Genomic DNA, 144,179 nt, shown 5'->3' with positions numbered 1-144,179 from the left:
CTCCAATTGCAATAGGGATTTTTCATGGCTGGACCGGCTCCTGTCTGAGTTAGCTGGGTTAGTGGGCACTCTCTCCTTTTCTCACAAGTCCCAGAACAGTTTATATTCCCACCCAATTATCACTGGGTATAGCAAGTCTTTGACTAGCCCGGACCCTGTTCCACAGTTTGTTTTTATCGTCACTCTGGCAACGGGATAATCAGTCCAAGAGTCCTGACAGCAGTACTCCATTTATCATCACGGGACATGCCTGCGTCCCCTCACAGGTCTCATAGTTCACACTGCAGGCGGGATAGGCATAATATGAACATCGTCTCCCTAGGCTGCAATCCATCTGTTCGGAGGACATAGGACACCAGGCGGTTATGTGTCCAGGACCGTGACATCTTCTGCATAGCAAGTCTTTACCTGCGGCCTATGGCAACCCCTCAGCAACCCCTTGGCATCTTGGACTCTTGGTGGCTCTTTTGACATTTTGATATTATGGCTCCTTCTGGCTTCATAAGTGGCCTCTCGACCACCTGGTACCTTTATACTAAGCCAACTAAGTTGTCTGCATTTTGGGGATGCACTTGGCAACCTGGGTCTTTCCGGCTTTGAAAGCAAGCAGATATACCTGTCCATTACGGCCCGCTCTACCATCTGGGCTGTGGTAAAGGACTCTGGCTGTAACCACTTCTGTACCAGATGCAGCTAATTCAACATTTGAGAGTGAGGGGTTTTATCACTGCAATATGCCCAGTGGTGGACCCTTTGAGATCAGACAGACATAGTTATCACTGAGAGTGCCAGTATCTCAGTTTTTAGTTTGGCATGTTCCTGAGCATTTTGTAAGGCCAGGTCATAATAAGCTTTCTGAGGCTCACCAGTTAGATAGAGGGACAGCACCTCCACCCACTTCTCCGGCGGCAGCTTTTCCAGCTCTGCCGTGGGGGAGGGGCTGCCGGCCTTCCATGAAATGCCTCTGCGAGCAAGTCAATCTGCTGCTGCTGCTTCTGTTCTACAGTTGGTATGGAAAGTATTCAGACCCCATTAAATTTTTCACTCTTTGTTTCATTGCAGCCATTTGGTAAATTTAAAAAAGTTCATTTTTTTCTCATTAATGTACACTCTGCATCCTATATTGACTGAAAAAAAACAGAAATGTAGATAGTTTTGCAAATTTATTAAAAAAGAAAAAAATCAAATATCACATGGTCATAAGTATACAGACCCTTTGCTCAGTATTGAGTAGAAGCACTCTTGAGCTAGTACAGCCATGACTCTTCTTGCGAATGATGCAACAAGTTTTTCACATCTGGATTTGGGGATCCTCTGTCATTCTTCCTTGCAGATCCTCTCCAGTTCCATAAGTTTGGATGGTGAACATTGGTGGTCAGCCATTTTCAGATCTTTGCAGAGATGCTCAACTGGGTTTAGGTCAGGGCTCTGGCTGGACCAGTCAAGAATGGTCACATAGTTGTTCTGAAGCCACTCCTTTGCTATTTTAGCTGTGTGCTTAGGTTCATTGTCTTGTTGAAAGGTGAACCTTCAGCCAAGTCTGAGGTCCAAAGCACTCTGAAAGAGGTTTTCATCCAGGATATCTATGTACTTGGCCGCATTCATGTTTCCTTCAATGGCAACCAGTTGTCCAGTCCCTGCAGCTGAAAAACACCCCCATAGCATGATGCTGCCATCACCATGTTTCACTGTTGGGATTGTATTGGGCAGGTGATGAGCAGTGCCTGGTTTTTCCACACATACAGCTTAGAATTATCACCAAAAACGTCTATCTTCATCTCATCAGACCAGAGAATCTTATTTCTCATAGTCTGGGAGTCCTTCATGTGTTTTTTTAGCAAACTCTATGCAGGCTTTCATATGTCTTGCACTGAGGAGAGGCATCCGTCGGGCCACTCTGCCATAAAGGCCCGACTGGTGGATGGTTGCAGTGATAGTTGACTATGTGGAACTTTTTCCCATCTCCCTACTGCATCTCTGGAGCTCAGCCACAGTGATCTTGGGGTTCTTCTTTACCTCTCTCACCAAGGTTCTTCTCCCACAATTGCTCAGTTTGGCTGGATGGTGAGATCTAGGAAGACTTCTGGTGGTCCCAGACTTCTTCCATTTAAGGATTATGGAAGCCACTGTGCTCTTAGGAACCTTGAGTACTGCAGAAATTCTTTTGTGACCTTGGCCAGATCTGTGCTTTGCCAAAATTCTGTCTCTGAGCTCCTTGGCCAGTTCCTTTGACCTCATGATTCTCATTTGATCTGACATGCACTGTGAGCTGTGTGGTCTTATATAGACAGGTGTGTGCCTTTCCAAATCAAGTCCTATCAGTTTAATTAAACACAGCTGGACTCCAATGAAGGAGTAGAACATCTCAAGGAGGATCACAAGGAAATGGACAGCATGTGCCTTAAATATGAGTGTCTGAGCAAAGAGTCTGAATACTTATGACCATGTGATATTTCAGTTTTTCTTTTTTAATAAATTTGCAAAAATTTCTACATTTCTGTTTTTTTTTTCAGTTAAGATGGAGTGCAGAGTGTACATTAATGAAAAAAAGATGAACTTTTTTGAATTTACCAAATGGCTGCAATGAAACAGAGTGAAAAATGTAAAGGGGTCTGAATACTGTACCCACTGTATAAGCAGCTTACTGGTCTCTTGTTGCACCAGCTGTTGCTGCTGTAACTGTTGCTGCTGAACTTGCACCAGATGTTTAATCAGGTCCTCCATTTTGCCAAACATTGTTTGCTGGCATGTGGCCACCTTCACCCAGGACATGCAGACCCTCTTGTAGCAGTCACATGTGTTCACTGGGAATGCTGCCAGCACTTATAACACCACTCGTGGTAGATCGGCTCACTCAGATGTACACTGAGGTAGACACAGGAACACTGTCTCTTTCAGATTTTCACTGGTTTATTATATATGCAGCATAAACCAAAGTAAAGTAAAAATAAACACGGCCCTTTGGGCAAAAACAGTAAAATAAAACAAAGTGGTAGCACAAAGCACAGTACTTGTGGTAGTGGGGATCCACCCACTCAGGGTTAAAAAACAACTTATATGATATTTCTGCATGGTACATGCAATTAATTTAATAACCAGTACCCATATACAAAAGGACTTCCTGACCTATCATCATTATTACATATCAATGTTGAGGAGAGCCATAAGATTAAATACTTAATTAACCTCAAGACCTAAGAGGTTGAGAGAAGCAACCCATAATATGTATTGTTTAACCTTACATAAGCTTTTTCAGATGAAAGTAAGACACTAAACATGGCTGCCATTTCCTGTATCAGCAGACCATGTGCTGATATCCAAGATAACGCCCAACCTGATGACCTCATGGACCAACCCACAGTGACGCCCACCTTGATGACCTCATGGACCAACCCACCCTGATGACCTCATGGATCCTCCCATGGACTTACTCATTGCCCAACCCACTAACCAATGGAATAAATCCGATCACTCCCATTTTAAAGCTAACCGAGCCCCCCCTTACAGGGGATATATAAATCTGTGTCCTGACTGAATAAAGCCCCTTGCAGCTGAGCCATAGATTGATCTAGGAGAATTTACATCTGACTGTGTGTGTCATATGTTATTTCTTTAGTGTACACCTGATCAATATCCATTAGGCCAGGAGTAGGCAACTGAAGTGAACATTTTATTAATTGTTCAACCTAACATATTTGGCCGCCCAACCTGGGGCCAGCAGAGGAAGAGCCCTGAACCCTGAGGACCGGCGAGTGGAACACCAGGACGCGCTGAATACCCCGAACCTTGGAGACTGATCACCTCCTTATCAGAACACGGTAAGTCTGCTGATTTTTATAATCTGTAGTCTTTACCTGTGTCCTTCGGGGTATCCTGTGCAGATTGCCTGACCGTGTCCGGTTTTCGCGGTATCTGTAAGACGGCAGAAGGGTCTCTCCACTGCTGGTCATTTAATTGCAAGAACCGTCACATGTTTTAGTTGCCTACTGCCTGTTACGTGTTGTGAAGAGGGGAGATGACTGGTAGTTAAGAGAGCAAGTGGATTTTTCAGCGTTTAAAAAAAAAATAAAAATTTTTTTGTCTGTGGTACAGTCCACGGTTGTCGCCTGTGATACGATTTTCAGTTCTGTATAGGGGAGACTAGGACCTTTAGTGAATTGACTCGGCCTAGGAGGGGCCCGTAAACTTGGAGTGAGATGACTCAGTTCGGTGCCTAATAAATTGTGTAGCGGCTCGTTAAACTTGGAGTGAGAGGATTCAGTTCGAGCCAAATAAATAAATTTAGTTTTGCCCTGTGACATCGAGTGAATTGACTCTGCACGGGGACTGGTAATTTAGGAATAATTTGATTAAGTAGGGAATAATTGGTTTGTAAAGTACGGAATACGGAAGTCAGACAGGGACCACGTGACAAGAAAGAATAGGAACTGAGTGCTGCAGACTCAGTTCTCTTTAGAATCTCAGGTTTGAGTCATCTCCCCCGTCTTATTGTTTGTTTGGTGTTTGTTATCTTGATAGAGATATAGATATCTATAGAAAGATGGAGAAATTAATGCAGATCTGCCGTATTGGCACTAAGCCAAATTCAGATGGCAAGATAGACCCTTGTTCATTAGTGGCGACTCATGAAGGTAAGAGTCATGTTAAGCAATGTAAAAAGCTTATGAAGTTGTGTGGAATGCCAGAAGGGGGGAGGTTACAGCCCCTGGAGTGGAAGATTGTCTTGAAAGGAAAAAAAAAAAAAGGTATCCTAGAAGATAATGGATTGTTCTCTATTGCTAGGGCAGGGGAAAGAGTCTCTGAAAGTTTGTATAGAGAAAATTGGGTAGAAGAGGAAAGGAATAAAAAGAAGAGTTTTGAGTTGTGTGTATTACAAAAATATATCCTGTGAGCGGCCAACACCGTATAATGGTGGCCCAGAGCCATGTGCTAACTCTGGTGGCAGCCATTTTGTTGATGGGCCATGTGCTTATTTTGCCATGTTGTGGATGGCAAATGTGTTAATGCTGGTGGCAGCCATTTTGTGGATGGCAAATGTGTTAATGCTGACAGCAGCCATTTTGTGGATGGCAAATGTGTTAATGCTGATGGCAGCCATTTTGTGGATGGCAAATGTGTTAATGCTGGTGGCAGCCATTTTGTGGATGGCAAATGTATTAATGCTGACGGCAGCCATTTTGTGTTCAACCTAACATCAAACACAGAAAAAAGATGATACTAAGGTCAAAAAAGTATCAAACTGTAAACAACTTTATTATTAAAATCATCAGACACAGGTGAAGAAAATGAAATGCAGAGCCACAGTTCAAAGTATGCTGTACAAAAAGGGGGGCGCATGCCCAGAGAATCTAATGATCCACATATAGTCACTCACAGGTTTCACAATGTGGACATGTTTACTATAGTCTATAATAAGTGTCACAACCTGGACATATTCCATATAAAGTCTGAAGAGACATAATCAAAATAGTAGTATAGTCACTGCAACTTAGTGGGTTGCACAATCCATTATCATATCTCCTATGGCTAAAGGCGCCCTGGAGTATCTAATAGTTGAAAGGCATGGCGCCAAAACTATTTACCCTTCAAGAAGTGCAGTCAAGATATCCTGGGGACGCGCCTCCGCCCCAATGCGTGGTTCGGAGAACAACCTTCGTCAGGGGCTCAGGGTTAGCAAAACACACGGCTCAGGTTAGCAAAAACACAAACACTTTGCTGGAGTTACCCTCTTCAGACTCACTGAACACTGAATGCTTCAGGAGGCCAACTATTTAAACCCCAGACCACACCCTGGGGTGAAGATAAGGTGGACAACCTCCCTCCTGCTTTATGGTTGTCCACAAAAACCCATCCCTTAAACAAAGTGGCTGATTAACCGCTCTCAACACTTAGCTAGCTGGAGCAAAATTTTTGGGTTTCAAATCACTGAAGCCAATAGCCTCAGCAAAACAAATCTCCCCTCCAGCACTTTGTGTGTATATATATATATATATATATATATATATATATCAGATTAGGTACAATATATGCGTGTAATAGACTGTAGACATGCATGTGTGTGTAAGAAATATTCTTTGTTAGCACACGCTTTAGTCTCAGTTAGTCGCCATTCTTACGTAGATCTCAATTACTTTGATTCTCATTTGTTCCAAAATTTCCTGGGATCATGGAATGATGTCTAGATTTTGAGGACCTATTGGTTTACTTCACGTTGTCAAAAAGGTCCTATTTAAGTGATTTCTTGATTGAGCGAGTGTGGCAGTAATCAAGCCTGGGTGTGGATAGGGAAATTGAACTTAGCGCTGTAGGGTTGGATTTCTTTTTCTCTTAATAATAAATAGCTTCATTTAAAAGCTGCATGTTGTATTTACTTGTGACATCATTGTATAATATTTAAATTTGTTTGGTGATCTGAAACATTTGAGTTTGACAAACGTGCAAAAGAAGAGGAAATCAGGAAGGGGCAAACACTTTTTCACACCACTTTCCTTAACACAAAAGCACATTTCCAGAGCTTGCACCTGCAGAAACACCCACACCCAAATGCTCTAGAAAGCTGGGTATTTATCCAATGGACTCCTCCCACTCTACAGTTGTTCAATCATCCTAGCACTAAACATGGCTGATTAACCCTTTTCATCACTTAGTGTGCTGGATGATTTTTCCTAGGCTAAGATTACTGAAGCTAACAACCTAATTGATACATATCTCCCCTCAGTCAATTGTCACATTATATAATTATACAAGTGTTGGAGATGCATGTGTACATATATGTGTATATAAATACATACATACATACATCTATACACATATATATGTATATATATATATACATACATACACACACATACATACATATATAAAAACTTCCTTCTCACCCCCAAATGGGGGGTGGTCTTTTTTTGTATTTTCTCATTCTCGGGTCCTCTACTAGAGGCCCGGGAGTTTGAGGGTCTTGCACAGGATCTTGGTTGTTCCCAGCATTTTCTGGACAGAGTTCAGATGTTGCTCCTGGGATCTGTTGTAGCCTTTTTCCCAACTTAGGGGTCACTGCTCCAAGTGCTTCTATCACCACTGGAATCACTGTTGCCTTCACCTTCTTCCACATCTTCTCTAGTTCTCCATTGAGGTCCTGGTATTTCTCCAGCTTCTCATATTCCTTCTTTCTGATGTTGCTGTCACTTGGCACTGCCACATCTATTATCATTATTGTCTTCTGATCCTTGTCTACTATCACAATGTCTGGTTGGTTAGCCAACACCTGCTTATCCGTCTGGATCTTGAAGTTCCACAGAATTTTAGCCCTTTCATTCTCCACCACTTTCTCTGAGGTATTCCACCTGGGACTTAGCCCATATGCTGTGCAGATGTTCCTGTATACAATTCCTGTTACTTGGTTGTGGCGTTCGGTATACGCTGTTCCTGCTTCCATTTTCCATCCTCCACTATGTGTTGGACTGTTTCTGAGGTTTCTTTGCATAGTATGCACCTTGGGTCTTGTTTTGTGTGGTATATTCCTACTTCTATGGATCTGGTACTTAGTGCTTGTCTCTGTGCTGTCTCGGAGACCAGCTTTCTCCAGCCATTGGAAGGATTTCTCCATGTCAGCCACCTCCATTATCTGTCAATGGTACATCCCATGCAGCAGCTTGCCTTGCCATGGCTGTTGTGAATTCTGTTGTCGGGCTCCCTCCTGTAGTCATGAATGGTACTTCGGCTGGTTCTGTCCATGGACTTCCTCTGGTGGGTGTTTCTGAGTTTCCTTCCACAGGTGACGAGGTTAATTCGTTAGCTGGCTGCTCTATTTATCTCCACTTAGATCTTTGCTCCATGCCACCTGTCAATGTTCCAGTATTGGTCTAGTTCACTCCTGGATCGTTCTTGTGACCTGTCTTCCCAGCAGAAGCTAAGTTCCTGCTTGTATTTTCTTTGGTTTGCTATTTTTCTGTCCAGCTTGCTATTTTTATTGTTGTCTTGCATGCTGGAAGCTCTGGGACGCAGAGGGAGCGCCTCTGCACCGTGAGTCGGTGCGGAGGGTCTTTTTGCACCCTCTGCGTGGTCTTTTTGTAGGTTTTTGTGCTGACCGCAAAGCAACCTTTCCTATCCTCAGTCTGTTCAGTAAGTCGGGCCTCACTTTGCTAAATCTATTTAATCTCTGTGTTTGTATTTTCATCTTTACTCACAGTCATTATATGTGGGGGGCTGCCTTTTCCTTTGGGGAATTTCTGTGAGGCAAGGTAGGCTTTATTTTTCTATCTTCAGGGCTAGCTAGTTCCTTAGGCTGTGCCGAGTTGCATAGGGAGCGTTAGGAGCAATCCACGGCTATTTCTAGAGTGTGTGATAGGATTAGGGATTGCGGTCAGCAGAGTTCCCACGTCCCAGAGCTCGTCCTTTATTATCAGTAACTATCAGGTCATTCCGTGTGCTCTTAACCACCAGGTCCATTATTGTCCTGACCACCAGGTCATAACAGTACAGGTGACACAAAGTACTAATGCATCTCAATAGAGGGATAAGAGAAGTTCTGAGACCATTTTTTTTTCTTTGCAGTGTGTTTTGTCTCTCTTTTCCCCTTTACCTCTGGGTGGTTCAGGACACAGGTGTAAACATGGACATTCAAGGTCTGTCCTCTTGGATGGATAATCTCACTACAAGGGTACAAAACATTCAAGATTTTGTGGTTCAGAATCCGATGTCAGAGCCTAGGATTCCAATTCCTGATTTGTTTTTTTGGTGATAGATCTAAGTTCTTGAATTTCAAAAATAATTGTAAATTGTTTCTTGCCTTGAAACCTCGCTCCTCAGGTGACCCTGTTCAACAAGTAAAGATCATTATTTCTTTGTTACGTGGTGACCCTCAAGACTGGGCATTTTCCCTTGCGCCAGGAGATCCGGCATTGCGTGATGTTGATGCGTTTTTCCTGGCGCTTGGATTGCTTTATGACGAACCTAATTCAGTGGATCAGGCAGAGAAAATCTTGCTGGCTCTGTGTCAGGGTCAGGATGAAGCGGAGATATATTGTCAGAAGTTTAGAAAGTGGTCTGTGCTCACTCAGTGGAATGAATGTGCCCTGACAGCAATCTTCAGAAAGGGTCTCTCTGAAGCCCTTAAGGATGTCATGGTGGGATTTCCCATGCCTGCTGGTCTGAATGAGTCTATGTCTTTGGCCATTCAGATCGATCGACGCTTGCGTGAGCGTAAAGCTGTGCACCATTTGGCGGTACTATCTGAGCATGGGCCTGAGCCTATGCAATGTGATAGGACTTTCACCAGAGCTGAACGGCAAGAACACAGACGTCGGAATGGGCTATGTTTTTACTGTGGTGATTCCACTCATGCTATCTCCAATTGTCCTAAGCGCACTAAGCGGTTCGCTAGGTCTGCTACCATTGGTACGGTACAGTCTAAATTTCTATTGTCCGTTACTCTGATTTGCTCTTTGTCATCCTATTCTGTTATGGCATTTGTGGACTCAGGCGCTGCCCTGAATTTGATGGACTTGGAGTATGCTAGGCGCTGTGGTTTTTTCTTGGAGCCCTTGCAGTATCCTATTCCATTGAGAGGAATTGATGCTACGCCTTTGGCCAAGAATAAGCCTCAGTACTGGACCCAATTGACCATGTGCATGGCTCCTGCACATCAGGAGGATATCCGCTTTCTGGTGTTGCATAATCTGCATGATGTGGTCGTTTTGGGGTTGCCATGGCTACAGGTTCATAATCCAGTATTGGACTGGAAATCTATGTCTGTGTCCAGCTGGGGTTGCAATGGGGTACATGGTGATGTTCCATTTTTGTCTATTTCGTCTTCCACTCCTTCTGAAGTTCCAGAGTTTTTGTCGGATTATCGGGATGTATTTGATGAGCCCAAAGCCAGTGCCCTACCTCCTCATAGGGATTGCGATTGTGCAATTAATTTGATTCCTGGTAGTAAGTTTCCTAAGGGCCGATTGTTCAATTTATCTGTGCCAGAACACGCCGCTATGCGGAGTTATATAAAGGAATCCTTGGAGAAAGGCCATATTCGCCAGTCGTCATCACCGTTAGGAGCGGGGTTCTTTTTTGTGGCCAAGAAGGATGGTTCTTTGAGACCTTGTATTGATTACCGCCTTCTTAATAAAATTACAGTCAAATTTCAGTATCCTTTGCCGTTGCTGTCTGATTTGTTTGCTCGTATTAAAGGGGCTAGTTGGTTTACCAAGATAGATCTTCGAGGGGCGTATAATCTTGTGCGTATTAAACAAGGCGATGAATGGAAAACAGCATTTAATATGCCCGAGGGCCATTTTGAGTACCTGGTTATGCCATTCGGGCTTTCCAATGCTCCATCAGTATTTCAGTCCTTTATGCATGACATCTTCCGAGAGTACCTGGATAAATTCCTGATTGTGTATTTGGATGATATTTTGGTCTTTTTGGATGATTGGGTGTCTCATGTGAAGCAGGTCAGAATGGTGTTCCAGGTCCTTCGTGCGAATTCCTTGTTTGTGAAGGGGTCAAAGTGTCTCTTTGGAGTTCAGAAGGTTTCATTTTTTGGGTTCATTTTTTCCCCTTCTACTATCGACATGGACCCTGTTAAAGTCCAGGCCATTTACGATTGGACTCAGCCGACATCTGTGAAGAGCCTGCAAAAGTTCCTGGGCTTTGCTAATTTTTATCGGCGCTTCATCGCTAATTTTTCTAGTGTTGCTGAACCGTTGACTGATTTGACCAAGAAGGGTGCTGATGTGGTCAATTGGTCTTCTGCAGCTGTAGAGGCTTTTTAGGAGTTGAAGCGTCGTTTTTCTTCCGCCCCTGTGTTGTGCCAGCCAGATGTTTCGCTCCCGTTTCAGGTTGAGGTTGATGCTTCTGAGATTGGAGGAGGGGCTGTTTTGTCGCAAAGAAGTTCTGATGGCTCGGTGATGAAGCCATGTGATTTCTTTTCTAGAAAGTTTTCGCCTGCTGAGCGTAATTATGATGTTGGTAATCGAGAGTTGTTGGCCATGAAGTGGGCATTCGAGGAGTGGCGTCATTGGCTTGAAGGAGCCAAGCATCGCGTGGTGGTCTTGACAGATCACAAGAATTTGACTCATCTTGAGTCTGCCAAACAGTTGAATCCGAGACAGGCTCGATGGTCGTTATTTTTCTCCCGTTTTGATTTTGTGGTTTCGTACCTTCCGGGCTCTAAGAATGTGAAGGCTGATGCCCTGTCAAGGAGTTTTGTGCCTGACTCTCCGGGTGTTCCTGAGCCGGCGGGTATTCTCAAAGAGGGGGTAATTTTGTCTGCCATCTCCCCTGATTTGCGGCGGGTGCTGCAAAAATTTCAGGCTGATAGACCTGACCGTTGCCCAGCGGAGAAACTGTTTGTCCCTGATAGATGGACTAGTAGAGTTATCTCTGAGATTCATTGTTCAGTGTTGGCTGGGCATCCTGGAATCTTTGGTACCAGAGATTTGGCGGCTAGATCCTTTTGGTGGCCGTCTTTGTCACGGGATGTGCGTTCTTTTGTGCAGTCCTGTGGGACTTGTGCTCGGGCTAAGCCCTGCTGTTCTCGTGCCAGTGGGTTGGTTTTGCCCGTGCCGGTCCCGAAGAGGCCCTGGACGCATATTTCTATGGATTTTATTTTGGATCTCCCCGTCTCTCAAAAGATGTCGGTCATTTGTGTGGTTTGTGATCGCTTTTCTAAGATGGTCCATTTGGTACCTTTGTCTAAATTGCCTTCCTCCTCTGATTTGGTGCCATTATTTTTCCAGCATGTGGTTCGTTTACATGGTATCCCGGAGAACATCGTTTCTGACAGAGGTTCCCAGTTTGTTTTGAGGTTTTGGCGATCCTTTTGTGCTAGGATGGGCATTGATTTGTCTTTTTCCTCGGCTTTCCATCCTCAGACAAATGGCCAAACCGAACGAACTAATCAAACTTTGGAGACATATCTGAGATGCTTTGTTTCTGCTGATCAGGATGATTGGGTGTCCTTTTTGCCGTTGGCTGAGTTCGCCCTTAATAATCGGGCCAGCTCGGCTAGTTTGGTTTCGCCGTTTTTCTGCAATTCTGGTTTCCATCCTCGTTTCTCTTCAGGGCAGGTTGAGTCTTCGGACTGTCCTGGTGTAGATACTGTGGTGGATAGGTTGCAGCAGATTTGGACTCATGTGGTGGACAATTTGACATTGTCCCAGAAGAAGGCTCAACATTTCGCTAACCGCCGGCGCTGTGTGGGTCCCCGACTTTGTGTTGGGGATTTGGTTTGGTTGTCGTCTCGTTATGTTCCTATGAAGGTTTCTTCTCCTAAGTTTAAGCCACGTTTCATTGGTCCGTATAAGATTTCTGAGGTCATCAATCCTGTGTCATTTCGTTTGGCCCTTCCTGCTTCTTTTGCCATCCATAATGTGTTCCATAGGTCGTTATTGCGGAGATACGTGGCGCCTGTGGTTACATCCGTTGATCCTCCTGCCCCGGTGTTGGTGGAGGGGGAGTTGGAGTATGTAGTGGAGAAGATTTTGGATTCTCGTATTTCGAGACGGAAACTCCAGTACCTGGTCAAGTGGAAGGGTTATGGTCAGGAAGATAATTCCTGGGTTTTTGCCTCTGATGTTCATGCTGCCGATCTGGTTCGTGCCTTTCATTTGGCTCATCCTGGTCGGCCTGGGGGCTCTGGTGAGGGTTTGGTGACCCCTCCTCAAGGGGGGGGTACTGTTGTGAAGTCTGTTGTCGGGCTCCCTCCTGTGGTCATGAATGGTACTTCGGCTGGTTCTGTCCATGGACTTCCTCTGGTGGGTGTTTCTGAGTTTCCTTCCACAGGTGACGAGGTTAATTCGTTAGCTGGCTGCTCTATTTATCTCCACTTAGATCTTTGCTCCATGCCACCTGTCAATGTTCCAGTATTGGTCTAGTTCACTCCTGAATCGTTGTTGTGACCTGTCTTCCCAGCAGAAGCTAAGTTCCTGCTTGTATTTTCTTTGGTTTGCTATTTTTCTGTCCAGCTTGCTATTTTTATTGTTGTCTTGCTTGCTGGAAGCTCTGGGACGCATAGGGAGCGCCTCCGCACCGTGAGTCGGTGCGAAGGGTCTTTTTGCGCCCTCTGCGTGGTCTTTTTGTAGGTTTTTGTGCTGACCGCAAAGCAACCTTTCCTATCCTCAGTCTGTTCAGTAAGTCGGGCCTCACTTTGCTAAATCTATTTAATCTCTGTGTTTGTATTTTCATCTTTACTCACAGTCATTATATGTGGGGGGCTGCCTTTTCCTTTGGGGAATTTCTGTGAGGCAAGGTAGGCTTTATTTTTCTATCTTCAAGGCTAGCTAGTTCCTTAGGCTGTGCCGAGTTGCATAGGGAGCGTTAGGAGCAATCCACGGCTATTTCTAGTGTGTGTGATAGGATTAGGGATTGCGGTCAGCAGAGTTCCCACGTCCCAGAGCTCGTCCTTTATTATCAGTAAATATCAGGTCATTCCATGTGCTCTTAACCACCAGGTCCATTATTGTCCTGACCACCAGGTCATAACACATGGCGCTTCATGTTTCCATTCTTCCTTCCAGATCTCTTGTTGTTGCTGCCTTAGGCTTTCTCTCTGCATCTCATCTTTGGGTGCCATTTTTCTGATGTATTGCTGGATAATCCTTATTTCATCCATGATGGTGGATTGGATACTTATCAAGCCTCGATCACCCTCCTTTCTGTTGGTATACAATCTTTGAGTGCTAGACAGAGTTGAGACCTCCATGCAATGTGAGGAGTGTTGGTGTCTTCACATCTGCATTTTCCATTTCTTCTGTTGGCCAGCACACTATGCAAGCAGGGTATCTGATAACTGGCAGGGCATATGTATTGATGGCACAAATTTTATTCTTCCCATTGAGCTGGCTCTTCAGGACCTGCTTAACCTTTGATGGTATTTGGATGTTACTGCTTTCCTTGCCTCCTTCTCATGGTTACCGTATCCCTGTGGTATGCCGATGTACTTCTAGCATGTCTGAACATCTGCTATGTGGCCTGCTGGTAATTCTGCTCCATCAGTCTTGACTACCTTGCCTCTCATTATTACCAACCGGCCGCACTTCTCCAGTCCGAAGGACAGCCCGATGTGTTCACTGTAGATCCTTGACAGGTGGATCAGTGAATTGATGTCTTGCTAGTTTTTCGCATATAGCTTAATGTCACCCATGTAGAGGAGGTGGCTGATGGTGCTTCCACTTTTGAACTTGTATCCAGAGCCAGACTCTGTAATTATCTGACTGAGGGGGTTCAAGCCTATGCAGAACAGCAATGGGGACAGTGCATCATCTTGATATATGCCACATTTGATGGTCACTTGTGCTAGTTGTCTTGAGTTGACTTACAATGTTGTTCTCCATAGCCCCATTGAGTTTCTGATGAAGATTCTAAATTTCTTGCTGACATTGTAGATAGTCAAGCAGTCACAGATCCATGTGTGTGGCATTGAATCATAGGCTCTCCCATAGTCAATCCAGGCTGTGCTGAGATTGGTTTGTCTGGATTTTGAGTCTTGAGCGACTGTTCGATCTACTAGGAGCTGGTGCTTAGAGCCTCTGGTGTTGCTCCCAAAGCCATTCTGAGCTGGATTAATGGACTGGTTCATATGGTTCTGTAGCTTGGTGGCTGTGATGCCTGACAGGAGTTTCCATGTTGTTGTAAGGTAGGTTATTGGACAGTAGTTAGTTGGATGGAACTGTTCCTTTGTGAGGATCCTCCATGATCAGCACTGTTCTTCCTTGTGTTAGCCAAGCTGGGTGGTGGCCTGCTTCTAGCAGTTGGTTCATCTGCCTTGCCATACATTCATGTACTGCTGTGTGAATATATACAGTTATATGAAAAGGTTTGGGCACCCCTGTTAATCTTAAGCTTAATGTTTTATAAAAATTGTTTTTTTGCAACAGCTATTTCAGTTTCATATATCTAATAACTGTTTGACACAGTAATGTTTCTGCCTTGAAATGAGGTTTATTGTACTAACAGAAAATGTGCAATCTGCATTCAAAAAACATTTGACAGGTGCATAAGTATGGGCACCCCACCAGAAAAGTGACATTAATATTTAGTAGATCCTCCTTTTGCAAAAATAACAGCCTCTAGTCACTTCCTGTAGCTTTTAATGAGTTCCTGGATCCTGGATGAAGGTATTTTTGACCATTCCTCTTTACAAAACAATTCCAGTTCAGTTAAGTTTGATGGTCGCCGAGCATGGACAGCCCTCTTCAAATGATCCCACAGATGTTCAATGATATTCAGGTCTGGGGACTGGGATAGCCATTCCAGAACAGTGTAATTGTTCCTCTGCATGAATGCCTGAGTAGATTTGGAGCGGTGTTTTGGATCATTGTCTTGCTGACAGATGCATCCCCTGCGTAACTTCAACTTTGTCACTGATTCATGAACATTATTGTCAAGAATCTGCTGATGCTGAGAGGAATCCATGCGTCCCTCAACTTTAACAAGATTCCCGGTGCCGGCATTGGCCACACAGCCCCAAAGCATGATGGAACCTCCACCAAATTTTACTGTGGGTAGCAAGTGTTTTTCTTGGAATGCTGTATTTTTTGGCCGCCATGCATAACGCCTTTTTGTATGACCAAACAACTCAATCTTGGTTTCATCAGTCCACAGGACCGTCTTCCAAAAAGAAATTGGCTTCTCCAAATGTGCTTTTGCATACCTCAGCCGACACTGTTTGTGGCGTGCTTGCAGAAACGGCTTCTTTCGCATCACTCTCCCATACAGCTTCTCCTTGTGCAAAGTGCGTTGTATAGTTGATGCACAGTGACACCATCTGCAGCAAGTTGATGCTGCAGCTCTCTGGAGGATTGTCCTTGACTGATCTCACCATTCTTCTTCTCTGCCTTTCTGATGTTTTTCTTGGCCTGCCACTTCTGGCCTTAACAAGAACTGTACCTGTGTTCTTCCATTTCCTTACTATCTTCCTCACAGTGGAAATTGCCAGGTTAAATCTCTGAGACAGCTTTTTGTATCCTTCCCCTGAACAACTATGTTGAATAATCTTTGTTTTCAGATCTGTTATGGACCTGGTGGTTAGGAGCACCCGGCACGACCTGATAGATAAACTCACACAGGACAAGCTCTGGGATGTGGGAGCTCTGCTGACCGCAGGCCCTAATCCTATCACAACAACTAGAAATAGCCGTGGAGCGTTCCTGACTCTCCCTAGACGCCTCTTCACAGCCTAAGAGTTAGCTAGCCCTAGAGATAGAAAATAAAGCCTACCTTGCCTCAGAGAAATTCCCCAAAGGAAAAGGCAGCCCCCCACATATATTGACTGTGAGTAAAGATGAAAGTCACAAATGCAGAAATGAAACAGGTTTCAGCAAAGGGAGGCCAGACTTACTAAACAGACAGAGGAAAGGAAAGGTATCTTTGCGGTCAGCACAAAAAACTACAAAAGACCACGCAGAGTGTGCAAAAAGACCTCCGCACCGACTAACGGTGCGGAGATGCCACTCTGCATCCCAGAGCTTCCAGCTAGCAAGACAAAATCATGATAACCAGCTGGACAAGGAAACAATGAACAAATAATAACTATCAGGAACTTAGCTTCTGCTGGAGAAGACAGGTCACCAGAAAGATCCAAGAGCGAACTGAACCAATGCAGGAACATTGACAGCTGGCATGGAGTAACGATCTGAGTGGAGTTAAATAGAGCAGCCAACCAAAGGATAAACCACGTCACCTGTGTAAGGAACCTCAGAAGCAGCAGCTTCACTCACAGCCACCAGAGGGAGTCGATGGACAGAACTCGCCGAAGTACCATTCATGACCACAGGAGGGAGTTCGACAACAGAATTCACAACAGTACCCCCCCCTTGAGGAGGGGTCACCGAACTCTCACCAGAGCCCCCAGGCCGATCAGGATGAGCCAAATGAAAGGCACGAACTAGATCGGCAGCATGAACATCAGAGGCAAAAACCCAGGAATTATCTTCCTGACCATAACCCTTCCACTTGACCAGGTACTGGAGTTTCCGTCTCGAAACACGAGAATCCAAAATCTTCTCCACCACATACTCCAACTCCCCCTCGACCAACACCGGGGCAGGAGGATCAACGGAGGGAACCATAGGCGCCACTTATCTCCGCAACAACGACCTATGGAACACATTATGAATGGCAAAAGAAGCTGGAAGGTCCAAACGAAATAACACAGGATTAAGAACTTCAGAAATCTTATATGGCCCAATGAAACGAGGCTTAAACTTAGGAGAGGAAACCTTCATAGGAACATGACGAGATGACAACCAAACCAAATCCCCAACACGAAGTCGGGGACCAACACAGCGCCGGCGGTTAGCGAAACGTTGAGCCTTCTCCTGGGACAATGTCAAATTGTCCACCACATGAGTCCAAATCTGCTGCAACCTGTCCACCACCGTATCCACACCAGGACAGTCCGAAGGCTCAACCTGCCCTGAAGAGAAACGAGGATGGAAACCAGAATTACAGAAAAAAGGAGAAACTAAAGTAGCCGAGCTGGCCCGATTATTAAGGGCAAACTCAGCCAAAGGCAAGAAGGACACCCAATCATCCTGATCAGCAGAAACAAAGCATCTCAGATATGTTTCCAAAGTCTGATTAGTTCGTTCGGTTTGGCCATTTGTCTGAGGATGGAAAGCCGAAGAAAAAGACAAATCAATGCCCATCTTAGCACAAAAGGACCGCCAAAACCTCGACACAAACTGGGAACCTCTGTCTGAGACGATGTTCTCTGGAATGCCATGCAAACGAACCACATGCTGGAAAAACAATGGCACCAAATCAGAGGAGGAAGGCAATTTAGACAAGGGTACCAAATGGACCATCTTAGAGAAGCGATCACAAACCACCCAAATGACCGACATCCTTTGAGAAACAGGGAGATCAGAAATAAAATCCATGGAAATATGCGTCCAGGGCCTCTTCGGGACCGGCAAGGGCAAAAGCAACCCACTGGCACGAGAACAGCAGGGCTTAGCCCGAGCACAAGTCCCACAGGACTGCACAAAAGAAGGCACATCCCGTGACAAAGAAGGCCACCAAAAGGATCTAGCCACCAAATCTCTGGTACCAAAGATTCCAGGATGACCAGCCAACACCGAACAATGAACCTCAGAGATAACTCTACTAGTCCATCTATCAGGGAGAAACAGTTTCTCCATAGGACAACGGTCAGGTCTATCAGCCTGAAACTTCTGCAGCACACGCTGCAAATCAGGGGAGATGGCAGACAAAATTAGCCCCTCTTTAAGAATACCTGCCGGCTCCGGAACACCCGGAGAGTCAGGCACAAAACTCCTTGACAGGGCATCAGCCTTCACATTCTTAGATCCCGGAAGGTATGAAACCACAAAATCAAAACGGGAGAAAAAGAGCGACCATCGAGCCTGTCTAGGATTCAACCGTTTGGCAGACTCGAGATAAGTCAAATTCTTGTGATCCGTCAAGACCACCACGCGATGTTTAGCTCCTTCAAGCCAATGTCGCCACTCCTCGAATGCCCACTTCATGGCCAACAACTCTCGATTGCCAACATCATAATTGCGCTCAGCAGGCGAGAATTTTCTAGAAAAGAAGGCACATGGTTTCATCACCGAGCCATCAGAACTTCTCTGCGACAAAACAGCCCCTGCTCCAATCTCAGAAGCATCAACCTCGACCTGAAACGGGAGCGAAACATCTGGCTGGCACAACACAGGGGCAGAAGAAAAACGACGCTTCAACTCCTGAAAAGCCTCTACAGCCGCAGAGGACCAATTGACCACATCAGCACCTTTCTTGGTCAAATCAGTCAACGGTTTAGCAATACTAGAAAAATTAGCGATGAAGCGACGGTAAAAATTAGCAAAGCCCAGGAACTTCTGCAGGCTCTTCACAGATGTCGGCTGAGTCCAATCATAAATGGCCTGAACTTTAACAGGGTCCATCTCGATAGTAGAAGGGGAAAAAATGAAAACCAAAAATGAAACCTTCTGAACTCCAAAGAGACACTTTGACGCCTTCACAAACAAGGAATTCGCACGAAGGACCTGGAACACCATTCTGACCTGCTTCACATGAGACTCCCAATCATCCGAAAAGACCAAAATGTCATCCAAATATACAATCATGAATCTATCCAGGTACTCTCGGAAGATGTCATGCATAAAGGACTGAAACACAGATGGAGCATTAGAAAGCCCGAATGGCATAACCAAGTACTCAAAATGGCCCTCGGGCGTATTAAATGCTGTTTTCCATTCATCGCCCTGTTTAATTCGCACAAGATTATACGCCCCTCGAAGATCTATCTTGGTGAACCAACTAGCCCCCTTAATCCGAGCAAACAAATCAGACAGCAGCGGCAAAGGACACTGAAATTTGACTGTGACCTTATTAAGAAGGCGGTAATCAATACAAGGTCTCAAAGAACCATCCTTCTTGGCCACAAAAAAGAACCCTGCTCCCAATGGTGACGACGACGGGCGAATATGACCCTTCTCCAAGGATTCCTTTATATAACTCCGCATAGCGGCGTGCTCTGGCACAGATAAATTAAACAGACGGCCCTTAGGAAACTTACTAGCAGGAATCAAATTAATAGCACAATCGCAATCCCTATGAGGAGGTAGGGCACCGGATTTGGGCTCTTCAAATACATCCCGGTAATCTGATAAAAACTCAGGGACTTCAGAAGGAGTGGAAGGCGAAATTGACAACAATGGAACATCACCATGTACCCCCTGACAACCCCAGCCGGACACAGACATAGATTTCCAATCCAACACTGGATTATGGACCTGTAGCCATGGCAACCCCAAAACGACCACATCATGCAGATTATGCAACACCAAAAAGCGAATATCCTCCTGATGTGCAGGAGCCATGCACATGGTCAATTGAGTCCAGTACTGAGGCTTATTCTTGGCCAAAGGCGTAGCATCAATTCCTCTCAATGGAATAGGATACTGCAAGGGCTCCAAGAAAAAACCACAGCGCCTGGCAAACTCCAAGTCCATCAAATTCAGGGCAGCGCCTGAATCCACAAATTCCATAACAGAATAGACAAAAATGGAACATCACCATGTACCCCCTGGCAACCCCAGCTGGACACAGACATAGATTTCCAGTCCAATACTGGATTATGAAACTGTAGCCATGGCAACCCCAAAACGACCACATCATGCAGATTATGCAACACCAGAAAGCGGATATCCTCCTGATGTGCAGGAGCCATGCACATGGTCAATTGGGTCCAATACTGAGGCTTATTCTTGGCCAAAGGCGTAGCATCAATTCCTCTCAATGGAATAGGATACTGCAAGGGCTCCAAGAAAAAACTACAGCGCCTAGCATACTCCAAGTCCATCAAATTCAGGGCAGCGCCTGAATCCACAAATGCCATAACAGAATAGGATGACAAAGAGCAAATCAGAGTAACGGACAAAAGAAATTTAGACTGTACCGTACCAATGGTGACAGACCTAGCGAACCGCTTAGTGCGCTTAGGACAATCGGAGATAGCATGAGTGGATTCACCACAGTAAAAACACAGTCCATTCTGACATCTGTGTTCTTGCCGTTCAGCTCTGGTCAAAGTCCTATCACACTGCATAGGCTCAGGCCTATGCTCAGAGAATACCGCCAGATGGTGCACAGCTTTGCGCTCACACAAGCGCCGATCGATCTGAATGGCCAAGGACATAGACTCATTCAGACCAGCAGGCGTGGGAAATCCCACCATGACATCCTTAAGGGCTTCAGAAAGACCCTTTCTGAAAATTGCCGCCAGGGCACACTCATTCCACTGAGTAAGCACAGACCACTTTCTAAACTTCTGACAGTACACCTCCGCTTCATCCTGACCCTGACACAAAGCCAGCAAGATTTTCTCTGCCTGATCCACTGAATTTGGTTCATCATAAAGCAATCCAAGCGCCAGACAAAACGCATCAACATCACGCAATGCAGGATCTCCTGGCGCAAGGGAAAATGCCCAGTCTTGAGGGTCACCACGCAACAAAGAAATAATGATTTTTACTTGTTGAACGGGGTCACCAGAGGAGTGGGGTTTCAAAGCTAGAAACAGTTTACAATTATTTTTGAAATTCAAGAACTTAGATCTATCCCCAGAAAATAAATCAGGAATAGGAATTCTAGGCTCTAACATAGGATTCTGAACCACAAAATCTTGAATGTTTTGTACCCTTGCAGTGAGATGATCCACACAAGAGGACAGACCTTGAATGTCCATATCTACACCTGTGTCCTGAACCACCCAAAGGTTTAGGGGAAAAGAAAGACAAAACACAGTGCAAAGAAAAAAAAAATGGTCTCAGAACTTCTCTTATCCCTCTATTGAGATGCATTAATACTTTGGCCAGCTGTACTGTTATGGACCTGTTGGTTAGGAGCACCCGGCACGACCTGATAGATAAACTCACACAGGACAAGCTCTGGGATTTGGGAGCTCTGCTGACCGCAGGCCCTAATCCTATCACAACAACTAGAAATAGCCATGGAGCGTTCCTGACTCTCCCTAGACGCCTCTTCACAGCCTAAGAGCTAGCTAGCCCTAGAGATAGAAAATAAAGCCTACCTTGCCTCAGAGAAATTCCCCAAAGGAAAAGGCAGCCCCCCACATATATTGACTGTGAGTAAAGATGAAAGTCACAAATGCAGAAATGAAACAGGTTTCAGCAAAGGGAGGCCAGACTTACTAAACAGAGAGAGGAAAGGAAAGGTATCTTTGCGGTCAGCACAAAAAACTACAAAGGACCACGCAGAGTGTGCAAAAAGACCTCCGCACCGACTAACGGTGTGGAGATGCCACTCTGCATCCCAGAGCTTCCAGCTAGCAAGACAAAATCATGATAACCAGCTGGACAAGGAAACAATGAACAAATAATAACTATCAGGAACTTAGCTTCTGCTGGAGAAGACAGGTCACCAGAAAGATCCAAGAGCGAACTGAACCAATGCAGGAACATTGACAGCTGGCATGGATTAACGATCTGAGTGGAGTTAAATAGAGCAGCCAACCAAAGGATAAACCACGTCACCTGTGTAAGGAACCTCAGAAGCAGCAGCTTCACTCACAGCCACCAGAGGGAGTCCATGGACAGAACTCGCCGAAGTACCATTCACGACCACAGGGAGGGAGTTCGACAACAGAATTCACAACACAGATCATTAGACAGTTGTTTTGAGGAGCTCATGATGCCACTCTTCAGAGGAGATTCAAACAGGAGAACAACTTGCAAGTGGCCACTTTAAGTAGCTTTTCTCATGATTGCATACACCTGGCTATGAAGTTCAAAGCTCAATGAGGTTAGAAAACCAAAAAAAGTTATTTAGTAAGTCAGTAAAAAGTAGGTAGGAGTTTTTAAAACAAGAAAATGATAAGGGTGCCCATACTTATGCACCTGTCAAATTTTGTTTGAATGCAGATTGCACATTTTCTGTTAGTACAATAAACCTTATTTCAAGGCAGAAACATTACTGTGTCCAACAGTTATTAGATATATGAAACTGAAATAGCTGTTGCAAAAAAACCAATTTTTATAAAACATTAAGCTTAAGATTAATCGCGGTGCCCAAACTTTTTCATATAACTGTATATATATATATATATATATATATATATATATATATATATATATATATATATAGACACACACACACACGTGCCTCTCCAACACTTCCAATTAACATTCATTTCCTTTTTTTATCATTACTTTGACTCTCTGTTATATGTTCTCTTTCACAGTTTGTCAAAAATACATGGTTTCTCCCTGTGTGAGTTTTCCTTTGTGTTCAACAAAATATGATTTTTGAGTAAAGCCTTTCCCACCTTCTTGGTATGGGAATGACTTCTCCCTTTGTGAGATATTTGATGTTTAGTAAGACTCCCTTTGCTTGTATAATATTTCCCACATTCTAAACATGAAAATGGCTTCTCCCCTGTTGTGAATTCTGCTCTTGGGCTCCCTCCCGTGGTTGTGAGTGGTAGTGCTGCTGTCTTTGGATCGCAGCATTTATCAGGTGTGTCCACTTATTGCAATTTGGACTGGGCTATTTAGCCTTGCTTGATCCTTTAGTCAGTGCCAGTTGTCCATTGTTTTTGGAGGATTCACATCCCTACCTGGTCTCTCCTGTTTGCTGTTCTTTTCAACAAAGATAAGTTCTGGCTTTGTTTTTGCTGTCCACATGCTGTGGGCCTTATAGTTCAGTGCATTTTCATGTTTTGTCTTGTCCAGCTTGTCTGTGTAAGGATTTTTTGCAGCCAAGCTGTATCTCTGGAGATGCAGATTTACCCTCCATGTCTTTAGTCAGATGTGGAGATTTGTATTTTCTGTGGTGGATATTTTCTAGTGTTTTAATACTGACCACATAGTACTCTGTCCTATTCTTTCTTTTTAGCTAGAAAGGCCTCCTTTGCTAAATCCTGATTTCAGTCTGCGTATGTCATTTCCCTCTCCTCTCACAGTCAATATTTGTGGGGGGCTGTCTATCCTTTGGGGATTTTCTCTGAGGCAAGATAGTTTTCCCGTTTCTATCTTTAGGGGAAGTTAGTCCTTAGGCTGTGTCGAGGTGTCTAGGGAGTGTTAGGTACATCCCACGGCTACTTCTAGTTGCGGTGCTAAGTTCAGGGTCTGCGGTCAGTACAGGTACCACCTTCTCCAGAGTACGTCTCATGCTGCTCCTAGGCCATCAGATCATAACAGTACAACTGGCCACCAATGAGTTAAACGCATCTCAGAAGAAGGGAAGAAAAGTGCTGAGCCATTTTTTTTTCTGTAGTCTGTTTTGTCTTTCCTTCCCTCTTTTCCTCTGGGTGGCTCAGGAGTTAGACGCTGGCATGAAGGTTCAGGAATTGGTTTCTCGTGTGGACCAACTTGCTGCTAGAGTACAGGGTATTTCCGATTATATCGTTCAGACTCCGGTTTTAGAACCTAGAATTCCTACTCCTGATTTGTTTTTTGGGGACAAGTCCAAATTTTGGAGCTTTAAAAATAACTGTAAACTGTTTTTTGCTCTGAAACCCCGTTCTTCTGGTGATCCCATTCAGCAGGTTAAAATTGTTATTTCCCTGCTGCGTGGAGATCCTCAGGATTGGGCATTTTTCCTGGAATCTGGAAATCCTGCTTTGCTTAATGTAGACACCTTTTTTCAGGAGCTAGGGTTATTGTATGATGAACCTAATTCAGTGGATCATGCAGAGAAGACCTTGTTGGCCCTGTGTCAGGGTCAAGAAGCGGTAGAATCGTATTGCCAGAAATTTAGAAAATGGTCTGTATTGACTAAATGGAATGAGGATGCCTTGGCGGCAATTTTCAGAAAGGGTTTTTCTGAATCCGTTAAAGATGTTATGGTGGGGTTCCCCACGCCTGCTGGTCTGAGTGATTCTATGTCTCTGGCCATTCAGATTGATCGGCGCTTGCGCGAGCGCAGAGTTGTTCACACTGTGGCGTTGTCCTCCAAGCGGAGCCCTGAGCCTATGCAGTGTGATAGGATTTTGTCTAGAGCTGAACGACAAAGATTCAGGCATCAGAATAGGTTGTGTTTTTACTGCGGCGATTCTGCTCATGTTATTTCTGATTGCCCTAAGTGTACAAAGGGAATCGCTAGTTCTGTTACCATCAGTACTGTACAACCTAAATTTCTGTTATCTGTGACCTTGATCTGCTCATTATCGTCATTTTCTGTCATGGCATTTGTGGATTCAGGCGCCGCTCTGAACTTAATGGACTTAGAATTTGCCAGACGTTGTGGTTTCCCCTTGCAACCTTTGCAAAACCCTATTCCTTTAAGGGGCATTGATGCTACACCGTTGGCTAAAAATAAACCTCAGTTTTGGACACAGCTGACCATGTGCATGGCACCAGCCCATCAGGAAGATTGTCATTTTCTGGTATTGCATAATTTGCATGATGCTATTGTGCTGGGTTTACCATGGTTACAGGTACATAATCCGGTGTTAGATTGGAAATCTATGTCTGTGACTAGTTGGGGTTGTCAGGGGGTTCATGGTCACGTTCCTTTGATGTCAATTTCCTCTTCCCCCTCTTCTGAAATTCCTGAGTTTTTGTCAGATTTCCAGGATGTATTCGATGAGCCCAAATCCAGTTCCCTTCCACCGCATAGGGACTGTGATTGTGCTATTGACTTGATTCCAGGTTGTAAGTTCCCTAAGGGCTGACTTTTCAACCTGTCTGTGCCTGAACATGCCGCCATGCGGAGCTATATTAAGGAGTCTTTGGAGAATGGGCATATTCGGCCATCTTCTTCACCATTGGGAGCAGGTTTTTTTTTTGTTGCCAAGAAGGATGGCTCCTTGAGACCCTGTATTGATTATCGCCTTTTGAATAAGATCACGGTCAAATTTTAATACCCTTTTCCTTTGCTTACTGATTTGTTTGCTAGGATTAAGGGGGCTAGTTGGTTTACTAAGATTGACCTTTGAGGGGCATATAATCTTGTTCGTATTAAGCAGGGTGACGAATGGAAAACTGCATTTAATACGCCCAAAGGCCATTTTGAATACCTTCTGATGCCACTCGGACTCTCTAATGCCCCATCTGTGTTCCAGTCTTTCATGCATGATATCTTTTGGAGTTATCTTGATAAATTCATGATTGTATATTTGGATGATATTTTGATTTTTTCCGATGATTGGGAGTCTCATGTGAAACAGGTCAGGATGGTATTTCAGATCCTCCGTGATAATGCTTTATTTGTGAAGGGGTCTATGTGCCTCTTTGGAGTGCAGAAGGTTTCTTTTTTGGGCTTCATTTTTTCTCCCTCATCTATAGAAATGGATCCGGTTAAGGTTCAGGCCATTCATGATTGGATTCAGCCCACATCTGTGAAGAGCCTTCAGAAATTCTTGGGCTTTGCTAATTTTTACCGTCGTTTCATTGCCAACTTCTCCAGTGTGGTTAAACCTCTGACTGATTTGACAAAGAAAGGCGCTGATGTGACGAATTGGTCCTCCGCAGCTGTTTCTGCCTTTCAGGAGCTTAAACGCCGATTTACTTCTGCCCCTGTGTTGTGTCAGCCGGATGTTTCTCTTCCATTTCAGGTTGAGGTTGACGCGTCTGAGATTGGGGCAGGGGTCGTTTTGTCTCAGAGGAATTCTGATGGTTCCTTGATGAAACTGTGTGCCTTCTTTTCTTGGAAGTTTTCGCCTGCGGAACGCAATTATGATGTCGGCAATCGGAAGTTGTTGGCTATGAAGTGGGCATTTGAGGAGTGGCGACATTGGCTTGAGGGGGCCAAGCACCGTATTGTGGTCCTGACCGATCATAAGAATCTGATTTACCTCGAGTCTGCCAAACGACTGAACCCTAGACAGGTTTGATGGTCCCTGTTTTTCTCCCGTTTTGATTTTGTGGTCTCGTATCTTCCGGGTTCTAAGAATGTTAAGGCTGATGCCCTCTCTAGGAGATTTTTGCCTGATTCTCCTGGGGTCCTTGAGCCGGTCGGCATTCTGAAGGAAGGGGTGATTCTTTCTGCCATCTCCCCTGATTTACGACGGGTTCTTCAGGAATTTCAGGCTGATAAACCTGACCGCTGTCCAGTGGGTAAACTGTTTGTTCCTGATAGATGGACTAGTAAAGAGATTTCTGAGGTTCATTGTTCTGTGTTGGCTGGCCATCCTTGAATTTTTGGTACCAGAGATTTGGTTGGTAGGTCCTTTTGGTGGCCTTCTTTGTCGCGGGATGTGCGTTCTTTTGTGCAGTCCTGTGGGACTTGTGCGCGGGCTAAGCCTTGTTGTTCCCGTGCTAGTGGGTTGCTTCTGCCTTTGCCGGTCCCTGAGAGTCCTTGGACGCATATTTCTATGGATTTTATTTCAGATCTTCCGGTTTCCCAGAGGATGTCGGTTATCTGGGTGGTTTGTGATCGGTTTTCTAAGATGGTTAATTTGGTACCTTTGCCTAAATTACCTTCCTCTTCTGATTTGGTTCGGTTGTTCTTTCAGCATGTGGTTCGTTTGCATGGCATTCCGGAGAATATGTGTCCGATAGAGGTTCCCAGTTTGTTTCTAGGTTTTGGCGGGTGTTTTGTGCTAGGCTGGGCATTGATTTGTCTTTTTCTTCTGCATTTCATGCTCAGACAAATGGCCAAACCGAGTGAACTAATCAGACTTTGGAAACTTATTTGAGATGCTTTGTGTCTGCTGATCAGGATGATTGGGTGGCTTTCTTGCCATTGGCTGAGTTTGCTCTTAATAATCGGGCTAGTTCTGCTACCTTGGTTTCGCCTTTTTTTTTGTAATTTTGGTTTTCATCCTCGTTTTTCTTCAGGGCAGGTTGAGCCTTCTGATTGTCCTGGTGTGGATTCTGTGGTTGACAGGCTGCAGCAAATTTGGGCTCATGTGGTGGACAATTTGGTGTCGTCTCAGGAGGAGGCTCAGCGTTTTGCTAACCGTCATTGGTGTGTTGGTTCCCGGCTTCGGGTTGGGGATTTGGTCTGGTTGTCTTCCCGTCATGTTCCTATGAAGGTTTCTTCAACTAAGTTCAAGCCTCGGTTTATTGGTCCTTATAGGATTTCTGAGATTATCAATCCAGTGTCTTTTCGTTTGGCCCTTCCTGCCTCTTTTTCCATCCATAATGTTTTCCATAGATCTTTGTTGCGGAAGTATGTGGTGACCGTTGTTCCCTCTGTTGATCCTCCGGCCCCGGTGTTGATTGATGGGGAGTTGGAGTATGTGGTTGAGAAGATTTTGGATTCTCGTTTTTCGAGGCGGAAGCTTCAGTATCATGTCAAATGTTAGGGTTATGGCCAGGAGGATAATTCTTGTGTTGTTGCCTCCCATGTTCATGCTGACGATTTGGTTCGTGCATTTCATTTGGCTCGTCCTGATCGGCCTGGGGGCTCTGGTGAGGGTTCGGTGACCCCTCCTCAAGAGGGGGGGTACTGTTGTGAATTCTGGAATTCTGCTCTTGGGCTCCCTCCGGTGGTTATGAGTGGTAGTGCTTCTGTCTTTGGATTGCAGCATTTATCAGGTGTTTCCACTTATTGCAATTTGGACTGGGCTATTTAGCCTTGCTTGATCCTTTAGTCAGTGCCAGTTGTCCATTGTTTTTGGAGGATTCACATCCCTACCTGGTCTCTCCTGTTTGCTGTTCTTTTCAACAAAGATAAGTTCTTGCTTTGTTTTTGCTGTCCACATGCTGTGGGCCTTATAGTTCAGTGCATTTTCATGTTTTGTCTTGTCCAGCTTGTCTGTGTAAGGATTTTTTGCAGCCAAGCTGTATCTCTGGAGATGCAGATTTACCCTCCATGTCTTTAGTCAGATGTGGAGATTTGTATTTTCTGTGGTGGATATTTTCTAGTGTTTTAATACTGACCGCATAGTACTCTGTCCTATTCTTTCTTTTTAGCTAGAAAGGCCTCCTTTGCTAAATCCTGATTTCAGTCTGCGTATGTCATTTCCCTCTCCTCTCACAGTCAATATTTGTGGGGGGCTGTCTATCCTTTGGGGAAAAGGCAAGACAGTTTTCCCGATTCTATCTTTAGGGGAAGTTAGTCCTTAGGCTGTGTCGAGGTGTCTAGGGAGTGTTAGGTACATCCCACGGCTACTTCTAGTTTTGGTGCTAAGTTCAGGGTCTGCGGTCAGTACAGGTACCACCTTCTCCAGAGTACGTCTCATGCTGCTCCTAGGCCACCAGATCATAACACTCCCCTGTGTGAGTTTTCTGATGTGCAACAAGATTTGACTTATCTGCAAAAGATTTTTCACATTCTGAACAAGAAAATGGCTTCTCCCCTGTGTGAGTTCTCTGATGTGTGAAAAGATGTGATTTCTTGGTAAAACATTTCTCACATTCTGTACATGAAAATGGCTTCTCCACTGTGTGACCTCTTTGATGTGTAACAAGATGTGATCTATATGCAAACATTTTCCCACATTCCCACATTCTGAACATGAAAATGGCTTCTCCACTTTGTGACTTCTCTGATGTGTAACAAGATTTGATCTATATGCAAAAATTTCCCACATTCTGAACATGAAAATGGCTTCTTCCCTGTGTGAATTATCTGATGTATACAAAGACGTGATTTATGTGTAAAACATTTCCAACATGCTGAACATGAATATGGCTTCTCCCCTCTGTGACTTCTCTGATGTGTAATAAGATTTATCTGCAAAAGATTGCTCACATTCTCAACATGAAAATGGCTTCTCACCTGTGTGAGTCCTTTGATGTTTAACAAGTTTTGACTTACAAAATATTTACCACATTGTGAACATGCATATGACGGCTCCCCTGCATGAACTCTTTTTTGTCTAAGAAGCTCTAAATTTTGGCTAAATGAATCAGAATATAGGACATTTTTAAAATGATCAAATGATAGATCTTTGCTGTGAAAGGATGCTGGTATTTCTGGCATGGTGCCATAAATGTCAGTTATATCTTGTGTGATATTCAGGTCATCTGAGTTATAAACTGAAGAGGTCAGTTGTCCTTCTGATCTTCTAGTGCAGTCATCTGTCAAGAATATAGATTATTATTAGACTTTTAAAATATCCATAGAAACTTAGGTTGACGTTAAAGAGCAAAATTCAGTGATTTACTAAGACCGAAACTATATACAATGAGATAGTAAACCTCAGAGCAGAAACCAGTAAAACAAAAGGTTTGACCCTCTTTGTTCATTCTGCCTTCCAAATATTGCAATAAGCCTCCAAAAAGTGTTATGTAGCACAAAATATCAATAAAGACTTCTAATCCACCCACCCCCCCAAAAAATAAGACTCCATCTACATCCAACATTTGTTAATGTAAAAATAGAGGGTTTCCACATTATTTGTAGATGGAGGACTCTTAAAAAGCAACATGGCTTCCATGAACCAATCCAGCAAATTCTGTGCTTTCAAAGCCAAGTGACCCTCTTGCTTCTTAGTCCTGCAGTTTGCCCAAACCCTGTTAGGGTCCACATGTTTAGCATTGTAGCAAAGTGAAGAACCCACTTAAACATTTACAGTGTGTGTCTCCAGAAGTACAAGCTGGGCACCACTTATTGGGAACTAAAATGGCATAATGGAAATTTTTACTCCACAACATTAACTGCGTGCTAGTTTCCAGAGAATACCTGCAGAGTCATAATATTGAATACGCCTATAGATGAATTCAATGAGGAAAACTGAGTTAAGTTTATGAGATTTTCTATGTTCTGGCAGCTTATGAGATCTGTTATGACCTGGTGGTCAGGACAATAATGGACCTGGTGGTTAAGAGCACACGGAATGATTTGATAGTTACTGATAATAAGGACGAGCTCTGGGACGTGGGAACTCTGCTGACCGCAATCCCTAAACCTATCAAACACACTAGAAACAGCCGTGGATTGCGCCTAACGCTCCCTATGCAACTCGGCACAGCCTAAGAAACTAGCTAGCCCTGAAGATAGAAAAATAAAGCCTACCTTGCCTCAGAGAAATTTCCCAAAGGAAAAGGCAGCCCCCCACATATATTGACTGTGAGTAAAGATGAAAATACAAACACAGAGATTAAATAGATTTAGCAAAGTGAGGCCCGACTTACTGAACAGACCGCGGATAGGAAAAGTTACTTTGCAGTCAGCACAAAAACCTACAAAAAGACCACGCAGAGGGTGCAAAAAGACCCTCCGCACCGACTCACGGTGCGGAGGCGCTCCCTCTGCGTCCCAGAGCTTCCAGCAAGCAAGACAACAAATTAAATAGCAAGCTGGACAGAAAAATAGCAAACCAAAGAAATACAAGCTGGAACTTAGCTTCTGATGGGAAGACTGGTCACAAGAACGATCCAGGAGTGAACAGACCAATACTGGAACATTGACAGGTGGCATGGAGCAAAGATCTAAGTGGAGTTAAATAGAGCAGCAGCTAACGAATTAACCTCATCACCTGTGAAACTCAGAAATACCCACCAGAGGAAGTCCATGGACAGAACCAGCCGAAGTACCATTCATGACCACAGGAGGGAGCCCGACAACAGACTTCACAACAGTACCCCCCCCTTGAGGAGGGGTCACCGAACCCTCACCAGAGCCCCCAGGCCGACCAGGATGAGCCAAATGAAAGGCACGAACCAGATCGGCAGCATGAACATCAGAGGCAAAAACCCAGGAATTATCTTCCTGACCATAACCCTTCCAATTAACCAGGTACTGGAGTTTCCGTCTCGAAACACGAGAATCCAAAATGTTCTCCACCACATACTCCAACTCCCCCTCAACTAACACCGGGGCAGGAGGATCAACGGATGGAACCGCAGGCGCCACGTATCTCCGCAATAACGACCTATGGAACACATTATGGATGGCAAAAGAAGCAGGAAGGGCCAAACGAAATGACACAGGATTGATAACCTCAGAAATCTTATACGGACCAATGAAACGAGGCTTAAACTTAGGAGAGGAAACCTTCATAGGAACATAACGAGACGACAACCAAACCAAATTCCCAACACGAAGTCGGGGACCCACACAGCGCCGGCGGTTAGCGAAACGTTGAGCCTTCTCCTGGGACAATGTCAAATTGTCCACCACATGAGTCCAAATCTGCTGCAACCTATCCACCACAGTATCTACACCAGGACAGTCTGAAGACTCAACCTGCCCTGAAGAGAAACGAGGATGGAAACCAGAATTGCAGAAAAACGGCGAAACCAAAGTAGCCGAGCTGGCCCGATTATTAAGGGCGAACTCAGCCAACGGCAAAAAGGACACCCAATCATCCTGATCAGCAGAAACAAAGCATCTCAGATATGTTTCCAAAGTTTGATTAGTTCATTCGGTTTGGCCATTTGTCTGAGGATGGAAAGCCGAGGAAAAAGACAAATCAATGCCCATCCTAGCACAAAAGGATCGCCAAAACCTTGAAACAAACATGTAAACGAACCACATGCTGGAAAAATAATGGCACCAAATCAGAGGAGGAAGACAATTTAGACAAAGGTACCAAATGGACCATCTTAGAAAAGTGATCACAAACCACCCAAATGACCGACATCTTTTGAGAGACGGGGAGATCCGAAATAAAATCCATAGAAATATGCGTCCAGGGCCTCTTCGGGACCAGCAAGGGCAAAAGCAATCCACTGGCACGAGAACAGCAGGGCTTAGCCCGAGCACAAGTCCCACAGGACTGCACAAAAGAACGCACATCCCGCGACAAAGACGGCCACCAGAAGGATCTAGCCACCAAATCTCTGGTACCAAAGATTCCAGGATGCCCAGCCAACACTGAACAATGAATCTCAGAGATAACTCTACTAGTCCATCTATCAGGGACAAACAGTTTCTCCGCTGGGCAACGGTCAGGTCTATCAGCCTGAAATTTTTGCAGCACCCGCCGCAAATCAGGGGAGATGGCAGACAAAATTACCCCCTCTTTGAGAATACCCGCCGGCTCAGGAACACCCGGAGAGTCAGGCACAAAACTCCTTGACAGGGCATCAGCCTTCACATTCTTAGAGCCCGGAAGGTACGAAACCACAAAATCAAAACGGGAGAAAAATAATGACCATCGAGCCTGTCTCGGATTCAACCGTTTGGCAGACTCAAGATAAGTCAAATTCTTGTGATCTGTCAAGACCACCACGCGATGCTTGGCTCCTTCCAGCCAATGACGCCACTCCTCGAATGCCCACTTCATGGCCAACAATTCACGATTACCAACATCATAGTTATGCTCAGCAGGCGAAAACTTTCTAGAAAAGAAAGCACATGGCTTCATCACCGAGCCCTCAGAACTTCTTTGCGACAAAACAGCCCCTGCTCCAATCTCAGAAGCATCAACCTCAACCTGAAACGGAAGCGAAACATCTGGCTGGCATAACACAGGGGCAGAAGAAAAACGACGCTTCAACTCCTGAAAAGTCTACAGCCGCAGAAGACCAATTGACCACATCAGCGCCTTTCTTGGTCAAATCAGTCAACGGTTTAGCAACAGTAGAAAAATTAGCGATGAAGCGCCGATAAAAATTAGCAAAGCCCAGGAACTTTTGCAGGCTCTTCACAGATGTCGGCTGAGTCCAATCGTAAATGGCCTGGACTTTAACAGGGTCCATCTCGATAGTAGAAGGGGAAAAAATGAACCCCAAAAATGAAACCTTCTGAACTCCAAAGAGACACTTTGACCCCTTCACAAACAAGGAATTCGCACGAAGGACCTGGAACACCATTCTGACCTGCTTCACATGAGACTCTCAATCATCCGAAAATACCAAAATATCATCCAAATACACAATCAGGAATTTATCCAGGTACTCTCGGAAGATGTCATGCATAAAGGACTGAAATACTGATGGAGCATTGGAAAGCCCGAATGGCATAACCAGGTACTCAAAATGGCCCTCGGGCGTATTAAATGCTGTTTTCCATTCATCGCCTTGTTTAATACGCACAAGATTATACGCCCCTTGAAGATCTATCTTGGTGAACCAACTAGCCCCTTTAATACGAGCAAACAAATCAGACAGCAACGGCAAAGGATACTGAAATTTGACTGTAATTTTATTAAGAATGCAGTAATCAATACAAGGTCTCAAAGAACCATCCTTCTTGGCCACAAAAAAGAACCCTGCTCCTAACGGTGATGACGACGGGCGAATATGGCCTTTCTCCAAGGATTCCTTTATATAACTCCGCATAGCGGCGTGTTCTGGCACAGATAAATTGAACAATCGGCCCTTAGGAAACTTACTACCAGGAATCAAATTAATTGCACAATCGCAATCCCTATGAGGAGGTAGGGCACTGGCTTTGGGCTCATCAAATACATCCCGATAATCCGACAAAAACACTGGAACTTCAGAAGGAGAGGAAGACGAAATAGACAAAAATGGAACATCACCATGTACCCCCTGGCAACCCCAGCTGGACACAGATATAGATTTCCAGTCCAATACTGGATTATGAACCTGTAGCCATGGCAACCCCAAAACGACCACATCATGCAGATTATGCAACACCAAAAAGCGGATATCCTCCTGATGTGCAGGAGCCATGCACATGGTCAATTGGGTCCAATACTGAGGCTTATTCTTGGCCAAAGGCGTAGCATCAATTCCTCTCAATGGAATAGGATACTGCAAGGACTCCAAGAAAAAACTACAGCGCCTAGCATACTCCAAGTCCATCAAATTCAGGGCAGCGCCTGAATCCACAAATGCCATAACAGAATAGGATGACAAAGAGCAAATCAGAGTAACAGACAATAGAAATTTAGACTGTACCGTACCAATGGTGGCAGACCTAGCGAACCACTTAGTGCGCTTAGGACAATCGGAGATAGCATGAGTGGAATCACCACAGTAAAAACATAGCCCATTCCGACGTCTGTGTTCTTGCCGTTCAACTCTGGTCAAAGTCCTATCGCATTGCATAGGCTCAGGCCCATGCTCAGATAGTACCGCCAAATGGTGCACAGCTTTACGCTCACGCAAGCGTCGATCGATCTGAATGGCCAAGGACATAGACTCATTCAGACCAGCAGGCATGGGAAACCCCACCATGACATCCTTAAGGGCTTCAGAGAGACCCTATCTGAAGATTGCTGCCAGGGCACATTCATTCCACTGAGTGAGCACAGACCACTTTCTAAACTTCTGACAATATATTTCCGCTTCATCCTGACCCTGACACAGAGCCAGCAAGATTTTCTCTGCCTGATCCACTGAATTAGGTTCGTCATAAAGCAATCCAAGCACCAGGAAAAACGCATCAACATCACGCAATGCCGGATCTCCTGGCGCAAGGGAAAATGCTCAGTCTTGAGGGTCACCACGTAACAAAGAAATAATGATCTTTACTTGTTGAACAGGGTCACCTGAGGAGCGAGGTTTCAAGGCAAGAAACAATTTACAATTATTTTTGAAATTCAAGAACTTAGATCTATCACCAAAAAACAAATCAGGAATTGGAATCCTAGGCTCTGACATCGGATTCTGAACCACAAAATCTTGAATGTTTTGTATCCTTGTAGTGAGATTATCCATCCAAGAGGACAGACCTTGAATGTCCATGTTTACACCAGTGTCCTGAACCACCCAGAGGTAAAGGGGAAAATAGAGACAAAACACACTGCAAAGAAAAAAAAATGGTCTCAGAACTTCTCTTATCCCTCTATTGAGATGCATTAGTACTTTGGGCCACCTGTGCTGTTATGACCTGGTGGTCAGGACAATAATGGACCTGGTGGTTAAGAGCACACGGAATGACTTGATAGTTACTGATAATAAGGACGAGCTCTGGGACGTGGGAACTCTGCTGACCGCAATCCCTAAACCTATCAAACACACTAGAAATAGCCGTGGATTGCGCCTAACGCTCCCTATGCAACTCGGCACAGCCTAAGAAACTAGCTAGCCCTGAAGATAGAAAAATAAAGCCTACCGTGCCTCAGAGAAATTTCCCAAAGGAAAAGGCAGCCCCCCACATATAATGACTGTGAGTAAAGATGAAAATACAAACACAGAGATGAAATAGATTTAGCAAAGTGAGGCCCGACTTACTGAGCAGACCGAGGATAGGAAAGGTTACTTTGCGGTCAGCACAAAATCCTACAAAAAGACCACGCAGAGGGCGCAAAAAGACCCTCCGCACCGACTCACGGTGCGGAGGCGCTCCCTCTGCGTCCCAGAGCTTCCAGCAAGCAAGACAACAAATTAAATAGCAAGCTGGACAGAAAAATAGCAAACCAAAGAAATACAAGCTGGAACTTAGCTTCTGATGGGAAGACTGGTCACAAGAACGATCCAGGAGTGAACAGACCAATACTGGAACATTGACAGGTGGCATGGAGCAAAGATCTAAGTGGAGTTAAATAGAGCAGCAGCTAACGAATTAACCTCATCACCTGTGAAACTCAGAAATACCCACCAGAGGAAGTCCATGGACAGAACCAGCCGAAGTACCATTCATGACCACAGGAGGGAGCCCGACAACAGACTTCACAACAGAGATCTGCAAATGGTGCCGACAAACTATTCTAGCAAAATCTGCATTCCAATAGCCAAATTGATCTCCTTCCCTTCGGCGCCGTGCCGTGTGCCCAAACAGTAAAATTTTGTCTGCTTCAAAAGAAGTTGCAAAATAAATTAAAGCATCCATTATTTTTATTACTCCTTCGAAAGCTGAGAATAATTTAGCTAAATCAACATTTTAGTTCAATTTTGTTTACATTCAAATTTTTGTTAATTATTGTGATACACACAAAGTGTAAAACTTGCTGAATGTAGTTTTCTTTCATACTGTCAGGGATGACATTTTCTAAAATATAGGCTCCTCTAAGCTGCTTCAAAAGTGACGCAATTTTACTTAAAGGGAACCTGTCACCCCGTTTTTTCAGATTGAGCTATAAATACTGTTAAATAGGGCCTGCGCTGTGCGTTACTATAGTGTATGTAGTGTACCCTGATTCCCCATGTATGCTGAGAAATACATTACCAAAGTCGCCGTTTTCGCCTGTCAATCAGGCTGGTCTGGTCAGGTGGGCGTGTTCACAGCGCTCTTTTCTTCTCCAGCTTTCCGTTGGTGGCGTAGTGGTGTGCGCATGTCCAAGGTCCGAATTCCCTGCGCCCACGTGAAGACACAGCGCGCGATCTGCGCTGTAATCCCTTGCATCGGTGGGGGCGGCCATCTTCCTGGGGCCGCGCGTGCGCAGATGGAGTGCTCTGCTGCACGGGGCTTCAGGAAAATGGCCGCGGGATGCCGCGCGTGCGCATTAGAGATCGCGGCGGCCATTTTCCCAAAGCCGAGTTTGCATCTCGGCTTTGGAAAAATGGCCGCCGTGATCTCTAATGCGCACGTGCGGCATCCCGCGGCCATTTTCCTGAAGCCCCGTGCAGCAGAGCACTCCATCTGCGCACGCGCGGCCCCGGAAGATGGCCGCCCCCACCGATGCAAGGGATAACAGCGCAGATCGCGCGCTGTGTCTTCACGTGGGCGCAGGGAATTCGGACCTTGGACATGCGCACACCACTACGCCACCAACGGAAAGCTGGAGAAGGAAAGAGCGCTGTGAACACGCCCACCTGACCAGACCAGCCTGATTGACAGGCGAAAACGGCGACTTTGGTAATGTATTTCTCAGCATACATGGGGAATCAGGGTACACTACATACACTATAGTAACGCACAGCGCAGGCCCTATTTAACAGTACTTATAGCTCAATCTGAAAAAACGGGGTGACAGGTTCCCTTTAAAGGTTGGGAAAGGTTTCCTGCAAAAATGACTTAAATTTACGTCATGTGATCATGTGGACAAAGGAGCAGTGCCATTGCGCACGCCCTCATCTGAACTGCTTTCAATAACAGAGTGCAGCTAGTCCATGCGATGTTGGGCTGTGACATGCGGTGAAACTGCCCACAACCCAGTCAATTAGGGAGACTAGGTCCCATCTCCGTGATGCCGAGTCAGCTTCCAATTACGGAAGTTGAAGTGACATCACCGGACATCATTGGTAGCTGAAGCCGGGGTTCACGTGATGGAAATGATAAATATAATAAATGTGATGCAAACTGTTATGTAAAATGTTCCCAGTAAAAGCTTCAGCTCATTACACAAAAAAAGCAAGTCTCAACTCAGGTCTGTCATCTTTAAAGGAAATATAGAGGGCTTCCACATTACTGGTAGCACAAAGTCCCTGGGAAAGTGCTATGGCTCCTCGCTCCCCAAAAGAAATCCTGGGAATTCTGAGCTCCCAAGTCCAAATGCCCTCCCTTCTGAGCCCAACAGCGTGCCTAAACCACAGTTAACGTCCACAAGTTTGGCCTTTCTGTAGTGATGAGAGCCTAATTTACGGGGTTCATGTCTGCCGAAACACAAGCTGGGCATAATGTCTGAGCACTATGGCGGATTTGTAATTTTAACTAAGCAACATCCACTGCTGCTTGTTTCTGAAAATAGTCACTACACCTCTAGATAAATGAGGGATGCAATTTTTATAAGGGGATCATTTGTGTGTGGGGGGGGGGGTCGGGATTCTGCTCTTCTGGAAATTAGGAGCTCTGTATATGGATTCCGTAAACTATTCTACAATAATTTGTTCTCCAAGAGCCAAATAGAGCTACGTCCCTCCCGAGTCTCATGGTGTGGCTAAGTGGTACTGTACAGCCACATAAGGGGTATTCCCATACTCGGCAGAAATTGTGTACCAAATTTTGTTGCTATTTTAACCCATTTCCCCATGTGAAAATGTTAAATTTTGGGATAAAACGAAATTAATTGTGGTAAAAATGTAATTATTTTTTTTTCACTGCTCAATTGTATAAAATTCTGTGACACAGTCGTAGTGTCAATATGATCACTGCACCCCTAGATGAATTCACCAAGAGGTGAAGTTTGTAAAATGTGGTCACTTATGAGGAGTTCTGCTGTTCTCACACCTCAAAGGCTCTTTAAATGGTTCATGGTGTAAGGAGGTGGCGGGGACCCTGAATTGCCTTCTCTCTCCTGAATAATGAACACCGATGTTGCGTGCGGCTTCCTGATGTTTTCTAATGTTTCATGAATGTAATGTACAGATTTCTAATGCTCTCTTTATGCTTTACACTGTACTATCGATGTGAATTTTTCTGGCTAACACGGTACCACAATACAATTTGTAATCGTACATCATTACACTGTACTATAAAATGCATTCTTTAGCTTAGGGATAGAGTACTACGGGTTAAACAGTTGGGAGGAGTTAAATGGGGGATGGTGCAAAACCTCTGGGACTTAGGGAAGGCACTTCCTGCTCTTACAGCAGAGCCCGGGCAGGCTTGCCCAGGGCAGGACATGCACCATAGCAAGGACAGAAGATTCCCCTGTCGGGGGGATTAAAGCTGCCCTAGCTTGACGGGCAGTGTGGATGGACATTGGCTCTGTGGAATCAACCCCAGGAGAAATACGGGGTTCAAGACCAGGACAGAAGATGGAGCCGTGCACCCTACTGAAGTCGCAGGGAAAGTACAGGAAGCATTGTCTTATTTGCACCGTGATCAGCAAAGTATTGCCGTTGGAACAGAACTTTGGCTTGTGGTGTTCCCTGAAAGCTCGTCCCCTGCAACCGAAGTGAGTGTGTGATGAAGGTAACTGACAGTACTGCAGAACTGGGACTTCACTTGTCTTTTTCATGTGCAAGGTGCCGGGGTGCTCACTGACTGTAGCTTAGTGAACTCGCCCACGACTACCACTCCGTGCCACCTTGTTACAATGGCACCCACAAACCATAACAGTAAAATCTGCAATATAATACTGCACACCTTCCCTTCTAAACTTTACACTGTGCCTGAACAGTATTTCCCAATTACATGTTGGATATTAGCGCACTCAGGGTAAATTGCACAACTAACTGAGAGGTTCATTTTTTTGGCAGCACGGTGGCTCAGTGGTTAGCACTGCATTAGAGTGCTGAAGTTCTAGGTTCAAATCCCACCAAGGACAAAATCTGCAAGGAGTTTGTATGTGCTCCCCGTGTTTGCGTGGGTTTCCTCTGGGTACTCCGGTTTCCTCCCACATTCCAGAAGACATACAGATACGTAATTTAGATTGTGAGCCCCATCGGGGACTGCGATGATAATGTGTGCAAACTGTAAAGCGCTGAGGAATATAAAAATAAAGATTATTGTTATTATTATTTTCTTAGTAGCCCTTATATAAATTTAAAACATGGGGCTAAAACAACTTTTTAGTGTTAAAAATGTAATTATTCTTTCTTCACCACTTGATGTAATAAAATTCTGTGAGGCACATGTGGTGTTAACATCCTCATTACACCCCATAGAGGGGTCTGCTGTTCTGGCACCTTAGGATCTCACCATCAATCCATTCCAGCAAAATCTGCACTCCAATATGGCGCTCCTTCCATTTTGAGCCTTGTACTGTGCATCAAAAGTAGTTTTTGACGAGATGTGGTCCATTTTCCCCTGATATCCCTTTTTTAAAATAAAAACTTGGGCCAAAGCAATATTTTAGTGAAATACATGGTAACTTTCCATTTACTTAGTCTAATACAATTCTGTGAATTGCCTGAAGGTTAAAAATGCTCACTACACCACTAGATAAATTCTGAAAGAGGTTTAGTTTCTAAAATGTGGTCACTTGGCATCCACAATCTATACCAGTCAAAATTGCACTCCAGAATTCAATTGGCGCTCCTTCCCTTTCAAGGCCTGACGTGTGCCCAAACAGTAGTTTTAAACCACATATGGTGTGTAGATGTACTCAGCAGAAATTGCATGACAAATGATACAGTCAATTTTCTCCTGTGTGCCTTGTGAAAATGAAAAATATTAGGCAAAATTAACACGCCTCAATGTTATAAAATTCTGTGAAGCACCTGAGGGTTCAAGGGGCTCGCCACATATCTAGATAAATTCCTTGAGTGATGTAGTTTTCAAAATGGAGTCACTTGTGGGTGTTTTTCACTGTGTTTGCAAACGCAACATGAAGTTTGCTACCTACGCCAGCCAATTTTGCACTCCAAAAATCAAATGGCGCTCCTTCCCTTTTTTTTTTTTGAGCCCTGGCGTGTACTCAAGAGAAATTGCACAACAAATTATATGGTGCATTGACTCTTGTTACCCTTGTGAAAATGCAAAATTTGGCCCTAAAGCTAAATTTGTTTTGAAAAAGTTACATTTTCATTTTTTTCTTTCCATTTTTTAATTCCTATGAAGCATGTGGAGGGTTAATTAACTAACTGAATGTGATTTTGAGCTCTTTGAGGGGTGCAGGTTTTGAAATGGTGTTTGGGTATTATGTGTCATATAGGCCACTCAGTTACTTCAAACATGATCTAGTCCCTAAAAAAATTGGTTTTGTAAATTTTATTGGAAAATGAGAAATTGCTGATAATCATTTAACCGTTATAACAAAAAAAAACATGTTTCAAACATGATGCTGATGTGAAGTAGACATGCAGTAAATTATAGTTATAGTTCACAAAATAGATAATACATTAAATATCTGGAATAAGGGCTGTGACAGTCACTGGTAAAGTGCTGGAGTGGAGATATGTGTCACTAAGTTTAATGGTGCCAGGGATATAAAACCCAGAGTTTTATATCCTCCAGCACACCAAGTGCTATGAGGGATAACCTAATATATAATGGGCAGGTTTTTATGTGGACATCCATAGAGCGGGTGGGTTGATGTCCACCTTATCTCCACCCCATGGTGTGGTCTGGGGCTTCAATAGCTGGGCTCGAGGAGAGAATAATGCAGAAATTCTATTGGCTGGGATGTTACTGGGATATCCTAAATTATTGTAGGTCCTGCCCCACCTGCCAGATAACCGTCACCTCTACTCACCTCCGAAGTCCCCTAGTCCCTTTACCTGTGATAGAGGTCCCATTTGAGAGGATTGTCATAGATTTAGTGGGTCCTCTAGTTAAATCTACACGAGGGCATCAATACATCTTAAGACCTTAAATGCGATGCTCAAGAAGGTCATTGAGAAGGACGATCGAGACTGGAACTATCTGCTTCCGTTTCTACTCTTCTCAGTCGAAGAAGTTGCTCAAGCATCTACTGGCTTCTTGCTGTTCAAGCTCCCAGTTACAGGCAAGGATGGCGGAAGTAATACCTATCGTGAAGGAGCATCTTCTCCAGGCACAATCAAGGGTGTATAACCGCTCACCGAGGCAGTTCCAGCCCGGGGACTGCATGCTAGTGCTTATCCCCAAGGTGGAGAGCAAGCTCCTTGCCAAGTGGCAAGGCCCATATGAGGTGGTGGAAAAACAGAGGTGAATTACAAAATACACCAGCCAAGTCGAAGAAAGCCGCCGCAAACATACCATATGACCTTGCTCAAGCCATGGCAAGATTGGGAGTTGCTGGAAACCCCTTGCCCGGGAGCCAGTCCCAAAGCCACAGTGGACAATGTCACCATTGCAGACTCCAACACCGGCCCAGAAGGCAACAGTGTCAGGAACTGTTGCAGCAGAACCGTGACCTGTTCTCTGGAGTTGCCAGGGCAGACACAGGTATAGAAGCATGACGTCTTGACAGAACCGCATGTAAGGGTGTACCTCAGGTCCTATAGAATTCCCTTAGCACATCGGGAGGTAATATTAAATGAGGTGAAGAGAATGTTAGACCTCGGGTTGATTGAGGAGTCGAAAAGTGGATGGTCGAGTCCCATCGTCCTCATGTGAAGCCCGACAGTAAGTGGTGTTCTGCAATGACTACCGCAGGCTGAATGAGCTCTCCAAATGTTATGCGTAGCCGATGCCTCATGTGGAAGAACTGAGAAAATATGAACCGCGAGGTACATTACAACTGTTGACCTGACGAAGGGCTACTAGCAGATCCCCATGTCCCAGAGTCCCAAGGAGAAGACAGCCTTCTCGATGCCTGATGGGTGTTTCCATTACACCAGTAATCATCTACCAAAGGCACAGCCAATCCTGAATGCGTTGAGGAATACGGGGTTCACCGTAAACCCCCAAAAATGTGCAATAGGGAAGGAAGAGGCCAAATACTTAGGCTATGTCATCGGGAGGGACGAAATCAAGCCACAGATAAACAAGATTGAGGCAATTCAGAAGTAGCCACAACCGTTTTCCAAGAAGCAAGTGAGGGCATTTCTTGGAAGTGTGTTACTAGCGGTAGTTTATCCCAAGTTTCACCATAATTGCCGCACCGTTGACAAACCTACTTCAAGGCACAAGATCGACGATGATTAAAGGGTCTGCTGAGAATGAGATGGCTTTTCAGGAGCTGAAGCAGGCTCTGTGCAAACATCAGGTTCTAGTCACACCAGACTTCAGTAAAGAGTTCATGCTTCAGACAGATGAGTCAGAAGTCATCTTGGGAGCCATGCTGTCCCAGGAAGTGAATGGAGAAAAGAATCCCATCCTTTAACTGAGCCAGAAGCTCTTTATTCGAGAGAAACTATGCCATCATCGAAGGCGTGCTTAGCCATAAAATGAGCCATAGATACTTTGAGATATTATCTGCTAGGCCGTAGGTTTAAGCTGGTATCTGACCATACCCCTCTGAGATGGTTGAGGGAAAAGAAGGCTTTGGGCAAAGGGGGGAATATGTTACAAAGTCACTAGTAAAGTGCTGGAGGGGAGATATGTGTTGCTACGCTTAATGGCATCAGTGATATAAAACACATAAAAAGTTTTATATCCTATGGCACCCTAAGTGCCATGAGGGGTTAACCTAATATATAATGGGCTGGCTTTTATGTGGATATCCATGGAGCAGGTGGGAGGATGTCCACCCTAACTCCACCCCGGGGTGTGGTCTGAAGCATAAATAGCTGGGCTACAGAGGCAGTCTTGGTTCAGCAGAGCTGGAGAGAGAATCTCCAGTGGTTTGTGTCCTGAGGAGGAAAGACTGAACCTGTGTTGTTCCAGAGCGGGCTGCTACCCACAAACGCATTTTATTTTCTTTGTTGTTTTCCTGTTTTTGCTTGAAGGGCTGTGTTTTACTTTCCCCTTCTCGTTGGTTTATGCCGCCATATAATAAGCCAACCGAAGGTTTAAAGAGACCCTCTTCCTGTTTTTTTACCTCCTTGTTCCACTGAGTGAGTTGAACTACCACAGGGTATAAAAATTAAAATTTTAAAAATTGTAAAATGTTCAAAATGTAATAAATATTGTCCTAAATTTACCGCTTTCATAAACTACAGTCAGTCATGAAAAAAACGTCTCAAAATCACTGGGATAAGGTTATGCATTGTAAAGTTACTACTTAGTAATGTGACATGTCAGATTTGAATAATGAGGCCTGATGAGAAACAAAAACCTGGCTGCAACAGAAAGTGATTAAAGGGAACCTGTCACCCCGTTTTTTCAAGAGGAGATAAAAATAGCGCTAAATAGGGGCAGAGCTGTGCTTTAAATTAGTGTATTTTTGGAGCCTTTATTCCCCACCTATGCTGCCGAAATACCTGTCGCCGTTTTGGGCTGTCACTCATGCTGGTCTGGTCATATGGGCGTGGTAACAGCGCTGTTTCTCCCCCAGATCTCCGTTGGTGGCGTAGTGGTGTGCGCATGCCCAACAGGCGTGAGTGACAGCCCAAAACGGCGACTTTACAAAGGTATTTCGGCAGCATAGGTGGGGAATAAAGGCTCCAAAAATACACTAATTTAAAGCACAGCTCTGCCCCTATTTAGCGCTATTTTTATCTCCTCTTGAAAAAACGGGGTGACAGGTTCCCTTTAATCATTTTCTGTTGCAGCCAGGTTTTTGTTTCTCATCAGGCCTCATTATTCAAATCTGACATGTCACATTACTAAGTAGTAACTTTACAATGCATAACCTTATCCCAGTGATTTTGAGACGTTTTTTTTATCTCCTCTTGAAAACACGGGGTGACAGGTTCCCTTTAAGTCAGAATATCATGGGCAGTAACTACTGGAGTCAAAAACTGTGATATCTCTGGGTAATTATAGTGTGTGACATGTTGGCACTTGACAATCTAAACTATTGTAGGGGCCAATATTTTTTGTCAGACGAGTTTCTTTAAGAAATATTAGACATTTTGAAAGAATTATTCAACCATATCCACTACACTGGAGTTACATTCATTTATGATGGAATGTTGGAGCTACTATAAGTCCTGACTTGAAAAGTAGAAAAAGTATTACTGCTCCTTGTTTCAGGAAAGACTGTGCAGTAATTTTCATTCCTTAAGATTAAAAAAAATCATGAAATTAATGCTATGGAATCAATAGAGCCAAGAACAACGCAGAGAGACATATCATGACATACGAGGGGCGATCCAAAAGTAATAATAACACAGGTCAACAAAAAAAAAAAAATTTTCTGGTGTCCAAAATATTTTAATGAATTTGGGGTATTTTTGGGGTGCTGATTCTGAATATGCTATCAGTTTTGCCAGATTGGCTCAAGTTTTTGAGATTTTTGGTATCTTATTTATAGCTATTGTAACTCTCTACTAATCGGTCTCCCTCTTGCAAAACTCTCCCCGCTCCAATCTGTCCTGAATGCTGCAGCCAGGATCATATTCCTCACCAACCGTTACACCGATGCCTCTACCCTGTGCCAGTCATTACACTGGCTACCCATCCACTCCAGAATCCAGTACAAAACTACTACCCTCATCCACAAAGCACTCCATGGCTCAGCACCACCCTACATCTCCTCCCTGGTATCAGTCTACCACCCTACCCGTGCCCTCCGCTCCGCTAATGACCTCAGGTTAGCATCCTCAATAATCAGAACCTCCCACTCCCGTCTCCAAGACTTTACACGTGCTGCACCGATTCTTTGGAATGCACTACCTAGGTTAATACGATTAATCCCCAATCCCCACAGTTTTAAGCGTGCCCTAAAAACTCATTTGTTCAGACTGGCCTACCGCCTCAATGCATTAACCTAACGATCCCTGTGTGGCCTATTTATAATAAAAAAAAAAAAAAAAAAAAAAAAAAAAGTTTCTCGCATCTGTTCTCATACACGTTATGCAGTATTAGCCCTCTGTGTCTGTACTGCTACATACTTAGGCAGGTAACTGGTTCATGCAGCTTTACATGAACACCTGAGCCTTACACTATAGCTGGTCCGAATAACTAAAGCAATTGTTACCATCCACCTCTCGTGTCTCCCCTTTTCCCCATAGTTTGTAAGTTTGCGAGCAGGGCCCTCACTCCTCCTGGTATCTGTTTTGAACTGTATTTCTGTTATGCTGTAATGTCTATTGTCTGTACAAGTCCCCTCTATAATTTGTAAAGCGCTGCGGAATATGTTGGCGCTATATAAATAAAATTATTATTATTATTTATTATTATAGCACTTGTTGGTAAATGCGACGCATCATCTCATTAATTTCTTTGGATTAGTACTTGAACTGAGCAGTTCTCAATATAGTTTTGTGTTAATTAGTGTTCTAAAAGTTTGTTCATAGCTTGATTTTTGCACTAACTTTATGTTGTTGTCTGTTTTCCAGTGAAAAGCATGAACTCATCAAGAAGAAGTTGTCTTAACGATCCAGACTCATTCTGTTACATTTGTGGTGAATACACACTGCCAATACACACTTCATCATCATCAGGTGGGGGAAGGTCAGGTAACATGGTAAACACAGGTACAGGCACATCTTCACAATGAGGGACAGGCCTTCTTGCAGATTCCATGTTAGGATACTCCCATTTTCGTTTCTTATGCTTATTGAATCCTTGCACTTGCACTGCACAGAAATAACAGTCATCATGATGATTTTTTTGCTCTCTCCACACCATTGGAACACCAAATTTGAAGCTTTTTCTTTGTCCTTTGCTCCATTTTCGTAATAATTCGATACATGCTTTGCACACTATGTGTGGTGCCCAAAACTTGTCTTGGTCCCCAAGCATAACCCCAAAATAGGCAAAATACACTTTTTTTACGAAGTCTGTTATGTTTCTTCTATGTTTTGGCAGTGTGTATTCACCACAAATGTAACAGAATGAGTCTGGATCGTTAAGACAACTTCTTCTTGATGAGTTCATGCTTTTCACTGGAAAACAGACAACAACATAAAGTTAGTGCAAAAATCAAGCTATGAACAAACTTTTAGAACACTAATTAACACAAAACTATATTGAGAACTGCTCAGTTCAAGTACTAATCCAAAGAAATTAATGAGATGATGCGTCGCATTTACCAACAAGTGCTATAAATAAGATACCAAAAATCTCAAAAACTTGAGCCAATCTGGCAAAACTGATGACATATTCAGAATCAGCACCCCAAAGTTACCCTAAATTCGATGAAATATCTTTGGCACCAAAAATGCTGTTAACCAGTGAATCAATACTAAACACAATGAATATAGTCAAAAATTTTTTTTATTTTTTTACATAGTCTCCTAACAAGTTTATACATTTAGTCCATCTCTTTTCTAAACTTAGAATTCCCTTAGAAAAAAATTCTTGATCTTGACCCTCAAAAAAATCCCCAACAGCTGTTATCACGTCGCTATTGTCATCAAATTTCTTGCCCAGGAGGTGTTCCTTGAGCCGAGGAAAGAGAAAGAAGTCACTGGGGGCTAGATCTGGCCAATAGGGGGGGTGTTCCACCAGTTCAAAGCCCACTTCTTGAATGGTAGCCATGGCAACTGCAGCTTTGTGAGTCGGCGCGTTATCTTGGTGAAACAGCACTCCAGCCCGCAGTTTGCCGCGCCTTTTCTCCTTGATAGCCTCCTGCAATCTTCTTATTTGTTCTGCGTAGTAGGAGCCCATAATAGTGGCTCCCTTCTCCAAATAGTCCACCATAATAATTCCTTCAGCGTCCCAAAAAACGGACGCCATAACCTTCCCTGCTGAGCTTGACACTTTGAATTTCTTCGGCGTCGGTTCGTCGGCTCGTTTCCACGTCATCGATTGTTGTTTAGTTTCGGGATCAAAGTGGTGGATCCAGGTCTTGTCCATGGTCAAAAAACGTGACAAAAAAATTTCCTTGTCTGCTTGGAACTTTTCGAGATTTGCTATTGAAATGTCAACTCGTTTCTTCTTTTGCTCGTCGGTTAACATTTTTGGCACCCAACGCGCGGAGACCTTTCTCATATGCAATTCTTTTGCAAGGATTCTTTGAATACTGCCATATGAGATCCCTGTGACCTCAGCTACATGCCTGATAGTCACTCTTCGATCTGCCAATACAACTTCTTCAACTTTTTTCACGTTTTCTTCATTGATGGACGTGGATGGGCGTCCTTCACGATGTTCATCTTCCGTCGATGTTCTTCCCAGCTTAAATTCCTTGGCCCAGCATGCAACTGTGGAATATGGAGGAGAAGAGTCCCCCAATGTTTCCAACAAGTCGCTGTGTATGTCTTTGGTAGTCATTTTTTTCAAGCAGAGGTATTTGATGACAGCTCTGAGCTCGGTTTTTTTCCATTTTGATGTTCACTCCTCGGCAGTTCATATTCAAATGAATGTAGCTCCCGGGAATCGTGGTCTATTTAAGTGATTTTTTTTTCCTGGACTAGTGGGTACCTAAGAGAGAAGAAAACATTTTATTTTAATTTCTGTGTGCAATAGAAATAACCGATTATCATTACTTTTGGATCGCCCCTCGTAGGTGTCCTGCTTTTTTTCTGTTGCTTATAGTGAACTTATTTGAAGATAATCCAAAACAAAGAAAAAAATGGAGTGCACTCACCGGTCCAAAATGCAAACAGTCCTTTAATCAAAACATGTGCAGGTACACTGGGAGAACGTGGAACAGAAGGACGACGGCCATTTCACGCTACTGCGCTAGGACCCGTTGAAGCGCAGTAGCGTGAAATGGCCGTCGTCCTTCTGTTCCACGTTCTCCCAGTGTACCTGCACATGTTTTGATTAAAGGACTGTTTGCATTTTGGACCGGTGAGTGCACTCCATTTTTTTCTTTGTTTTGGATTATCATGGACTGACAGGCGTGCACCCAAGTGTCCAGCAGCAGAGATATAGGCACAACAGCTTGGAATTTCTGTGGTGATATTAGAAATATTTAGTAGCAGTGCCATGCATCACTTTTTTTCTCTCTATATCTTTAATATTCAAACTTATTTGAAGATAATCTGTTCTTTTCTAATAGAAACTGCTATAAAGCCATTGCTTTACAATAGGTCCGACATCCCTGGAATTTTATTTTTTTATGTAGTTGAACCCTTTTCTGTATAGTAATTTACCTTGATGTGACTCTTCTCTGCATTTCGTGGTTACTACTCACCTGGATAGTTTTATGTTTCCTCTTTACATCGCACATCTCCCATCACAAATGGCTGTATAATAATTTTGCTCATATCGTTACCCTGAAATAAATATTGTAAAAGTCGCGTGAAATTATTCAGAAAAACAGAAAAGATCAATTATTAACAAAATGACCAAAAATGTTTTAAATAAAATGGCCATTCAGTGTATAATTCTAGAGGATAAACAAAGACTGAGCACAAGACCTTCACAGCCGTCTACACATCATAGAGATCTCATGACACCTTCTCTCCATCTACCTGATGATCCTGAGGAACATTGGAATTTTCTCGTTTACAGTTCTGTGGAAGAAGAGGACGGGGACATCTCTCTGGTGTTGTCCTCTTACTGGATAGAACTGGAAAAAAACACATACAGGTACTGAATTCAGTCTTTACATACAGATAATTATAGACCGTGTGTATTTAGTCCTGTCTATTACCTGGTGATGTCAGGCACTGGGGAACCTCCATGATGACGTCTTTGTACAGATCTTTGTGTCCTTCTAAATACTCCCACTCCTCAATGGAGAAATAGATGGTGACGTCCTGACACCTTATAGGAACCTGACACATACAATGATATGGTCATACCCTGTTCCCTTTATAGCGTTACTGTATAATGTCCCAGCATTCCCAGCAGTGTCACCTCTCCAGTCAGCAGCTCAATCATCTTATAGGTGAGTTCTAGGATCTTCTGGTCATTGATGTCTTCCTGTATCAGGCGGTGAGGTGGAGGGCCGGTGATTGGGCTCAGGATTCTTCCCCATACCTCAGACACTGGGTCCTGACAGCGCTCACTAGAGGTCTTCTTCACTACTGTATAATCCTGGTTATGGAGAGACACATTAATAAATCTCACTACAGACATTTCCAGAGTCCTCACCTCTCCAGTTCTGTCCACCTTTTATTCCCATAAATAAGAATGGTGTAATGTGACGTCATCAGAATCTCTCACCTCTCCAGTAAGCTGGAAGAGGATCTCTAGGGTGAGGTGTAGCATCTTCTCTGCCATCTTGTTCCTGTCCCTATCCATCTTTGACAGATCAATCAGGAAAATTCTCTTATACAGAAGATCTTCACTGAGAGGATCCAATATTGTAGGGACCTGAATGGGGAGAAGATGTGTCATAAAGGTTCCCAGGAGATGTAACAAGTAGATTTTGTATTATTTATCTATTCTTGGGAAATCCTTTTAATTTCTTCCTGATCTTTGTCGTTACTGTACATCACAATGCAGAGGCAGTTTTCTCACTGCCACTAGTGATGGGCAGTCCGGGTCTTTTTAGGGATGTGGCTCTCCTGGCTGCGCTCACAAAAAAAAAAAAAGACTGCTCTTTTGGACCCCATTACTGTATATACTCATGTATAAGCTGAGATCTTCAGCACATTTTGTTGTGCTTAAAATGCCCCTCTCAGCTTATACACAAGTCATTGTCCAGAAAGCCATTAGCTTCCAGAAGACATCAATGCTCACACACTGTTGCTGCATCTCTGTCCCTGCATCGCTGTCCCAGCGCCGGCAGCTCTTCCTGTTCCTGTGCTCAGCGGTCAGGTGGTACCACTCTTTTGAATATGTATGCCTCTCCACTCACATGGGCGTGGAGCACATATTCATTACCGTATTTTCCGGCATATAAGACGACCTTTTAACCCCTGAAAATCTTATTAAAAGTCGGGGGTCGTCTTATATGACAGGTGTCGTCTTATAGGGCGGGTGCGGACCAATAAATATATGGTGGGGGGGAGTGATCCCGATGACGAAGAGAGGGGGCATCACACAGGGAAGGTATAAGTGGAGTATCCCCCTATTACCTCATTGTGGCAACGATGCTCTCTGCAGGTCTCTGTGCTGGGGGCGGTGGCTCCTCTTTGTGCAACGTGGGGGCTCTGTGCTGGGTGGCAGCGGCTCTTTGCGCAGCGTTGGGGCTCTGCCGGCATTTCCTCAAAGCCCAGAGGCCCCGGCAGCTCCATTGCTGCGATGTGGTGACCAGCGGGAAAATGGCCGCTGGGGGCAGTGCATACTCAGATTCAGATCTCATCCCGAGATCTCGGGAGACAAGATCTGAAACTGAACAGGCGCCGCCCCCAGCGTCCATTTTCCTGGAGGCCACCGCATCGCAAAAATGTAGCTGCCAGGGCCTCCAGGCATTGAGGAAATGCCGGCAGAGCCCCGACACTGCACAAAGAGCCACCGCTGCCCCCAGCACAGAGTCCCCACACTGCTGAAAGAGGATCCACCGCCGCTGCCCCCCAGCACAGGGACCCGCAGAGAGCATCGCTGCCACAATGAGGTAATAGGGGGATACTCCACTTACACCTTCCCTGTGAGACGCCCCCTCTCCCTTCGTCATCAGGACCATTCCCCCCCACCATATGCAGATTGGTCCTTACCCGCCCTATGACACACGGCCTATAAGAAGACCCCCGACTTTTAAGAATATGTTATATTTTAACTGGAAAAGTTGGGGGGTCGTTTTATATGCCCAGTCATCTTAAACGCCGGAAAATACGGTACCTTAATGAGCGGTACCACATGACCGCTGAGCACAGGAACAAGGAAAAGCTGCCGGCACCGAGAGATGCAGGGACGCGCAAGGAGGGTCAGTAGGATGGGGGGTGAGAGCCATGTGGGAGTCATGCGGAAGCGTGGGAGCCATGCAGGACCGTGGAGTCATGTATACAACAGGGGGAGCCACACACATCATGACAAAACAGGGAAGCTACATACCAGGACAGGACAGGGTTGCCACAAATACCAGGAAAAAACAGGGGAGCCACACACCAGGACAAAACGGGGGAAGCCACCCACAGCAGAACAGGATGGGGGAGCCACATACCAGGACAGGACAGGGGGAGCCACACATAAAAAACACCACAAAAGGAAAAATTCAAGAAAACACACCAAAAACAGGCAGAGATACTTACCTGTCTGAATGGGCCTCAATACTATTGCACAGAGCCACACATAGCAGGAAAGGGATGAGGGGACAATACATACCCAGCTTATACTCACGTCAATAAGCTTTACCCAGTTTTCCATGGCAAAATTAGATGCCTCGGCTTATACTCGGGTCGGCTTATACTCGAGTATATACGGAAAATCTGTATTTACAATAGTTACAATATTGTACTTGATGACCATGGTAAAATTTGTTAGATATGGCTTTTTTTATTTATGAAAATATCAGAAATTTGGTGAAAACTTTGAATTTTTATGCCCTTAAACCATATTTCCTTAATAGTTCCTAGAAAACATTTACCACGTCTAAATTACATCAGCACAATTTTGAAACAATTTTTTTTTGTTACAAAGTTAGAAGCGTTAAAAGTTGATCAGCTATTTCTCATATTTCCATAAAATTCACAAAACCATTTTTTAGGGACCACATCACATTTCAAGTGACTTTGAGGGGCCTACAGTATATGACAGAAAATACCCAAAAGTGACACCATTCTAAAAACTGCACCCCTCAAGGTGCTCAAAACCACATTCAAGAAGTTTATTAACCCTTCAAATGCTTCACAGGAATTAATAAAATGTGGAAGGAAAAATTGAACATTTAACTTTTCCCCACAAGAATCTTACTTTAGCCCCAAATATTTAATTTCCAAAAGGGTAACAGGAGAAAATGCACCATAAAATTTGTTTTGCGATGTCTCCTGAGTACGAACATACCCCATATGTGATGTAAGACTACTGTATCTGTGTACAGCAGGGCTCAGAAAGGAATGGGCACCGTTTGAGTTTTGGAATGCGAAATTGGCTTAAAATTAAAAAAACACATTTTTCCCACAAAAATTTTATTTTAGCCCCCAAATGTGATTTTCACAAGGGTAGTAAAAAAAAAATGGACCCCAAAATTTGTTGTGCTATTAGCTAATCTTTTGCAAAGACTTTCAGCCATTACAGGGACACTTGCCTAATGTTATATGGTTTAATTCTATTATCTACTGTATTTCTTGTACTTTGCTGCTGTCTACTTGTATATTTATTTTTATATTATGTGGTCATGTATTACTGTGTTTACCTATATTACCTTTCTGCAACTCCTCTTATCTTTAACTCACTTCCTTTTGGTGGTCAGTGCCATCTTGGACAGCACAAGCTTCAGAACTGGAGAAAGGTTCTTGTTACCGCTAACTTCGTGCTTCAATATATCGGCTCTAATCTCGTGCTTCTAATACCAGATCTAACCTTCAGTTCTAATTTCTTCGTCATCTTCATCCCTTCATCTTCACTGATATCTTACCTCATTTCATCAACGTACTGTGAAAAAAACCTGTTGAATTCATCACTGCATCATCCTTCCGGACTACTCACGTGCAGCTCATCAAGAATAGGAGCACAAGTTAGCGAGTAACACTATCTGCCATTGCTTATACAGAGTTCCGTGTTCACATCCCTCGGACACATCTCACCCACATGCATCAGTTGCAGAATATTTGTTGTGCAATTTACCCTGAGTATGCAGATACCACTGCTGTTTTGGCGCACATCAGGGCTCAGAAGGGATGGAGTGCCATTTGATTTTTGGAATGCAAAATTGGCTGGAATCGATAGCCAATGCCATGACGCGTTTGGAGAGCCCCTGAAGTGCCTAAACAGTGGAAACCCCCACAAATGACTCCATTTTGGAAACCTCTCAAGGAATTTTTCTAGATGTGTGGTGAGCACCTTAAACCCTCAGGAGCATCACGGAATTTTATAATGTTCAGCCGTAAAAAATTTCTGTGGAAGGGACCATAGCTCCTGAAATCCCTTTGCACCGCTGTCGGCTCCCAGGTAAGATACCATAAATTCAGATTGTAAGACAGACCCCATCTAATAAAAATATTTTTCCTCTATTTTCCAACCCAAAAATTGGGGTGCGTCTTATGGTCCGATGCGTATTATAATCTGAAAAATACAGTAATTATTTATTTTATTTCTAACTTCGCTATTAACAATTATTATACAACTTTTTTAATGACACAGTAACACTTTCTGTTCATTATGCTATATATTTAAGAATGGCGAGAAAACCGTGTACTAATAAAAAATATTTATTACACACATAAGTCTGCAGCCTGTTACACACAAATATATTTATACCCAAGCAGGCGACTATATATATGTGTATATATATATATATATATATATATATATATATATATATATAATTTTTTTTTTTTTTTTGTTTGTTTTTATTTTTTTTTTACACTGCAACACTAATACAGTAATGGCAAAACAATACCACACATTCAAACCCACAATCACCTAATAGTATTTTCACCCATGTTGCCTAATCACACACATCAAATAGCAGATTGTGCACCTAACACTAAGGCCGGCATCACACTAGCGAGTTTTACGGACGTATGAGCGCATAAAATACATCCGTAAAACACGCATTACACACGGCCCAATGCTTCTCTATGCCCCTGCTCCTATCTGCCGTATTTTACTGATCTGTATTATACGGCTTGCTATGGCCGTAGAAAATCGCAGCATGCAGCGTTTGTCACCGTATTGCACAAAAAAAAGCGCCAATGAAAGTCTATGGAAGCCCCAAAAATACGGATTACACACGGACCAGCAGTGTGACTTGTGAGAAATACGCAGCGCTATTAGAGAGAAAAGCCGGCAATTCAGTGCGGTGTACAGTAAAATCACACTGACAGCTTACAGTAGAATAGGTAGAATAAATGTGTACACATAGAATAGGTATATATATATATATATATATATATATATATATGTCAGTGAGACACATATATGTATATATATTAATATTTCATACAGCGCTAGATAGCTTTAAAGCCGGTAATTCAATTACCAATTTTTGCCATCTCCTTCCTAAACCCGACATGATATGAGACCTGGTTTACATACAGTAAACCATCTCATATCCCCATTTTTTTTTGCATATTCCACACTACTAATGTTAGTAGTGTGTATATGCAAAATTTGGCCATTCTAGCTATTAAAATAAATGGTTAAATGGCGGAAAAATTTGGCGTGGGCTCCCGTGCAATTTTCTCCGCCAGAGTAGTAAAGCCAGTGACTGAGGGCAGATATTAATAGCCTGGAGAGGGTCCATGGTTATTGCCCCCCCCCCCTGGCTAAAAACATCTGCCCCCAGCCACCCCAGAAAAGGCACATCTGGAAGATGCGCCCATTCTGGCACTTGGCCACTCTCTTCCCATTCCCGTGTAGCGGTGGGATATGGGGTAATGAAGGGTTAATGCCACCTTGCTATTGTAAGGTGACATTAAGCCAAATTAATAATGGAGAGGTGTCAATTATGACACCTCTCCATTATTAATCCAATACTAGTAAAGGGTTAAAAAAAACACACACACATTATTAAAAATTATTTTATTGAAATACAAACAAAGGTTGTTGTAATAATTTATTCTACGCTCAATCCTTCTGGAGCCCCTCGCTCTGTAACAAAGAAAAAATAATAAACCAACAATATACATACCTTCCGAAGATCTGTAAGGTCCCACGATGTAAATCCATCTGAAGGGGTTAAAACATTTTGCAGCCAGGAGCTCTGCTAATGCAGCGCTGCTCCTGCCTGCAAAACCCCGGAGAATGAAGGTAAAGTAGGTCAATGACCTATATTTACCTTCATTTGCAGTGAGGCGCCCTCTACTGGTTGTTCCTGGAGCGTGGTAACTTTCATAGAAAGCTCCCAGGCTCGAGTTCATATGAGGGCGCCCTCTGCTGGTTGTCCTCATATGAACTCGAGCCTGGGAGCTTTCCAGGAAAGTTCCCACGCTCCAGGAACAACCAGCAGAGGGCACCTCACCGCAAATGAAGGTAAATCTAGGTCATTGACCTACTTTACCTTCATTCTCCGGGGTTTTGCAGGCAGGAGCAGCACTGCATTAGCAGAGCTCCTGGCTGCAAAATGTTTTAACCCCTTCAGATGGATTTACATCGTGGGACCTTACAGATCTTCGGAAGGTATGTATATTGTTGGTTTATTATTTTTTCTTTGTTACAGAGCGAGGGTTTTCAGAAGGATTGAGCGTAGAATAAATTATTACAACAACCTTTGTTTTTATTTCAATAAAATAATTTTTAATAATGTGTGTGTTTTTTTAACCCTTTACTAGTATTGGATTAATAATGGATAGGTGTCATAATTGACGCCTCTCCATTATCAATTTGGCCTAATGTCACCTTACAATAGCAAGGTGGCATTAACCCTTGATTACCCCATATCCCACCACTACACGGGAATGGGAAGAGAGTGGCCAAGTGCCAGAATAGGCGCATCTTCCAGATGTGCCTTTTCTGGGGTGGCTGGGGGCAGGTGTTTTTAGCCGGGGGGGGGGGGGGGGCAATAACCATGGACCCTCTCCAGGCTATTAATATCTGCCCTCAGTCACTGGCTTTACTACTCTGGCGGAGAAAATTGCGCGGGAGCCCACCCCAATTTTTTCCGCCATTTAACCCTTTATTTTAATAGCTAGAACGGCCAAATTTTGCATATACACACTACTAACATTAGTAGTGTGGAATATGCAAAAAAAATGGGGATATGAGATGGTTTACTGTATGTAAACCAGGTCTCATATCATGTCGGGTTTTAGGAAGGAGATAGCAAAAGCCGGCAATTGAATTACCGGCTTTAAAGCTATCTAGCGCTGTATGAAGTAATAACATATATACATATATGTGTCCACTGACATATATATATATATATATATATATATATATATATATATACACAGTATATATGTTTTTTTTTTTTTTACACATGGATCCCTTGTATAGCCGTATGTCGGTTTTGCAAGCCTGCGAGAAAAACACACAGTACGGATGCCATACGGATTACATATGGAGGATGCCATGCACAAAAAACGCTGAAACACCCTGCCTACGGAGGAGCTACAGACCACTATTTTGTGGACTTTTCAGCGTATTACGGCCGTAATATACGGACCGTATTGTCTTACGCTGAGTGTGACGCTGGCCTAAGGCTGCCGTCACACTAGCAGTATTTGGTCAGTATTTTACATCAGTGTTGGAAGCCAAAACCAGGAGTGGAACAAATAGAGGAAAAGTATAATAGAAACATATGCACCACTTCTGCATTTATCACCCACCCAATTTTGGCTTACAAATACTGATGTAAAATACTGTCCAAATACTGTTACTGTGATGGCAACCTAAGGGTATGTGTCCATGTTCAGGATTGCATCAGGATTTGGTCAGGATTTTATGTCAGTATTTGTAAGCCAAAACCAGAAGTGGGTGATAAATGCAGAAGTGGTGCATATGTTTCTATTATACTTTTCCTCTAATTGTTCCACTCCTGGTTTTGGCTTACAAATACTGATGTAAAATCCTGACCAAATCCTGATGCAATCCTGAACGTGGACACATACCCTTACTGTCCCTATATAGAAATCAAGAGCTATTTCTAGATATCCAATAAGGGGTTAAGGATATAAATCACCAGGGGAATTAATGCAGGGGTAACGAGTGGATACTTTGCCCAGTATGCTCGTCATTACCCCGGTGGAAAATGAGAAAAGATCCATCACTAGGTTTTTAACCCCAGCCAAAAAAGATGCAGTGTCCAGGTGTGTGAAATTAGATCAACAGTATATTGTATTTTCCCTACCCACTGGTTAAGGTGCATTACCCTAATCCCTGATTGGGAGCTACAGTTGTATTTAACCCCTTTCTGACCTCGGACGGGATAGTACGTCCGAGGTCAGAAGCCCCGCTTTGATGCGGGCTCCGGCAGAGAGCCCGCATCAAAGCCGGGACATGTCAGCTGTTTTGAATAGCTGACATGTGCCCGTAATAGGCGCGGGCAGAATCGCGATCTGCCCGCGCCTATTAACTAGTTAAATGCCGCTGTCAAACGCAGACAGCGGCATTTAACTACCGCATCCGGCCGGGCGGCAGGAAATGACTTCAGTATTGTAACCATAGAGGTCCTTGAGACCGCTATGGTTACTGATCGCCGGTAGCTGTGGTCGGTGCTCACAGCACACCTGATTTTCTGTTACATAGCAGCGAACAGCAGATCGCTGCTATGTAGCAGAGCCGATCGTGCTGTGCCTGCTTCTAGCCTCTCATGGAGGCTATTGAAGCATGGCAAAAGTAAAAAAAAAAGTGAAAAAAAAAATAAAAAAAATATAATTTAAATCACCCCCCTTTCGCCCCAATCAAAATAAATCAATTAAAAAAAAATCAAATCTACACATATTTGGTATCGCCGCGTTCACAATCGCCCGATCTACCAAGTAAAAGAAAGCATTAACCTGATCGCTAAACGGCGTAGCGAGAAAAAAAATTATGTTTTTTTGGTCGCCGCGACATTGCAGTAAAATGCAATAACAGGCGATCAAAAGAACGTATCTGCACCAAAATGCTATCATTAAAAACGTCATCCTGGCATGCAAAAAATTAGCCCTCAACCGACCTCAGATCATGAAAACTGGAGACGCTGCGAGTATCGGAAAATGGCACAATTTTTTTTTTTAGCAAAGTATGGAATTTTTTTTCACCACTTAGATAAAAAAATAACCTAGTCATGTTAGGTGTCTGTGAACTCGTACTGACCTGTAGAATCATAATGTCAGGTTAGTTTTAGCATTTAGTGAATCTAGCAAAAAAGCCAAACAAAAAACAAGTGTGGGATTGCACTTTTTTTGCAATTTCACTGCACTTGGATTTTTTTTCCTGTTTTCTAGTACACGTCATGCTAAAACCAATGATGTCGTTCAAAAGTACAACTCGTCCCGCAAAAAATAAGCCCTCACATGGCCAAATTGACGGAAAAATAAAAAAGTTATGGCTCTGGGAAGGAGGGGAGTGAAAAACAAACACGGAAAAACGAAAAATCCCAAAGTCATGAAGGGGTTAAAAGTTTGGACACCCCTAGTCAAAGTTATTGTTATTGTAAGCACTTACGCAACCTGACAATGAAATGATCTCTAAAAGGGCTAAGGTTAAAGATGATACAATATATACATTTTTTAAATGTAATTTTTTATATTTTGAAATTATAAAAAGAAAAGTGAGCCGATTCAAAATTGTGGACACCGTACATAGTTAGTACCTATTAGCACCCATATTTTGAAAGTATCACAACTTGTAAACACTTTTTTGTAGCCAGCCAAGAGTCTTTCAATTCTTGTTGGAGGGATTTTTATTTACTCTTCCTTGGAAAATTCTTCCAGTTCTGTGAGATTCCTGGGTCGTCTTTCAAGCACTGCTATTTTGAGGTCTAGCCACAGATTTTCAATGATGTTCAGATCAGGGGACTGTGACTGTGTGTAAAACTATAAGCTTGTGCTTTTTGAGGTAGTCTACTGTGGATTGTGATGTGTTTTTAGGATAATAATCTATTTCTAGAAGCAATCCTCTTTTCAACTTCAGCTGTTTTACAGGTAGTGTTATGTTTGCATCAAGAATTTGTTGAAATTTCATTGAATCCATTCTTCATTGTACTAGAGAAATGGTCCCCTGGCAATTGGCTGCAACACAATTCGAAAGCATGACTGATCCACCCCCATGCTTAATGGTTGGCAAGATATTCTTTTCCTGAAATTCTATGCCCTTTTTTCTCCACATATACTGTACCTTCGATCACTGTGGCTTAAGAGTTCTATTTTAACCTCATCAGTCCACAGGACTTGTTTCCAAAATGCATCAGGATTGTTCAGATGTTTTTTTGCATACTTCGAACACTGAATTTTATGGTGAGGATGCAAGAGAAGTTTTGTTCTGATGACTCATCCATAAAGGCCTTATTTATGCAGCTGTCTCTGAACAGTGGAACAATTTACCATAACTCCAGAGTTTGCCAAATCTTTCTGAAGGTCAACAGCTCTCAATGAAATTGTGCTTGGTTTTCCAGACCTTATCTTGACCTCCAATGTTCCTGTTAACTGACCTCTCTTAATTACATTTTAAACTGAGGAAAGGGCAACTTGAAAACGCTTTGTTATCTTCTCATAGCCTTCACCTGCTTACTGGACCTTCACCATTTTCAGAGTGCTGAGCAACTGCTTAGAAAAATCCATGGCTGATGGTTTTCGGCCCAAGGTTAGAGGAAACTTGTTTTTTTATAAAGCTGGGAAATTTGCAATACCTGAACTTTCCTAACGATGATTGTAAACAAGCCATAACCCTAACAGGCTAATTAAGGTATGAAAAAAGTATACTGTTTGATGATCCAAATTAGTATTAAACAAAAAAACTAATCTATCCAAATAACTTTATTATCTCCAATTAGGATTAAAAACTAACACAACACCCAAACCCAATGAAACGGGAGTGGGTAATAAAAGCCTGGCCCGAATATATCAAGGGTAAAGGGTAGGAGGGAGTGGACTAAAATGCAATACTATATGTCCCTGTACTGCTCCCTGCCTGTCTGCGGAGGTTGGCACCCTCTTGGACGCAATATGGCGCCCCCGCTCTCGTCGGCTGACCTTTAAAACCCTGAGGGTCCCTATATCCAGGTGGGGATACTATACTTCTACTGATGTTAACAAATAGCCCACAACCTAGGGCCCAAAGTAATAATGCTAATCTACACCAAACCGATGCCAGGTGGTAATTCACCAAAAACAACGCACAACACTTGGTCTGACCGTACAACAGCCCTATACACTTATATACCGCCTACTATTAAGGCTAGGACACCCTATAGAGTCCCTAACCAAACAACCCTGCCTACCAGCGGAGGTTGGCACCCTCTTGAACGCAAATGGCGCCCCCGCTCCTCGGCGGCTGCCCCTAGCTTACCCTCACACAATCCCTGCAAAAACTAGGGATACCGTCCCTGCGTGGTGCCTTAGGGGCTGCACTAGTGGCTTATAGTAACGGTACCCTGTAGCTCGGTCAGACCATTAAAACTGTATAGATGACTTGAAAGTACCTAGACCAGCAATGAGCAAACTATACCTGGTCAATAGGACATACACGTCAGAATTATACCACAAATAATAAGGCATTAATATATATTTAAGAGATGCGAGTTAGAGTTATATCACAGATAATAAAGCATTCATATAAACCTCAAAGCTGGTCACCGATACACTATTGGCTTAGCTCCCTACCGGCGTCATGGAACCTGCGCGATAGTATCTGGTTGTCTACAACAAGATGGCGCACGAACACATGCGCAGTAGGTGATCAGGAAGCCGGACCTCTAGTGTTAGGTACTGGCGCATGCGCAGAGGGGAGAAGACGCCGAGAAACAATAATGGCGACTGGAATGTGTAAACAGTGATCGTGTAGTCCTGTAAGTAATCCAATATCTGGGACACAGGTGCAGCGTTACATATGGGGAAGATTTAGCCCCTTGATTGTTTATGTCTAAGGTGGGTTCTATTTAAAGGTGGTTTCGCCAGTGTATTCCCTGCTCCTACAACCAGGCACAGCATACATCTCCGATGTGATTCCAGCACACGGAACTTTATTTTCCCATATGCCTCCTGAGGAACCACATCATGGGGGGAAACGCGTAGAGGCAAGACCTGAACACAGATAAGTGTATCAGGTTTTTTAATTGGTTTTGGTTTTTCACCATTTGTGTATCGGTGACCAGCTTTGAGGTTTATATGAATGCTTTATTATCTGTGATATAACTAACTCGCATCTCTTAAATATATATTAATGCCTTATTATTTGTGGTATAATTCTGACGTGTATGTCCTATTGACCAGGTATAGTTTGCTCATTGCTGGTCTAGGTACTTTCAAGTCATCTATATAGTTTTAGTGGTCTGACCGAGCTACAGGGTACCGTTACTATAAGCCACTAGTGCAGCCCCTAAGGCACCACCCAGGGACGGTATCCCTAGTTTTTGCAGGGATTGTGTGAGGGTAAGCTAGGGGCAGCCGCCGAGGAGCGGGGGCGCCATTTGCGTTCAAGAGGGTGCCAACCTCCGCTGGTAGGCAGGGTTGTTTGGTTAGGGACTCTATAGGGTGTCCTAGCCTTAATAGTAGGCGGTATATAAGTGTATAGGGCTGTTGTACGGTCAGACCAAGTGTTGTGCGTTGTTTTTGGTGAATTACCACCTGGCATCGGTTTGGTGTAGATTAGCATTATTACTTTGGGCCCTAGGTTGTGGACTATTTGTTAACATCAATAGAAGTATAGTATCCCCACCTGGATATAGGGACCCTCAAGGTTTTAAGGGTCAGCCGACGAGAGCGGGGGCGCCATATTGCGTCCAAGAGGGTGCCAACCTCCGCAGAAAGGCAGGGAGCAGTACAGGGACATATAGTATTGCATTTTAGTCCACTCCCTCCTACCCTTTACCCTTGATATATTCGGGCCAGGCTTTTATTACCCACTCCCGTTTCATTGGGTTTGGGTGTTGTGTTAGTTTTTAATCCTAATTGGAGATAATAAAGTTATTTGGATAGATTAGTTTTTTTGTTTTTTTTAATTAAGGTATGAAACCTTAGTCAAAGTTATCTGAGCACACAAATCTCCAAGGGTGCACACATTTTTGCATCAGCCCATTTTCCTTTCTGTAATTTTAAAATGTCGAAAATGACTATAGTCCAAAAGTTGGGACACACCTGCTCATTTAAAGATTTTTCTGTATTTTCATGACTATGAAAATTGTACATTCATACTGAATGCATCAAAATTATGAATTAACACATGTGGAATTATATACTTAACAAAAAAGTGTGAAACAACTGAAAATACGTCTTATATTCTAGGTTCTTCAAAGTAGCCACGTTTTGCTTTGATTACTGCGTTGCACACTCTTGGCATTCTCTTGATAAGCTTTGGTAGTCACCGGAAATGGTTTTCACTACATAGGTGTGCCCTGTCAGGTTTAATAAGTGTGATTTCTTGCCTTATAAATGGGGTTGGGACCATCAGTTGTGTTATACAGAAGTCTGGTGGATACGCAGCTGATAATCCTACTGAATGGACTGTTAGAATTTGTATTATGGCAAGAAAAAAGCAGCTAAGAAAAACGAGTGGCCATCATTACTTTAAGAAATGAAGGTCAGTCAGTCTGAAAAATTGGGAAAACTTTGAAAGTTTATATAAAGAACCTGGCTCACATGAGGACTGCCCCATGAAAGGAAGACCAAGAGTCACCTCTGCTTCTGAAGATAAGTTTATCCGAGTCACCAGCCTCAGAAATCGCAGGTTAACAGCAGCTCAGATTAGAGACCAGATCAATGCCACACAGACTTCTAGCAGCAGACACATCTCTACAACAACTGTTAAGAGACTTTGTGCAGCAGGCCTTCATGGTAAAATAGCTGCTAGGAAACCACTGCTAAGGACAGGCAACAAGTAGAAGACACTTCTTTGGGCAATAGAACACAAGGAATGGACATTAGACCAGTGGAAATCTGTGTTTTGGTCGGATGAGTTCAAATTTGAGATCTTTGGTTCCAACCAACGTGTCCTTGTGCGACGCATGAAAAGGTGAACGGATGGACTCTACATGCCTGGTTCCCACCGTGAAGCATAGAGGAGGAGGTGTGATGGTGTGGGGGTGATTTGCTGGTGACACTGTTGGGGATTTATTCAAAATTGAAGGCATACTGAACCAGCATGGCTACCACAGCATCTTGCAGCGGAATGCTATTCCATCCGGTTTGCGTTTAGTTGGACCATCATTTATTTTTCAACGGGACAATGACCCCAAACACACCTCTAGGCTGTGTAAGGGCTATTTGACCAAGGAAAGTGAAGGGGTGCTACGCCAGATGACCTGGATTCCACAGTCACCAGACCTGAACCCAATTGAGATGGTTTGGGGTGAGCTGGACCACAGAGTGAAGGCAAAAGGGCCAACAAGTGCTAAGTACCTCTGGGAACTCCTTCAAGACTGTTGGAAGACCATTTCCGGTGACTACCTCTTGAAGCTCATCAAGAGAATGCAAAGAGTGTGCAAAGCAGTCATCAAAGCAAAAGGTGGCTACTTTGAAGAACCTAGAATAAAAGACATTTTCAGTTGTTTCACACTTTTTTGTTAAGTATATAATTCCACGTGTTAATTCATAGTTTTGATGCCTTCAGTGTGAATGTACAATTTTCATAGTCATGAAAATACAGAAAAATCTTTGAATGAGAAGGTGTGTCCAAACTTTTGGTCTATGCTGTATATATATGTGTGGGGTTTTTTTTGCCTAAAATACAATGTAAATGTGTTACATTTTACTTTTACATGCCACTATATGATGTACCTTTGTAACCTCGGCTGAGAGGACAGAATGGAACAACTGGTTTTACCAGCTGTCGCCTTCCTGATAACACTATCTTAGCAAAACTATTATCCATCTGCTTTTGATATGCCCAGAATAGGCATACCTTTGTATAAGACAAACACACTGTGATCATGTCTTTTGAAGGAAAGGGGGCTTCTGATACACACACAACATACACATCTCCAACAGTTCACTTATTGGTCAATATTTTGACTCTCTACTGTGTTTTCTTGTGTAGTTTGTCAAAAATATATGGTGTTAGGTGTCAAGTTCCTGCCGTTGCACAGGGGGAATCTCGAACCATGTCCTCTGTGGTCTCCTATTCTTCCTCAGCCACAGAGAATTCCGCTCAACAGAGACGTCAGTCCTAGCGACTTGCTGAAGCTGATGCTGTGTGTCTGGTTGCTTCTGGCATCCCAGGTCCAGCTATTGTAACCAGCATTAGTCAGTGGTGAGCAGATGCTCAAGGGACTGAGTCCTGCTTTTTGCCTACTGAGCATGCCTGTGAGATGACCTCTCATTGGAGGTCGGAGGTCACATGCCCAGGTCCTTAAGCGGCTCTGATTGGATCACTGGCAAGGTCCCGGAAGGCTACAACTATAAAAGGTCTGCATGGTTGCTCGGCCATGCGCTAGTATAAACAGAAATCGTGGTGTGTGTGGATGCATATATGATACTGGTGAAAGCTCCTAATCATCCCCCTCCCTAGAGTTGTCTGAGTCTGGGTGTTTGGAGCAAGTACAGTGCCAGTCAGTGCATACCTACACTGTGCACGATTACCAGAATCAATTAGTGGTGTTTGCCAGTGCAATGCCATGCGCAGTTAGTGCGCGTATATACTCCCTAGTTAGGGCACTAAGTGGTGTTCACCAGTGCGACACTGCATGCTCTCAGTGCTCTTAATCTGTTATTTAGTTTGTCCAGGCACCGCAGTTGCGGTGCCGTGCATTAGTTGGTCTAGAGGGACTGTAACCCCCTGTCCTTGGGGCAGTGTCCTGTGACCGAACACTAAAGGTACCGTCACATTTAGCGACGCTGCAGCGATCTAGACAACGATGCTGATCGCTGCAGCATCGCTGTTTGGTCGCTGGAGAGCTGTCACACAGACAGCTCTCCAGCGACCAACGATTCCGAAGTCCCCGGGTAACCAGGGTAAACATCGGGTTACTAAGCGCAGGGCCGCGCTTAGTAACCCGATGTTTACCCTGGTTACCAGTGTAAATGTAAAAAAAAAAAAAAACACTACATACTTACATTCCGGTGTCTGTCGCGTCCCCCGGCGTTCTGCTTCCCTGCACTGTAAGCGCCGGCCGTAAAGCAGAGCGATGACGTCACCGCTGTGCTCTGCTTTACGGCCAGCCGGCGCTGACAGTGCAGGGAAGCAGAACGCCGGGGGACGCGACAGACACCGGAATGTAAGTATGTAGTGTTTGTTTTTTTTTACATTTACACTGGTAACCAGGGTAAATATCGGGTTACTAAGCACGGCCCTGCGCTTAGTAACCCGATGTTTACCCTGGTTACCAGTGAAGACATCGCTGAATCGGAGTCACACACGCCGATTCAGCAATGTCTGCGGGAGATCCAGCGACGAAATAAAGTTCTGGCCTTTCTGCTCCGACCAACGATGTCACAGAAGGATCCAGATCGCTGCTGCGTGTCAAACACAACGATATCGCTATCCAGGATGCTGCAATGTCACGGATCGCTAGCGATATCGTTAAGTTGTTCAGTGTGACGGTACCTTAACACACATTCTGCGGTAAAGCAGCTCTGTGAGGCAACAGAGTCCATCTCTATACATACTGGGTGACGTTAACCCATGTGTGTTCATAATTATACTGCCATATAGTGGCTGCCATTACCGGGCAGCAGGTAACATCTCTTCACAGTGGACTCCAGGCTGTGGACACGCCTAATTACTACTTTCTTATTATTTGGTGCGTTCAGCCAGCCCTAACATATGGTTTCTCCATGTGTGAGTTTTCCTTTGTGGTCAACAAAATGTGATTTTTTAAGTAAAATATTTCCCACCTAGGTATGAGAAGGACTTCTCCCTTTGTGAGATATTTCATGTTTAGTCAGACTACTTTTGTTGGTCAAATATTTTTCACAATCTGAACATGGAAATGGTTTCTCCCCTGTGTGATTTCTCTGGTGAATAATAAAATGTGAAATCCACTTAAAATGTTTCCGACATTGAAAATAGTTTCTCACCTGTAAGTTCTCCAATGTGTAAAATTATGTGATTTGTAAAACATTTCCCACATTCTAAACATGAATATGGCTATTCTACTGTGTGAGTTGTCTGATGTGTAACAAGACTTGATTTATCTAAAAAAAAGATTTCTCACATTCTGTACATGACAATGGCTTCTCCCCTGTTTGAGTTATCTGATGTATAACAAGCTTTGATCTATATGCAAAAAATTTCCCACATTCTGAACATGAAAATGGCTTCTTTCCTGTGTGACTTATCTGATGTATAAAAAGATGTGATTTATATGCAAAAGATTTTTCACATTCTGAACAGGACTATGGCTTCTCCCCAGTGTGAGTTCTCTGATATGTAAACAGATGTGATTTCCTGGCAAAACACTTCTACATTCTGAATATTAAAATGGCTTCTCCCCTGTGTGACTTCTCTGATGTGTAACAAGACTTGATTTATCTCTAAAAGATTTCTCACAATCTGAACATGAAAATGGCTTCTCCCCTGTGTGAGTAATCTGATGGTTAACAAGATTTTGATTTATCTGAAAAAGATTTCTCGCATAATGAACATGAAAATAGCTTCTGCACTGTGTGAGTTCTCTAATGTGTAACAAGATTTGATTTATCTGCAAAAAATGTATTTGTGGAATAGTGGTATAAACGTCAGTTATATCTTGTGTGATATTAGGGTCATCGGATTTAAAAACATAAGAGGTCAGTTGTCCTTCTGATCTTCTGGTGCAGTCACCTGTCAAGATTAGGCTACGTTCACACTAGCGTCGCGCCGCCCTGCGTCGGCAACGCAACGCGCGACGCACGAAAAAACGCACACAAACGCACGCAAAAACGCGCGCGTTTTGCTACGCGTGCGTCGTTTTTTGACGAGAATCGGACGCACAGAAAATGCAACTTGTTGCATTTTCTTGCGTCCGACGCTAGCGTCGTAAACGACGCAAGTGTCAAAAAACGCCACCCAAAAAACGCACGCGTCCCCTATGTTAAACATAGGGGCGCGTCGCCGCTGCGTCGCCGCTGCGTCGCCGGCGCAACAGCGACGCACATTGGCGGAACGCCAATGTGAACGTAGCCTTAAACATTTTTAAATTAAACATTCTGAATTATATTTTCAAAACATACACTGAAACTTGTTGACGTTCTATAGGAAAATTCTAATTATATACTAAGACAAGAACTGTTCTCAAGACAAGAGTAGACACCAGAGCAGGAACCAGTAGAATAATAAGAAATAAGAAAAAGAAGCATCTACTAAAGCAAAGGGTTTATAGGGCCTTTTTTAGTCTTTGCAATACCGATAATAACAAGTCTCCTCACAGGCAAATAATGGAGCATACAGAGAAAATGTATCTAGTCCCCAAACAGGATCTAATCAAACTAAGGCCCCCTATTTCAGATAACATATGACGGGGTGTTATTCATTGCCTTGCTCATGAGATTAGTGAGATTTTACAACACTGTGACATGCCCGATGACGTGAAAATTAAAATGTATATTACCATACTACAGAGATACTTGGTTCATGCTAAACCCAATGCAAAGGAACCAGCAACTTTACATCTCATTAGCTCCTGAATCTGATCACCAATAACTGGAATTGTAAGCCATGTAAACCAGCGATATAAAAAGGCTGAATTTTTACTAAGCAGATTACTGCAGAATAAAAATGTTACAACATGGAAGTATAAAAGCAAATTTATATTCAAAGGATCTGTAATACCACGATCTAACTTCCTGGATTTGGTATGTAGTACAACACAGAGCCGTTCCCTGACCAGCAGGAATCTATCTCGGAGTTGGGATTCATTTATGCAGGCAATGGCCGAGTTGAATATTACATCTATAGTTGTGGGTAATTCAATACTTGACAGCTTTTAGATGGATTCAAATTCTCCATCAATTATGCGAGTGGTGTATCTACACCCCAAATGCTATCCACACCACACCTTCGATTCAATCTTTACAATCCCATCATTAGGTATCACACAACGAACTCTGCTATATAAAAAATATCTCTTCTGATCCTACAATCCATGTGGCTCACGATGTAAGTGATGTGTAGGATAAATTATATACCTGGATTGTAACAATCATATTATTCTGTAAGAAATGTAATGATGTATATTATTAAATGCATTTGTGATACTTTTATATTATTCTGCAAAAATTGTAATGATGTATATTATTGCAGTTGTAATACTTTTTATATTATTGAATTGTCTTGTGTCTACATAAAATTTGTAAAAACAAGAGTGTGCGGCCTGTGGAGGAGCACTGAGAGACAGAATGGGTGTGGATAAAATTAAAAGGTGCAAACCTTTATTAAGGGATAAATTCCACAAGGCGTTTCAACGGCAAGACACTGTCTTCATCAGGTGTGTACTGAAGATGGCGTCTTGCCGTTGAAATGCGTTGCACCTTTTAATTTTATCCTTACCCATTCTGTCTCTCAGCGCTCCTCCACAGGCTGCACTTTTGTTTTTATTCTCTATCCCTCTCTGAGGGTGCGTGTCTAGAGCTGCGACTCACTGGACTATTCCTTAATTCATTCTTGCCAGGACTCTTCCTTACGTTACCCTCAGGACCTGCGGTCACGTGTGGCAGAGCACACACAGCGGTCACGCTGGACTATCTCTGCACACCGGCCCCAGCAGGCACCTTGGGTCGCCAGGACTTTTCTAATTTTAAATTTATCCTCATCCACTGTGTCTTAGCGCTCCCTCCAGACCACATACCTTTCTTGATTACATAAAATCTGTGACTGACTCATTCTGAGAGGTAATTATTTTCAGGACAATAAAATCTTTTAAACCATTTACAATATTGTAAAAAAGGAGAATGGACAACACCTTCAAAAATCACATGTTGATCTAAAGCCGCTAGGCAAAAATTTATATAAGTGAACATGAGGTTCTTAGTTTAACATTCTGATCAGACTGTATGAATCCCACTGCCACGTCACGGCAATACTTACAATATTGTGTCTCTCCTTTTTTTTTTTTACAAACCTACAAAACACACACTTTATACTTGGGAAGGTGATTTGGAAGAGCTGAATAATAGATTTATGGGCCCTATAAATAATATGCCCAATCAGTGATAAACACACTATCAAATAAGAATGACAAATGATCTAAGAATGACAAATAAACGATCTGAGGGGTATATCAAACTCCTATAAAATACTGCATATATAGTGAATACAGGCCTAAGCGATGAGAATCATGCTATCAAATAAGAATGACAAATACATAATGTGAATATCAAACTCATAAAATATAGGGAGAGATACAAGATATCAAACACATAAAATGCAGGGAACAGCACAACAAATCGTCTGATGGGGAGGGGAGGGCGACAGCACACCCTTTTTGATACCCTTTGATAGGGGCACGGCCTTGTCAGGTTAAGCTTGACAAATAACTTGTAAGCTACACTACTTGTATTTTTTCAGCCGGGGCCATGGACCCCTAAACTGGCATCCTGTAGAACGACAAATTGTGTCCCTCGTAATGGAGCCATGCTCTCCTGTAGAGTCTCAAGGTTCATTGGATGTATATCTCTATATGGAGGTATATGTTACAGAGGCACATACATTCTCTTTTTATAGTTTACAACTGTCCTTCAAGCCAGCATCCAGAGGTAAAAGGGAAAAATGATGAAGTCTACTCGCATTATTTGATTATTTAATCTATTTGCATAGTTTTTCCTCATCTGTTTTGCAAGCCAACAAGCTAGCTGGCCTGGACAATGTGTAATCAACATATCAGCAAAGATCATTATTCATTTACACTGCGTCTCTGGTCATCCAGTATAATAGCACAATATATTACATTATAACATCAAATGTCAACTTACAAGTCAATATTACAGGCTTATACATACAAAAATCTGTGTTTTGTTGACCAATCAGAAAAATACAAATTCAAAAGTCACCATTTATATATTTATAACAGTCAATGCCCCCTGACAGCACTAAAAACCCTCTGAGACAAGACGCAAGCGGCAGGGCTGCACAATACCTCCAAAGTATAGAGTGACAGCTCATGCCAGGTGTCCAGCTTTGAGACCCCATAGTAGTTGAAGGTCACAGAGGAATTAGGGATTACACTGGTTTAGTCAGCCAGGTATTGCTCGACCATCTTTAAAAATGTTTCCCTCCTTGTCAAAAATAACCGGTTATCAGGCCTTGGTTGCTAGGATGTTGTAATGAATTTGGACCATGCATTTGACAATGTACCTCTGTGTTGTGAATTCTGTGGCTGAATTCGCTCCTGTGGTCACAAGTGGTACTGCAGCTTCTGAGCTTCCTCCCTCAGGTGTTCTGGTGAGCTCGTTAACTGCTTCATTACTTAACTCCGCCTGATGCTGCTATCCTTGCTCCTTGTCAATGTTTCAGTGTTGGATCTGAGCTTCTCCTGATTGTTCCTGTGACCTGCTGCTCTGTATAGCTAAGTGCTTTTTGCTTTTTTTGTTGCTTTTTTTCTGTCCAGCTTGTCTTTTGTTTTGCTGGAAGCTCTGAGACGCAAAGGGTGTACCGCCATGCCGTTAGTTCGGCACGGTGGTTTTTTTTTGCCCCCCTTTGCGTGGTTTTGCTTTAGGGTTTTTTGTAGACTGCAAAGTTCGCTTTACTGTCCTCGCTCTGTCCTAGAATATCGGGCCCCACTTTGCTGAATCTATTTCATCCCTACGTTTTGTCTTTTCATCTTACTCACAGTCATTATATGTGGGGGGCTGCCTTTTCCTTTGGGGAATTTCTCTGGGGCAAGTCAGGCCTATTTTTCTATCTTCAGGCTAGCTAGTTTCTTAGGCTGTGCCGAGTTGCCTAGGTAGTTGTTAGGCGCAATCCACAGCCGCTTTTAGTTGAGTTTAGGATAGGATCAGGTGTGCAGTCTACAGAGTTTCCACGTCTCAGAGCTCGTTCTTGTTTTTTTGGGTATTTGTCAGATCACTGTGTGCGCTCTGATCGCTAAGAACACTGTGTTTCTGGATTGCCTTCATAACACCTGTCATTAGCAAACATAACAGTACAAGGAGCCCCAAACTAATGATTCTCAATAGAGGGAAAGAAAAAGTTCTGACATCATTTTTTTTTTTTTTGTCTGCTCTGTGTTCACTTTTTTTTTTTCCCCTAGACATTTGGGTGATTCTGGACACAGGTGTGGACATGGATATTCAGGGTCTGTGCTCTTCAATGGATAATCTCGTTATAAATGTACAAAAAATTCAAGATACTATTGATCAGAAATCTATGTTAGAACCAAGAATTCCTATTCCTGATTTGTTTTTTGGAGATAGAACTAAGTTTCTAAGTTTCAAAAATAATTGTAAGCTATTTCTGGCCTTGAAACCTCATTCTTCTGGTAATCCTATTCAACAGGTTTTGATTATTATTTCTTTTTTGCGCGGCGACCCTCAAGACTGGGCATTTTCTCTTGCGCCAGGAGACCCTGCATTGAGTAGTGTCGATGCGTTTTTCCTGGCGCTCGGATTGCTGTACGATGAGCCTAATTCAGTGGATCAGGCTGAGAAAAATTTGCTGGCTTTGTGCCAGGGTCAGGATGATATAGAAGTATATTGTCAGAAATTTAGGAAATGGTCAGTACTCACTCAGTGGAATGAATCTGCGCTGGCAGCTTTGTTCAGAAAGGGTCTCTCTGAGGCTCTTAAGGATGTCATGGTGGGATTTCCTATGCCTGCTGGTTTGAATGAGTCTTTGTCTTTGGCCATTCAGATCGGTCGACGCTTGCGCGAGCGTAAATCTGTGCACCATTTGGCGGTACTGCCTGAGGTTAAACCTGAGCCTATGCAGTGCGATAGGACTATGACTAGAGTTGAACGGCAGGAATACAGACGTCTGAATGGTCTGTGTTTCTACTGTGGTGATTCCACTCATGCTATTTCTGATTGTCCTAAGCGCACTAAGCGGTCCGCTAGGTCTGCCGTCATTGGTACTGTACAGTCCAAATTCCTTCTGTCCATTACCTTGATATGCTCTTTGTCGTCGTTTTCTGTCATGGCGTTTGTGGATTCGGGCGCTGCCCTGAATCTGATGGATTTGGATTATGCTAAACGTTGTGGGTTTTTCTTGGAGCCTTTGCGGTGTCCTATACCATTGAGAGGAATTGATGCTACACCTTTGGCCAAGAATAAACCTCAATACTGGGCCCAGCTGACCATGTGCATGGCTCCTGCACATCAGGAAGTTATTCGCTTTCTGGTGTTGCATAATCTGCATGATGTGGTCGTGTTGGGGTTGCCATGGCTACAAACCCATAATCCAGTATTGGATTGGAATTCCATGTCGGTATCCAGCTGGGGTTGTCAGGGGGTACATGGTGATGTTCCATTTTTGTCGATTTCGTCATCCACCCCTTCTGAGGTCCCAGAGTTCTTGTCTGATTATCAGGATGTATTTGAAGAGCCCAAGTCCGATGCTCTACCTCCGCATAGGGATTGTGATTGTGCTATCAATTTGATTCCTGGTAGTAAATTCCCTAAAGGTCGATTATTTAATTTATCCGTGCCCGAACACGCCGCTATGCGCAGTTATGTGAAGGAATCCCTGGAGAAGGGACATATTCGCCCATCGTCATCACCACTGGGAGCAGGGTTCTTCTTTGTAGCCAAGAAGGATGGTTCGCTGAGACCGTGTATTGATTACCGCCTTCTTAATAAGATCACTGTTAAATTTCAGTATCCCTTGCCATTGTTATCTGACTTGTTTGCTCGGATTAAGGGGGCTAGTTGGTTCACTAAGATAGATCTTCGTGGTGCGTATAATCTGGTGAGAATCAGGCAAGGAGATGAATGGAAAACTGCATTCAATACGCCCGAGGGTCATTTTGAGTATCTAGTGATGCCGTTCGGACTTGCCAATGCTCCATCTGTGTTTCAGTCTTTTATGCATGACATCTTCCGTGAGTATCTGGATAAATTCCTGATTGTTTACTTGGATGACATTTTGATCTTCTCAGATGATTGGGAGTCTCATGTGAAGCAGGTCAGAATGGTTTTTCAGGTCCTGCGTGCTAACTCTTTGTTTGTGAAGGGATCAAAGTGTCTCTTCGGTGTGCAGAAAGTTTCATTTTTGGGGTTCATCTTTACCCCTTCTACTATCGAGATGGATCCAGTTAAGGTCCAAGCCATCCAGGATTGGATTCAGCCGACATCTCTGAAAAGTCTGCAAAAGTTCCTGGGCTTTGCTAATTTTTATCGTCGCTTCATCTGTAATTTTTCTAGCATTGCCAAACCATTGACCGATTTGACCAAGAAGGGTGCTGATTTGGTTAATTGGTCTTCTGCTGCTGTGGAAGCTTTTCAGGAGTTGAAGCGTCGTTTTTGTTCTGCCCCTGTGTTGTGTCAGCCAGATGTTTCTCTTCCGTTCCAGGTCGAGGTTGATGCTTCTGAGATTGGAGCAGGGGCGGTTTTGTCACAGAGAGGTTCTGATTGCTCAGTGATGAAACCATGTGCTTTCTTTTCCAGGAAGTTTTCGCCCGCTGAGCGTAATTATGATGTGGGCAATCGAGAGTTGCTGGCCATGAAGTGGGCATTCGAGGAGTGGCGTCATTGGCTTGAAGGAGCTAAGCATCGCGTGGTGGTATTGACTGATCATAAGAACTTGACTTATCTCGAGTCTGCCAAGCGCTTGAATCCTAGACAGGCCCGTTGGTCGTTATTTTTTGCCCGCTTCGACTTTGTGATTTCGTACCTTCCGGGCTCTAAAAATGTGAAGGCGGATGCTCTGTCTAGGAGTTTTGTGCCCGACTCTCCGGGTTTATCTGAGCCAGCGGGTATCCTCAAGGAAGGAGTCATTGTGTCTGCCATCTCCCCTGATTTGCGGCGGGTGCTGCAAAAATTTCAGGCGAATAAACCTGATCGTTGTCCAGCAGAGAAACTGTTCGTCCCTGATAGGTGGACTAATAAACTTATCTCTGAACTTCATTGTTCGGTGTTGGCTGGTCATCCTGGAATCTTTGGTACCAGAGAGTTAGTGGCTAGATCCTTCTGGTGGCCATCTCTGTCACGGGATGTACGTACTTTTGTGCAGTCCTGTGGGATTTGTGCTAGGGCTAAGCCCTGCTGTTCTCGTGCCAGTGGGTTGCTTTTGCCCTTGCCGGTCCCAAAGAGGCCTTGGACACATATTTCGATGGATTTCATTTCTGACCTTCCCGTTTCTCAAAAGATGTCAGTCATTTGGGTGGTCTGTGATCGCTTTTCTAAAATGGTCCATCTGGTGCCCTTGGCTAAATTGCCTTCCTCCTCTGATTTGGTACCTTTGTTCTTTCAGCATGTGGTTCGGTTGCATGGCATTCCTGAGAATATTGTTTCTGACAGAGGTTCCCAGTTTGTTTCAAGGTTTTGGCTAGCCTTTTGTGGTAGGATGGGCATTGACCTATCCTTTTCCTCGGCTTTCCATCCTCAGACTAATGGCCAGACCGAACGAACCAATCAGACCTTGGAAACATATCTGAGATGTTTTGTTTCTGCAGACCAGGATGATTGGGTGTCCTTTTTGCCGTTGGCTGAGTTCGCCCTTAATAATCGGGCCAGCTCGGCTACCTTGGTTTCTCCATTTTTTTGCAATTCTGGGTTCCATCCTCGTTTCTCTTCAGGACAGGTTGAGTCTTCGGACTGTCCTGGTGTGGATTCTGTGGTGGATAGGTTGCAGCAGATCTGGACTCAGGTAGTGGACAATTTGATCTTGTCCCAGGAGAAAGCTCAACTTTTCGCTAATCGCAGACGCCGTGTTGGGGATCTGGTTTGGTTATCTTCTCGTCATATTCCTATGAAGGTTTCCTCTCCTAAATTTAAACCTCGTTTTATTGGTCCGTATAGGATTTCTGAGGTTCTCAATCCTGTGTCTTTTCGTTTGACCCTCCCAGACTCCTTTTCCATACATAATGTATTCCATAGGTCGTTGTTGCGGAGATACGTGGCACCTATGGTTCCATCTGTTGAGCCTCCTGCCCCGGTTTTGGTGGAGGGGGAATTGGAGTATATTGTGGAGAAGATTTTGGATTCTCGTGTTTCTAGACGGAAACTCCAGTATCTGGTTAAATGGAAGGGTTATGCTCAGGAAGATAATTCCTGGGTTTTTGCCTCTGATGTTCATGCTTCCGATCTTGTTCGTGCCTTTCATGCGGCTCATCCTGGTCGGCCTGGGGGCTCTGGTGAGGGTTCGGTGACCCCTCCTCATGGGGGGGGTACTGTTGTGAATTCTGTGGCTGAATTCACTCCTGTGGTCACAAGTGGTACTGCAGCTTCTGAGCTTCCTCCCTCAGGTGTTCTGGTGAGCTCGTTAACTGCTTCATTACTTAACTCCGCCTGATGCTGCTATCCTTGCTCCTTGTCAATGTTTCAGTGTTGGATCTGAGCTTCTCCTGATTGTTCCTGTGACCTGCTGCTCTGTATAGCTAAGTGCTTTTTGCTTTTTTTGTTGCTTTTTTTCTGTCCAGCTTGTCTTTTGTTTTGCTGGAAGCTCTGAGACGCAAAGGGTGTACCGCCGTGCCGTTAGTTCGGCACGGTGGTTTTTTTTTGCCCCCTTTGCGTGGTTTTGCTTTAGGGTTTTTTGTAGACTGCAAAGTTCGCTTTACTGTCCTCGCTCTGTCCTAGAATATCGGGCCCCACTTTGCTGAATCTATTTCATCCCTACGTTTTGTCTTTTCATCTTACTCACAGTCATTATATGTGGGGGGCTGCCTTTTCCTTTGGGGAATTTCTCTGGGGCAAGTCAGGCCTATTTTTCTATCTTCAGGCTAGCTAGTTTCTTAGGCTGTGCCGAGTTGCCTAGGTAGTTGTTAGGCGCAATCCACAGCCGCTTTTAGTTGTGTTTAGGATAGGATCAGGTGTGCAGTCTACAGAGTTTCCACGTCTCAGAGCTCGTTCTTGTATTTTTGGGTATTTGTCAGATCACTGTGTGCGCTCTGATCGCTAAGAACACTGTGTTTCTGGATTGCCTTCATAACACCTGTCATTAGCAAACATAACACCTCTGCCTCTGCTGTGTATCTCCGGTGCCTCTCTTCCTTGGTTGGGAAAGGACACTTGCCCTCTGCTGCTAGCGTGGTTTGATGGGTTTTTTTTCTGCATATTTCCCACAATGGCCTTCTGGTATAGCAGAATTTTAGAAAACCTCTCCGCCACAGGAAGGAGATGCAAAGTTCTCCTTGTAGTGTGGGTCTATCAGGGAGAACAACCAGTACTTTTTTTTGGCCAAGGTATATATAACGCGAGGGTCACAGGAAAAGCAGTGCTACATAAAATTGGCCATATGTGCCAAGCTCACTACAGCCAACACTTCCTTGTCTCTACCATGATGACTACTCTCCATCTCCAACTCGTCAGCCTATCCACATAGGAGAGACCGGACAAAGCTTGAATGGGTACTAGCCTATGTTGTGCTAGCAACTAGATCCTGTTCCTCCTCTTCATTGTTATCCAATGCACGCTGAGCAGATGAAATGAGGCTGGGCTAGGTAATATCTCCCTGTCTCATATCTTCCTTCATCTCCACCTGGTCTGCATGCATAGCTTCATGTTTAATTTTCAGTGACTGTTAAAGTAGGCGCAGAAGTGGGATTGTTGCAGGAACTGTGACGTCATCGCCGCTCACCATCTTTGTGGACTCCTCAGGCTTAGAAAACCACACAAATGTCAAACAATTATGCCCACGCATTAGGCACAGCACCAAAGGGCGTGTTGGAGCTGGTATTGCACAACTGGCCTCTGCTTCTCTCAAATCGTTACCCGTATGTGCAGTGGAGTTTCAGCACGTCACGTCATGTACCAGTAGGTGAGCTGGCACTTGTATGCGCTGCTGCAGCACTGCCAGAGTGGCAGCAGCACTACCAGACTTGGGGAAATGAGCACTGATGCAGAGTACCTGGATCAGAGGCTCTGGCAAATCTGTCTGAATGCTGTGCTGGGACGATTTGGAATTGCCTAATTATGGTGCATTATAATTTGCAAGGACAGGGGCAGGGCAAGAGGCTTCCACACCAGTGTCATAAACGGGATTGGGAAGCACCTAATACAGGAGTAGAGGCAGTGGTGTCACCCGTCTGCACCAATCATAGACCCAGGCATTGGGTGCTTAGATGACCAGTGCCTGATCATGTTAATGGTGCTTAGGCTCTTAGTGGTTAGGTCTCTTTACGCTCTTTAAAAAGTCCCAGACTGGTGAACTCTTTGATGGAGAAATTCTCGAGTGTCAGTACTCTATGGAACAGTTGCCTGCCTTCTACCTCTGATCACCTCACTGCCTCTTTCGGTGTGGTTGATCTATCCCCCTCAGTGCTCCTGGCCTTGCTGTTCATGCCACCCTGGGTCACTGACTTTGTCACTGACTTCGTCTTCCACCACTGCATCTTGGTCCTCCTGACTTGGTGACTTAACAACAACCTGACTTGTCAACAACTTTGCCTCATCATCATCTTCTTCCTTAAGACAAAATGTGGGTGCTCTAAGTTTTGTGCATCATTAAACTGAATGTCCACTTGTCCCTCTTGGAACATGCAGGTTGAGTGGCCACAATCAAGAAATTATGCTGTAAAGAGCTTCACGGAGTGTCCTAGTGTGGGATCACTAATCTTCTGGGACTCAAAATGGAAGGAGGATCAGCATGCTAGAAGCATTATCTGCTATACAACTGACCACCGGATCGCACTGTTCTGTGTTCAGAAGTGGTGTACCTTACTTTCCTGCAAAGTGGGACAGGAACCTATGTGATGTGGATGGGCATGGTTCTTGTACATCAGAAATAGGAGTAGTCACATCTGTCCCACATCCTTGGCATCTACGTGTACCATCATTAGCTCCTCTACTTCCCTGTCCCTTACATCAAGCATTACCAATTTTCTACTTGCTAGGTCTCTAGAAACCAACTTTATTTTTGATTTAAAAATAAAACAAAAATGTCACCTGCAGCAGTCAACGTGTTTTTTTTTTTAGTTTAATTGCACCATAATGTAAAACAAAGCACGTAAAACTATATGGATTACAAATTCAATCCATAAAAATGTCTCAAGGCTTATTTGGAGTGTTATATACCACTGAAATGCAGCACAAAGCAAGTAATATTCTATGAATAACACTATAGTCTATTTTTTCACTCCACAAAAAAAAGAATGTGGTCAACTGCCGCTGCTATATATTTAGCAATGGACTGCAGAGCACTAAGCCCCTGTATTCAGCCAATCACCCTGCTCATGCAACTGTCCCTCACTAGGCTAAATGAAGAATGTATCTGATAAAAACAACAAAGCACAAGATGAACCCTTACAATGACTTAATATGATGGCTCAGCTGCAGCAACAGTATCAACACTACAGGACTCCGATTCGTTATACTGTGCACACAGGCCTGTACAACCATTCTCTTCCTCCAATAAGAACTGTCCCTGAGCTGTGCACTGGCGTCAATGTACTGAGCGTGGCAGCACCTGTTCCTTTATAACCCCTAATTATATAATAATATTGTCTCCATCCCCACCAATCTGTAGAATGTAAGCCCGCAAGGGCAAGGTTGTCACCCATCTGTATCAGTCTGTAATTGTTAGTTTGCTTACTGTAAGGCTATATTTACACTTAGCGGTTTTTACCGCGGAACCGCCGCGATTTTGATGCTGCGGGTCCGCAGCAGTTTCCATAGCGTTTACAGTAACATGTAAACCCTATGGAAACCGCAAACCGCTGTGCACATGCTGCGGGAAAAACCGCGCGGGAACGCAGCGGTTTACAACCCGCAGCATGTCACTTCTTTGTGCAGAATCGCTGCGATTCTGCACCCATAGGAATACATTGAACCGCTTACTTCCCGCATGGGGCTGTGCCCACGTTGCGGGAAGTAAGCGGATAATGTGCGGGTGGTACCCGGGGTGGAGGAGAGGAGACTCTCCTCCAGGCCCTGGGAACCATATTTGGGGTTAAAAAATAAAAAATCTGGTTATACTCACCCTCTGATGTCCGGAGCTCCTGGGCGCTGCACGCGGCCGTCCGGTCAGAGTTGCTGTGCGACCAGGACCTGCGGTGACGTCGCGGTCACATGACCGTGACGTCACGAAGGGTCCTTCTCCCACAGCATCTTTGGAACCGGACCGCCGGGTGCAGCGCCCAGGAGATCCGGACATCAGAGGGTGAGTATAACCAATTTTTATTATTTTTAACATTACTATTGATGCTGCATATTGCTGCATATGCAGCATCAATAGTATAGGCGGAAACCCGCAGCGGAAACCGCGGAACAAACCGCGATAAATCTGCAGGGAGAACCGCAGTTGTTTTGCCCTGCAGATTTATCAAATCCGCTGCGGGAGAACCCCCAGGGACCCGACGCAAGGTGTGCACATAGCCTAAGTGATATCTGTAATTTGCATGTAACCCCTTCTCATGTACAGCACAATGGAATCAATGGTGCAATATAAATAAATAAATATTTAGAATTGAGAGTCCTCAGTGGTGGTCTCTCAATTCTAAATATTTTCCTATCCACTGGCTAACAGGGTACCAAGATATATTTATTTCCTGTATAAATAAATAATAATCTGGCCAGCCAATCATATTAATGCCAGTACTGAAATGGCTACAGCATTATAGTGATTTGCAGGCAATCCCCTGCATGCTTATTGGCTGTGTAACAGACACCAAACATGCGGAGTGGGGATTCAAACTTCAAATCCGAGCAACGACTAATGCTCACCGAGTATTTCCAAGCACCAAGATACTCAAGTGTTATCAGAGTATCACTGAGCACGTTCGCTCATCCTTAGTTATTATCCTTTATCATTTAATCATACAACTATCTATTGTTTTTGTTCAATTTGTCAATAACATATGGAGTGTCTCCAAGTCTGAGTTATTATTATTTATTATTAATTTATATAGCACCATTAATTCCATGGTGCTGTACATGAGAAGGGGTTACATCAAAATAAAAATATCACTTACAGAAAACAAAACTAACAATGACAGACTGTGGTAGAGAGGGAAGAGGACCCTGCCCTTGCGGGCTTACGTTCTACAGGATTATGGGGAAGGAGACAGTAGGTCGAGGGTTGCAGTAGCTCCAATGGTGTTGAGGTGGCCGTGTGGTCTTTACAGGCTGTAAGCTTCCTTGAAGAGGTGGGTTTTCAGGTTCCGTCTGAACGATCCAAAAGTAGTGGATAACCGGATGTGTTGGGGCACTGAATTCCAGAGGATGGGTGATATTCGGGAGAAGTCTTGGAGGCGATTGAGTGAGGAGAGAATAAACGTGGAGGAAAGGAGGAGGTCTTGGGAGGACCGGAGATTACGTGAGGGAAGATATTGAGAGATTAGTGTGGAAATATACGGAGGAGAAAGGTTATGGATGGCTTTGTAGGTCAGTGTTAGTAATTTAAACTGGATACGCTGGGAAATTGGGAGCCAGTGAAGGGATTTGCAAAGAGGTGAAGCAGGAGTGTAGCGAGGAGAGAGATTAATTAGTCGGGCAGCAGAGTTAAGGATGGACTGGAGGGGTGCGAGTGTTAGAAGGTAGGCCACAGAGGAGTATGTTGCAGTAGTCGAGGCGGGAGATGATTAGGGCATGAACGAGCATTTTGGTAGAGTGTGGGTTGAGGAAAGGATGGATTCTGGAAATATTTTTGAGCTGGAGGCGACAGGAGGTGGTGAGAGCTTGGATGTGCGGTTTGAAGGACAGGGCAGAGTCAAGGGTTACTCCGAGGCAGCGGATTTTGGGGACAGGGGAAAGTGTGATTTCATTTATTTTGATAGATAGATCAAGTAGGGAAGATATGCGTGATGGAGGAAAGATAATGAGTTCAGATTTGTCCACATTGAGCTTGAGGAAGCGAGAGAAGGAGGATATGGCCGATAGACACTCTGGGATTCTGGAGAGCAGAGAGGTAGATCTGAGTGTCATCGGCATATAGATGGTACTGGAAGCCATAGGACCTTATGAGTTGTCCCAGGCCGAGTGTATAGATTGAGAAGAGTAAGGGTCCTAGGACAGAGCCTTGGGGACTCCAACAGAGAGGGGGCGAGATGAAGAGGTAGTATGGGAGTAGGAAACACTAAATGTGCAGTTGGCAAGGTATGAGGAGATCCAAGATTGGGCAACGTCTTTGACACCAAAATAAGAGAGGATCTGTAGTAGGAGGCAGTGGTCAACTGTGTCGAAGGCAGAGGACAGGTCTAGGAGGAGGAGTATAGATAATTGTCTGTTAGCTTTGGCTGTAAGTAAGTCGTTAGTAATTTTGGTCAGGGCAGTCTCAGTGGAATGGTGGGGACGGAAACAAGATTGTAGGTTGTCGAAGAGAGTTAGATGCAAAGCGAGAGGAAAGTTCAGCATGGACATGCTGCTCAAGGAGTTTAGAAGCAAATGGGAGCAAAGATATGGGGCGATAGCTGGACATAGCGCTTGGGTCAAAGGATGGCTTTTTGAGGATAGGTGTGATAGTGGCATGTTTGAAGGCAGAAGGGAAGGTACCAGAAGTTAGTGAAAGGTTGAAGAGATGGGTTAGGGATGAGATTAGTGTGGTGGTGAGGTTGGGGAGGAGGTGGGATGGGGTCAAGTGCACAAGTGGTGAGGTTTGATTTGGAGAGATGAGCAAGCTCCGCTTCAGAGATTTTGGAGAGTGAAGTTATGGGGTTTGGGCATTGGTCTGGCATACAAAGGGGTTGAGGTGGTTGGACAACAAAGACTTGCCTTGTTTGGTCTATCTTATTATTGAAGTGCGTGGCAAAGTCCTCGACAACAATTAGGGAACTCTGAGGGGGCAGTGGTGGGCGGAGGATGGAGTTAAAAGTGTTGAACAACTTTTTGGGGTTGTGGGATAAGGAAGATACGAGGGTTGTGAAGTAGGTCTGTTTAGCAGAGGTGAGAACTGATTTGAATGCCAGTGTTGCTTGTTTGAGTGCAGTGAAATCATCTTGTGAATGCGTTTTCTTCCAACGCCGTTCTGCAATTCTAGATACTTGCCGAAGCTTTTTAGTGATGTTATTGTGCCAGGGTTGTCTATTGGTTTGTTGCACTCTGCTATGCATGACTGGGGCGATCGTGTCAATAGCTGATGCAAGAGTGGCATTGTAGAAAGCAGTGGCAGTGTCGTGGAGTGAGGTTATAGAGGACAGTGGTAGGATAGAGTCAGAGAGTGTGTTGGTGTCTAGGTGTGCGAGGTTCCTTTGTGGGTGCGCATGGTGCTGGACATGGGTGACATGTGAGGAGGACAGTGATTAGAAAGTGAGTAGATGGTGGTCAGATAGAGGGAAGGGAGAGGGGAGGTTGTGAAGTTAGATAAGGAGCATAAACGGGTGAAGACCAGGTCTAATGTGTGTCTGTGTGGGTGGCTGTAGGGATTCGGACAGAAATCCGAGAGTGGACCCTCCGGGTCGTGACTCTAGAGCCCCCGGGGTCGAGCGGACCAGATGGAATCACCCCCTATACAGGGAGCGTTAGGAGCAGGACCTCGGGGGAATGGAGACACAACAGCTAGAGCCAAAGGGACGACCCAAGATAGATGGAGACTACAGAGCTATTTAGAGTGGCGGGGCATAAAAGGAAAACAGGACTTAACTGAAGACGACAGGAACACAGACGACGTAGAACACGGATGGATCACAGGACTTGGCAGGAGACGGCAGGAACACGGAACCAGGTAGGACACACAGCAGGAAGACGGAACTTGGCAGGACACCAGGAACACGGAACTTGGCAGGACACCAGGAACACGGAACTTGGTAGGACACAGCAGGTACACGGAACTTGGTAGGACACAGCAGGAACACGGAACTTGGTAGGACACAGCAGGTACACGGAACTTGGCAGGAAACAGCAGGAACACGGAACTTGGCAGGACACAGCAGGAACACGGAACTTGGCAGGACACACAGCAGGAACACGGAACTAGGCAGGACACACAGCAGGAACACGGAACTTGGTAGGACACAGCACTGAAACAAAGCGAACACTAAGCAGGGAAAAGATATCGGAATAGGGGAGCCTAGGACATAGGGACACTGACGACAGACAGTGCACCTACAAAGCAAAGGCGTCTTACCTAGGAAGACGCCGGGAAGAAATACCCGATGGGCGCCGCCATGTTGGGGCGGAGCCACCGGGTCGCGACCTCCCAGAAGGCTCTGCGATGGAGGAGACGCGACCGCGCATGCGCAGTGAGACCGGACGCCGTGAGCCGGCGAAGGAGGAAGCAGAGCGGCGCGGGACAGGATCGCTAGTGCGCCGAGGGATGAGAGAAGCCGGGTAAGTATGTGCAGCGGTCGTAACAGTACCCCCCTCCTTAGTCCCCCTCTTTTTAAGGCTAGAAAGGAATCTTTTCATGATAAGAGGAGCATTGATGTTCTCTCGAGGCTCCCAGGACCTCTCCTCAGGACCAAATCCCTCCCAATCAATCAAAAAATAAGTCTTACCCCTAACTACCTTTTTAGCAAGAAAATCTTTAACATTAAAGATTCCATCAGAAGTACAGAGCTGAGGAGAGGGAGAGGTAGCGGAGTGAAAATGATTAAAGACTGCGGGTTTGAGAAGAGACACATGGAAGGCATTGGGAATGCGCAAAGAGGCAGGTAGCTTCAACTTATAAGAGACATCATTAATGCGACTCAAGATAGGAAAAGGACCAATATAGCGAGGACCCAGTTTGCAAGAGGGAATTTTAAGCTTGATATAGCGAGAGGAGAGCCAAACTTTATCACCCAGAGAATATGGCGGAGCATCCAAACGCTTCTTGTCAGCAAACTTTTTCATATTAAGGCTAGCTCTCTCAAGAGCCACTTTGGTCTCATTCCAAATCGTAGAGAATTCCCGGGACAAGAAATCCGCTGCCGGTACCCCCGAGGAAAGAGAAACAGGAAGAGGAATGTTCGGATGTTGACCATAGACTACAACAAAAGGAGTTTTGGAGGAAGACTCGCTGGGAAGATTGTTATACGAGAATTCGGCCCAGGGGAGAAGAGAGACCCAGTCATCTTGGTGTGCGTTGGAGAAATGTCGCAGATATGTAGTTAGAACTTTATTAACTCGCTCCACTTGTCCGTTGGACTGAGGGTGATAGGCGGAAGAGAAATCCAAGTTAACCTTTAATAGACTGCAGAGAGCTCTCCAAAAACGTGAGGTAAATTGTACTCCACGGTCTGAGACGATATGATGTGGAAAACCATGAAGACGGAAGACTTGGTGTAAAAAGATCTTTGCCAACTCTGGAGCGGAAGGCAGACCAGGCAATGCGATGAAGTGAGACATCTTAGAGAACCGATCTACAACAACCAAGATGACAGAGCAATTCGAGGAACACGGTAGATCAGTGATGAAGTCCATAGCTATATGACTCCAAGGGACGGAAGGCACAGGCAGAGGATGCAGGAGACCGGAAGGAAGCTGCCTAGGGACTTTATTCTTGGCACAAGAAGGGCAAGAGGCGATGAATTTGGTGACGTCTTCTCGGAGAGATGGCCACCAGTAGTGCCGAGAGATAAGAGAAAGTGTCTTCTTGACTCCTACATGTCCTGCAATTTTGGAGGAGTGACCCCAACGTAAAACTCTCTCCTTGTCTTGATTAGCCACAAGAGTCTTGCCAGGAGGAGTAGAAATCACTCTAAGCGGAGCAAGAGTGACGATCTTCGCAGGATCAATGATGTGAGCCGGAGAATCCTCAATGTCCTGAGGCTGAAAGGATCTCGAAAGAGCATCTGCTTTGACATTCTTATTTCCGGGTCGGAAATGAAGTTCAAATTCAAATCGTCCGAAGAATAAAGACCATCTGGCTTGTCGTGGATTTAGTCTTTGGGCAGACTGAATATAGGCCAGATTCTTGTGGTCTGTGTAAATGGTGAAAGGATGAAGAGACCCCTCAAGAAGATAACGCCATTCTTCCAAAGCTAGCTTGATGGCCAATAGTTCTTTGTCCCCTATAGAGTAGTTACGCTCAGGGGCGAAAAAGGTTTTAGAAAAAAAACCACAGGTCACCAAACGTCCGGACGAAGATTTTTGCAGAAGTACAGCTCCAGCTCCAATAGAGGATGCGTCGACCTCAAGGACAAACGGTCTATTAGCATCAGGACGATGAAGCACAGGGGCCGTGGCGAAACTTTGTTTGAGGGACAGAAAGGACTCTTCAGCCTCAGGGGTCCAAAGACTGGAGTTGACTCCCTTGCGAACTAGGGCAGAGATAGGCTTGGTCAAGGAAGAAAAATGAGGAATAAATTGTCTATAGTAATTGGCAAAGCCAAGAAAACGTTGGATTGCTTTTGTTCCAAGAGGACGAGGCCAATTCAGGACAGCAGAAACCTTCTCTGGATCCATCTCTAAGCCAGATCTTGAGACAATATATCCAAGGAAGGGAAGGGAAGATTGTTCAAAGACGCACTTCTCAATCTTAGCGAACAGATGATTCTCTCTTAGCCTTTGCAGAACACGACGGACATCTCGCCTGTGAGTGGAGAGATCCGGAGAAAAGATGAGAATGTCGTCAAGGTAAACTACGACTGAGGAGTAGAGAAGATCCCGAAATACATCGTTCACAAATTCCTGGAAAACCGCGGGGGCGTTGCAGAGACCAAACGGCATAACCAAGTATTCGTAGTGACCGTCACGAGTATTGAAGGCAGTCTTCCACTCATCGCCTGCACGAATACGAACCAGATTGTATGCGCCACGTAGATCTAATTTGGTAAAAATTTGCGCACCCCGAAGACGGTCGAAGAGTTCTGGAATGAGTGGCAGAGGATATTTGTTCTTCACCGTGATGTTATTTAGGCCTTGATAATCAATGCAGGGACGGAGAGAACCGTCTTTCTTCTTCACGAAAAAGAACCCTGCTCCGGCCGGAGAAGAAGACTTGCGAATGAATCCTTTAGCAAGATTTTCTTGAATGTACTCAGACATAGCTTGAGTCTCAGCAGGAGAGAGAGGATAGATTCTGCCCCTGGGCGGGTTAGTTCCAGGCACGAGATCTATGGGACAATCATAGAGACGGTGAGGCGGAAGACCCTCAGCCTCCTTCTTGTTGAAGACATCAGAAAAAGCGCTGTAGACACAGGGTAAGGCGGGAAGAGAAGAGGAAGGAGAAGAATTAGAGGAAGACCCCACAGGACGCACCGGCAGCAGACAACGTTCCCGACAAAACTCACCCCAGCGCAAGATATTGCCATTGCGCCAATCTAAAATGGGCTCGTGGTTCCGTAACCAAGGAAGACCTAAGAGCATAGGATGAGACAGGCCTGCTAAAACATAAAATGCAATTCTCTCCTTGTGTAGAGCCCCAACTTGAAGTTCCACCTCAAGTGTTACTTGAGTAATGGTCTCCTGTAAAGGTCTACCATCCACAGATGCAAGAATCACAGGAGCCTCTAAGGTTTTGACTGGAACGGAGAATTTCAAAACCTCTTCCAACCTGATAAAATTCCCTGCTGCGCCCGAATCCATATACGCATCCAAAGAAATGCCCTTGCCCGCAACATGCAAAAGAACGGACAAAGTAAGGGGTTGAGAGGGATCACACACACCTAGGGAGGCCTCTCTTACCTGACCTAGGCGGAGGAGTTTTCCGGACGTTCAGGGCATGAGCGCAATAAATGAGCAGCACTCCCGCAGTAAAAACATAACCCCTGAGTGCGCCTCTCTTTACGACGTTGTTCGGACCTCTTAAGACGGTCCACCTGCATAGGTTCCGGTGCGGACGCCTGAGAGGAAATTCTAGGCTGTGGGCTGAGTGGCTTTCGGGTGGCAGGAGAGGAACGAAGAGATCTCCGCTCACGGGTGCGTTCTTGGAACCGAAGATCAATACGGGTAGCTAAGGAAATTAATTCCTCCAAAACTGTAGGGGTGTCCCGACCAGCTAACTCATCTTTTATGCGCCCAGAGAGGCCCCGCCAGAAAGCACCCACCAACGCCTCATTGTTCCAGCCCAAATCAGAGGAGAGGGTGCGGAACTGAATAGCGTACTGGCCTACGGATAGCGATCCCTGATGGAGAGAAAATAGAGCTTCAGTAGTCGAGGCCAGACGTCCAGGTTCGTCAAAGACAAGACGGAAAGTCTCCAAAAATTCAGACAACCGGGAGACTAGGGGATCGTCTCGCTCCCAGAGTGGATTAACCCATGCCAAAGCGTCACCCTCCAGATGGGAAATCAAAAAAGCAACCTTGGACCGATCCGTTGGGTAATGCTGGGGCAGAAGCTCAAAGTGAAGACGGCATTGGTTTAAAAATCCACGGCAGGATTTAGGATCCCCATTGTACCGAGGCGGTTTAGCCAAGCGGGGTGGAGGGTGGGAAGCAGGAGCAGATGTAGAGGTAGCTGTCTGGATAGAAAGCAGCCGATCGTCTATTGAAGACATATAACTAAGAATATGGGCCTGGGTGTCACGCTGCTGAGCTAACTCTTGCTGTACGCCAACGAGTAGAGCAGCGTTGCCAGGATCAGAGGGCAGGAGCGAAGACAAGCGAGAATCCATAGCTTTCAAAAAGGACATTATACGGGACTGATTCTCCCGCAAAAAGAGTAGCTCTTTTTGCGCAGCAGAGGCCCCAGCGGGGTCCATGGCCTTTGCTTACTGTAGGGATTCGGACAGAAATCCGAGAGTGGACCCTCTGGGTCGTGACTCTAGAGCCCCCGGGGTCGAGCGGACCAGATGGAATCACCCCCTATACAGGGAGCGTTAGGAGCAGGACCTCGGGGGAATGGAGACACAACAGCTAGAGCCAAAGGGACGACCCAAGATAGATGGAGACTACAGAGCTATTTAGAGTGGCGGGGCATTAAAGGAAAACAGGACTTAACTGAAGACGACAGGAACACAGACGACGTAGAACACGGATGGATCACAGGACTTGGCAGGAGACGGCAGGAACACGGAACCAGGTAGGACACACAGCAGGAAGACGGAACTTGGCAGGACACAGCAGGAACACGGAACTTGGTAGGACACAGCAGGTACACGGAACTTGGTAGGACACAGCAGGAACACGGAACTTGGCAGGACACAGCAGGTACACGGAACTTGGCAGGAAACAGCAGGAACACGGAACTTGGCAGGACACAGCAGGAACACGGAACTAGGCAGGACACACAGCAGGAACACGGAACTTGGTAGGACACAGCACTGAAACAAAGCGAACACTAAGCAGGGAAAAGATATCGGAATAGGGGAGCCTAGGACATAGGGACACTGACGACAGACAGTGCACCTACAAAGCAAAGGCGTCTTACCTAGGAAGACGCCGGGAAGAAATACCCGATGGGCGCCGCCATGTTGGGGCGGAGCCACCGGGTCGCGACCTCCCAGAAGGCTCTGCGATGGAGGAGACGCGACCGCGCATGCGCAGTGAGACCGGACGCCGTGAGCCGGCGAAGGAGGAAGCAGAGCGGCGCGGGACAGGATCGCTAGTGCGCCGAGGGATGAGAGAAGCCGGGTAAGTATGTGCAGCGGTCGTAACAGTGGCTGAGGAGGACCACTGAGTAAGTCCAAAGGATGAAGTAAGGGACAGGAGTTTGGAGGCTGCTGACTGGTGGGTTTCAATGGGGATGTTGAAGTCACCCATGATGATGGTGGGAATGTCAGCAGAGAGAAAGTGTAGGAGCCAGGTGGAGAATTGGTCAATAAAGGCAGTGGTCGGGCCCGGAGGTCGGTATATGATGGCCATTTGGAGGTTGTAGGGGGGAGTAGATGCGGACAGAGTGGACTTCAAAAGAGGGGAGGATAAGGGAGGGTAGAGGTGGGATTGGGTTAAAGGTACAGTTGGAGGAAAGGAGAAGGCCCACTCTTCCACCATGTTTGTTGCCAGGGCGAGGAGTGTGGGTGAAGTGGAGGCTTCCATAACATAGTGTAGCAGGGGAGGCTGTGTTAGAGGGTGCACTATCATTGCAATATATAGTCTCAGAGAGTGCGGTGTATTCTATTTATTCTGACATATGTGGACTTAGGGTACAGTCACACTGAAATGACGCTGCAGCGATACGACAACGATGTCGTATCGCTGCAGCGTCGCTGTTTGGTCGCTGGAGAGCTGTCACACAGACAGCTCTCCAGCGACCAACGATCCCGAAGTCCCCGGGTAACCAGGGTAAACATCGGGTTACTAAGCGCAGGGCCGCGTTTAGTAACCCGATGTTTACCCTGGTTACCAGCGTAAACGTAAAAAAAACAAACATTACATACTTACATTCCGTGTCTGTCCTCCGGCGCTGTGCTTTCCTGCACTGTCAGCGCCGGTCAGCCAGAAAGCAGAGCGGTGATGTTACCGCTGTGCTTTCTGGCTGACCGGCGCTGACACAGGATGCAGGAGGAGTGCAGAGAAGCAGAGCGCCGGGGACAGACAGCTGAAGGTAAGTATGTAGTGTTTGTTTTTTTTACGTTTACGCTGGTAACCAGGGTAAACTTCGGGTTACTAAGCGCGGCCCTGCGCTTAGTAACCCGATGTTTACCCTGGTTACCAGTGAAGACATCACTGAATCGGCGTCACACACGCCGATTCAGCGATGTCAGCGGGAGATCCAGCGATGAAATAAAGTTTCAGACGATCTGCTACGACGTACCATTCTCAGCAGGGTCCCTGATCGCAGTAGCGTGTCAGACACAGCGAGATCGTAACGATATCGCTGGAACGTCACGGATCGTGCCGTCCTAGCGATCAAAGTGCCACTGTGTGACGGTACCCTAACATAGTCCATTACACCAGCACCTCATCATCTATTTGATCACCTAGAGCGCACCAATTTTTCATTTATTGGATTGTAGTAAAAACATAATGACAACGAATGATCTGCCAATAAATTTAGCCCTTGCATTCACTGCACGTCATAGTGCCATGTTCTTCACAAATGAACTTCTTGCAGTCATTGCAAACAAATCTCGTCTTTTTGTCCTTCGATCGAGGACAAACATAGCACCGTTTGCGCTGTCCTGTAACACTGTTGGTGTCACTTGGAACTAGCCATTGTTTATTTACAATTATATTACAAAACCCGTGAATAAGCAAAATATTAAAAAAAAGTCAGACAATAAAGGTACTATGGGGTCAGGAGATTCCCGAACACAGAAAATTGAAAATAACTTTGAAACTAAATTGAGAAACAAATTCAAAATATCAACATAAGCAGAAATATGTAACATTAAATACATAGAAGGTCAATGTCTGAGATTGAAATATTTCTAAAACTGGTCAATGTATTCAGCGCTGGGGTCTTTATGGCCCCATGGTTCCACAGCAGGGTTAAATGGGAAGTCCACTACAATGACAACCCCTTCTCACTGGAAATGGAAAGATTGATCCAGCTTCTACTCTACAAATCCAAGACATGTTTAAACTGATATTTAAACTTTGAACAAATAAAGAATTAGTCATATCAAAAAGTCTTTTTTTCTTTCTGTTTGAAACATGTAGGAAAAATGTATTTAAAAATCACAGGGAACATAGGGAAAAGACTAATAGAATACCAAATGTGTTTTGAAAGCATGTGCGTTCTTAAACTTGGTTCACTGTCTTCACTTTTGGACATATCAAACAACAAGCGTAAGTCAGAGAGAAGCGGTGGCCCTAGCTTCCTGTTGATGTTCAATACATCCGAAGGCAAGAACAGTGAAGCAAGCACTGATTTTGTAACAATCTCACATGAGCCCCGGGAACATGAGTGCCAAGACCACTGGAATGACACTGGCACGGAAAGCAAGTATGAATATTTTTATTCGAAATAGGACAAACATTAGGAATGATAAGGGGTTGTCCTAGTAATGGACAACCCATTTGGGAAATACATTTTTTTGTTAAAACACTTCCAACATTCTGAACATGAAAAAGTCTTCACCCCTTTGTGACTTTTTTGATGTTAAAGAGTTAATTTTAGTGCAAAACAATTTCTACATTATGAACATGAAAAAGGCTTTTCCCCTGTGTGAATTCTTTGGTGTATAACAAGATTGCATTTCCGATTAAAATATTTTCCACATTCTGGACAGGAAAAAGGTTTCTCTCCTGAGTGGGTTCTCTGGTGCCTATCCAAATCGGATTTATGATTAAAACATTTCATACATTCTGAACATGGAAAAGGCTTCTCCCCTGTGTGGATTCTCACGTGGCAATAAAGATTCTCTTTCCGGTTAAAACATTTCCCACATTCTGAACAGGTAAACGGCTTTTCCCCTGTGTGGGTTTTCTGGTGCTTAACCAAATCTGATTTCTGTGTAAAACATTTCCCACATTCTGAACAGCAAAAAGGCTTCTGCCCTGTATGGGTTCTCTGGTGCGTAACTAAAGCCGATATTTGCTTAAAACATTTCCCACATTCCGAACAGGAAAAAGGCTTCTCCCCTGTGTGGGTTCTCTGGTGCTTAACTAAATCTGATTTCCCGTTAAAAGATTTCCCACATTTTGAACAGCAAAAAGGCTTCTCCCCTGTGTGGGTTCTCTGGTGCGTAACCAAAGCTGATTTTTGCTTAAAACATTTCCCACATTCTGAACAGCAAAAAGGCTTCTCCCCTGTGTGGGTTCTCTGATGCGTAACCAAAGCTGATTTTTGATTAAAACATCTGCCACATTCTGAACATGAAAACGGCTTCTCTCCTGTGTGGGTTCTCTGGTGCTTAACCAAATCTGATTTCTCATTAAAACATTTACCACATTCTGAACATGAAAACGGCGTCTCTCCTGTGTGGGTTCTTTGGTGTTTAACAAGATTACGTTTCTGATTAAAACATTTCCCACAATCTGAACATAAAAACGGCTTCTCCCCTGTGTGGGCTCTCTGGTGCATAACCAAAGTCGATTTCTGATTAAAACATTTCCCACATTCTGAACAGGGAAAGGGCTTCTCCCCTGTGTGAGTTCTCTGGTGCATACCCAAATCTGATTTCTCATTAAAACATTTCCTACATTCTGAACATGAAAACGGCGTCTCTCCTGTGTGGGTTCTTTGGTGTTTAACAAGATTACATTTCTGATTAAAACATTTCCCACAATCTGAACATGAAAAAGGCTTCTCCCCTGTGTGGCTTCTCTTGTGCGTAACCAAAGTTGATTTCTGATTAAAACATTTCCCACATTCTGAACAGGAAAAGGGCTTCTCCCCTGTGTGGCTTCTCTGGTGCGTAACCAAAGCCGATTTCTGATTAAAACATTTCCCACATTCTGAACAGGAAAAAGGCTTCTCACCTGTGTGGGTTCTTTGGTGTCTAACAAGATGTGATTTGCGCTTAAAACATTTAGCACACTTGGAACAAGAAAATTTTTTCTCCACTGTGTAAATTTTTGGATGTTTAAGAAAAGACTCTTGGATGGGAAAACTGTTTCCATATTCTGAACATGCAAATGGCTTCTTTGATTTAGGAGTATTTCCATGTTCAGTGCTTATTTTGTGACTCTGATTTTCCTTAGTTGTCGCTAATGAATCAGAAGACAGGACTTGTTTCAAAGGATCAGATGAGAGATCTTTGCTGTGAAGGGATGATGGTATATTTGGAGTAACGGCGTTCACTTCATTTGTATCCACTGGGATCTCAAAATTATCTGATTTAAAAATTGAAGATGTTAGCTGTTCCTCTGATCTCTTGGTACAGTCATCTGCCAAGATATAAACCAATTATTATTTTTGAATAAAATATCTTTGGATGTCATTTCACATATCTACTTAAACTGTAAAAATGGCAAGTTATGTAAAAATACTGAATTCTTCACTAAGGCTAGTTTCACACTAGCGTTCGGCAGGGCTGCGGACTTCCTCTGTGAAGCTCCGCCCACTGCTGCGCCTCTTCATTCAGCTCTGCCTACTGCTGCATGCATCCTGTGTACCCTATCTTTATCATTGGGTGCGCAGGCCATGCGGATGTATGCTGATGCCTTTGTATGCGTCGTTTTCACGCTGCACCGACCTGCGCCGAACGCAACATGTTGCAATTTGTTGTGGTCGGCACAGCGTGAAAATGACGCATGCGGAGGCATCCACATACATCCGCATGGCCTGCGTACCCAATGTTAAAGATAGGGTATGCAGGATGCATGCAGCCGTAGGCAGAGCTGAATGAAACGATGCTGCAGTGGGCGGGGCTTCACGGAGGAAGTCCGCAGCCCTGCCAAAGTGAAAGTAGCTTAAGACTATAGTCTAGTCTATAGGCTAGTGTGAAAGTAGCTTAAGACAATGACAGTTCACAGTCTAATTGAAAATCTCATAGGATGAACCAGTAGAGCGTGGAAATAAGGGGAAGAGGGTACATGTTTCTCAAGGCAATTTTGTTCAGTTCTCGAAAGTCTAGGAAGGGACGTAAACCGCAATCTTTTTCTTTACGAAAAAAAACCCTGCACCCACAGGAGCCAGAAGGACATATATGCCCCTTGCAGAGACTTTCCGAAATATACTCCTTCATGGCTGAACTTTCAGGGCCAGAGAAATTGAACAGATGAGCTCTAGGCAACTTAGCCCCAGGAACCAACTTAATGGCACATTCAAAAGGTCTATGTGGCGGTAAGACCTCGGCCTCGCTTTCAGAGAATACATCTTCAAAGTCTTTTAGGTACTCCGGAATACTCTCCAGACCAACAGACGACACAAAGACAGATTTAGACAACAATGCAGATTTATAACATTGAACGACACAGTTAGGACCCCATTAAATAATCTCCCCAGTCTACCAATTGATGACTGGGTTGTGGCGTTGCAACCAGGGCATTCCCAATACCAACCCAGCATAACATAGTAACATAGTTATCAAGGTTGAAGGAAGACTTTAAGACCATCTAGTTCAACCCATAACCTAACCTAACATGCCCTAACATGTTGATCCAGAGGAAGGCAAAAAAAAACCATGTGGCAAATAGTAAGCTCCACTTTGGGGGAAAAAATTCCTTCCCGACTCCACATACGGCAATCAGATTAGTTCCCTGGATCAACGCCCTATCAAGGAATCTAGTATATACAGTATACCCTGCAACATTATACTTTTCAAGAAAGGTATCCAATCCCCTCTTAAATTTAAGTAATGAATCACTCATTACCACATCATATGGCAGAGAGTTCCATAGTCTCACTGCTCTTACAGTAAAGAACCCGCGTCTGTTATTATGCCTAAACCTTCTTTCCTCCAGATGTAGAGGATGCCTTCTTGTCCCTTTCTTAGGTCTATGATTAAAAAGATCATCAGAAAGGTCTTTGTACTGTCCCCTCATATATTTATACATTAAAACAAGATCACCCCTTAGTCTTCATTTTCCAAACTAAATAGCCCCAAGTGTAATAACCTATCTTGGTATTGCAGACCCACCAGTCATCTAATAACCTTGGTCGCTCTTCTCTGCACCCGCTCTAGTTCAGCTATGTCTTTCTTATACACCGGAGACCAGAACTGTGCACAGTATTCTAAGTGTGGTCGAACTAGTGACTTGTATAGAGGTAAAATTATGTTCTCCTCATGTGCATCTATGCCTCTTTTAATGCATCCCATTATTTTATTTGCCTTTGTAGCAGCTGCCTGACATTGGCCACTGAACATGAGTTTGTCATCCACCCATACTCCCAGGTCTTTTTCATTGACAGTTTTGCCCAGAGATTTAGAATTAAGCGCATAGTTATATAGTACATCTTATTACTTCTACCCAAGTGCATGACCTTACATTTATCCCCATTAAAGCTCATTTGCCATTTATCAGCCCAAGCTTCTAGTTTACATACAGTTAGGGCCAGAAATATTTGGACAGTGACACAATTTTCGCGAGTTGGGCTCTGCATGCCACCACATTGGATTTGAAATGAAACCTCTACAACAGAATTCAAGAGCAGATTGTAACGTTTAATTTGAAGGGTTGAACAAAAATATCTGATAGAAAATGTAGGAATTGTACACATTTCTTTACAAACACTCCACATTTTAGGAGGTCAAAAGTAATTGGACAAATAAACATAACCCAAACAAAATATTTTTATTTTCAATATTTTGTTGCAAATCCTTTGGAGGAAATCACTGCCTTAAGTCTGGAACCCATGGACATCACCAAACGCTGGGTTTCCTCCTTCTTAATGCTTTGCCAGGCCTTTACAGCCGCAGCCTTCAGGTCTTGCTTGTTTGTGGGTCTTTCCGTCTTAAGTCTGGATTTCAGCAAGTGAAATGCATGCTCAATTGGGTTTAGATCTGGAGATTGACTTGGCCATTGCAGAATGTTCCACTTTTTGGCACTCATGAACTCCTGGGTAGCTTTGGCTGTATGCTTGGGGTCATTGTCCATCTGTACTATGAAGCGCCGTCCAATCAACTTTGCAGCATTTGGCTGAATCTGGGCTGAAAGTATATCCCGGTATACTTCAGAATTCGGCTACTCTTGTCTGCTCTTATGTCATCAATAAACACAAGTGACCCAGTGCCATTGAAAGCCATGCATGCCCATGCCATCACGTTGCCTCCACCATGTTTTACAGAGGATGTGGTGTGCCTTGGATCATGTGCCATTCCCTTTCTTCTCCAAACTTTTTTCTTCCCATCATTCTGGTACAGGTTGATCTTTGTCTCATCTGTCCATAGAATACTTTTCCAGAACTGAGCTGGCTTCTTGAGGTGTTTTTCTGCAAATTTAACTCTGGCCTGTCTATTTTTGGTATTGATGAATGGTTTGCATCTAGATGTGAACCCTTTGTATTTACTGTCGTGGAGTCTTCTCTTTACTGTTGACTTAGAGACAGATACACCTACTTCACTGAGAGTGTTCTGGACTTCAGTTGATGTTGTGAACGGGTTCTTCTTCACCAAATTAAGTATGCGGCGATCATCCACCACTGTTGTCATCCGTGGACGCCCAGGCCTTTTTGAGTTCCCAAGCCCACCAGTCAATTCCTTTTTTCTCAGAATGTACCCAACTGTTGATTTTGCTACTCCAAGCATGTCTGCTATCTCTCTGATGGATTTTTTCTTTTTTTTCAGCCTCAGGATGTTCTGCTTCACCTCAATTGAGAGTTCCTTTGACCGCATGTTGTCTGCTCACAGCAACAGCTTCCAAATGCAAAACCACACACCTGGAATCCACCCCTGACCTTTTAACTACTTCATTGATTACAGGTTAACGAGGGAGACGCCTTCAGAGTTAATTGCAGCCCTTAGAGTCCATTGTCCAATTACTTTTGGTCCCTTGAAAAAGAGGACGCTATGCATTACAGAGCTATGATTCCTAAACCCTTTCTCCGATTTGGATGTGGAAACTATGATATTGCAGCTGGGAGTGTGCACTTTCAGCCCATATTATATATATAATTGTATTTCTGAACATGTTTTTGTAAACAGCTAAAATAACAAAACTTGTGTCACTGTCCAAATATTTCTGGCCCTAACTGTAAATCATCCTGTAATATAAAATTGTCCTCCTCTGTATTGATTACCCTGCAGAGTTTAGGGTCATCTGCAAATATTGAAATTCTGCTCTGAATGCCCCCTACAAGGTCATTAATAAATATGTTAAAAAGAAGAGGGCCCAATACTGACCCCTGTGGTACCCGACTGCTAACCCCGACCCAGTCCGAGTGTGCTCCATTAATAACCACCCTTTGTTTCCTATCCTTGAGCCAGCTCTTAACCCACTTACACTTATGAAAAGTCCATATACACTACGTCCACTAGGTTCCCTTGGTCCAGTCCAGAACTTACCTCTTCATAGAAGCTGATCAGATTAGTCTGACAGGAACGGTCCCTAGTAAACCCGTGCTGATACTGGGTCATGAGGTTATTCCTCTTCAGATACTCCAGTATAGCATCCCTTAGAATGCCCTCTAGTATTTTACCCACAATAGAGGTTAAGCTTACGGGCCTATAATTACCGAGTTCAGTTTTTGTCCGCTTTTTGAATATTGGTACCACATTTGCTATACGCCAGTCCTGTGGTAAAGACCCTGTTATTATGGAGTCTTTAAAGATTAAAAATAATGGTCTATCAATGACTGTACTTAATTCCTGCAGTACTCGGGGGTGTATCCCATCTGGGCCTGGAGATTTGTCAATTTTAGTGATTTTTAGACGTCGACATACTTCCTGCTGGGTTAAGCAGGTGACATTTAATGGGGAATTTTTATCACCAGGCAGATTTTCCAAAACAAAACAACTTATTTTTCTCTATATGAAAAGATCTCCGACACAGAGAATCCCTTCTTTGGTGAGAGGAGAGGAGTCAATGGCCACCACTTTAACCGGAGTCTCCAGCCTATCTGTCCCCATCTTGTATTGTGTAGCCAACCCGTAAGGGCGCGAGCGTGGGGGTGTGGCCCTACTGTGTGACAAACCAGACTACCCTTGGCTTGGAAGGGGCGTGACTGAGCAGCTACCTAGGTGTTCACTGGAGCCTCTGAAGAGGAGGTCAGGCTTGTGTGGCAGGTAGCTGCCAGGTACCACTCCAAGGTGGTGTCTGGCTGTGGCTGCTGATCCCACTGGGGAACGGAACACTCGGACAAGTGCAGGCGAGTGTCGACGGGCAGGACTGGCAGGCAGGCACGGCTCGCACTTCTGGCAAAACATGCGGGCACGGCTGAGACTCTGGCACGACAGGAGGGCACAGCCGAGACTCTGGCAGGACAGGCGGATAAGGCCGAGACTCTGGCAGGACAGGCGGGCACGGCTGAGACATTGGCAGGCGGGCACAGCTAGCGGGACTGGAACCGGTACTGGTAGGACAGGTACACAGACAGGTATGTGAGGTATATGGGAACAGGTAGGGACTTGTTCACACTAGAGGTGCAGGATCTGATACAAAAGGGACTGGAATATAGATATAGACAGATAAGAGTGGGATAGAGGAAGGGGTAGAGCTGGGAATAATGAGTAAGTTGGTGTGTAAGGCAGGTGGGGGATGGGAGGCCATGCAGTGATGCTGGCAGAGTTGTTACAGTACCCCTCCTTTATGCCCCCTCTTCTTCAAGCCTGCCAGGATGACCTGCAGAAGTACTGGACTACACACAGTCCAGGCCATCACGTCATCCTTTAAGTAAAATGAGGTAAGCGTGCCATCAAGAATCACAGAATGCCAAGTCTCTTTGTGCCCAACGAGGTCAACTTCCACCTCAGAAGATACAATGACCTGGACCTCTTCTTCTAGGTTGAAGGAAAGCAGGAACTCGGAAGCTTCTGTTTTGAAATCTATTTCAACCGGCAACCTGGAAACTGAAGACACCCTCACTGGGTCCAACTTCTGTGAGTTATCTCGATAAAACTGGACCTCTTCCTCTAGGTTGAGGGAACACAGAAACACAAAAGCTTCTGGTCCTACATCGTCATCCACCTGCCAGATAGATTCTGAGAGGACACTTTCAGATTCTATCTTCTGCCCATGGTCCAGAGGAAAACATTCAAGCAGCAGGGATGTTCCTGTGAACTGATCACTGGTACCACCTTTAAAATGTGTGGAGAATGCCACTGCTTCCCTTTCTTCAGTGATGTCAGCACATCATGACTCAATGACCAGTGGATCAGATGGAAAGGGCGACGACACAGTTAATTGACCCTGACATATTGGAACTAGACACTCCTCGTGATTTGGTATTTCCAAACACAGCACCACGCTGGGTCTCCGGACCAGAATGGGCAATAGAGTTCCCGGCTCAGAAAGACCGATCGGCATACCGGAGAGCACGTGGAAGAAGAACCTCTCCGTGTACAACACTCCCGACTTGGAGCTGTAGTTGTTCCTTCAGGACTAGACTGTTCATACGCAGAGTTCGGCCATCACCAAACAACACTCTTGCAGATTTCTGGAGCTGTTGGTCAGGAACCACACACTGACTCCATGTGGCTCGCAGCTTTAACACATCTGTTGAACCAAAGCACCCACAAGGTACTGGAAAAGTCACAGAGTTTAGTGGAGAGGAGGAACTCTCAACAGGGTCAATCTCTCCTATTGGCCCAGGGTTTTGGAGTTTTAGCTTCTCAGGGCAGAGACCGTCTGGATGTTCCACACAACTGCAACGATACCACATACCCTTCTATTGACTGGATTCAGGCTGCTGCTCAGCCAGCCCACTTTTATCAGCCTTCTTGGGTTTTGCTCAGGTAGCTGCTTTAAAAGGCGGAGGAACAGATGGATTTTGATCGGTCATGGTCTGACATGGTGGTTTCCTCACTGGTTTCGCCCGTCTGGACCGCCTCTTGGATCTGGAAAGGGAAGGCTATGCAGGAGAGGCTGGTTTAGACTCTTTGAAAGCTGAAAAGAAGGCCATCAGGAAGGTCTCTAGGTCCGTGAGGATAGGATCCCTTGCTTCCCAAAGGGGGTTGATCCACATCAAAGCATCTCCTGCTTGGTGGCACATAAGGAATCCCATCTTGACCCGATCAGAAGGGAAAATGGATGCATTTAAATGGCAATTAGTTGCCGTGGCGACTTGACACGCCTGGCTTGGATTTGCCGGGGGCCGCTGCACTTCGCGCACCAACATGCTTTAATTCCCGCAAGTCTATTGCCTTTTAGTGTATTATCTTTTGTTGTGCATTATACTGCTGTTGGGAATAGAAATACACTCTGTGTGGCTACACGATGTGTTCTGTTTAAGATATGTTGGTGGCTTTTGAAATCTGTGCATTATTTTGCGCCTTATTCTGCTCCCAATCTTATAAGTTCACCATACCAACACATTTGGATTTGGGAGAACGTATTGGAATGGATGTCTCTATGTTTACCAATAAGAATCTTACCGGTGCGGTTTTACATTTTATTTTTGGTTTTGTATAGTTTCTTATTTTTTGCTGCTCTGGCGACTTTCTGCATGCGGTCTGGATTTGTTTACAATGGTTGCATTGCGCCATATAATCATTATGGTGATGTGTACGTCGGGCTATTGGAGCATATTCCTTTGGTTACCATGGTGATACCTTGGTCCCGTCGGGCTACAAGAGCATATTCCTTTGGTTACCATGGTGACACGTTGTGCGTTGTTTTAGATCCACTTCCGTTCATGCGCAGTTTTCTGCTTACACTTACGTAGTTTTGCGGTGATATGCTTTTTATATGTGCAATAGGGTTTATTTATAACATGGCATTACATTTACGGATTGATTCTGTTGCTATATACTAATATATATATTTTGGCAATGTAAGTATTTTCATTTTGATAAAGTGCCGCTCGCATAGTACTTCCGGTCATGCGCAGTCTAGAGGCATTTATCACAGATAGAAGGATTAAGGTCTTTTTAGACATGCGCATTCGTACTATATATTTGTCTTGGCAGAGCAGGACGGCATTCATGGTCATGCGCAGTAGAGGCATAAATGATTATTCTTCTCATTGGCTTTTGTCTAACACACCTTCTTTTCTTATTGGTCGGATGTTCTATTTATACTTACCTCTCTCATAATGGCGCCACTCCCTGACGAAGGCAACGTGCCGAAACGCGCGTCGGGTGTTGGACGCCATTCCAGGAGACCAAGTATACACTATATCGCTCTGTAAGTTTCTCATTATATTTCATTCCTTTGTTTTAGAGGCTTAAATGTTAAGTACGTAGCTTACAGTTATACTATGGCCCTGGTCTAATTATATATATATGTGGAGACACTGACTCCTACTGGCGGTTTGGCAAATTGCACTCTTGCACTTTGAACAGATCTTATGTTTTGCACTTTTACCACACGTTTATTATGAATTTTTTATGAAATTTTATATAAGCACTTTATAAAGTTTGGTATTTATTGTTTATAGTTTTATGCACATTACTTGTTAGCACTACATGTGCACTATAGATATATTATTTACACATTTATAAGCCAATTATTGATGTCAGTGTATTCTATAATGAATGGTATACTAGCGTCTTTATACTAATACTAGCTGTTTCCAGCCAGCTAACGCTCGGCACACTCATTGCTATCTGATTAACGCTACGGTTGATTAAACTAAAGTAAATAATGATAACATTCAATAGCGCTTACGCAGGTGGTAAATTAACTTAAAATGAAGTTAATAATAATAATCATTAAAAATCTGAATAATACTAATAATACATTTTATTCACAGTGTAAAATCAAAAACAAACTGGATTCAGTAAGATGTGCGTTTTTTATTCATTCCAGCATCTAAACAAATTTCATAACGAAACATAAATTAAGTTAAAATTTCTCTGTAAACACAATTAAATGTATAGTCATTTTCATCATTTTCAAAGATCTTTCCTTGACTTCTAGCAGGTACAATTTAATGTGTGGGGACGGGATTGTGTGTGGCAATGTGGTGGGGGGGCGGGATTATGTGTGGTGATGGGTGGGGGGCGGAATTATGTGTGGTAATGTGGTGGGGGGATTATGTGTGGTAATGTGGTGGGGGGATTATGTGTGGTGATGTGGAGGGGGTGGTATTATGTGGGGTGATGTGGTGGGGCGGGATTATGTGTGGTAATGTGGTGGGGGGATTATGTGTGGTAATGTGGTGGGAGGCAGGATTATGTGTGGTGATGTAGTGGGAGGCGGGATTATGTGTGGTAATGTGGTGGGGGGGCGGGATTATGTGGGGTAATGTGGTGGGGGGGATTATGTGTGGTGATGTGGTGGGGGCGGGATTATGTGTGGTAATATGGTGGGGGGTGTTATGTGTGGTGATGTGGTGGAGGGCGGAATTATGTGTGGTGATGTGGTGGGGGGCAGGATTATGTGTGGTAATATGGTGGGGGTTGGATTATGTGTGGTAATGTGGTGGGGGGCGGGATTATGTGTGGTGATGTGGTGGGGCGGGATTATGTGTGGTGATGTGGTGGGGTGGGATTATGTGTGGTGAGGTGGGATTATGTGCGGTAATATGGTGGGGGGCGGGATTATGTGTGGTAATGTGGTGGGGGGTGGGATTATGTTTGGTAATGTGGTGCGGGGGCGGGATTGTGTGTGATAATGTGGTGGGGGTGGGATGATGTGTGGTAATATGGTGGGAGGAGGGATTATCTGTGGCAATGTGGTGGGGGCGGGATTATGTGTGGTGATGGGTGGGGTGCGGGATTGTGTGTGGTAATGTGGTGGGGGGGCGGGATTGTGTGTGGTGATGTGGTGGGGCGGGATTATGTGTGGTGATGTGGTGGGGCAAGATTATGTGTGGTAATGTGGTGGGGGGGATTATGTGTGGTAATGTGCTGGGGTCGGTATTATGTGGGGTGATGTGGTGGGGCGGTATTATGTGTGGTAATGTGGTGGGGGGGATTATGTGTGGTAATGTGGTGGGGGGCGGGATTGTGTGGTGATGTGGTGGGGGGCGGGATTAGTTGTGGTAATGTGGTGGGGGGCGGGATTATGTGGGGTAATGTGGGGGGGATTATGTGTGGTGATGTGGTGGGGGGCGGGATTATGTGTGGTAATATGGTGGGGGGGTGGGATTATGTGTGGTGATGTGGTGGGGCGGGATTATGTGTGGTAATGTGGTGGGGGCGGGATTATGTGTGGTGATGTGGTGGGGCGGGATTATGTGTGGTGATGTGGTGGGGGCGGGATTATCTGTGGCAATGTGGTGGGGGCGGGATTATCTGTGGCAATGTGGTGGGGGCGGGATTATCTGTGGCAATGTGGTGGGGGCGGGATTATCTGTGGCAATGTGGTGGGGGCGGGATTATGTGAGGTGATGGGTGGGGGGCGGGAATATGTGAGGTGATGGGTGGGGGGCGGGATTGTGTGTGGTAATATGGTGGGGGGGTGGGATTATGTGTGGTGATGTGGTGGAGGGCGGAATTATGTGTGGTGATGTTGTGGGGCGGGATTATGTGTGGTAATGTGGTGGGGGCGGGATTATGTGTGGTGATGTGGTGGGGCGGGATTATGTGTGGTAATGTGGTGGTGGGGGGTGGGATTATGTGTGGTAATGTGGTGGGGGGGCAGGATTATCTGTGGCAATGTGGTGGGGGCGGGATTATGTGTGGTAATGTGGTGGGGGGGCGGGATTGTGTCGTAATGTGGTGGGGGGCAGGATAATTTGTGGTGATGTGGTGGGGGGTGGGATTATGCGTGGTGATGTGGTGGGGGCGGGATTATGCGTGGTGATGTGGTGGGGGGCGGGATTATGCATGGTGATGTGGTGGGGGGTGGGATTATGCATGGTGATGTGGTGGGGGCGGGATTATGTGTGGTGATGGGGGGCGGGATTATGTGGTGATGTGGTGGGGGGCTGGATTATGTGTGGTGATGTGGTGGGGCAAAGCTACTGTGCAGGGGGCGGGATTAGCGAGTGTGATGTGGTGGGGGTGGGATTATGTGTGGTGATGTGTTGGGGGGCGGGATTGTGTGTGGTGATGTGGTGTGGGGCGGGATTATGTGTGGTGATGTGTTGGGGGGCGGGATTATGTGCGGTGATGGGGTGGGGGGTGGGATTGTGTGTGGTAATGGGGTGGGGGGCGGGATTATGTGTGGTAATGGGGCGGGATTGTGTGTGGTGATGTGGTGGGGGCGGGATTGTATGTGGTAATGGGGCGGGATTGTGTGTGGTAATGGGGTGGGGGGCGGGATTGTGTGTGGTAATGGGGTGGGGGGCGGGATTGTGTGTGGTGATGTGGTGGGAGGTGGAGCTACTGTGCAGGGGGCGGGATTAGCGAGTAATCACAATGCCTCATATATATATATATAAATATAGATACAGAAAGTGTTTTTATCTATATATATATAAGAGGCATTGTGATTACTCGCTAAATCCCGCCCCCTGCACAATAGCTCCACCTTCCACCACACACAATCCCGCCCACCACATTACCACACACAATCCCGCCCCCAACACATCACCACACATAATCCCGCCCCAGCCCATTACCACACACAATCCCGCCCCCCACATCACCACACATAATCCCGCCCCCCACCCCATTACCACACACAATATTGCCCCCACCATATCACACATAATCCTGCCCCCCAACACATCACCACACATAATCCCGCCCCTCCATTACCACTCATAATCCCCCCACCCCATTACCACTCATAATCCCGCCCCCCACCCTATTAGCACATAATCCCACCCCATTAGCACACACAAAATCACCACCCATAATCCCACCCCCCACCCCACATAATCCCGCCCCCCACCCCATTACCATACACAATCCCGCCCCTACATCACACACAATCCCGCCCCCAACACATCACACATAATCCCCCCCATTACCACTCATAATCCCGCCCCCCACCACATTATCACCCATAGTCCCCACCCCATTACAACCCATAATCCCCACCCCATTACCACACATAATCCCGCCCCCACCCCATTACCACCCATAATCCCCACCCCATTAACACCCATAATCCTGACCCCACCCCATTACCACATATAATCCCGCCCCCCCACCACACATAATCTCGCCCCCCCACATCACACTCACTAATTCCGCCCCCTGCACAGTAGCTCCACCCCATCACCACACATAATCCCGCCCCCCACCACATCACCACATAATCCCGCCCCAACACATCACCACACATAATTCCACCCCCCCACCCATCACCACACAATCCCGCATCCCACCCCATCACCACGCATAATCCCGCCCCCCACCATATAACCACACATAATCCTGCCCCCCACCCCATTACCACAGATAATCCCGCCCCCACCACATTACCACACATAATCCACCCCCCACACATTGCCACACAAACCCGCCCCCCACATCACACTTGCTAATCCTGCCACCACACAGTAGCTCCGCCCCCACCACATCATTACACATAATCCCACCCCCAACACATCACCACACACAATCCCGCCCTCCACCCCATCACCACACAATCCTGCCCAACACATCACCACACATAATCCCGCCCCCACCCCATCACTACACATAATCCCAATCCCCCACCCAATCACCACACATAATCCCGCCTCCCACATCACCACGCATAATCCCGCCCCCCACCTCATCACACTCGCTAATCACGCCCCCTGCACAGTAGCTTCGCTCCCACATCACCACACATAATCCCGCCCCCCACATCACCACATAATCCCGCCCCCAACACATCACCACACATAATCCCGCCCCCACCCCATCACTACACACAATCCCACTCCCCCACCCAATCGCCACACATAATCACACACAGTAGCTGCTGCATTTCCCACCCTAGGCTTATACCCGAGTCATTACGTTTTCCCAGTTTTTTGTGGCAAAATTAGGGGTCTCTGCTTATACTCGGGTCAGCTTATACTCGAGTATATACGGTATGTGTTTCACGGTTGTTTCAATATTCCCTAATATATTTTGTACAATAAAGTTGTTATTTTTTCCTACAGACTTTGGACTGTTTGATTGTCTTTTTCCCTTTTCCCCCTCTCTGGACTATATGCAGAAGATCTACCTCACTAGCATGGATTGAACTATTGGAAAACAACTTCAGGAACGCACCAGTAAGTGCCTTTTTTTTAATTTTTACCAGCCACATTGCACAGAGGCAAATCTTGCAGCACCAGTCTCAATTTGTTTTCTAGAGCGGCACCTTAATTTATTTTTGGTTTTAAAAGAAATTGAAAAGTCAGGATAAAGGGAAACTCTGCTGGTATTGTACAGAAATTCACACTTGGCCTCACTGCACATTTACTGTTTTCGATCATAAAAGTGAAGTTCGGCCAGAAAGACTGGATCTGGTGTTGTAGGGACCATATGAGCACATTCAGTAGCACAGAAAGGAGAGAAGGTAGATTCATCCAGTAGTTCATCCGCACCTACTAAAATATAATATAAGCTGACAGCTCTCATTCACCGACCTTGCTTTCCCTTTTTTTTATCCCTCATTTTCACTGCTGGTGACATATCCCCCAATCCGCACCATCATAATGGGAGGCTTTACTATCCCTACTAACACCCGCCAACCAGCAGCCTCCAAGCTCCTGGCCCTTACCTCATCCTTTGGACTTACTCAGTGGTCCTCCACAGCCACCCACACAGACGGACATACGCTAGACCTCATCTTCACCCGCCTCTGTTCCTTATCAAATCTCACAACCTTCTCCCTTCCCCCTATCTGACCACCATCTACTCACCTTCTCTTCCTTGTCCTCCTCACCCACCCCCCACTTCCAGCCAGTACCACATCCTCGCAGAAACCTTGCGCACCTAGACATTCACAGACTCTCAGACTCTCTTCTACCCCTGTCCTCCATGTCTTCACTCCACGGCACGGATAGCGCCACCGCTTTCTATAACTCCATCCTCACATCAGCCATAGACTCAGTCACCCCACTCATGCATGTCAAAGTGCGACAAATCAATAGGCACCCCTGGCATAACAACCTCACCAAAAAAATCCAACAAGCATCCAGGGTCGCGGAGCGGCATTGGAAAAAAACATGCTTGCCAGACGACTTCACCGCTTTCAAACAAGCTACACTTGCCTTCAAACTAACCCTCACTTCTGCTAAACAGACCTATTTCACTAACCTTGTATCTTCACTATCCTACAACCCAAAACAAATGTACAGAACATTTAACTCTCTCCTCCGCCCGCCACTGCCACCTCTCCTCTTTTTTTCTGAGGACTTTGCCACCTACTTCAAAAACAAGATCGACGAAACAAGGCAAACCTTTACTGTTCCACCACCCCAACCATTCCATATACCAGACCTCTGCCATTCTCTAATAACTTCCCTCTCCAACAGGAGAACTTACTTGCCTCCTTTCCAAATCACACCTCACCACCATCCCTTCCCACTTGCTCCCCAACCTCACTAACATGCTCATTCCAGCCCTAACCCATCTCTTCAACCTACTGCTATCTTCTGGTACTTTCCCCTCTGCCTTCAAACATGCCACCATCACACCAATCCTCAAAAATCTAACCTTAACATAGTAACATAGTAACATAGTTAGTAAGACTGAAAAAAGACATTTGTCCATCCAGTTCAGCCTATATTCCATCATAATAAATCCCCAGATCTACGTCCTTCTACAGAATCTAATAATTGTATGATACAATATTGTTCTGCTCCAGGAAGACATCCAGGCCTCTCTTGAACCCCTCGACTGAGTTCGCCATCACCACCTCCTCAGGCAAGCAATTCCAGATTCTCACTGCCCTAACAGTAAAAGAATCCTCTTCTATGTTGGTGGAAAAACCTTCTCTCCTCCAGACGCAAAGAATGCCCCCTTGTGCCTGTCACCTTCCTTGGTATAAACAGATCCTCAGCGAGATATTTGTATTGTCCCCTTATATACTTATACATGGTTATTAGATCGCCCCTCAGTCGTCTTTTTTCTAGACTAAATAATCCTAATTTCGCTAATCTATCTGGGTATTGTAGTTCTCCCATCCCCTTTATTAATTTTGTTGCCCTCCTTTGTACTCTCTCTAGTTCCATTATATCCTTCCTGAGCACCGGTGCCCAAAACTGGACACAGTACTCCATGTGCGGTCTAACTAGGGATTTGTACAGAGGCAGTATAATGCTCTCATCATGTGTATCCAGACCTCTCTTAATGCACCCCATGATCCTGTTTGCCTTGGCAGCTGCTGCCTGGCACTGGCTGCTCCAGGTAAGTTTATCATTAACTAGGATCCCCAAGTCCTTCTCCCTGTCAGATTTACCCAGTGGTTTCCCGTTCAGTGTGTAATGGTGATATTGATTCCTTCTTCCCATGTGTATAACCTTACATTTATCATTGTTAAACCTCATCTGCCACCTTTCAGCCCAAGTTTCCAACTTATCCAGATCCATCTGTAGCAGAATACTATCTTCTCTTGTATTAACTGCTTTACATAGTTTTGTATCATCTGCAAATATCGATATTTTACTGTGTAAACCTTCTACCAGATCATTAATGAATATGTTGAAGAGAACAGGTCCCAATACCGACCCCTGCGGTACCCCACTGGTCACAGCGACCCAGTTAGAGACTATACCATTTATAACCACCCTCTGCTTTCTATCACTAAGCCAGTTACTAACCCATTTACACACATTTTCCCCCAGACCAAGCATTCTCATTTTGTGTACCAACCTCTTGTGCGGCACGGTATCAAACGCTTTGGAAAAATCGAGATATACCACGTCCAATGACTCACCGTGGTCCAGCCTATAGCTTACCTCTTCATAAAAACTGATTAGATTGGTTTGACAGGAGCGATTTCTCATAAACCCATGCTGATATGGAGTTAAACAGTTATTCTCATTGAGATAATCCAGAATAACATCCTTCAGAAACCCTTCAAATATTTTACCAACAATAGAGGTTAGACTTACTGGCCTATAATTTCCAAGTTCACTTTTAGAGCCCTTTTTGAATATTGGCACCACATTTGCTATGCTGTTATGAACAGGTGATTCAGAACACCAAAGGACCTGGTGGTTACGAGCACAGAAAATGACCTGATAGTTGCTAATCACATAGGACGAGCTCTGAGACGTGGGAACTCTGCTGACCACAATTCCTAATCCTATCATACCACACTAAAGGTAGCCGTGGAGCGTTCCTGACCAGACCTAGACGCCTCGGCACAACCTGAGAAACTAGCTAGCCCTGAAGATAGAAAAATAAGCCTACCTTGCCTTAGAGAACTTCCCCAAAGGAAAAGGCAGCCCCCCACATATAATGACTGTGAGTAAGATGAAAATACAAACACAGGGATGAAATAGATTTTAGCAAAGTGAGGCCCGACTTACTGAATAGACCGAGGATAGGAAAGATAGCTTTGTGGTCAGCACAAAAACCTACAAACAACCACGCAGAGGGGGCAAAAAGACCCTCCGCACCGACTAACGGGACGGAGGTGCTCCCTCTGCGTCTCAGAGCTTCCAGCAAGCAAGAAAAACCAATATAGCAAGCTGGACAGAAAAAATAGCAAACAAAAGTAACACAAGCAGAACTTAGCTTATGCAGGGCAGACAGGCCACAAGAACGATCCAGGAGAAAGCAAGACCAATACTGGAACATTGACTGGAGGCCAGGAACAAAGAACTAGGTGGAGTTAAATAGAGCAGCACCTAACGACTTAACCTCGTCACCTGAGGAAGGAAACTCAGAAGCCGCAGCCCCACTCACATCCACCAGAGGAAGCTCATAGACAGAACCAGCCGAAGTACCACTCATGACCACAGGAGGGAGCTTGACCACAGAATTCACAACAGTACCCCCCCCCCTTGAGGAGGGGTCACCGAACCCTCACCAGAGCCCCCAGGCCGACCAGGATGAGCCAAATGAAAGGCACAAACCAGATCGGCCGCATGAACATCAGAGGCAAAGACCCAGGAATTATCTTCCTGACCATAACCCTTCCACTTAACCAGGTACTGGAGTTTCCGTCTCGAAATACGAGAATCCAAAATCTTCTCCACTATATACTCCAACTCCCCCTCAACCAAAACCGCCAGGAGGATCAACGGATGGAACCACAGGTGCCACGTATCTCCGCAACAATGACCTATGGAATACGTTATGGATGGAAAAAGAAGCTGGAAGGGTCAAACGAAAAGACACAGGATTAAGAACCTCAGAAATCCTATACGGACCAATGAAACGAGGCTTAAACTTAGGAGAGGAAACTTTCATAGGAATATAACGAGATGACATCCAAACCAAATCCCCAACACGAAGTCGGGGACCCACACAGCGCCTGCGGTTAGCGAAACGTTGAGCCTTCTCCTGAGACAATGTCAAATTGTCCACCACATGAGTCCAAATCTGCTGCAACCTATCCACTACAGTATCCACACCAGGACAGTCAGAAGACTCAACCTGCCCTGAAGAGAAATGAGGATGGAAACCAGAATTGCAGAAAAACGGCGAAACCAAAGTAGCCGAGCTGGCCCGATTAATAACCCCTTCATGACCCAGCCTATTTTGACCTTAAAGACCTTGCCATTTTTTGCAATTCTGACCAGTGTCCCTTTATGAGGTAATAACTCAGGAACGCTTCAACGGATCCTAGCGGTTCTGAGATTGTTTTTTCGTGACATATTGGGCTTCATGTTAGTGGTAAATTTAGGTCAATAAATTCTGCGTTTATTTGTGATAAAAATGGAAATTTGGCGAAAATTTTGAAAATTTCGCAATTTTCACATTTTGAATTTTTATTCTGTTAAACCAGAGAGATATGTGACACAAAATAGTTAATAAATAACATTTCCCACATGTTTACTTTACATCAGCACAATTTTGGAAACAAAATTTTTTTTTGTTAGGAAGTTATAAGGGTTAAAATTTGACCAGCGATTTCTCATTTTTACAATGAAATTTTGCAAAACCATTTTTTTTAGGGACCACCTCACATTTGAAGTCAGTTTGATGGGTCTATATGGCTGAAAATACCCAAAAGTGACACCATTCTAAAAACTGCACCCCTCAAGGTACTCAAAACCACATTCAAGAAGTTTATTAACCCTTCAGGTGCTTCACAGCAGCAGAAGCAACATGGAAGGAAAAAATGAACATTTAACTTTTTAGTCACAAAAATTATCTTTTAGCAACAATTTTTTTATTTTCCCAATGGTAAAAGGAGAAACTGAACCACGAAAGTTGTTGTCCAATTTGTCCTGAGTACGCTGATACCTCATATGTGGGGGTAAACCACTGTTTGGGCGCACGGCAGGGCTTGGAAGGGAAGGAGCGCCATTTGACTTTTTGAATCAAAAATTGGCTCCACTCTTTAGCGGACACCATGTCACGTTTGGAGAGCCCCCGTGTGCCTAAAAATTGGAGCTCCCCCACAAGTGACCCCATTTTGGAAACTAGACGCCCCAAGGAACTTATCTAGATGCATAGTGAGCACTTTGAACCCCCAGGTGCTTCACAAATTGATCCGTAAAAATGAAAAAGTACTTTTTTTTCAAAAAAAAAATCTTTTAGCCTCAATTTTTTCATTTTCACATGGGCAACAGGATAAAATGGATCCTAAAATGTGTTGGGCAATTTCTCCTGAGTACACCAATACCTCACATGTGGGGGTAAACCACTGTTTGGGCACATGGTAAGGCTCGGAAGGGAAGGAGCGCCATTTGACTTTTTGAATGAAAAATTATTTCCATCGTTAGCGGACACCATGTCGCGTTTGGATAGCTCCTGTGTGCCTAAACATTGGCACTCCCCAACAAGTGACCCCATTTTGGAAACTAGACCCCCCAAGGAACTTATTTAGATGCCTAGTGAGCACTTTAAACCCTCAGGTGCTTCACAAATTGATCTGTAAAAATGAAAAAGTACTTTTTTTTCACAAAAAAATTCTTTTCGCCTCAATTTTTTCATTTTGACATGGGCAGTAGGATAAAATGGATCATAAAATTTGTTGGGCAATTTCTCCCGAGTACGTCGATACCTCATATGTGGGGGTAAACCACTGTTTGGGCACTCGGCAGGGCTCGGAAGGGAAGGCGCGCCATTTGACTTTTTGAATGGAAAATTAGCTCCAATTGTTAGCGGACACCATGTCGCATTTGGAGAGCCCCTGTGTGCCTAAACATTGGAGCTCCCCCACAAGTGACCCCATTTTGGAAACTAGACCCCCCAAGGAACTTATCTAGATGCATATTGAGCACTTTAAACCCCCAGGTGCTTCACAGAAGTTTATAACGCAGAGCCATGAAAATAAAAAATAATTTTTCTTTCCTCAAAAATGATTTTTTAGCCTGGAATTTCCTATTTTGCCAAGGATAATAGGAGAAATTGGACCCCAAATATTGTTGTCCAGTTTGTCCTGAGTACGCTGATACCCCATATGTGGGGGTAAACCACTGTTTGGGCGCACGGCAGGGCTCGGAAGGGATGGCACGCCATTTGGCTTTTTAAATGGAAAATTAGCTCCAATCATTAGCGGACACCGTGTCACGTTTGGAGAGCCCCTGTGTGCCTAAACATTGGAGATCCCCCAGAAATGACCCCATTTTGGAAACTAGACCCCCAAAGGAACTAATCTAGATGTGTGGTGAGGACTTTGAACCCCCAAGTGCTTCACAGAAGTTTATAACGCAGAGCCATGAAAATAAAAAAAAAAAATTATTTTCTCAAAAATGATCTTTTAGCCTGCAATTTTTTATTTTCCCAAGGGTAACAGGAGAAATTTGACCCCAAAAGTTGTTGTCCAGTTTCTCCTGAGTACGCTGATACCCCATATGTGGGGGTAAATCACTGTTTGGGCACATGCCGGGGCTCGGAAGTGAAGTAGTGACGTTTTGAAATGCAGACTTTGATGGAATGCTCTGTGGGCGTCACGTTGCGTTTGCAGAGCCCCTGATGTGGCTTAACAGTAGAAACCCCCCACAAGTTACCCCATTTTGGAAACTAGACCCCGAAAGGAACTTATCTAGATGTGTGGTGAGCACCTTGAACCCCCAAGCGCTTCATAGAAGTTTATAATGCAGAGCCGTGAAAATAATAAATACGTTTTCTTTCCTCAAAAATAATTATTTAGCCCAGAATTTTTTAATTTTCCCAAGGGTAACAGGAGAAATTTGACCCCAATATTTGTTGTCCAGTTTCTCCTGAGTATGGTGATACCCCATATGTGGGGGTAAACTACTGTTTGGGCACATGCCAGGGCTTGGAATTGAAGTAGTGACGTTTTGAAATGCAGACTTTGATGGAATGCTCTGCGGGCGTCACGTTGCGTTTGCAGAGCCCCTGATGTGCCTAAACAGTAGAAACCCCCCACAAGTGACCCCATTTTGGTAACTAGACCCGAAAGGAACTTATCTAGATGTGTGGTGAGCACTTTGAACCCCCAAGTGCTTCATAGAAGTTTATAATGCAGAGCCGTGAAAATAATAAATACGTTTTCTCTCCTCAAAAATAATTATTTAGCCCAGAATTTTTTATTTTCCCAAGGGTTACAGGAGAAATTGGACCCCAAAAGTTGTTGTCCAGTTTCTCCTGAGTACGCTGATACCCCATGAGTGGGGGTAAACCACTGTTTGGGCACACGTCGGGGCTCAGAAGGGAAGTAGTGACTTTTGAAATGCAGACTTTGATGGAATGGTCTGCGGGTGTCACGTTGCGTTTGCAGAGCCCCTGGTGTGCCTAAACAGTAGAAACCCCCACAAGTGACCCCATTTTAGAAACTAGACCCCCCAAGGAACTTATCTAGATATGTGGTGAGCATTTTGAACCCCCAAGTGCTTCACAGACGTTTACAACGCAGAGCCGTGAAAATAAAAAATCATTTTTCTTTCCTCAAAAATTATGTTTTAGCAAGCATTTTTTTAGATTCACAAGGGTAACAGGAGAAATTGGACCCCAGTAATTGTTGCGCAGTTTGTCCTGAGTATGATGATACCCCATATGTGGGGGTAAACCACTGTTTGGGCACATGTCAGGGCTCGGAAGTGAGGGAGCACCATTTGACTTTTTGAATACGAGATTGGCTGGAATCAATGGTGGCGCCATGTTGCGTTTGGAGACCCCTGATGTGCCTAAACAGTGGTAACCCCTCAATTCTAACTCCAACACTAACCCCAACACACCCCTAACCCTAATCCCAACTGTAGCCATAACCCTAATCACAACCCTAACCACAACCCTAATTCCAACCCTAACCCTAAGGCTATGTGCCCACGTTGCGGATTCGTGTGAGATATTTCCGCACTATTTTTGAAAAATCCGCGGGTAAAAGGCACTGCGTTTTACCTGCGGATTTTCCGCGGATTTCCAGTGTTTTTTGTGCGGATTTCACCTGCGGATTCCTATTGAGGAACAGCTGTAAAACGCTGCGGAATCCGCACAAAGAATTGACATGCTGCGGAAAATACAACGCAGCGTTTCCGCGCGGTATTTTCCGCACCATGGGCACAGCGGATTTGGTTTTTCATATGTTTACATGGTACTGTAAACCTGATGGAACACTGCTGCGAATCCGCAGCGGCCAATCCGCAGCCAAATCCGCACAGTGTGCACATAGCCTAATTCTAAAGGTATGTGCACACGCTGCGGAAAACGCTGCGGATCCGCAGCAGTTTCCCATGAGTTTACAGTTCAATATAAACCTACGGGAAACAAAAATCGCTGTACACATGCTGCGGAAAAACTGCACGGAAACGCAGCGGTTTACATTCCGCAGCATGTCACTTCTTTGTGCGGATTCCGCAGCGGTTTTACAACTGCTCCAATAGAAAATCGCAGTTGTAAAACCGCAGTGAAATGCGCAGAAAAAAACACGGTAAATCCGCCATAAATCCGCAGCGGTTTAGCACTGCGGATTTATCAAATCCGCAGCGGAAAAATCCGCAGAGGACCAGAATACGTGTGCACATACCGAAACCCTAACCCTAGCCCTAACCCTAACCCTACCCCTAACCCTAGCCCTACCCCTAACCCTAACCCTACCCCTAACCCTACCCCTAACCCTAACCCTACTCTTACCCCTAACCCTACCCCTAACCCTATTCTAACATTAGTGGAAAAAAAAATTTCTTTATTTTTTTATTGTCCCTACCTATGGGGGTGACAAAGGGGGGGGTCATTTATTATTTTTTTTATTTTGATTACTGAGATATAATCTATCTCAGTGATCAAAATGCACTTTGGAACGAATCTGCCGGCCGGAAGATGGCGGCGCCCAGGGAGAAGACGGACGAGACCCCGGCTGGATCGGTAAGTATGATGGGGTGGGGGGGGACCACGGGGGGGGATCGGAGCACGGGGGGGGAATCGGAGCGCGGGAGGGGTGGAACGGAGCACGGGGGGCTGGAACGGAGCACGGGGGGGCTGGAATGGAGCACGGGGGGGTGGAACGGAGCACCGGGGGGGTGGATCGGAGTGCAGGGGGGGTGATTGGAGCACGGGGGGGGGGGGTGATTGGAGCACGGGGGGAGCGGAGCACAGGACAGAGGGGAGCCGGAGCAGTGTACCGGCCAGATCGGGGGGCTGGGGGGGCGATCGGTGGGGTGGGGTGGGGGCACATTAGTATTTCCAGCCATGGCCGATGGTATTTCAGCATCGGCCATGGCTGGATTGTAATATTTCACCAGTTATAATAGGTGAAATATTACAAATCACTCTGATTGGCAGTTTCACTTTCAACAGCCAATCAGAGCGATCGTAGCCACGGGGGGGTGAAGCCACCCCCCCTGGGCTAAACTACCACTCCCCTTGTCCCTGCAGATCGAGTGAAATGGGAGTTAACCCTTTCACCCGATCTGCAGGGACGCGATCTTTCCATGACGCCACATAGGCGTCATGGGTCGGATTGGCACCAACTTTCATGATGCCTACGTGGCGTCAAAGGTCGGGAAGGGGTTAAGGGCGAACTCAGCCAAAGGCAAAAAGGACACCCAATCATCCTGATCGGCAGAAACAAAACATCTCAGATATGTTTCCAAGGTCTGATTGGTTCGTTCAGTCTGGCCATTTGTCTGAGGATGGAAAGCCGAGGAAAAAGACAAATCAATGCCCATCCTAGCACAAAAGGCTCGTCAAAACCTCGAAACAAACTGGGAACCTCTGTCAGAAACGATGTTCTCCGGAATGCCATGTAAACGAACCACATGCTGGAAGAACAATGGCACCAAATCAGAGGAGGAAGGCAATTTAGACAAGGGTACCAAATGGACCATCTTAGAGAAGCGATCACAAACAACCCAAATGACCGACATTTTTTGAGAGACGGGGAGATCCGAAATAAAATCCATAGAGATATGTGTCCAGGGCCTCTTCGGGACTGGCAAGGGCAAAAGCAACCCACTGGCACGAGAACAGCAGGGCTTAGCCCGAGCACAAATCCCACAGGACTGCACAAACGAACGCACATCCCGTGACAGAGACGGCCACCAAAAGGATCTAGCCACAAAATCTCTGGTACCAAAGAATCCAGGATGACCAGCCAACACCGAACAATGAACCTCAGAGATAACTCTACTCGTCCATTTATCAGGGACAAACAGTTTCTCCGCTGGGCAACGGTCAGGTCTATTAGCCTGAAATTTTTGCAGCACCCGCCGCAAATCAGGGGAGATGGCAGACAAAATTACCCCCTCTTTGAGAATACCCGCCGGCTCAGACAAACCCGGAGAGTCGGGCACAAAACTCCTAGACAGGGCATCCGCCTTCACATTTTTAGAGCCCGGAAGGTACGAAACCACAAAGTCAAAACGGGAGAAAAACAGCGACCAACGAGCCTGTCTAGGATTCAACCGTTTGACAGACTCAAGATAAGTCAAGTTCTTGTGATCAGTCAAGACCACCACGCGATGCTTAGCTCCTTCAAGCCAATGACGCCACTCCTCGAATGCCCACTTCATGGCCAGCAACTCTCGATTGCCAACATCATAATTACGCTCAGCAGGCGAAAACTTCCTGGAAAAGAAGGCGCATGGTGTTAGGGCTAGCAGAACGCACCAAATAATAAGACTGATAGTGTACGGTGCGTTCGTAGCCCGGGGTCCACCGTGCAGAGATGGAACCTGCTGCTGAGTAATGACGGACTATATGGCGGTACTCATAAGTATACTCGCGTGGGTTAAACTTCACCCAACGTGAAGGAAGCGATCCTGTTGCGTCACAGGGTCGCGGTACCGCACATAGAAGGCGAGCAAGCAGTCAGCGAACTTAACCCCAACTAGGATTGAAGTCCGATTAGACCCTTGCTGGCACAACACCGCAACAGGGTGTGTTAGGCAACTCTTATAATTAGAGCACCGAAGTGCGAACTGTGCCGTGCTGGCAGGCACCACTAAGCACCCAGACGTGGGTCAGGAAGCGCACTACTGGCGCGTGGCGCCGCACTGGCGGTCACAGCAATAGACGCTGATACGTGTGTGACACGTTGAGTGATTTGTCGGGCGCTAGATAGCAGCCATACTCCATACGCGAACAGTCATACAATAGGGTAGGGGTATTTAATGAACGACTTGCACTCACAACAAACACACGTATTCAATTGTACACTAGCGCATGGCCGTGCGGTCATGCGCAGTTTATATAATTGCAGGACAGGAAGTGGCCACAGAAACTTTGCCCTTCCAAGACCTGCCAAGAGGACCAATGGAATGCGCTGCAGAGCCAGAGCACATGACCCTCGATCTCCAACGGGAGATCTTGCTCTGGGCATGCCCAGTGTGCGCAAACAAGGACTTAGTCCCAGGGAAGTCCGCTCGCCGCTGACCAGCACTGACTTTAATGGCAGGAGCTGAAGAAGCAGCAGTAACTCTCTGTACAGAGTGAGAGCGAGCAAGACACTGGGAGCGACGTCCCTGCTGAGCAGACTCCACTGCGGCTGGAGGAGAATGGGAGACCACAGCGGAGACAGATCGAGATTCCCCCTGTGCAGCAGAGGAAACTCGACTCCTAACATTACCCCCCCTCCTTGGGCCTCGCTACGCTCGAAGGCAGCAATGAGCTGTGGGGCCCGAATGTTTTCAGCAGGCTCCCAAGACCTGTCCTCTGGACCATAACCCTTCCAATCCACCAAATAAAACTTTTTGCCATGTACCACCTTGCACCCCAAAATAGCGTTCACCTCGTAATCGTCCGTAGACGAACCCGATGTCCCGGCAGATGACTCGGAAAACCGGGACATGTATACGGGTTTCAAGAGGGACACATGAAAGGTGTCGGTGATACCCAAGCGTGGAGGAAGAGCAAGGCGGTAGACCACAGGATTAACCTGTTCGAGAACCTTGAAGGGACCCAAGTAGCGAGGAGCAAACTTAGTGGACTCAACTCGCAGCCTGATGTTTCGGGCGGAGAGCCACACCAAGTCGCCAGGGGCAAAAGTCGGAGCGGGGCGCCGATGAACATCGGCGGAGGACCTCATTCTCTCCTTGGAGGCCCGAATGGCATCCTGCGTGCGATCCCAAATGTTCCGTGCCTCCACAGCCCAGTCTGCCACCCTGGGATCAGCGGAAGACACAGGCATGGGCACAGGAACACGCGGATGCTGGCCGTAATTTAAGAGGAATGGAGTCTGACCGGTAGAGTCGGCTACGGCATTGTTAAGTGCAAACTCTGCCCACGGTAGCAAGGATGCCCAGTCATCCTGTCTGGCAGAAACAAAATGTCGCAGATATGTGACCAAGGTCTGGGTGGCCCTTTCTACCAACCCATTCGTCTCGGGATGATATGCCGAAGAGAGATTTAACTCAATACTGAGTAGACGACATAGCTCTCTCCAGAATCGAGACGCAAACTGGGGACCCCGGTCACTAACAATTTTGTCTGGCATACCGTGTAAGCGAAAGATATGCTTGATAAACAAGACAGCCAACGCCCGTGCAGATGGTAGCCGTGGAAGAGGCACCAAATGCACCATTTTGGAAAAATGATCGGTGATCACCCAGATAATGGTGCAATTACGAGACTTGGGTAAGCCAACCACAAAGTCCATCCCGACCATCTCCCAGGGCCTGTCAGCCACGGGCAGAGGATAAAGCAACCCAGCTGGCCGTTGCCGAGGAGTCTTGTTCCTGGCGCAAGAGACACACGCCCGAACGTACTCCGCGACATCACGAGCCATATGCGGCCACCAGTATGTCCTCGCCAGTAACTCTGATGTCCTTTTAGTACCAAAATGTCCACCCACCCTGGACGAGTGCGCCCAAGAGAGAACCTCCGGTCGCAAACTAGATGGAACAAAAGTCTTGCCCGGGGGCACAGACTCCAGCGAAACCGGGGCCACGGTTCTCAAACTCTCGGTGGGGACAATAAGCCGAGGCTCCTCCTCCGCAGATGACACAACGGAGCGAGAGAGAGCGTCAGCCCGAATGTTCTTCTCCCCAGAAAGGAAATGGAGGGTGAAATGAAACCGGGAGAAGAACAAGGACCATCTAGCCTGGCGAGAATTCAACCGCTGAGCTGTCTGCAGATACACCAAATTTTTGTGATCTGTGAAGACTTGGAAGGGAAAACGTGCTCCCTCCAAGAGATGTCTCCACTCCGAGAAAGCCAACTTCATGGCTAGCAACTCCCTGTCCCCGATGGAATAATTCCTCTCTGCTGGTGCGAAGGTCTTGGAGAAAAAGAAGCAAGGATGCTTCCGACCTTGAGCATCCTTTTGGAAGAGGACTGCTCCAGCACCAACAGAAGAGGCATCCACCTCCATGATAAATGGCTTATCAACATCGGGGCGATGAAGAATGGGAGCGCTAGCGAAGTGTGATTTTATAGAGATAAAAGCCTTGGAGACCTCCTCAGACCACAATTTGGGATTCGCCCCCTTCTTGGTGAGGGCAACCAAGGGAGCTACCAAAGTTGAGAAATGCGAGATGAACTGGCGATAAAAATTGATGAACCCCATAAAGCGCTGCACCGCTTTAAGAGAATAGGGTTCCTGCCAGTCCATCACAGCCTGTAGTTTGGCAGGATCCATAACCAATCCCTGGGCTGAGATGATGTAGCCTAGGAAAGGTAAGGACTCCTGCTCAAACATACACTTCTCCAACTTGGCATAGAGGGAGTTTGCCCGTAGGAGGTTGAAGACTTTGCAAACATCTCTCCGGTGGGAGTCAATATCTGGAGAGTAGATGAGAATATCATCCAGATAGACTACGACCGAGGTGGAAAGCATATCCCGGAAGATATCGTTCACAAAGTCTTGGAAAACGGCTGGGGCATTACAGAGCCCAAAGGGCATCACCAGATATTCATAGTGCCCATCCCTGGTGTTAAAAGCCGTCTTCCATTCGTCCCCCTCACGGATGCGAATCAGGTTGTAAGCACCCCGCAGATCTAATTTAGTAAATACCCTTGCTCCCTGAAGCCTATCGAACAGTTCAGATATCAAAGGCAAAGGGTATTTATTCTTAACGGTGATGGCGTTAAGACCCCTGTAGTCTATGCATGGACGCAATTCCCCACTCTTCTTCTGCACGAAGAAGAACCCTGCCCCAGCAGGTGACACTGACTTCCTGATGAACCCTCTTGCCAGATTTTCCTGGATGTACTGTGACATTGCCTCCGTCTCTGGGAGAGATAGCGGATAGACTCGACCCCGGGGAGGCTCAGCACCAGGCAAGAGGTCAATAGGACAGTCATAGGGGCGATGGGGCGGAAGGGTCTCCGCCGCCTTTTTGGAGAATACGTCTGCATACGACCAATACTGCTTGGGGAGAGAGGAAAGATCTGCGGGTACCTCAGTTGTAGCTACCTGAACGCACTCCCTCTGACACCTACCCCCACAAGATTCACCCCATCCCAGAATTCTGCCTGAGGACCACTCGATATGAGGAGAGTGGTACCGTAGCCAAGGTATTCCCAACAGGACTTCATCAATTCCCTCTGGAATGACGAGCAGGGAAATAATCTCCTGATGAGATGGCGACATGGACAGAGTAAAAGGGATGGTCTGGTGAGTTATCTGTGAGGGCAGAGTTGACCCATTCACCACTCGTACCGTTACAGGTTGAGCTAGCATAACCAGAGGTATTGCGTGGCGTTGGGCGAAGGCAGAAGACATAAAATTGCCCTCCGCCCCAGAATCCACGCAGAGCTCTACCGAGTGGGAGAATGAGCCTATAGTAATTGTCCCCTTAAAGGACAATTTAGAGGCAAACGTCGCCGTGTCTAGTGTACCTCCACCTACGACCACTAGACGCTGACGTTTCCTCGACCGCTGAGGACATCTGGTGGCTAAATGTCCAGACTGCTGGCAAACATGACAGACCCTGAGTGCACAAGCGGTCCGGGACTTAGGTCCCGCTTGTGACACTTCCCTGGCCTCATGTGACTCAGGAACCAGGACCGGAGATTCCAGAGGTTTGGCGAAAGTAGGAGCCAGCCGAAACCTCTGCCTACATTGGGCTCGCTCTAACCTCCGCTCGTTAAAACGGAGGTCAATTCGAGTGGAAACTGTTATTAACTCCTCCAGTGTGGCAGGAATCTCCCTAGTGGCCAGAGCGTCCTTTACATGGTCAGCCAAGCCCCTCCAAAATATGGGATAAGAGCTTTATCCGACCATTCCAGCTCAGATGCTAAAGTGCGGAATTGGACGGCAAAATGACTGACCAAGGACTCACCCTGAGTTAATGCCAGCAGTTGGAGCGCAGTGTCATGGGTGACTTGAGGTCCTAAAAAGACCTGTTTTAAAGTGCACAAAAACAGAGGAGCACTCTGCACCACATGATCGCCACGCTCCCACAGCGGCGTAGCCCATTCCAACGCCCTGTCCGACAATAGAGACACAATAAATCCCACCTTAGCCCACTCTGTCGGGAAACGTGCAGCCAGAAGCTCAAGATGAATAGAGCACTGACTCACGAATCCCCTACAAAATTTGATATTACCAGAAAATTTTTCTGGCAGCGGGAGGCGAGAAAATGTCGGAACAGGGGTGGCAATGGACAAAGTTGCTGCAGCCACGCTGGCAGCCTGTACAGCAACTGCGGTAACATCCACAGCTGAGGTTGCGCTCTCGAGAGCCGCCAACTTACCCTCCAGCTGCTGTATATACCGCAGGGATTGCTGTTTGTCCGTCATCACTAGCCAGACCCTGGCGCTAGTGTAATGTTAGGGCTAGCGGAACGCACCAAATAATAAGACTGATAGTGTACGGTGCGTTCGTAGCCCGGGGTCCACCGTGCAGAGATGGAACCTGCTGCTGAGTAATGACGGACTATATGGCGGTACTCATAAGTATACTCGCGTGGGTTAAACTTCACCCAACGTGAAGGAAGCGATCCTGTTGCGTCACAGGGTCGCGGTACCGCACATAGAAGGCGAGCAAGCAGTCAGCGAACTTAACCCCAACTAGGATTGAAGTCCGATTAGACCCTTGCTGGCACAACACCGCAACAGGGTGTGTTAGGCAACTCTTATAATTAGAGCACCGAAGTGCGAACTGTGCCGTGCTGGCAGGCACCACTAAGCACCCAGACGTGGGTCAGGAAGCGCACTACTGGCGCGTGGCGCCGCACTGGCGGTCACAGCAATAGACGCTGATACGTGTGTGACACGTTGAGTGATTTGTCGGGCGCTAGATAGCAGCCATACTCCATACGCGAACAGTCATACAATAGGGTAGGGGTATTTAATGAACGACTTGCACTCACAACAAACACACGTATTCAATTGTACACTAGCGCATGGCCGTGCGGTCATGCGCAGTTTATATAATTGCAGGACAGGAAGTGGCCACAGGAACTTTGCCCTTCCAAGACCTGCCAAGAGGACCAATGGAATGCGCTGCAGAGCCAGAGCACATGACCCTCGATCTCCAACGGGAGATCTTGCTCTGGGCATGCTCAGTGTGCGCAAACAAGGACTTAGTCCCAGGGAAGTCCGCTCGCCGCTGACCAGCACTGACTTTAATGGCAGGAGCTGAAGAAGCAGCAGTAACTCTCTGTACAGAGTGAGAGCGAGCAAGACACTGGGAGTGACGTCCCTGCTGAGCAGACTCCACTGCGGCTGGAGGAGAATGGGAGACCGCAGCGGAGACGGATCGAGATTCCCCCTGTGCAGCAGAGGAAACTCGACTCCTAACACATGGTTTCATCACCGAGCCATCAGAACTTCTTTGCGACAAAACAGCCCCTGCTCCAATCTCAGAAGCATCAACCTCGACCTGGAACGGGAGCGAAACATCTGGTTGGCACAACACAGGGGCAGAAGAAAAACGACGCTTCAACTCTTGAAAAACTTCCATAGCAGCAGAAGACCAATTGACCACATCAGCACCCTTCTTGGTTAAATCAGTCAACGGTTTAGCAATACTAGAAAAATTATTGATGAAGCGACGATAAGAATTAGCAAAGCCGAGGAACTTTTGCAGACTCTTCAGAGATGTCGGCTGAGTCCAATCATAAATGGCCTGAACTTTAACAGGGTCCATCTCGATAGTAGAAGGGGAAAAAATGAAACCCAAAAACGAAACCTTCTGAACACCAAAGAGACACTTTGACCCCTTCACAAACAAAGAATTCGCACGCAGGACCTGGAACACCATTCTGACCTGCTTCACGTGACTCCCAATCATCCGAGAAGACCAAAATATCATCCAAGTATACAATCAGGAATTTATCCAGGTACTCTCGGAAGATGTCATGCATAAAGGACTGAAACACAGATGGAGCATTAGAAAGCCCGAATGGCATAACCAGGTACTCAAAATGGCCCTCGGGCGTATTAAATGCTGTTTTCCATTCATCGCCCTGTTTAATACGCACAAGATTATACGCACCACGAAGATCTATCTTGGTGAACCAACTAGCCCCCTTAATCCGAGCAAACAAATCAGACAGCAGCGGCAAGGGGTATTGAAATTTGACCGTGATTTTATTTAGAAGGCGGTAATCAATACAAGGTCTCAGCGAACCATCCTTCTTGGTCACAAAAAAGAACCCTGCTCCCAATGGCGACGACGACGACGGGCAAATATGACCCTTCTCCAAGGATTCTTTTACGTAACTCCGCATAGCGGCGTGCTCAGGCACAGACAAATTAAACAGTCGACCTTTAGGAAACTTACTACCAGGAATCAAATCGATGGCACAATCACAATCCCTATGCGGAGGTAGGGCACTGGACTTGGGCTCATCAAATACATCCCAGTAATCTGACAAGAACTCTGGGACCTCAGAAGGGGTGGATGATGAAATAGACAGAAATGGAACATCACCATGTACCCCCTGACAACCCCAGCTGGACACAGACATAGATTTCCAATCCAATACTGGGTTATGGACCCGTAGCCATGGCAACCCCAACACGACCACATCATGCAGATTATGCAACACCAAAAAGCGAATATCCTCCTGATGCGCAGGAGCCATGCACATGGTCAGCTGGGTCCAGTACTGAGGCTTATTCTTGGCCAAAGGCGTAGCATCAATTCCTCTCAATGGAATAGGATACTGCAAGGGCTCCAAGAAAAACCCACAGCGCCTAGCATACTCCAAGTCCATCAAATTCAGGGCAGCGCCTGAATCCACAAATGCCATGACAGAATAGGACGAGACAGAGCAGATCAAAGTAACGGACAAAAGAAATTTCAACTGTACCGTACCAATGATGGCAGACCTAGCGAACCGCTTAGTGCGCTTAGGACAATCGGAGATAGCATGAGTGGAATCACCACAGTAAAAACACAGCCCATTCTGACGTCTGTGTTCTTGCCGTTCAGCTCTGGTCAAAGTCCTATCGCACTGCATAGGCTCAGGTTTATGCTCAGGTAATACCGCCAAATGGTGCAGTTTTACGCTCACGCAAGCGTCGATCGATCTGAATGGCCAAAGACATAGACTCATTCAGACCAGCAGGCATAGGAAATCCCACCATGACATCCTTAAGGGCTTCAGAGAGACCCTTTCTGAAAATTGCTGCCAGAGCACATTCATTCCATTGAGTGAGCACAGACCACTTCCTAAATTTCTGACAATATATCTCTACCTCATCCTGACCCTGACACAGAGCCAACAAATTTTTCTCTGCCTGATCCACTGAATTAGGTTCATCATACAGCAATCCGAGCGCCAGAAAAAACGCATCAATATTACATAATGCAGGATCTCCTGGCGCAAGGGAAAATGCCCAGTCTTGAGGGTCGCCACGTAATAAAGAAATAATGATCTTTACTTGTTGAACTGGGTCACCAGAGGAGCGGGGTTTCAAAGCCAGAAACAGTTTGCAATTATTTTTGAAATTCAGAAACTTAGCTCTATCTCCAGAAAATAACTCAGGAATAGGAATTCTAGGTTCTAACATAGATTTCTGAACTATAATGTCTTGAATTTTTTGTACTCTTGAAGACAGACCTTTAATGTCCATCACTACACCTGTGTCCTGAACCACCCAAATGTCTAGGGGAAGAGAAAGACAAAACACAGTGCAAAGAAAAAAAAATGGTCTCAGAACTTCTCTTTTCCCTCTATTGAGAAGCATTAGTACTTTGGGCCTCCAGTACTGTTATGAACAGGTGATTCAGAACCACAATGGACCTGGTGGTTACGAGCACAGAAAATGACCTGATAGTTGCTAATCACATAGGATGAGCTCTGAGACGTGGGAACTCTGCTGACCACAATTCCTAATCCTATCATACCACACTAAAGGTAGCCGTGGAGCGTTCCTGACCAGACCTAGATGCCTTGGCACAGCCTGAGAAACTAGCTAGTCCTGAAGATAGAAAAATAAGCCTACCTTGCCTCAGAGAAATTCCCCAAAGGAAAAGGCAGCCCCCCACATATAATGACTGTGAGTAAGATGAAAATACAAACACAGGGATGAAATAGATTTTAGCAAAGTGAGGCCCGACTTACTGAATAGACCGAGGATAGGAAAGATAGCTTTGCGGTCAGCACAAAAACCTACAAACCACGCAGAGGGGGCAAAAAGACCCTACGCACCGACTAACGGGACGGAGGTGCTCCCTCTGCGTCTCAGAGCTTCCAGCAAGCAAGAAAAACCAATATAGCAAGCTGGACAGAAAAAATAGCAAACAAAAGTAACACAAGCAGAACTTAGCTTATGCAGGGCAGACAGGCCACAAGAACGATCCAGGAGAAAGCAAGACCAATACTGGAACATTGACTGGAGGCCAGGAACAAAGAACTAGGTGGAGTTAAATAGAGCAGCACCTAACGACTTAACCTCGTCACCTGAGGAAGGAAACTGAGAAGCCGCAGCCCCACTCACATCCACCAGAGGAAGCTCATAGACAGAACCAGCCGAAGTACCACTCATGACCACAGGAGGGAGCTTGATCACAGAATTCACAACACTATGCGCCAGTCCTGCGGAACAGACCCCGTCGCTATAGAGTCCCTAAAAATAAGAAATAATGGTTTATCTATTACATTACTTAGTTCTCTTAGTACTCGTGGGTGTATGCCATCCGGACCCGGAGATTTATCTATTTTAATCTTATTTAGCCGGTTTTGCACCTCTTCTTGGGTTAGATTTGTGACCCTTAATATAGGGTTTTCGTTGTTTCTTGGGATTTCACCTAGCATTTCATTTTCCACCGTGAATACCGTGGAGAAGAAGGTGTTTAATATGTTAGCTTTTTCCTCATCATCTACAACCATTCTTTCCTCACTATTTTTTAAGGGGCCTACATTTTCAGTTTTTATTCTTTTACTATTGATATAGTTGAAGAACAGTTTGGGATTAGTTTTACTCTCCTTAGCAATGTGCTTCTCTGTTTCCTTTTTGGCAGCTTTAATTAGTTTTTTAGATAAAGTATTTTTCTCCCTATAGTTTTTTAGAGCTTCAATGGTGCCATCCTGCTTTAGTAGTGCAAATGCTTTCTTTTTACTGTTAATTGCCTGTCTTACTTCTTTGTTTAGCCACATTGGGTTTTTCCTACTTCTAGTCCTTTTATTCCCACAAGGTATAAACCGCTTACAGTGCCTATTTAGGATGTTCTTAAACATTTTCCATTTATTATCTGTATTCTTATTTCTGAGGATATTGTCCCAGTCTACCAGATTAAGGGCATCTCTAAGCTGGTCAAACTTTGCCTTCCTAAAGTTCAGTGTTTTTGTGACTCCCTGGCAAGTCCCCCTAGTGAAAGACAGGTGAAACTGTACAATATTGTGGTCGCTATTTCCTAGATGCCCGACCACCTGCAGATTTGTTATTCTGTCAGGTCTATTAGATAGTATTAGGTCTAAAAGTGCTGCTCCTCTGGTTGGATTCTGCACCAATTGTGAAAGATAATTTTTCTTGGTTATTAGCAGAAACCTGTAGCCTTTATGGGTTTCACAGGTTTCTGTTTCCCAGTTAATATCCGGGTAGTTAAAGTTCCCCATAACCAGGACCTCATTATGGGTTGCAGCTTCATCTATCTGCTTTAGAAGTAGACTTTCCATGATTTCTGTTATATTTGGGGGTTTGTAACAGACCCCAATGAGAATTTTGTTACCATTTTTCCCTCCATGAATTTCGACCCATATGGACTCGACATCCTCATTCCCTTCGCTAATATCCTCCCTTAAAGTGGACTTTAGACAAGACTTTACATAGAGACAAACCCCTCCTCCTCTCCGATTTTTACGATCCTTTCTAAACAGACTGTAACCCTGTAAGTTAACTGCCCAGTCATAGCTTTCATCTAACCATGTCTCGGTTATTCCCACTAAGTCAAAGTTACCTGTAGATATTTCTGCTTCTAGTTCTTCCATCTTGTTTGTCAGGCTTCTGGCGTTTGCGAGCATGCAGTTTAGAGGATTTTGTTTTGTTCTAATCTCCTTGCTGTGGATTGTTTTAGAAATGTTCTTACCTCCCTTCTGAGTATGTTTTCCTGGTTCTTCTTTGTTCGAGTCTAATGTTTTTCTTCCCGTCCCCTCTTCTTCTAGTTTAACGCCCTCCTGATGAGTGTAGCGAGTCTTCTGGCGGGCGTTAAACTAGAAGACCTTGACCCAACTGCTATGCCCAGCTATCGCCCCATATCACTGCTCCAGTTTGCTTTCAAACTCCTTGAGCAGCATGTCCATGCTCAACTTTCCTCCCACCTCTCATCTAACTCCCTCCTTGACAACCTCCAATCTGGCTTCTGCCCCAACCACTCCACCGAAACTGCTCTGACCAAAATTACTAATGACTTACTCCCAACCAAAAATACCAGACAGTTCTCCATCCTCCTCCTTCTCGACCTGTCCTCTGCTTTCGACACAGTCGACCACTGCCTACTGCTACAGATTCTTTCTTCCATCGGCATCAAAAGCCTTGCCCTGTCCTGGATTGCCTCATACCTGTCCGACCGCACATTTAGAGTTTCCCGCTCCCACACTACCTCCTCACCCGGCCCCTCTTTGTTGGAGTCCCTCAACGCTCTGTCCTAGGGCCTCTACTTTTTTCCATCTATACCCTTGGCCTAGGACAAATCATAAAGTCCAATGGTTTCTAGTACCACCTACATGCGGACGACACTCAGATCTACCTCTCTGGCTCAGATGTCGCCTCTCTTCTGTCCAGAATCCCGGAGTGTCTGTAAGCCATATCCTCCTTCTTCAACTCTCGCTTCCTAAAACTCAATGTAGACAAAACCGAACTCATCATCTTTCCCCCATCTCAGCATCCCCCCTACCAAATCTATCTATTATGGTAAAAGGCATCATGCTCTCTCCCACACCTGAAATCCGCTGCCTCGGGGTAACTCTCGATTCTGCCCTGTCCTTCAAACCGCACGTCCAAATTCTTGCCACCTCCTGTCGCCTCCAACTCAAAAATATTGACGGAATCCGTCTCTTCCTCAGCCCACAATCTACTAAAACTCTTGTTCATGCCCTCATCATCTCCCGCCTCGATTACTGCAACACCCTCCTCTGTGGCCTCCCCGCTAACTCCCTTGCGCCACTCCAGTCTGTCCTCAACTCTGCTGCTCGGCTAATCGACCTCTCTCCTCGCTACTCCCCTGCTTCACCCCTCTGCAAATCCTTCCACTGGCTCCCAATTCCCCAACAAATTCAGTTCAAACTACTAACACTGATCTACAAAGCCATCCACAACCTGTCCCCTCCCTATATCTCTGAACTAATCTCCCACTATCTTCTCTCACGTAATCTTCGATCCTCCCAAGACCTCCTACTCTCCTCCACACTTATTCGTTCCTCACACAACCACCTCCAAGATTTCTCCCGAATATCCCCCATCCTCTGGAATTCCACGCCTCAACACGTCCGATTATCCACCAACCACCTGAGCTGCCGCCTCACCAACCACCCGAGCTGCTGCCTCACCAACCACCAGTGCTGCAGCACACCGACCTCCTGTCTCTTCCCCATTATCCCGAAGAATGTAAGTCCACAAGGACAGGGTCTTCTCCCCTCTGTACCAGTCTGTCATTGTAAATTTGTTTACTGTTAACGATATCTATAACCCTGTATGCAACCCCTTTTCACATGTACAGCACCATGGAATTAATGGTGCTATATAAATAAATAATAATAAGAAGAATAAAATAATAAGAAAATATCAGGGTTCTAGGAAGCCAACAGCATCATTACCCGCTTTCTCTTACAGGCCCATCATAATATTTTTCTTCAAATGATATTTTAACTTGTCATTACATTCTACGCTTGAGGTTATTTGTCTTTGTAGTTTACAGACCTGGGCAGGTTACCGTCAGCATCTCCTAATTTCTGCATCTCCTAATCTGTGACTTCTCTGCATTTAGTGGTTACTACTCACCTTGGTAGTCATATGTAGGAATCTCCTCTTTACACTGCTCATCGACCCTCACATATGTCTCTATAGTATTAATATGGGTAAGATCTTCACCCTGAAACAAATATTGTAAATGTCACCGACAGACAGAGAAGTCACATCTATGATCAGCTATAATCCTGACATCTCCACCATTCTCATTACACAAGTATAACACATATAAAAGGAAGGGAGGATGGACAGGGAGTCTCCACGTGGGTAGTAGCCAACTAGAATCCAAGCGAGTTTGCTAAAATGTGTCTGGTGGGTGCCAAACCTACAGGGGCATTCAGCAAACGTTTCCAGCACACCGACCAGTTACAATGAAAAAAAGTTTATTTGGGCATGATGAAAAATAAAACAATAAAACAACGTGACGAGTTTCTGGAGCAAAGGTGTGCCCTTAGTCAGGTTGTTTTTATTGTTTATTTTTTGTTCAATCGTTTATATTGAATTTTCTCACATACCAAACAAACATTTTACAAGAAACATAAGAATCACGGCCACGCACGGCCCTATCAAAGGCATTGTTTATTTTTAATCATGTCTAAATAAACTTTTTTCATTTTAACTGGTCGGTGTGCTGGAAACGTTTGCTGAATGCAATGCACCCACCAGACACATTTTAGCAAACTTTTTGAATTCTTTTCCTTTTCCAAAACATATAATACTGGTGGATAAAACAAGACTGAGCACAAGACCTTCACATCTGTCTACACATCATAAGGAGATCTCATGACACCTTCTCTCCATGTACCTGATGATCCTGAGGAACATTGGTATCTTCTTGTTTACAGTCATGTGGATTAAGAGGACGGGGACATCTCTCTGGTGTTGTCCTCTTACTGGATAGAACTGGAGGAAACACATACAGGGACTGAATTCATTCTTTACATACAGATAATTATAGACGGTTTGTATTCAGCCCTGTCTATTACCTGGTGATGTGAGGGGCTGGGGAAACTCCATCATGATGTCTTTGTGCAGATCTTTGCGTCCTTCTAAATACTCCCACTCCTCCATGGAGAAATAGATGGAGACATCCTGACACCTTATAGGAACCTGATACATACAATGATACTGTCATCACCCCGATCCCTTCATGGCATTACTGTATAATGTCCCAGCATTCCCAGCAGTGTCACCTCTCCAGTTAGCAGCTCAATCATCTTGTAGGTGAGTTCTAGGATCTTCTGGTCATTGATGGCCTCATGCATCAGGGGGTGAGGTGGAGGCCCTGCGATTGGGCTAAGCGGTCTTCCCCATCCCTCAGACACAGGGACCTGACAGTGGTCACTAGAGGTCTTCTTCACTACTGTATAATCCTGGTTATGGAGAGACACATTAATAAATCTCACTACAGACATTTCCAGAGTCCTCACCTCTCCAGTTCTGTCTATCTGTTATTTCCATAGATAAGAATGATGTAATGTGACATCATCAGAATCGCTCACCTCTCCAGTAAGACTGAAGAGGATCTCTAAGGTGAGGTGTAATATCCTCTCCACCATCTTGTCTCTGTCCACATCCATCCTTGATGGGTAAATTTTCTTATATAGATCTTCACTGACAGGATTTGATATTGTAGAGTCCTGAATGAGAAGATGAGCCGATGTAACATCATAAAAATCCTATGTAATAATACAATTACCGGAGATAATAAGAGGAAACATCTCAGAAGATGGCTGATCCAACTTCTCTCCAAATAAACATCCACCCTGGTAAGGAAGGGATGTCAGAGACTTTTTTGATGCAGAATCAGCTTTCCATTCTCTGAGCCATAAGGCCCTTCTGATCGTGATGGCATTTGCCGCTGACAGAGCAGCACAGCTAAACGCATCCAAAGATGAGTGTACCAGGTAATCTCCTGCCCGAGAAATCTGGCTGGCCAGATGCACTGCCTCTGGAGGAAGATTACTGCTCTGAATGGATTTGAAAAGAAAACAGCGCGCAGGGGGCGGCGACCATCGCCCCAGAAGATGTGAGTGACGGCTGTTGGGCACTTCACAGAGGAGGCTTCAGACCCGCCTCCGTGGACAAAGACAGGTATTTCTGCAGAGTTTCAAAACGCTTTATTTTAATAATACCTGAACACAAAACTAAAAGAGCCGCCTTGTTAGAATGCAGCATTACTGCTGCACAAGGTGGCTCTTTTAGTTTATAACGGCTGCAGGGGGGTGACAGTGGCCCTTTAATGAGGAAAAGTGCTCTATATACAAAACACTCCCCACATGCAGCCCAAAGCAAGTGACATTACACGTTATCCTGCACTGCACCGTGCAACATCACCTCCTTACCCACGCACAAAACATCACCCCTTTCCCCACATCAGCCCTCCAGCAAGCAGCAACACCCCCGCATTCCCCATGCAGACTCCCAGCACGCAGCCACATGCAAGTGACAGGACCCCTTCTTTCCCCACGCAGACCCCCAGCAAACAGATACACAAAAGTTCCAGGACCTCCTCCTTCTCCACGCAGACCACAGCATGCAGCCCCACACAAGTAACAGAAGTCCTTCCTTAAACATGCAGACTCTCAGCCCCACTCAAATAACAGCACTCCCTTCTCCCCATGCAGACTCCCAGTCCCAGGAAAGTAACAGGACCCCTTCTTCCACACATAGACCCCCAGCCCCAAACAAGTAACAGGACTCTCTGCTTCCTCACATAGACCTTCAGCCCCATGCAAGTAACAGGACCCTCTCCCCCACGAAGACCCCCAGCCACACGCAGATACCAGGCCCCCACCTTCCCCACGCAGACCCCCAGCCACACAAGTAACAGGACCCCTCCTTTCTACGCCACACAGACCCCAATCCAACAAATACAAAGTCTCCCTGTTCCCTGTGCGCCCCTCAAACATGCAGCCCCCCTTGCAGGAATATCCACTTGTCTGTGCCCCCAAATCACCTCAGTGTAATCTCTGCAGCCTCCGCACAATGCGGCTTCCTGGTGTCAGGTTTGCAATGGAGGAAGAGGCTCCGCCCCTCCTGTGACATCATCTCCTCACATGGTCACATGACCTGACGTCAGCAGAAGTCCTTCACCAGTTTGGATTTAGCCTTGTCCTCATCTAGTGGGGGCTCTGCAGGTGGAGGGATGTGGAGATCCCCCATTACTGAGCAAAAAAGGGGAGAAGCCAGCGCAGCCTAAGGTTAAGACGCAATACATAAAGTGCAAATGCACATATTAATTTCTAACTGTATTTTCAAAATGAGACATTTAGCAAACAATTGATCAATTCTTTGAGCCACCCCGCCTCTTCACGGCAATCTCATATTGGGGCAGTCCTACACTACGTTTTTTATATTCGCTGTGCCATAAAGGCACATTACTGGCGCATTAATACTAGAAATATATTGCACAGGGAATATCGCAGCCAATTCCCACAAGAAGGATCCTGGAAACACAGAAATGATTCTTTCTCTGCAGTTTCTATAGGCCCTAAATGGCACCTGTCACCCCCAAAATCGAAGGTGAGCTAAGGCCACCGGCATCAGGGACTTATCTACAGAATTCTGTAATGCTGAAATCAAGGAGAAAAAGGAGTATCACGGGTATATAATATTTATTATGGTATCAAAAGAGAGTCATACATAATATCAAACAGTGACGCAACACATATAAATAATCAGGGCCGCCATCAGGGCATTACAGCCGTGACTGGCGTATGGGCCCCGGTGAGCAGAGGGGGCCCACATCGGGCCCCCTCTTACCTGCTCACCGGGCCCCTACCGGCAGCCGCAGGCTGAACTGCGCCCTTAGCGGCGGCCGGCGCTACAGCTGTACGCTATTGACATGCGGGCCCGCGCCCGCACGTCAATAGTTAACAGCCACCAGCCGCAGCGTGCAGGTCGCCGGCGTCTGACGTCATTGTCTGTCCCGGCGAGTGCACGGTGCAGCTGCGTGGAGAGATCAGGAGCGCGGCAGGTAAGCAGAACTTTTTTTTTTTTTTATTGATAGCGGCGATCCGGGGGGGGGGGGGGGGGGTTTAGGGGACCAGGGCAGTAAAGCTGGACACAGAGGGGGCAGTAAAGCTGGACACAGAGGGGGCAGAAAGCTGGACACAGATGGGGCAGTAAAGCTGAACACAGAGGGGGCAGAAAGCTGGACACAGAGGGGGCAGTAAAGCTGGACACAGAGGGGGCAGTAAAGCTGGACACGGGGGGGCAGAAAGCTGGACACGGGGGGGCAGAAAGCTGGACACAGGGGGGGCAGAAAGCTGGACACAGAGGGGGCAGAGTGCTGGACAGAGATGGGGCAGGGTGCTGGACAGAGATGGGGCAGAGTGCTGGACAGAGATGGGGCAGAGTGCTGGACAGAGATGGGGCAGGATTGGACACAGATGGGGCAGAGTGCTGGACAGAGATGGGGCAGAGTGCTGGACAGAGATGGGGCAGAGTGCTGGACAGAGATGGGGCAGAGTGCTGGACAGAGATGGGGCAGAGTGCTGGACACTGATGGGGCAGAGTGCTGGACAGAGATGGGGCAGAGTGCTGGACAGATATGGGGCAGAGTGCTGGACAGAGATGGGGCAGAGTGCTGGACAGAGATGGGGCAGAGTGCTGGACAGATGGGGCAGAGTGCTGGACAGAGATGGGGCAGAGTGCTGGACAGAGATGGGGCAGAGTGCTGGACAGAGATGGGGCAGAGTGCTGGACAGAGATGGGGCAGAGTGCTGGACAGAGATGGGGCAGGATTGGACACAGATGGGGCAGAGTGCTGGACAGAGATGGGGCAGAGTGCTGGACAGAGATGGGGCAGAGTGCTGGACAGAGATGGGGCAGAGTGCTGGACAGAGATGGGGCAGAGTGCTGGACAGAGATGGGGCAGAGTGCTGGACAGAGATGGGGCAGAGTGCTGGACAGAGATGGGGCAGAGTGCTGGACAGAGATGGGGCAGAGTGCTGGACAGATGGGGCAGAGTGCTGGACAGAGATGGGGCAGAGTGCTGGACAGAGATGGGGCAGAGTGCTGGACAGAGATGGGGCAGAGTGCTGGACAGAGATGGGGCAGGATTGGACACAGATGGGGCAGAGTACTGGACAGAGATGGGGCAGAGTGCTGGACAGAGATGGGGCAGAGTGCTGGACAGAGATGGGGCAGAGTGCTGGACAGAGATGGGGCAGAGTGCTGGACACTGATGGGGCAGAGTGCTGGACAGAGATGGGGCAGAGTGCTGGACAGAGATGGGGCAGAGTGCTGGACAGAGATGGGGCAGAGTGCTGGACAGATGGGGCAGAGTGCTGGACAGAGATGGGGCAGAGTGCTGGACAGAGATGGGGCAGAGTGCTGGACAGAGATGGGGCAGAGTGCTGGACAGAGATGGGGCAGAGTGCTGGACAGAGATGGGGCAGAGTGCTGGACAGAGATGGGGCAGGATTGGACACAGATGGGGCAGAGTGCTGGACAGAGATGGGGCAGAGTGCTGGACAGAGATGGGGCAGAGTGCTGGACAGAGATGGGGCAGAGTGCTGGACACTGATGGGGCAGAGTGCTGGACAGAGATGGGGCAGAGTGCTGGACAGAGATGGGGCAGAGTGCTGGACAGAGATGGGGCAGAGTGCTGGACAGAGATGGGGCAGAGTGCTGGACAGATGGGGCAGAGTGCTGGACAGAGATGGGGCAGAGTGCTGGACAGAGATGGGGCAGAGTGCTGGACAGAGATGGGGCAGAGTGCTGGACACAGATGGGGCAGAGTGCTGGACAGAGATGGGGCAGGATTGGACACAGATGGGGCAGAGTGCTGGACAAGGATGGGGCAGAGTGCTGGACACAGATGGGGCAGAGTGCTGGACACAGATGGGGCAGAGTGCTGGACACTTATGGGGCAGAGTGCTGGACACTGATGGGGCAGAGTGCTGGACACTGATGGGGCAGAGTGCTGGACACAGATGGGGCAGAGTGCTAGACACAGATGGGGCAGAGTGCTGGACACAGATGGGGCAGAGTGCTGGACACTGATGGGGCAGAGTGCTGGACAGAGATGGGGCAGAGTGCTGGACAGAGATGGGGCAGAGTGCTGGACAGATGGGGCAGAGTGCTGGACAGAGATGGGGCAGAGTGCTGGACAGAGATGGGGCAGAGTGCTGGACAGAGATGGGGCAGAGTGCTGGACAGAGATGGGGCAGGATTGGACACAGATGGGGCAGAGTGCTGGACAGAGATGGGGCAGAGTGCTGGACAGAGATGGGGCAGAGTGCTGGACAGAGATGGGGCAGAGTGCTGGACAGAGATGGGGCAGAGTGCTGGACAGAGATGGGGCAGAGTGCTGGACAGAGATGGGGCAGAGTGCTGGACAGAGATGGGGCAGAGTGCTGGACAGATGGGGCAGAGTGCTGGACAGAGATGGGGCAGAGTGCTGGACAGAGATGGGGCAGAGTGCTGGACAGAGATGGGGCAGAGTGCTGGACAGAGATGGGGCAGAGTGCTGGACAGAGATGGGGCAGGATTGGACACAGATGGGGCAGAGTACTGGACAGAGATGGGGCAGAGTGCTGGACAGAGATGGGGCAGAGTGCTGGACAGAGATGGGGCAGAGTGTTGGACAGAGATGGGGCAGAGTGCTGGACACTGATGGGGCAGAGTGCTGGACAGAGATGGGGCAGAGTGCTGGACAGAGATGGGGCAGAGTGCTGGACAGAGATGGGGCAGAGTGCTGGACAGAGATGGGGCAGAGTGCTGGACAGAGATGGGGCAGAGTGCTGGACAGAGATGGGGCAGAGTGCTGGACAGAGATGGGGCAGAGTGCTGGACAGAGATGGGGCAGAGTGCTGGACAGAGATGGGGCAGAGTGCTGGACAGAGATGGGGCAGGATTGGACACAGATGGGGCAGAGTGCTGGACAGAGATGGGGCAGAGTGCTGGACAGAGATGGGGCAGAGTGCTGGACAGAGTTGGGGCAGAGTGCTGGACAGAGATGGGGCAGAGTGCTGGACACTGATGGGGCAGAGTGCTGGACAGAGATGGGGCAGAGTGCTGGACAGAGATGGGGCAGAGTGCTGGACAGAGATGGGGCAGAGTGCTGGACAGAGATGGGGCAGAGTGCTGGACAGATGGGGCAGAGTGCTGGACAGAGATGGGGCAGAGTGCTGGACAGAGATGGGGCAGAGTGCTGGACAGAGATGGGGCAGAGTGCTGGACACAGATGGGGCAGAGTGCTGGACAGAGATGGGGCAGGATTGGACACAGATGGGGCAGAGTGCTGGACACAGATGGGGCAGAGTGCTGGACACAGATGGGGCAGAGTGCTGGACACAGATGGGGCAGAGTGCTGGACACTTATGGGGCAGAGTGCTGGACACTGATGGGGCAGAGTGCTGGACACTGATGGGGCAGAGTGCTGGACACAGATGGGGCAGAGTGCTAGACACAGATGGGGCAGAGTGCTGGACACAGATGGGGCAGAGTGCTGGACAGAGATGGGGCAGAGTGCTGGACAGAGATGGGGCAGAGTGCTGGACAGAGATGGGGCAGAGTGCTGGACAGAGATGGGGCAGAGTGCTGGACAGAGATGGGGCAGAGTGCTGGACAGAGATGGGGCAGAGTGCTGGACAGAGATGGGGCAGGATTGGACACAGATGGGGCAGAGTGCTGGACAGAGATGGGGCAGAGTGCTGGACAGAGATGGGGCAGAGTGCTGGACAGAGTTGGGGCAGAGTGCTGGACAGAGATGGGGCAGAGTGCTGGACACTGATGGGGCAGAGTGCTGGACAGAGATGGGGCAGAGTGCTGGACAGAGATGGGGCAGAGTGCTGGACAGAGATGGGGCAGAGTGCTGGACAGAGATGGGGCAGAGTGCTGGACAGATGGGGCAGAGTGCTGGACAGAGATGGGGCAGAGTGCTGGACAGAGATGGGGCAGAGTGCTGGACAGAGATGGGGCAGAGTGCTGGACACAGATGGGGCAGAGTGCTGGACAGAGATGGGGCAGGATTGGACACAGATGGGGCAGAGTGCTGGACACAGATGGGGCAGAGTGCTGGACACAGATGGGGCAGAGTGCTGGACACAGGTGGGGCAGAGTGCTGGACACTTATGGGGCAGAGTGCTGGACACTGATGGGGCAGAGTGCTGGACACTGATGGGGCAGAGTGCTGGACACAGATGGGGCAGAGTGCTAGACACAGATGGGGCAGAGTGCTGGACACAGATGGGGCAGAGTGCTGGACACTGATGGGGCAGAGTGCTGGACACTGATGGGGCAGAGTGCTGGACACTGATGGGGCAGAGTGCTGGACAGAGATGGGGCAGAGTGCTGGACAGAGATGGGGCAGAGTGCTGGACAGAGATGGGGCAGAGTGCTGGACAGAGATGGGGCAGAGTGCTGGACAGAGATGGGGCAGAGTGCTGGACAGAGATGGGGCAGAGTGCTGGACAGAGATGGGGCAGAGTGCTGGACAGAGATGGGGCAGAGTGCTGGACACAGATGGGGCAGAGTGCTGGACAGAGATGGGGCAGGATTGGACACAGATGGGGCAGAGTGCTGGACACAGATGGGGCAGAGTGCTGGACACAGATGGGGCAGAGTGCTGGACACAGGTGGGGCAGAGTGCTGGACACTTATGGGGCAGAGTGCTGGACACTGATGGGGCAGAGTGCTGGACACTGATGGGGCAGAGTGCTGGACACAGATGGGGCAGAGTGCTAGACACAGATGGGGCAGAGTGCTGGACACAGATGGGGCAGAGTGCTGGACACTGATGGGGCAGAGTGCTGGACACTGATGGGGCAGAGTGCTGGACACTGATGGGGCAGAGTGCTGGACAGAGATGGGGCAGAGTGCTGGACAGAGATGGGGCAGAGTGCTGGACAGAGATGGGGCAGAGTGCTGGACAGAGATGGGGCAGAGTGCTGGACAGAGATGGGGCAGAGTGCTGGACAGAGATGGGGCAGAGTGCTGGACAGAGATGGGGCAGAGTGCTGGACAGAGATGGGGCAGAGTGCTGGACAGAGATGGGGCAGAGTGCTGGACACTGATGGGGCAGAGTGCTGGACAGAGATGGGGCAGAGTGCTGGACAGAGATGGGGCAGAGTGCTGGACAGAGATGGGGCAGAGTGCTGGACACTGATGGGGCAGAGTGCTGGACAGAGATGGGGCAGAGTGCTGGACAGAGATGGGGCAGAGTGCTGGACAGAGATGGGGCAGAGTGCTGGACAGAGATGGGGCAGAGTGCTGGACAGAGATGGGGCAGAGTGCTGGACAGAGATGGGGCAGAGTGCTGGACAGAGATGGGGCAGAGTGCTGGACAGAGATGGGGCAGAGTGCTGGACAGATGGGGCAGAGTGCTGGACAGAGATGGGGCAGAGTGCTGGACAGAGATGGGGCAGAGTGCTGGACAGAGATGGGGCAGAGTGCTGGACAGAGATGGGGCAGAGTGCTGGACAGAGATGGGGCAGAGTGCTGGACAGAGATGGGGCAGAGTGCTGGACAGAGATGGGGCAGAGTGCTGGACACAGATGGGGCAGAGTGCTGGACAGAGATGGGGCAGGATTGGACACAGATGGGGCAGAGTGCTGGACACAGATGGGGCAGAGTGCTGGACACAGATGGGGCAGAGTGCTGGACACAGATGGGGCAGAGTGCTGGACACTTATGGGGCAGAGTGCTGGACACTGATGGGGCAGAGTGCTGGACACTGATGGGGCAGAGTGCTGGACACAGATGGGGCAGAGTGCTAGACACAGATGGGGCAGAGTGCTGGACACAGATGGGGCAGAGTGCTGGACACTGATGGGGCAGAGTGCTGGACACTGATGGGGCAGAGTGCTGGACACTGATGGGGCAGAGTGCTGGACAGAGATGGGGCAGAGTGCTGGACAGAGATGGGGCAGAGTGCTGGACAGAGATGGGGCAGAGTGCTGGACAGAGATGGGGCAGAGTGCTGGACAGAGATGGGGCAGAGTGCTGGACAGAGATGGGGCAGAGTGCTGGACAGAGATGGGGCAGAGTGCTGGACAGAGATGGGGCAGAGTGCTGGACACTGATGGGGCAGAGTGCTGGACAGAGATGGGGCAGAGTGCTGGACAGAGATGGGGCAGAGTGCTGGACAGAGATGGGGCAGAGTGCTGGACAGATGGGGCAGAGTGCTGGACAGAGATGGGGCAGAGTGCTGGACAGAGATGGGGCAGAGTGCTGGACAGAGATGGGGCAGAGTGCTGGACAGAGATGGGGCAGAGTGCTGGACAGAGATGGGGCAGAGTGCTGGACAGAGATGGGGCAGGATTGGACACAGATGGGGCAGAGTACTGGACAGAGATGGGGCAGAGTGCTGGACAGAGATGGGGCAGAGTGCTGGACAGAGATGGGGCAGAGTGCTGGACAGAGATGGGGCAGAGTGCTGGACACTGATGGGGCAGAGTGCTGGACAGAGATGGGGCAGAGTGCTGGACAGAGATGGGGCAGAGTGCTGGACAGAGATGGGGCAGAGTGCTGGACAGAGATGGGGCAGAGTGCTGGACAGATGGGGCAGAGTGCTGGACAGAGATGGGGCAGAGTGCTGGACAGAGATGGGGCAGAGTGCTGGACAGAGATGGGGCAGAGTGCTGGACAGAGATGGGGCAGAGTGCTGGACAGAGATGGGGCAGAGTGCTGGACAGAGATGGGGCAGAGTGCTGGACAGAGATGGGGCAGGATTGGACACAGATGGGGCAGAGTGCTGGACAGAGATGGGGCAGAGTGCTGGACAGAGATGGGGCAGAGTGCTGGACAGAGATGGGGCAGAGTGCTGGACAGAGATGGGGCAGAGTGCTGGACACTGATGGGGCAGAGTGCTGGACAGAGATGGGGCAGATTGCTGGACAGAGATGGGGCAGAGTGCTGGACAGAGATGGGGCAGAGTGCTGGACAGAGATGGGGCAGAGTGCTGGACAGAGATGGGGCAGAGTGCTGGACAGAGATGGGGCAGAGTGCTGGACAGAGATGGGGCAGAGTGCTGGACAGAGATGGGGCAGAGTGCTGGACACAGATGGGGCAGAGTGCTGGACAGAGATGGGGCAGGATTGGACACAGATGGGGCAGAGTGCTGGACACAGATGGGGCAGAGTGCTGGACACAGATGGGGCAGAGTGCTGGACACAGATGGGGCAGAGTGCTGGACACTTATGGGGCAGAGTGCTGGACACTGATGGGGCAGAGTGCTGGACACTGATGGGGCAGAGTGCTGGACACAGATGGGGCAGAGTGCTAGACACAGATGGGGCAGAGTGCTGGACACAGATGGGGCAGAGTGCTGGACACTGATGGGGCAGAGTGCTGGACACTGATGGGGCAGAGTGCTGGACACTGATGGGGCAGAGTGCTGGACAGAGATGGGGCAGAGTGCTGGACAGAGATGGGGCAGAGTGCTGGACAGAGATGGGGCAGAGTGCTGGACAGAGATGGGGCAGAGTGCTGGACAGAGATGGGGCAGAGTGCTGGACAGAGATGGGGCAGAGTGCTGGACAGAGATGGGGCAGAGTGCTGGACAGAGATGGGGCAGAGTGCTGGACACAGATGGGGCAGAGTGCTGGACACAGATGGGGCAGAGTGCTGGAGACAGATGGGGCAGAGTGCTGGAGACAGATGGGGCAGAGTGCTGGACACAGATGGGGCAGAGTGCTGGACAGAGATGGGGCAGAGTGCTGGACACTGATGGGGCAGAGTGCTGGACACTGATGGGGCAGAGTGCTGGACAGAGATGGGGCAGAGTGCTGGACAGAGATGGGGCAGAGTGCTGGACAGAGATGGGGCAGAGTGCTGGACAGAGATGGGGCAGAGTGCTGGACAGAGATGGGGCAGGATTGGAAACAGATGGGGCAGAATGGAAACAGATGGGGCAGAGTGCTGGACACAGATGGGGAGAGTGCTGGACACAGATGGGGCAGAGTGCTGGAGACAGATGGGGCAGAGTGCTGGAGACAGATGGGGCAGAGTGCTGGACACAGATGGGGCAGGATTGGAAACAGATGGGGCAGAATGGAAACAGATGGGGCAAGATTGGAGACAGATGGGGCAGGATGGATACGATGGAGACAGATGGGGCAGGATGGGGAGATCATATGGGGCAGAATGGATACTCATGAGGGCAGGATGGGAGAACATATGGCTGGAGCCTGGAATGAGACACACGGGGGCTAGGATGGCGAATATTACCATAGGGGCTAATTAAGGGATATTATTATTGCAGTGATGCATTTATTTTATTTTTTGAGTTTACTGTTTTAAATGGGGGGCGGTCCTGTTACTGTGTAGAGTGATACTATGTTGCCTTCTTCATGTGGGGTAATGTAGAAGTTGGGAAAATTAACCCCTTCATGACCCAGCCTATTTTGACCTTAAAGACCTTGCCGTTTTTTGCAATTCTGACCAGTGTCCCTTTATGAGGTAATAACTCAGGAACGCTTCAACGGATCCTAGCGGTTCTGAGATTGTTTTTTCGTGACATATTGGGCTTCATGTTAGTGGTAAATTTAGGTCAATAAATTCTGCGTTTATTTGTGATAAAAATGGAAATTTGGCGAAAATTTTGAAAATTTCGCAATTTTCACATTTTGAATTTTTATTCTTTTAAACCAGAGAGATATGTGACACAAAATAGTTAATAAATAACATTTCCCACATGTTTACTTTACATCAGCACAATTTTGGAAACAAAATTTTTTTTTTGTTAGGAAGTTATAAGGGTTAAAATTTGACCAGCGATTTGTCATTTTTACAACGAAATTTACAAAACCATTTTTTTTAGGGACCACCTCACATTTGAAGTCAGTTTGAGGGGTCTATATGGCTGAAAATACCCAAAAGTGACACCATTATAAAAACTGCACCCCTCAAGGTACTTAAAACCACATTCAAGAAGTTTATTAACCCTTCAGGTGCTTCACAGCAGCAGAAGCAACGTGGAAGGAAAAAATGAACATTTAACTTTTTAGTCACAAAAATTATCTTTTAGCAACAATTTTTTTATTTTCCCAATGGTAAAAGGAGAAACTGAACCACGAAAGTTGTTGTCCAATTTGTCCTGAGTACGCTGATACCTCATATGTGGGGGTAAACCACTGTTTGGGCGCACGGCAGGGCTTGGAAGGGAAGGAGCGCCATTTGACTTTTTGAATCAAAAATTGGCTCCACTCTTTAGCGGACACCATGTCACGTTTGGAGAGCACCCGTGTGCCTAAAAATTGGAGCTCCCCCACAAGTGACCCCATTTTGGAAACTAGACGCCCCAAGGAACTTATCTAGATGCCTAGTGAGCACTTTGAACCCCCAGGTGCTTCACAAATTGATCCGTAAAAATGAAAAAGTACTTTTTTTTCACACAAAAATTCTTTTAGCCTCAATTTTTTCATTTTCACATGGGCAACAGGATAAAATGGATCCTAAAATGTGTTGGGCAATTTCTCCTGAGTAAACCAATATCTCACATGTGGGGGTAAACCACTGTTTGGGCACATGGTAAGGCTCGGAAGGGAAGGAGCGCCATTTGACTTTTTGAATGAAAAATTATTTCCATCGTTAGCGGACACCATGTCGCGTTTGGATAGCTCCTGTGTGCCTAAACATTGGCGCTCCCCCACAAGTGACCCCATTTTGGAAACTAGACCCCCCAAGGAACTTATTTAGATGCCTAGTGAGCACTTTAAACCCTCAGGTGCTTCACAAATTGATCTGTAAAAATGAAAAAGTACTTTTTTTTCACAAAAAAATTCTTTTCGCCTCAATTTTTTCATTTTCACATGGGCAGTAGGATAAAATGGATCATAAAATTTGTTGGGCAATTTCTCCCGAGTACGCCGATACCTCATATGTGGGGGTAAACCACTGTTTGGGCACTCGGCAGGGCTCGGAAGGGAAGGCGCGCCATTTGACTTTTTGAATGGATAATTAGCTCCAATTGTTAGCGGACACCATGTCGCGTTTGGAGAGCCCCTGTGTGCCTAAACATTGGAGCTCCCCCACAAGTGACCCCATTTTGGAAACTAGACCCCCCAAGGAACTTATCTAGATGCATATTGAGCACTTTAAACCCCCAGGTGCTTCTTTCCTCAAAAATGATTTTTTAGCCTGGAATTTCCTATTTTGCCAAGGATAATAGGAGAAATTGGACCCCAAATATTGTTATCCAGTTTGTCCTGAGTACGCTGATACCCCATATGTGGGGGTAAACCACTGTTTGGGTGCACGGCAGGGCTCGGAAGGGATGGCACGCCATTTGGCTTTTTAAATGGAAAATTAGCTCCAATCATTAGCGGACACCATGTCACGTTTGGAGAGCCCCTGTGTGCCTAAACATTGGAGATCCCCCAGAAATGACACCATTTTGGAAACTAGACCCCCAAAGGAACTAATCTAGATGTGTGGTGAGGACTTTGAACCCCCAAGTGCTTCACAGAAGTTTATAACGCAGAGCCATGAAAATGAAAAAAAAAATTATTTTCTCAAAAATGATCTTTTAGCCCAGAATTTTTTATTTTCCCAAGGGTAACAGGAGAAATTTGACCCAAAAAGTGCACATGCCGGGGCTCGGAAGTGAAGTAGTGACGTTTTGAAATGCAGACTTTGATGGAATGCTCTGTGGGCGTCACGTTGCGTTTGCAGAGCCCCTGATGTGGCTTAACAGTAGAAACCCCCCACAAGTGACCCCATTTTGGAAACTAGACCCCCAAAGGAACTTATCTAGATGTGTGGTGAGCACTTTGAACCCCCAAGTGCTTCATAGAAGTATATAATGCAGAGCCGTGAAAATAATAAATACGTTTTCTTTCCTCAAAAATAATTATTTAGCCCAGAATTTTTTATTTTCCCAAGGGTTACAGGAGAAATTTGACCCCAATATTTGTTGTCCAGTTTCTCCGGAGTACGGTGATACCCCATATGTGGGGGTAAACCACTGTTTGGGCACACGTTGGGGCTCGGAAGTGAAGTAGTGACGTTTTGAAATGCAGACTTTGATGGAATGCTCTGCGGGCGTCACGTTGCGTTTGCAGAGCCCCTGGTGTGCCTAAACAGTAGAAACCCCCCACAAGTGACCCCATTTTGGAAACTAGACCCCGAAAGGAACTTATCTAGATGTGTGGTGAGCACTTTGAACCCCCAAGTGCTTCACAGACGTTTACAACGCAGAGCCGTGAAAATAAAAAATCATTTTTCTTTCCTCAAAAATGATGTTTTAGCA

At 46.0% G+C, this 144,179-nt stretch overlaps 2 protein-coding genes and 2 pseudogenes across 3 annotated transcripts; all 4 read right to left on the bottom strand.

Annotated features, from left to right (window-relative positions):
• Window positions 1-28,619: 28,619 nt before the first annotated feature.
• LOC138666575 (oocyte zinc finger protein XlCOF22-like) lies at window positions 28,620-41,294 on the bottom strand (annotated as a pseudogene).
• A 6,439-nt stretch (window positions 41,295-47,733) lies between these two features.
• On the bottom strand, window positions 47,734-50,401 carry LOC138663840 (gastrula zinc finger protein XlCGF66.1-like). 2 transcript variants are annotated; one of them, XM_069750192.1, is made up of 6 exons: window positions 49,591-50,401; window positions 49,282-49,461; window positions 49,076-49,199; window positions 48,894-48,991; window positions 48,614-48,695; window positions 47,734-47,895 (listed from the first exon to the last, which is right to left on the bottom strand). In XM_069750192.1, the coding sequence occupies exons 1-5, from the start codon at window positions 49,762-49,764 to the stop codon at window positions 48,624-48,626; spliced, it is 648 nt and encodes a 215-aa protein (XP_069606293.1). In that variant the 5' UTR covers window positions 49,765-50,401; the 3' UTR covers window positions 47,734-47,895; window positions 48,614-48,623. The 2 variants fall into 2 exon arrangements, with proteins under 2 accessions (XP_069606293.1, XP_069606292.1); XM_069750191.1 differs by lacking the exon at window positions 47,734-47,895 and having other exon boundaries at window positions 48,612-48,695.
• Window positions 50,402-66,182: 15,781 nt separating this feature from the next.
• LOC138666574 (oocyte zinc finger protein XlCOF22-like) lies at window positions 66,183-77,887 on the bottom strand (annotated as a pseudogene).
• Window positions 77,888-89,963: 12,076 nt separating this feature from the next.
• On the bottom strand, window positions 89,964-132,018 carry LOC138663838 (zinc finger protein 271-like). Its single transcript, XM_069750187.1, has 7 exons — window positions 131,937-132,018; window positions 130,480-130,617; window positions 130,171-130,350; window positions 129,964-130,087; window positions 129,783-129,880; window positions 129,011-129,101; window positions 89,964-92,624 (listed from the first exon to the last, which is right to left on the bottom strand). Exons 2-7 carry the CDS (start codon window positions 130,555-130,557, stop codon window positions 90,931-90,933), a joined length of 2,265 nt encoding a protein of 754 aa, XP_069606288.1. The 5' UTR covers window positions 130,558-130,617; window positions 131,937-132,018; the 3' UTR covers window positions 89,964-90,930.
• Window positions 132,019-144,179: the final 12,161 nt, after the last annotated feature.

The sequence above is a fragment of the Ranitomeya imitator genome, chromosome 2, assembly GCF_032444005.1.
Source record: "Ranitomeya imitator isolate aRanImi1 chromosome 2, aRanImi1.pri, whole genome shotgun sequence".
Lineage (NCBI taxonomy): Eukaryota > Metazoa > Chordata > Amphibia > Anura > Dendrobatidae > Ranitomeya > Ranitomeya imitator.
The sequence above is the reverse complement of the archived record's forward strand: the minus strand, read 5'-3'. Positions and strand labels throughout refer to the sequence as shown.

Excerpts from the sequence above, each read along its gene's own strand:
- LOC138663840 (XM_069750192.1), bottom strand. The coding sequence starts at position 49,764 with ATGACACATCTTCTCCCCATTCAGGTCCCTACAATATTGGATCCTCTC. Across the intron at positions 49,462-49,590 it reads TCTTCCAGCTTACTGGAGAG|GATTATACAGTAGTGAAGAA; the intron begins GTGAGAGATTCT and ends CTCCATAACCAG. Across the intron at positions 49,200-49,281 it reads TTGAGCTGCTGACTGGAGAG|GTTCCTATAAGGTGTCAGGA; the intron begins GTGACACTGCTG and ends TGTATGTGTCAG.
- LOC138663838 (XM_069750187.1), bottom strand. The coding sequence starts at position 130,557 with ATGGATGTGGACAGAGACAAGATGGTGGAGAGGATATTACACCTCACC. Across the intron at positions 129,881-129,963 it reads CCAGCCCCTCACATCACCAG|TTCTATCCAGTAAGAGGACA; the intron begins GTAATAGACAGG and ends TGTTTCCTCCAG. Across the intron at positions 92,625-129,010 it reads TCCTACATATGACTACCAAG|ATGACTGTACCAAGAGATCA; the intron begins GTGAGTAGTAAC and ends ATATCTTGGCAG.